General features: G+C 41.0%; 1 protein-coding gene and 1 pseudogene across 2 annotated transcripts; one reads left to right on the top strand and one right to left on the bottom strand.

Moving 5' to 3' along the window:
• Window positions 1–22,865: 22,865 nt before the first annotated feature.
• dcaf12 (DDB1 and CUL4 associated factor 12) lies at window positions 22,866–109,474 on the bottom strand. 2 transcript variants are annotated; one of them, XR_009645002.1, is made up of 10 exons: window positions 109,147–109,474; window positions 88,613–88,867; window positions 79,396–79,608; window positions 79,108–79,168; window positions 74,328–74,521; window positions 66,590–66,655; window positions 59,925–60,087; window positions 39,697–39,884; window positions 24,524–24,624; window positions 23,307–23,385 (listed from the first exon to the last, which is right to left on the bottom strand). XR_009645002.1 is itself a non-coding variant. In XM_060829609.1 (9 exons), exons 1-9 carry the CDS (start codon window positions 109,201–109,203, stop codon window positions 23,227–23,229), a joined length of 1,356 nt encoding a protein of 451 aa, XP_060685592.1. In that variant the 5' UTR covers window positions 109,204–109,474; the 3' UTR covers window positions 22,866–23,226. The 2 variants fall into 2 exon arrangements, 1 of the variants encoding a protein (XP_060685592.1); XM_060829609.1 differs by lacking the exon at window positions 24,524–24,624 and having other exon boundaries at window positions 22,866–23,385.
• Window positions 36,689–37,709, top strand: LOC132818537 (L-lactate dehydrogenase B chain-like; annotated as a pseudogene).
• Window positions 109,475–135,557: the final 26,083 nt, after the last annotated feature.

Consider the following 135,557-nt stretch of genomic DNA (forward strand, 5'->3'; position numbering starts at 1 on the left):
AATCTAACCGCTCTGATGTTGTGCTCCTCCTCAACTATCTGAAACATCTGGCTTATGTAGTCTCTCTAAAAAAGGTCTCAATTGCACAACACGAGGTAAAGTTTCTAGTTTTCATTCTGTCTGCTGACTCATGTTCTCTTGAACAGAGCTGCATTACTCCTATTGTCAACTTCCCAGTCCCGACAACTGCGAAACAGGTATGCCAGTGGCTAGACATGGTCAACTTCTGCTGAAAATAGATCCCCAATGCTGCCCTCCTCGTTAAGATGCTGACCCGTTTTACCTCCTATGAAGATACCTTTGAGCTCTCCTCGGAGGCAAAGCAAGCCTTCGATGAACTTAAACAAGCCTTGTCACAACCTCCAGCTTTGGGAAGGCCCCTCTATGACAGACCTTTCCAACTTTACTGCACTATTCTCAATGACTGTGCTTCCTCAGTTCTCACTCAAACACACTGAGATTGACACCGTTGGCTGCCTATTTCTCTACTAAACTTGACTCTGTTGCCTTAGGATATCCCTGCTGCACTCAAATCCTCACTGCTATTTATCTTAGTTTACAGTCCACAAAAAACCTCACACTTCAGCAGGTCATTGCTGTCTATAGTTCTCATGCAGTGATCACCCTGTTGGGACAATTGCAAACTCAATTCCTACAGATCTTTCTGACGCTCCTAGCCTAGACACTGACATCATTATGTTCAGTGATGGTAGTTCTTTTTTTTCAAAAATATTTTTATTGAAAATTTTAACATGTTTTAACAAGTTTACAAAAGAAAACTAAAAATAAGACCCAAGTATAAACATTGATATACAGTTGAATCTTAAATAAATGATAACCAAAATCTATCAAACAAAAAAGAAATACCAAGAGAAAAAAAGACAAAACTCAACTAACTACTCGTCTAACTTACAACTAACCAGAGTGTATCATTAAAATTCTTACATTATTCAAGAGAAAAAAAAATCCAATGGATAACACATAAATTGAGCAGTGATATACATGCTCGGAATGTGTTAACATCAGATCACAACAAAACCCCGTATTTATCCAAAACATCCCAAGCATAGAGCATATAAAATTCACAAAAATAAAAGCTCTTTAGTACATTCAGATCAATATAATAAAAAAACTACTTCTAAATGTAGGAAAAAAAGTATAAAACGTATTTAAATGGAGATCTTTCCCCTTATTCCCAAGGGGCATCACTTCCTTTCCAAAAAAACCCCATCATAACCTCTCCCAACCAGTGCCCCACCCTTGAACCAGGCACCGCACGATAGGGTAAAGAAAATTCAAGTATATACTGAACTAGAACTAACAGTGAGTACCCTATCCCCCACCATCCCCCCCACCCTCCCCCACCCACACCAACACCAACACCTGGATATATTTGGTAATGTTAGTACCATATATGGACATATATGACTATAAAATTACAGTCTCAGCAAATAACAATTGAATATATTAATACAAAATAACAGGGGAAAACAACCCCGCCCCAATCTACATTAACTAGACCCCCCAGCCTATATCCCCCGGCCTATATATATATAAAAAAAGGGGAAAGGAAATCGCTAAGTAAAGGATGAATAAATAAACCCTTCTTTCCACCCCCCCGGAGATAATATCAAACAGTAAAATAATGAAAGGAAAAAAAGGGGAGGGGGGTAAACTGGGGTGGCGGTAGGGCAAAACAACATTAATTAACCCTTACAATTTGCCTGAGAGTCCAAAAGTTCCTTGGCCTTCTTCAGTGATCTGAAGTTAAACACGGACCCTTCGTGGCTAAAGCGTAGTATAGCTGGGTAACGCAAGGAGTAGTGAATGTTTAAATCCCTTAAACACTTCTTTGCTTCATCAAAAGCCTTCCTCTTTTGGACCAAAGCTGGGGAAAAGACGTGAAATCATGGCTTGGGGATCTTTCCCAAGATTTCTGGAGGCTTCCAAGAGCATCTGCCTCACCTTATAGCTCTGCAGCCGGAACAGGACCAGGTCAGGGTGCTGGTTTGAGCCAGGTCCGCATATTGCAACCCGGTAGGCCCATTCCACCCTTACCTGGCCTGATCCAGCCTCCAGATTCAATAACTGTGGAAGCCACTGTTCAAGGAACCTTGTAAGCTGGCCTTCTTCTTCCCATTTGGGAAGGCCCAGCAAATGAATATTTTTTTGACAACCTTGATTCTTGACTCAGGCGACTGACTGTGTGGAGTTTGCACGTTCTCCCCGTGTCTGCGTGGGTTTCCTCCGGGTGCTCCAGTTTCCTCCCACAGTCCAAAGATGTGCGTGTCAGGTGAATTGGCCATGCTAAATTGCCCGTAGTGTTAGGTAAGGGGTAAATGTAGGGGTATGGGTGGTTTGCGCTTCGGCGGGTCGGTGTGGACTTGTTGGGCCGAAGGGCCTGTTTCCACACTGTAGGTAACCTAATCTAATCTAATCTAATCTAATGTGATTCTCTAAGGTGCTCGAAAGTCCGGACCCGATCCACGGCCAATTGGGGAGACTGGCCGCCTACTTGCGGAACATTTCAGAGAACACCTCTGGGATACCCAGATCAACCAACCCTTGGCTCAACACTTCAACTCCCCCTCCCACTTCACCAAGGACATGCAGGTCCTTGGACTCCTCCATCGCCAGACCATAGCAACACGACGGCTGGAGGAAGAGCACCTCATCTTCCGCCTAGTAACCCTCCAATCACAAGGGATGAACTCAGATTTCTCCAGTTTCCTCATTTCCCCTCCTCCCACCTTGTCTCAGTCCCAACCCTCAAACTCAGCACCATCTTCCTAACCTGCAATCTTCTTCCTGACCTCTCCGCACCCATCCCCACTCCGGCCTATCACCCTCACCTCAACGTCCTTCCACCTATCGCATTTCCAACGCCCCTCCTACCTACCTTTTATCTTAGCCCGCTTGGCACATTTTCCTCATTCCTGAAGAAGGGCTCATGCCCGAAACGTCGATTCTCCTGCTCCTTGGATGCTGCCTGACCTGCTGCACTTTTCCAGCAATACATTTTCAGCTCTATTCCTACTCAGTGCCTGTTTTCCAAAGGCATAGATATGTTGTCTCTCAGAATTCCCCCTAACAACTTACCCACCATTGACATCAGGTTCACTGGTCTGTAGTTCGTTGACTGTTTCTTTAGAATCCTTCTTAAACAATGCCACAGCATAAGCCACCCTTCAGTCTTCTGACAACTCACCCGTGGTTGTTGATAACACAAATATCTCCGCTCGGTGCCCCACAATTTCTTCCCTAGCTTCCCACAACATCCTGTGTATTATGTTCAGATTCTCATGCGAATAAAATCAAAGGCATCTTAATAAATAAAATCTAACATGCAGTTATACCAGGGGGTGCAATGTTCATAGCTTAATCTTTGGATGTGTGACTCAATAAGGCAGTCATAGCTCATATTCGTGCTGAATAGAATAGATAGATGACTATCTTTTTCACCAATCTTCACTGTGGGGAAAATGCATTCCACTCTGCTTAATTTTTTTAGTTTCATCAAATGCACTAGCATCATCAGATCAATCAAAAATGCAGAATATGCAATTCAATGTATACATAGCAAGATAATTTGTGGAGGAAAGATTCTGAAACAGAAAGCATCACAATTTATCCAGATTGTGTTATTGCTGCAGTCAAAAGTGATGCCATAGCCAAAGTGGGTCAAAATGAATTTACTGAACCCTGTGCATTGAAAGACAAGGTATTTTATGGGTTTGAAAACTGATTGTGTTTAAAAGGTATTTCTGTAGAATTATTTCATTTAATAAACTATGTTTGTTGCTGAAGAGAATCTGCAGTCATATGCCTTCCTTGTACCACCATCACCATCCACTGCATCGTGTCTGCAACTACTTTATGATATGCATCATCCCACTACACTTTGTTCTTTATAAGGTCTATTTAGCTTTTGAGCACTGAACAGGTACTGATATTTTCCATTCTGAATGCCATTTTGTAGAATTCTAGCTCTTATAAATTTCACATCTCAACATTTGTCTTAGGTTCTGAATATGGATTTTTACCATAATCTTAGCATCTACATTTCAAAGGCCTCTATTTTATCCACATTGATCTCTTTTTATTGTCCAGGATCTTTTAGGCTAACAGGAAAGTGAACTGAATGCAGCATCTTATGAGGTTTATTTTCCTTGTTGCAAGTTTTGAGTTTTATTTAACATATTTTTAAAAAAAATTACTTGACTATCTCTATCCTTATTCTAACTTCTGCATCACATTGGCTGTTTTCATTTGTCCCTCACGTACAATCTTACCTTATTGCAATGTGACACATCCTACTTGTACTGCCTTCTAATATATTCCTACCAAATTATCATTCCTTTTGTGTTCACACTTAAGTCATATTCTAAGCATCAACCTGCAAGATTTTGTATGACCTCTTGCAATTCCACAAGTCACACTGTCATCAGCATACAAATTCATGTTTGAGCCTCCACATTTTAATCCGGGGCATATTTAATTCCAAGAATTTGGAATGTATAGAATGAATAATGCTAGCAACAGTAAATAACCACCATGTATTCCTCTCTTCATTTGAAAGATGGCTGCCTGTCTCTCCACAAAACTTATGCTAGCTATTTGGTACAAACACAGGTTCCGGATAAATCTCTAATCTTTGCTGTCTATCACATTTCATTTCAATTTTTGGTGATAAACATGATTACCTGTTTTTCACAGTTCACGAAGCGTGTTTCAAAAATATACCATGTTGGATGTGGGCATTGCTGGCTGTCCAGCATTTATTACCAGCCCCTAGTTATCCTTGAGAAAATGATGATAACTTCTTAAACTGTCACAATTCACGTGTTGAAGGTCGACCCACAGTGACACTAAGCTGGGAAGTTCAGGATTTTGATCGTGACAGGGAAGGAAAAATGGTATGCTTCCTAGTCAGGATGCTGAGTGGCTGGAGGGCATCGTGCAGTTGTGATATGTCCATGTATCTGCTGCCTTTGTACTTCTAGCTGGAAGTGGCCATGGATTTGGAAGGAGCTGTTTAAGGTGTTTGATGTGGATAGTACACACTGCTGCTAGAGTATCAAAGACTTCTGGATGTGGTGCCAATCAAGCAGGTTGCTGTGGCATGGATAGTGTCAAGCTTCATTAATGTTGTGGGAGTTGTGGGGCAGTGGTTCTTTTTTTAGAAATTGGAGATGGCCATTGCCTAGTATTTGTGGTATGGTTGCTGCTGGACATGTATTCAAGACTGTTTTTAGGTTAAACATTCCCTCTTGCTCCTACATCAGTTCTAAATTCATGCTGGATTCACCAACCTCTGCTTTAAATGTGTCACTATTTTTTGTTATGATTTTTAAGATCATTTTAACATGACTCTTTAAAGCTAGTTCTAAAATGATGACAATCATTCTGTGAGATTTCTTAGGTAAACCATGTAAAATATCAATGAATAGCACTCTGTTAAATTCACATTTCAAAATAGTGATCAAAAATAGTTCATAATTTATATTTGATTGTGAGTTGATCCTGTTTTTTGGAAGGATTACGAGGCTTCAGAGTTTGACTTATGCACTATGATCTGCAATATGTTACATAAGAATGACTAATATTAAGGAAAACAAGAACCAGCATGGACATAATGGCCAACTAGTCTCCTTCTGTGCTTATTATCTCATGATTCTAATCCAGGATTGTCTTTCCAGACATCAGCAAAAATTGTTTTAAAGGGATGATATGGTAAATGTTACTGTATATATTGGTGTTCAAGGTTTGGTTTGGGATACAATGATTAATTAGCATAAAGCAAGTGCTGCACAAACTGCAATTTAAGATACTTGACACACATATAGGGTTCACGGAATTGTCTTTGTCTCCTTGCACTTTGAAAAGTATTCTTTGTCTACACTAACATTCCTCATTTGGAGCTCAAAAATTCACACCAACTGTTTTCAAAATTTTAATAGTTTATATAAATAGGTTAGAAAGAATCCTAACGTTGTAAAAATATTTGATTTCTATAATAAATAGCACAAATACAAATTTAAATTTGTCAGTACATTTTTAGCAGTGGATTTCACAAAATGCAGACATGAGACATACAACACTGCAAAAATCTATATTATGGTTGAGTTAGTTGCATGTTTAAAGATGCACAAAGATGATAAATGGAAGTGAATGCTTAACCATTACAAAATAATGTTGATCACTAATGCTTTTTTATATACCTTACAAAAGCTGACATCAGTACCTGTATGTGTCTGATCAAAACTGCACAAAGCAAGCATAATTGAAAAAAAATGTTTCCATTAAAAACAGCTGTATATAGTGTCAAGAAGAGTACAAAGAAATGCTTTAAAAAATTGTAACTAAAAATGTTATTGAAACCTATTTCAACAAAAGGTATTTTGCATATGTGCAAACTTACTTTAATATATTTAGTAATCACAACCCTGCCCACATAACTGGTTACATACCCAAAATAAAATATTAACCATGCCAAGTTTCTGCTAATTGTGCTTGAGCAGAATCTTCAAGTTAAGCTCATTCCATTAGCCAGTAAGACACTAGAATAGTAGACACATTTCAAGTATTTTAAATATGAAAAATATATTCATTTGCTATCAAACTTGGGTGCCAAAATAGTTCTGCAAAAACCGACCACAGCACTAAATGTAATAAATAACAAGATTATTTAGTATTGCTCTTAAAAAGTAATTCAGAGATTTTAAATCAGTTTACTCGCACACCGTACAAAAAAAGACGTACTCAAATATTTAGGCTGAATAAATTGCCATTTTTGAGCACAAAATATTGCATGTTTTTACATTAAATTTGCATTAATTTTTATTTGCTAACATGAATTTTAAATTATGAGTAGGTGAAATTTTAAGTGGGATGTCAAAGCAATTATCTTATTTGCAAGTACAACTGTCTCAAAAACTGAGAAAACGTCAGTACTATAATCAATTTAAAATGTCCCCTCACACTAAATTGTGGCTAAGACATGCCCTAGTCATACTAGAGCAGTCAGTGGTACTGCTGTACTATTACATATTTCTTTTAACCAATTGTCAGTGCAAATTTGATATTATCAGAAATAATGTTTGAATATTGTTTTGGACTGCAAATATGAATTAAAAGTTACAGCTGAAAGTAAATGCTTTTCATTAAAATTTTAAGGCAAGTTTACTGTCATAGTTTGTAGGTAGTGGGAGAAATGGGAAAATACTGCCCAGTTACCAAAATGGTTATTTTTTCAAATCTAGTGACTCTCGCCTTAATCTTAAAAAAAAAAGCCAACTTCCAACATTGCATCAGGAAATCCTATTTGCTATAAAGTTTGGTCTTCTTTTACCATTCTACTTTCTGTCTCTTGGTCAGTTAAATAGACTGAGGTAGGACACATTGAGGCAGTAATAGCTTTCTGAAACACAGCACAAAGGTCAAATATTTTTGGTCTTGCTACCATGTTTCCTTTTATCTGAAAGCAAGGAGACCCTATGGCAACAGTTTAATTGTGTCCCCCACTATTCAGCTTCATGTTGGCAACTGATCCATTATTCTGATCAAGGTGCAAACCTGACTGTGACCACAGACCTATCGAGCACAACTCTGATGGGATATAACACTGCAGGAGGTTTGGAGCTGTCAGGTTTCAAGGCTGAATGTGAGAGTTGAATTCTAATTCTATCCCTCAGGATTGGTCTAGTGCAACTTGGGTTGAGAGTTTCTGGTCAAATTGTCGAAATGACACCAAAAAACCTCACATTGAAAATGCATTCTCTTAAAAAAAAACAGACTCAGCATATGAGAAATGATTTCATCCTTCATTAAAGGCTTTCCAGCAACTTTTGCATCCAGACACTGTTCCTGTCAAGCTGTGCTGTGCATGTCATCCTCTGATGTCCTATAGCTGACTCTTTAAATTCTCCAGGGTGTCTTTAAACTGGTCAGTGGATAGATGAAGTGCAGTGATAGGATAATTCGTGTAATTGATGCTTAGTGAGGGATTCCAGGTTGACCTATCTACTGGACTTTAAGAAACTTCTGCAAAAATAGAAAAAATGTTAAGGTAATTAGGCAATCATGATTCATTGAGCATTAGCACTTTAGATAAACAATAGTTAAGAGGGCATTAGAGCACGGTATGAAAGACACAAAGAATATCAACTTTGAACTGAAAATGAGATTCACCTGCCTACTTTCCCATTTCAAATCTACTCATGAATGTTGCAGTAAAAATTTATTGGACCATTTCCAGAAAAGTATTGAAATGTTACAAATTATGAATTGATTGGAGTGTCATTCGGTATTTGAGTCAGTGAGATGGGGTTAGTGGTCAAAATGATCAGAATGGACAGCATAGTTATAAAACTTGTGAATCTTGCTCAATGTGACCATACCAGTAATGAATGCTTTCTCATCTCCAGTACCTATTTTGAGTTGCTTTCTCCTGCAAGAAACAGAGATTTAAAAGTGTCTACTGCCAAGTAGAATCCAAGTATGAAGGGAAAAAAATGAGAGATATTAAGTAGTGAGAGTTGCAAACTTACTTGGCAATGTGCATCACAAAGTACGTTTGATATTAAGTGTGTTGTGCAAGGTATGTTAGTATGCAAGTCCATACTGACACTGGCAAGGACCATATACAGCACTTGAGATGCTTCTTTTTTGAAAAGGACATGTAGCTCAACCTCATTTACCTGAGACAACGTACCAGTGTTAACTGGTAGTTACATAGCACATAACTTTCTGGCATGCTTTCAAGCTTATTGTATTGAACACATTTCCCTCATGCTCCTTTCAACACTGATACCAGGAACATTATGCTGTACTGTAGTTGTTAAAGCTTCTTTCAGGAGGTGCATGTAGAATACAGCCTTGCTAAGTAACAAGAACAGAGCTGAAAGCATTTATTTAGGAAACAAACTGCAAAGGCAAAAAATCTACTGGACCAAAATTGAAAATTTTAGAAAAGCAACAAATTATTGCTCCTGAATGAACTAATAATGTATACATTGATCTGTCCTTTCAAGTTGACCTTTTTTCTATCATAATGCCTGAATTACCATTTGGATGTCATGTTGTGGCTGAACAGGACACTGATGAGGCCACTTTTAGAATATTGCAGAAGAAATTTACAAGGATGTTGTGGGGATTGGAGGGTTTGAGTTACAGGGAGAGGCTGAAAAGACAGACATTTTCCCCCCGGAGTGTCAGAGGCTGAGAAGAGACCGTATAAAATCATGGAGAGCAAAGATATGGTAAACAGCCAAAGACTTTTTCCCAGGGTAGGGGAATCCAAAACTAGAGGGCATAGGTTTAAGCTAAGAGGGGTTAGATTTGAAAGGGACCCGAGGGACAGCTTTTTCAATAGATTATAGTGCGTGTATGGAAAGAGCAGCTGAAGAGGCAGGTTCAATTACAACACTTAAAAGCTATTTGGATGGACACATGAATAGGAAAGGTTTAGAGGGACTTCAGAGAATGGGTCACTTGGCCCGAAATGTTAACTCCGATTTCACTCCACAGATGCTGCTAGATCTGCTGAGCCTTTCCACCAATTTCTATTTTTGTCTCTGATTTACTGCATCTTGCAGTTCTTTTGGTTTTTATAAGATTTAGAGGGATATAGAGCAAATGCTACCAAACAACACTAGCTCAGTTTCAGATACTTGGTCAGTATTGAAGAGTTGGATGGAAGGGTCTGATTCCATGCTATCGGACTCTTAAAAAGCTTTCCAATGCATATCACACAACATAAATGAGATAGCAGGGAATATTGTACTCTCACAAGGTAAAACCATAATGAAAATATTTTCGCCTTTGGGATATTTTACAATAACAAGAATAAACTTTTACGGCCACAGGGAAAGGGAGAAGTGGGACCGACTGTATTGCACCATTGAGCACAGGAATAGACTCCATGTCAAAATGATTTCCTTCTTTATTATAAATGAATCTAAGAATTTATCACAACAACTTGTAATTCTAAAGCACTTCGAACATAGTAAAACATCCCAAACAAAAATCAAAATTACGAGAAAATCTCAGCAGCTCTGGCAGCATCTGCAGAGATTTTTGTTTCAGATTTCCAGCATCCACAATTTGTTTGGCTTTTCTGTAAAATGTTCCAAAGCGTTTCACAGGAGGGTTATTGAAAAGCATTGAAATCAAGCCACAGAAGGCAATATTCGTATGAATTACCAAAAGCTTGGTCAAAGTGATATTTTGAAGAGCAGACAAGAGATGTTGGGGATGGGGGTATTCCAGAGTTGAAGGCCTGGGGAAATGAAAAAAAAAAGCCATCAACAATAGAATAATTAAGATTAGGGATTTGTCAGAATTGGAGTAACACGCTAACAGTGGAGGCCTGGAAGATGTCACAATGGGGGGAGTGGAGGGTGGGGGGTGCATGGATTGACTTGAAAACAGGTAACCACATTAAGATTCTTTCCAGAAAGTCAATCTCAGGCAGTTACACAAATGATTGGTGATCATACAGAATGGAAATTGCGATGACTTCATGTTTCCGGAAGGTAGAAGCTGGGATCTCAGTTTGAGACTACTGGATTAGAACACTCAAGGTAACAAAGGTTGGAGTTTGGGTTTCAGCAGATTAGCTGAAGTAGAGATGCAGATGGGTGATATAAAAACCAAATCCTTCAGAATTGCAGCAAGTCTGGTCGCATTCATGGAGATAGAAACAGAGCTAATGTTTTCAATCCAATGTGGGTCTTCTTCAGAACTGAAGAGAGATGTGGATAGGTGATGGATGTTATAGCATAGAAAAAGGCGAGGAGGAGCAAATGGAACAGAAGGGAACATTAGAGGGTGAGGGAGATTACAGATCATAGATGTCGCTGAACAAAAGGGAAAGGTGTGGTAAGTTGTAGATCCAGAGTTGGTATTAACGGCAGAATTAGGTCAGCTCTGCTGATAGAGACGCAGATGGGGAAATGGTGTTTAAGTCAGTGAAACAAAATGGAGAAATTAATCAAAGAACTGCTGACACTGGAGAACAGAAACTAACAAAAACAGAAACAAACCCAGCAGCATTTGTGGAGCAAAACAGTTAACGTTTTGAGTCCAGTGAACTTTCTTCAGAACTGACAGCAACTAGAAAAGGTGGCATTTATGCAGATGACAGGGGATTAGGGTAAAACGAGTGAGTGGATAGGTGTACATGAGCCCAGAGAGGAAGAGAAAAAAGGTGTAGTCAAAAAACTTGTTAATAGTAAGCCAGAAAAGTTAGATAAGTCATAATGGAGGCTGTGAGCTTGCTGGAGGAACAGCATCTTATCAGCTGTCTGGGGACATTATACCCTTCGGACTCAACATAGAGCTTAACAATTTTCAAGCATGAACACCTCCTTCCATATCTTTTAATTACCTCCTAAACCCCAGGTCCTGTCATGATATTGGTTGCTTTCTGCACAATCCATTTTCAACTACTCAGGAGTGCTCATTATCACCCACCTGTCTTCTTCCCTGGCTTCCAATCAACTAATCCTTTATCTGCTTATTTTTTTATTCTCTCTCAGCTCTGTCTCCACCTATTTGCTCATTTCTTTCCCCCAGCTAACCCATCATCATTGCTGGAAAATCTCAGAAGGTCTGGCAGCATTTGTGGAGGGAAAGCGGAGTTAACATTTCAGGACCATTCCAGCAATTGCTGATTTTGCTTCTGATCTCCAGTTCTTTGGTTTTTGGAGGACAGGGTTCATGGTCTGAAGTTGTTGGTCAGTGTTGAGTCCAGATGTTGTAAAGTACAGAAATGGAAAATGAGATGCTGTTTCTCCACTTGTGTAGGACTTTCCCTGGAATAATTCAGCAAGCCTATGGCAGAAATTTGAACACAAGGGCAAGATGAAGTATTATAATGACAAGCAATGGGGTGGTCAAGATCAAACTTGCAGACTAAGTGAATTTCCAAAGGCAGTGGTCTAGAATGACAGAAATGCAATTGCTGCTTCACATGGGAGTATTATGAGACTCCAGACAGTGGAGAGGGAAGGTGGTTTAAATAAAACTGTTACTCTTTGCATGATTGCTTGAGAATGTGCCAAGGCAGGAGCATGAGGCACTTAATGTAATAGAGAAATGTCTTACAGGAGAGGGGTGGAATGATGTGTTTGGTGGTGACATCATGTTAGAAGTGGCAGATGATGTTTTGGTCATGGAGGTGAGTGAAGTGGAAAGGTAGAACGAAGGAACTTTATCAGGATACATGGAATGAGGGGAAGGGCAGAGGGTCGAAGTGCTGGAAATGGGCCCAGTTGAGGGCCCTGTCTATCACAATGAGGAAAAACGGAACGAGTAGGAAGCATATTGTAAACGATAGCATTACTGGAACAGATGTGACAAAGACAGAGAAGCTGGGAGAATGCAACAGAATCCTGAGAGGAACAGTAGCTGAAGTAGTTGAGACAGTCAGTGGGCTTGTCATGAACATTAAAATAATACTAATCAATTAATAGATGTTCATTTCATTTTCAGCAGATTTTCTGCCAATAACACCTATTAACTTTCTTCTGACCTTCCCTTCAGACAACCTTTACAGTATAAAATCCATCACTCTTCCACCTCTTTTCAGTTCCAAAGTCATACTGGACTCAACGTTAATTTTCTATCCCCACAGATGCTGCCATATGTGCGGAATTTCTCCAGCACTGTGTTTCTAATGACAATATTTTGCTTTGCTTTAGAATTGCGTGAAGTTACAGAAATTAGTAGTTTTTTTGGTGTCAAAAACAACAATGAAAACTATCTGGTTTGACCAAACAACTGGCAGGAAGAAGAATGGCTAGAGATCAGATTTCGTAGCAAAGATTGGAAAAAAGTGCTTTTGCTTATCCAACATCTAACCTGAGTAATTTTTTGCTTACTCTGTACTGCACATCGAACAGGAGTGACCAAATTAACACGCGAGGTAGAAGTATCATGGGGTAAAGCCAGATGTTGTCACTATACGTGCTGATCTTGATACTGAGGGAGTTTATCTGATTGAGAAATAGAAGGGGATCAAGAAGTGATCCTTTGGCAACTTCTGCCTCTGAGCTAAGAGGTCCTGGTTCAAATACTACCTGCTCCAGAGGTGTGTAATAACATCTCTAAATGGGTTAATTAGAAATATGAAAAGACACAAGAAAAACATTGAAGGTAGTTGGTGTGATCAATTATGTCAAAGGTTGCAACTGGTCAAGAATGAGAGTTCATTTGTCATTTTAAGACGCAACAAATGCAATTTGAGACTATAATAGAAGTGAAATATTTAACAACAATGAAGGTAGCCATTCCAGGACTGCAGGCATCCCAAGAACATAAGATAGTGGTGTTTATACACATACATACAAACAAACTTTAGACACTTGTTACTTACTCTTCAGGAGCACAGTTACATCAAAATAACATTTGTTTAACATTTGTTGTGATGGCAACCTTGCTGCAGTGGTATCATACTTGCCTCTGAACTAGAAAATTGCAGATTCAGGTCCCCTCAATTATGGGGTGCCCACTTGAAGAGTATATGATCTAGGCTAATACTGCAGTGCTACAGTTTGAACAAAGCTATCTTTTGGATTAAACATCAAACCAGAAACTTTACCTGCCCTCACGTGAATGTAAAAGATCCTTGGACAGCATGTACAACAGTTCTCACATCATCCTCATCAAGATTTATCTCTACATAACACCCTCAAGAAACATATGATGCTCACACCCATAGAATGCTCAAATTCTTGTCTTGCACTCTTCCACCAAAGGTTCAACAACAGGCCTCTATTGGGGTCAAAGTAAAGAGCAGATTAAACATAGACTTGTGCATCTCCCAGCTATATTGGGCTCTTGCTGTACCTAAAATGACTGGCAGTGAAGCATTCTGTGTCAGTTTGTTATAGGCATTATTATAAACACAATCTTAGAACTTTTTCACACAGAGGGTGGTACGTGTATGGAATGAGCTACGAGAGGAAGTGGTGGAGGCTCGTACAATTGCAACATTTAAAAGGCATCTGGATGAGTATATGAATAGGAAGGGTTTGGAGGGATATGGGCCAGGTGCTGGCAGGAGGGACTAAATTAGGTTGGGGCATCTGGTCGGCATGAATGGGTTGGACCGAAGGGTCTGTTTCCATGGTGTACATCTCTATGACTTTAAGTCATATTGAACTCAAAATATTAACTATTTCTCTCCCCACAGATGCTGCCAGACATGCAGTGCTTCTCCAGCATTCGCAGGACCTTTCTTTTTACTATAGAAACACAAATTTTACATAAATATTCAGAAATTGTAACCGATGATTCAACTACATAGCATGTGACACTTTTGTTCAAATTTCTATATTATGGTTGAATTTTGAGATGCTTATAAGCTGAATCTTTAAGGCACTTCACAGACCATCATAAAATAAAACATTCATAGTCACTTCAACACAATAGTTGAAATGAACTGCCGAAATAAAGTTATTCACACAAATTAACTGTAGAACATAATTTCACTTGTAGATAACCCTGTAGAACAATACAAAGTGCCCACCAGTGACAGGCTTAAATCCTTGGTCATGCCTTCTTTGTCAGAAATTCAAAAGCAGGACTACCAGCAATCTAAACAAGGTTTAAAAACCTAAAATGGCAAAAAGCCATCAAAAGATATTTCAGAAAAGGACAAGAGTTTTAAGGAATAAAATGCAAAGAGAATGAATAGTAATGTGTTTACCAAGTAAACACAAGACTGTTACCGCAATACAGTAGGTATGCAAATTAATAAGGAAGCTAATCTACAACAAATCAAGACATGGAGGTGCTGGTGTTAAACTGAGGTGGACAAAGTTAAAAATCACACAATACTAGGTTATAGTCCAACAGGTTTACTCGGAAGTACTGGCTTTTGAGCGCTGATCCTTCATCAGGTAACTAATTATTGAAAGAAGAGCATCGCTCTGAAAGCTAGTACTTCCAAATAAACCAGTTGGACTATAACCTGGTGTTGTGAGATGTTTAACTTTGTACATAAATCAAGACTGCAATAGGTAACTACATTTTTACCATAATTAACTAGCTAATATTTTAAGTACTGTAATTCCATTCAGCAGCTGTACTTCGTATTCCACCTATAAGTAATGAGTATAATTTTAGAAAACAAAGTAAAACTTAGAATTATATTAACATATTGAAGTTAGTGCATCAATACATTACACTGTGTTCAGTCATCTCTAGAGATGGGCAGATGGCATCTTTGCTCAAAATACCATGTTATGAAGATGGAGACTCAAGCGAGATTATTCAGACATTTAAATACCCCTATTTCAAGGTCAACCATTGGCAGAGGCACTTGTCTCAGGAAATAACAGTTCTCAATCTTTCTCAAAGCCAAGATTTGAAGAAGCAAGCATAAGGAAAATACCCATTTTCTAATTGTCAAATTAATAAGAGTTATCTTGGACCAAAAAATGGGATGCTGTGATGAGCTGCCATTGTACATATGATCAGTGTTCAGTGACAGAGGTGCTTATACACATGCAAAATACAATACAGATCTGTGTCTAAGACAGACTTCAATTATTCCCCAAATTCACTGGTATGAAATTCAGCATCTTTTATTTGAGGCAAATGTTGTTCTAGGCATGGACACATTTTTAAACAACCAATATTGGCCCAGTTCTTCAGGGTGATAATCTGGAATCCCAAATTAGTTCAGTAAAAAGAATGATCACTTAAATGTTCAAATGGTATAGCATTCATGAATTCAAGTCTGATCAAAGTTCTAAGTATTATTTTACTTGTACAAACGTCACAATTTAACCACAAGCTGTGATTTGTTCACTAACAGAACCATTTTTACTAGTACAACACATTTTGATATGGGGATTGGAGTGTGGGATGTAAAAGTAGTCAGGCACCCAGCTCCAGCAAGGTTGTTTATAAGTGAAGTAGACTTTACCAATAAATGATGATTTTACTGCCTGAAATTAAAGGCACAAGGATTCAATGTGTACTTGATCCATCAGAAGTTTGGATCAATTGTTGGGACAATTTACCCTAAGTTTTCAGTTTAAAATGAATGAAGTACTTCAATTTAACTAGTTAAAAGATAATCTCAAGCATAAAGCTAATGAACAGATTTTTACAAAAATATTCATCGTTACTTCACTCTTTTCATATTTAAAAATATAAAGTTAAGTTTGTTTAATCCAAAAAATAAAAATATGCAAATACAAACATAAACATAATGCATCAGAACATTATTAAAAATTAAAGCATCTGCTTTTTTTGTTCCAGAAATTAATTTACACTTAGAATGGTTCTATGATGTCGATTTCTTTTCAGTTCTGAACACAAGCTGAATTCTGTAAGATTTTATTCGTGCTGGTAATATAATACCAGCAGGGCCAAACTGACCAAGTAATACAATCAATCAAAAGTGGGTCAGTTGTATTAAATATGATTACAACGCAGAATGCCATTGGCCCACTGTCCATGCCAGCTGTCTGCAAGAGTAGTACAGCAAGTTTCACACCCCAGCCTTGCAAATTCTCTCTTCAGGTGCATGTCCATTTTTCTCGTGCAAGTCAGGATCGAATCTGCATCCTGCACAATCTAACCACTTGCTACTTCAAAAGCTTTTTCCTCATATGTTGTTGTTGTTTCTTTTGGCAATCACCGAAGATCCCTGTCCTCTGAATCCCTATCCTTCTACAAAAGGAAAGGTTTATCTCTATTTACTTTGTCTGGATCACTTAAAATCTTGAATACATCCAACAGCTCTATTCTCAAACTTCTCCAAGGAGAACAACCTCAGCTTCTCCAATTTGTTTGTATTACAGGAACTACTCTCGTAAGACAGTCGTATCCTTCCTAAAGTGAGATTTCCAATTTGGACAGACTATACTAGTGAATTCCACTTAACTCCAGGGATGTACATTCAGTCCTGTTTTAAGCACAGAATTTGTCACACAGATCACACACTACAATTACTACCCTCCCTTTTTGGCATTCTGCTGTACAGGTTGTTATTAAAAAAGAACAATTCCTCAACTTTAGCTGTTTTTTTCAAAAGATCTCAAAATTTCAAAATTACAACATCTATAATAATGAAATACCTTAATTACATTCTAGGTGGTGCCGTTGTGTAACATGTTTTTGAACAGACTCGTGTTAACTGCACATAGTATACTATATTCATTATACTGTCTCCACCTTTGCATTTGATGACAAATGCATACAGTAATGTGTGCTCTTATTCAAAGGTGTTTAAATAAATCTCTTAAAAGAGAAACTTGCTGTTATGAATTCCCCAGATTATTTTACCCATATTGCTCTCTAGAAACACTTGGGATCTATTAAACCTGGAGTATGGTAAAGACGCTGTTTCATTTGGAAATTGATTTACCCAAAGTGATCTCCTTTTGGTCTACAACTTTACATGTCAGGAAATCCAATTTCAAAATGTCGGAAAGATGAAAGGACAGCACCCAGGAAATGATATTGCAATAGCAGAATGATGTGTAGAATTAGCTTGTCCTGAGTGAATGAAGACAGTTGTGAAATAATCATGCACAAAAACAGCAGCATCTTGTGATAGTTCTCTCAACTCAGTTAAAAATACTTAACTTTTAAATAAACTGCACTTTTTTTTCATAAACATTCCAATGAAAGGTCACAGATCTGAAACATGAACTTTATTTCATCCTTGACAGATGCTGCCAGACTATAGTATTTGCTGAACTCCATTGCTTAAATTTCCAGCATCAGCAATATTTTACTTTGGTATTCTTTTCATTCTATATTCATTTGCTCAAACATGGAGTATGTATCTGGCTTTCAATTTATAAGTGCTGAATTATCCTTTCAACTTTAAATGAACAAAACTCATTACTCTTATCAATGGCACAGGATTTTCAGTCATATCCCCAAACCAGTAATGCATTGTATAGTGAATATATATACTTCAGTGTAAGGCAACTATAACCCAAAAGGGTTCAAAAGATGTACTGTGAAATGCCAATCAAATGACTTAAGATATTACAACAATCTTCATACACCTCGGCATCTTAATCTTCAAACACCACGCCATCTTCTCAATTTTAACATTTACTGTTTGTAAATTTTGTTTCTAATAGAGACAACGAATTTGCTCCTTGGAGCAAGTACATGACTCTCAAAAAAGGTAGCCAAATAACATTATTCCCAGTGTACTGAAATGTTGGACTAGAGATTATACTGAATAATACTTCAGAGAAAAATCAGAAATGAACATAAGTTGTCGGAAATATTCAAGCAGCATCTGTGAACAGAGAAGGAAAATTAATGTTTCAGACTAATGACTACTAATCAGAATGAAAAAAAATTAGAAAGCTCAGTATGTGCAGAACTCGAAGGGGAGGAGGAAGAAAGAATAGTGGGGAAAGTCTAATTTATTTGAGGAGAGTAATTAAATGGAAAAAAAACTGGTGGTAAAAGGACAATGAAGCAACAGAAGATGGTCCTAGAGGAGTAATAAATGGCAGAGAAACCATAATCAATATCTACTATTCAAAACGAGCAGGAGCAACTATCATAATCAGATATTGTTGATCTCAATACTGAGTCTTGAAGGTTCTAAAATGCCTAATTGAAAGATTAGCTGTTGTCCCTTCAGTTTCAGTCAAATTTGATTGTACAGCCCAGGGTACTGAAGGAGGTGGCTCGAGAAATCGTGGATGCATTGGTGATTATTTTCCAGAGTTCGATAGATTCAGGATCAGTTCCTGCAGATTGGAGGGTGGCTAATGTTGTACCACTTTTTGAGAAAGGTGGGAGAGAGAAAGCAGGAAATTATAGACCAGTCAGTTTGATTTCAGTGGTGGGAAAGATGCTAGAGTCTATTATAAAGGATGAGATTACGACACATCTGGATAATAGTAACAGGATAGGTCAGAGTCAGCATGGATTTATGAAGGGGAAATCATGCTTGACTAATCTTCTGGAATTTTTTGAGTATGTAACTCTGAAGATGGACGAGGAAGATCCAGAAGATGTAGTGTACCTGGACTTTCAGAAAGCTTTTTATAAAATCCCACATAGGAGGTTAGTGAGTAAAATTAGGGTGCACGGTATTGGGGGCAAAGTACTGACTTGGATTGAAAGCTTGTTGGCTGATAGGAAACAAAGAGTAGTGATAAACGGCTCCATTTCGGAATGGCAGGCGGTGACCAGTGGGGTACCGCAGGGATCAGTGCTGGGACCGCAGCTTTTTACAATATATGTTAATGATATAGAAGATGGTATTAGTAATAACATTAGCAAATTTGCTGATGATACAAAGCTGGGTGGCAGGGTGAAATGTGAGGAGGATGTTAGGACATTACAGGGTGACCTGGACAAGTTAGGCGAGTGGTCAGATGCATGACAGATGCAGTTTAATGTGGATAAATGTATGGTTATCCACTTTGGTGGCAGGAATAGGAAGGCAGATTACTACCTAAATGGAATCAATTTAGGTAAAGGAGCAGTACAGAGAGATCTGGGTGTTCTTGTACACCAGTCAATGAAGGCAAGCATGCAGGTACAGCAGGTAGTGAAGAAAGCTAATAGCATGCTGGCCTTCAAAACAAGAGGGATTGAATATAGAAGCAAAGAGGTTTTAGATTAGACTTACAGTGTGGAAACAGGCCCTTCGGCCCAACAAGTCCACACCGACCCGCCGAAGCGCAACCCACCCATACCCCTACATATTACCCCTTACCTAACACTACGGGCAATTTAGCTTGGCCAATTCACCTGACCCGCACATCTTTGGACTGTGGGAGGAAACCGGAGCACCCGGAGGAAACCCACGCAGACACGGGGAGAACGTGCAAACTCCACACAGTCAGTCGCCTGAGTCGGGAATTGAACCCGGGTCTACAGGCGGTGAGGCAGCAGTGCTAACCACTGTGCCACCGTGCCGCCATTCTTCTGCAGCTGTACAGGGCCCTGGTGAGACCACACCTGGAGTATTGTGTGCAGTTCTGATCTCCAAACTTGAGGAAAGACATTCTGGTTATTGAGGCAGTGCAGCGTAGGTTCACGAGGTCAATTCCTGGAATGGCGGGATTACCTTATGCTGAAAGACTGGAGCGACTGGGCTTGTACACCCTGGAGTTTAGAAGACTGAGGGGGGATATGATTGAGACATGAAATTATTAAAAGGATTGGACACTCTGGAGGCAGGAAACATGTCTCTGCTGATGGGCGAGTGCCGAACCAGAGGACACAGCTTAAAAATAGAGTAGAGCATTTAGGACAGAGATGAGGAGAAACTTCTTCACCCAGAGAGTGATGGCTGTGTGAAATGCTCTGCCCCAGAGGGCAGTGGTGGCCCAGTCTCTGGATTCATTTAAGAAAGAGTTGAAAAGAGCTCTCAAAGATAGTGGAATCAAGGGTTATGGAGATAAGGCAGGAATAGGATACTGACTAAGGATGATCAGACATGATCATATTGAATGGTGGTGCAGGCTCGAAGGGCAGAATGGCCTACTCCTGCACCTACTGTCTATTGTAACAGATAGGCAAAAAAGCAAGAGGGATTAAGAAAAAAATAAATGGCTCAAGGTCACATTGACAAACTGTATGGAGGTGTTCAGTAAAACAATCTTAAATGGTCCAGTGCATTGTGAACAGCAAATAAAGAATACTAAACTGAAAGAAATGCAAGCAACTCAGTTCACTTAGAAGTAGTATTAGAAGAAACAGTGAGAAAGTGTGTGGTGAAAGGATTAATGCACTTTCCAGGGCGACTGAAGAGCGGATCAGGGTGTGACAGAAGTATTCATTCTTTCAGGATGCTTTGAGCAAAGTGGTGGTTACAGATCTGGCACAGATTGCAGAGGATGATCCATTTGAACATAGAAGCTGGAGAAGCAAATGGTGATGACAAAGGAAACCCAATTGTGATTTTAAGAAGAAAAGACAAAATGGAAAAGGATGAAGACAGTTGAGGGCTCTACCAATCATGGTGGCAGGAATAAAAAACCCTACTAGAAACCTCAATACGGTTCTGTAATACCACGTAGATGTAACTGAGATGTTAAAACTAGGAGAATAGAACAGAGTTCTCAAACGATGCGAGTTGAGAAGAAGGGTCATTAAGGTAGCTGTGGGAGTCAGTGGCCTTATTGCAGATATTAGTAAGTCAATCAATGTAAATAGTTGACGGTTGTTGTTTGGCAAAAGGTGCAGAGGCCCAACTGCAACACTGACTAATCCATCTATCCACATTTGGCTGACAACCTCACTTGTGAACATCAAGCCATTGTTTCCTAGTCATTGACATCAACCACTTTAGAGCTATTCCCCTGACATTCACCACCTGGTAGTCTCATTCTTTTCGTTTGCTCTAGACCAATTTAATTCTTCCAAACACAAACTGTATTATTGCTATACTGAACACCTTTGTTTAGGATATACGTATAATCTGGAACTTTTAGTTTGCTTGCCACTTTAGTTCTCCATCAAATTCTGAGCTTGACCATCTTAAATGGTTCCAATGAAACTCCGCAAGCTTGAGAAACAGAAATGCCTCTCAGATAAGGTATATTAAAGCCTCACACAAAAACAGAAATTGCCGGAAAAACTCAGCATCAATGGACAATTTCTCAAGGAGGGTCATTGGATAAAAATCTGATTTCTCTCCACAAATGTTGCCAGACTTGAATTTTTCCAGCAATTTCTGTTTATGTTTCTGATTTCCAGCATCCGCAGATATCTTGACTTTTTGTTTAGTATATTACAGCCTTCTGGGCTCAACATTAAGTTCAACAACTTCTGATCATCACCACTACCCCAATGTTTTTCAGGCATGTGTTAGTAAAGGTTTTGATGTTGCAATTTCCATTTATCTTTGACCTAACTTCTGACTCTTGGCATGTGCCATTATCGTCTCCTACAACTTCCACATTCATTCCTTTTGATCATATAATTAATCTCACCTTTCAATGTATCACATACATACCTTCATTTATATTATTTGCTCCTATTCTTGCGCATGCTTGAAATCTTTAAATCTCTAATTTTACCACTACTGATGAAATTTTATCATCTGAAAAACCAATTATTTCTTTCCACATTTATTATCTGACCTCAGTATATCCTGCGTTTTCTATGTGTATTAGAAATTGTGGACTAAAAAATTGGTACTGAATAATTTTCCAACTAGTCTAACAATGACATCAACTCTCAAATATTAACCAAATATTAAATGCACTAAAACCTAGCCAATGCATGAATTTTGTACCCATATCTATAAAATTCCTCTCTTACCAAAATACTTTCAATTTTGCTATTTCAATAAAAATGAAAAAAAATCCCAATCAGGACCGCACCTGAATCTGGTACAGATTATTTTAATAAGGGAACCAAACACAAGCAAATATTTCTGTGCAAACACTAAACTATAGCGCAATCAATTTAATACAAAATATAGTGGTCCCTTCAATTTAATGCTTGTTAAAAAGAGCAAATATTAACTCGCATATAAACTGGAACTGATGCACCCAATAATTATTTTGAAAAAAACTGTACTCTCGAACTAAGTCTCTTTGTCATTCAACAACTCTCTTGTGCCAAGCAACACTAAGTAATTGGAAGCATGTGATAGCCAAAGTATAGAAATAAATTCCATCATAAACTTGCATTTAACACCTTGGTGTCATAATTTAAAAATGTACAGTTTTCATTCATACAGCTTTATTAATAATTTATGAATTTCTTTGGGCATCATTGGGCCTATGCTTCAAAACATTCAACATATTGTTACAAGTAGAATTGCAAGTCCATTAGAAACATGGACTAAAAATATTAACATATGTCAATATATGTGAAGGTAACGTATCACTCCTGCACAGAATCAGTTAAGTTTTTTTTCTATTTAATTGACACAAAGTACCTTTACACACATTACACCCCTCCAAACTTTCACAGAAAATTTGGTAGTGGTCACGCAATTATTCATGGAACCTATCTCACTATCAGTAGTGAACCAGTTTTAATCTACATACATTTTCAGAAAGAAACTTATGTCAAGATGGAAGTGGAAAAATACTGAGAAACACAATGTAAATTAAAAGAAATAAAAGACAGTCATACAATTGAAAGAAAAAATATTGTGTATTTCACACAATATTAAAACACCAGAAGGATTACTGCAATGTGAAAACTCAAGGAGAGATAAAATGCAACAGATCTGCAAATACAGTACATGACGAGGAATCATTAGCTCCATAGGCCTGCATAATTTCCATGAAGACCTGAAGGCAGCGGGCCCCCTGCAACAAAGAGCTTTGTTCCAGAGGAGTCATAACAATGTGTATAGACTGCATTCGGGAAGTGGTCGATGTCTGAAAAGTAATTCCTCCATGTTTCATCGTGATTCTGTAAGAATATAAAATAAACATGTAAGAATCAAATTAAAAGTGCAATAAAAATATTCGTTATCTAAAAGGTATGTGAATGAAAACTTGTAAAGAGCAGAATTACATTTAGAAAGAGAAGTCTAAAAGAACCAAGGGAAGTGTTCAATCAGTGTCTCAGAAATGAAGTAACTATCTCTGAATCATACAGTATACAAAAATGCCAAATTCACAGGACCTGGTCAGTCCTCAGCCTGTGAAGAGGTAACGGTTAAAACATTTTTCATTTAAAGAAAGGAAAAATATTCAGGGTTCTCCTGATTGCTTTATGCTCACTTCACAGTTCATGTATAAACTATCTTTGGTCATTTAACAAATGGTTCAAGAGTGTAAAAGAAGTTATAGCACTGTTAATAGGATTTCTGGGCACAGTTCATTGGAAGAGAAGAGAATTAGAATTAGGTATGAAGGCCTTCACGTTCAACTGCTGCGTTCAAAAACATGCCAAGGTAAATTCAGAGAGGACATGAAATCATGATAAGATAAAGGAGTTACTCTTTGAAATGGAAAGAAGGGTATGGAGAAAAATGTTAATAAAAGCATTTGATAAATTCTTACAAATAAGAGAGCCAATATACTCTGCCCAGAAATCCTATTAACAGGGCTATAACTTATTTTACACTCTTGAAACATTTGTTAAATGGTTAAATGACCAAAGATACCTTATACACGCTGACAGAGCAATGAGCTTATATTCCAAGTCTGGAACAAAATTTTGAAAACACTGAGCAGTGCAGAAATCAACTTGAAGTCTTTAGATTGGTTCTACAACCAGCAGGTAGAACATGGGTGAAATGTATGCTGCAAATGCTAAATATGTTACAGCTTAAAACAATGTAGGGACAGTGAAGAAGGTTACTTCAGAGTATAATGGGATCTTATCAGATGGGCCAATGGGTCGAGTGGCAGATTGGATTTAATTTAGATAAATGTGAGGTGCTGCATTTTGGAAAGGCAAATCAGGGCAGGACCTATACACTTAATGGTAAGGTTTTGGGGAGTGTTGCTGAACAAAGAGATCTTGGAGTGCAGGTTCATAGCTCCTTGAAAGTAGAGTCACAGGTAGACAGGATAGTGAATGAGGTGTTTGATACACTTGCCTTTATTGGTCAGTACATCGAGTATAGGTGGTCATGTTGTGCCTGTACAGGACATTGGTTAGGCCACTTTAGGAATACAGCGTGCAGTTCTGGTCTCCCACCTATAGGAAGGATATTGCAAAACTTGAAAGGGTTCAGAAAAGATTCACAATGATGTTGCCAGGGTTGGAGTTACAGGGAGAGGCTGAATATGCTGGGGTTATTTTCTCAAAAGCTTCAGGAGGGTGAGATAAGAGCTCATCGAGGTTTATAAAATCGAGAAACACATCAATATTTGAATAGACAAAGTCATTTCCCCTGGGCAGGGGAATCCAAAAGTAGAGGGCAAAGGTTTAAAGTCAGAAGGAAAAGAATTAAAAGGGACCTGAGGGGCAACTTTTTCATGCAGAGGATGATGCGTGTATGCAATGAGCCACCAGAGAAAGTAGCAGAGGCTGGTACAACTAAATATTTAAAAAAACATCTGGATGTACCCATGAAAAGGAAGGGTTTAGAGGGATATGGGCCAAACAGGACTAGAGTTATGTTGCATATCTGGTTGGCATGTACAAATTGGACTGAAGGTCACTTTCCGTGCTGCACATCTCTACGACTTAAGAGTATACTTTGGATTAGATCCTCTCAGCAAAATTAAATTTGACAATATTTTGCAATTTTGTTCCTCCAGCTGATTAGGTAACCCAGGTGGTGCCAAACCCTGTTCTGCTGGGACTCTATTTCATTGCAAATTGTGACAAAATAAGTGGGTCCAGTTTGGTAAGTCTTAGTTGACCCAAGAAATTAAAGTTTTGTCCTCTTCACAACAAGGAACCATCAATAATAGATATAAAACATAGAGTCGTAAACAAACACAGAAATTACAGGAAAAACTCAACAGGTCTGGCAGCGTCTGCAAAAAGAAGTCAGAGTTAATGTTTCGGGTTGAGTAGCCCTCCTTCAGAGTCATACAGCACTATGATTAGACTTTTGGTAGCTTTATAAGATAAGTAGCCACTCATTTGCAAATAATTAAACATTTTTCTATCCAGAATGATTATCTAGCAGAAAGTTATCTTTTATACGATTCCTACTAAACAGCTACTTATGATTTAGCAAATATTGAATGAATCTAAGACTCAAATAGATCATCGAAAGCAAAGCAATATTACTTATAAATAGAACACAGGAATTCAAAATGTTCTTCCACAGATAAAAACCTATCTCCTCCATAAATTTACTCAATTTTTCAGCATCCACTATACTCTAGGGTAGTGAATTCCACAGATGCATGACCTTTTGAGCGAAATAATTTTTCATCTGTTTTAAATTTGTTTCCCTGATCCTAAAAGGAACTTTCATTCTAGATGGCCTGACTAAACATTTTCTCTGCATCTATTTTCTCAATCCCCTTTAGCATCTTTTATTGTACTTCAGTTGAATCTTCTCTGGCACTTCTAAACTCCAGAAAATATAGGCTAAATTGCTCATTTTTTTCTTAAGACAAAATTATCTCTGGAATCATTCTAATGAATCTCTTCTGAACAGCTTGCAATGCAATCACATCCTTCCTCAAGTAAGGGGACCAAAATCTCATGCACTGCTCCAGGTGTGGTCTCACTAATGCCTTGCAAAGATATATGCAGCAACACTTTTCTACTTTTATAGTCTACTCCGTTAGCAATAAATGCAAAAATTCCATTGGCTTTTCTCATTACCCACTGTACCTGCAAACAAGTTTCCTGTGATTCATGCAAGAGGACACCCAGTTCCTTATGCACAAAAAGACACTGAAGTTTGTCTCCATTTAGATAATAAGTTGTCTTTATATTCCCCCAATCAAAATATACAACCTCCACATCAAACTTCATTTGCCAACTTTTGGCTCATTCACCTAACCTATCCATGTCCAATTATAAAGTTCATATTTCTTCATTACAACTTACTATCCCACTTATTTTAGTGCCATCTGTAAATCTAGCTACAGTTTGGTCTATTCCCACATCCAAGTTGTAAATAATTGGTGCTTGTGAACCAAACCTTGTGGTACCCCACTAGTTATGTCTTGACAACCAGTAAAAAAAACCCAGTTTTCCCAACTCTACTTTCTGCTGGTTAGCCAATCCTCTTTCCATGCTAATAAATTACACAAAGATCACTTACTTTGTGTATGAACATTTTGAATGGGACTTTATCAAATGCCTTCTGGAACTTCAGATTTACAACATTTGCAGGAACCCCATTAGCTACATTGCTCATTACATCTTCAAATAACACTACAAAATCAGTTAAAGTTGATTTATCATTCATAAAACCATGTTAACAGTTGGATTTTGACTAAATGTCCTGTTATAACTCTATTCCTTAATAATGGATTCTCACAATTTCCCATTGATACGCCTTCAACTAACTGGTCTATAGCTTCCTATTTTCTGCCTCCCTTTTTGAATAAGGATGTTGTATCAGCATTTTTAAAAATTAACTAGAACCTTTCCCACATCCAGGAATATTGAGAATAGTATTGCAAACAGATTCACTTTTTCTGCTGCTACTTCCTTTCAGCTACTATGTGAGCTGTCAAGTTCCAGGCGTTTGTCTACCTTTAAACCCATTACTTTCTCATGATGATGATGATTGTTCTAAGTTTCCCCCCTTGCATAGTCTCTGCGTTAGCATCAACCCAATAATAAAAGGGAATGTTCTCCACCATGAAAACTAAAACAAAATATTGATTTCGTGACTGTCATTTCTCCATTCCACATTAACTGCCCAATATCATCCTCCAAGGGACTAATATTCACTTTAGCTACTCTCTTCTATTTTATATTCTAGATTTTGCTCATTTTTATTATTTTGCACTAGTTTTCTTTCATAATTTACCTTTTCGGAACCCTTTCCTGATCTTTAAAAATTTCCCAATCTTCCAGCCTGCCACCATCTTTGCAATGTAACATGCCTCTGCTTTTACCCTTATATTTTTTTTCCTAGAATAAAGTTTAGTTGGGAGCCATGCAGAATTTCCTTAAACATCTGCTACTGTTCATCAACTGTCCTTTTAGTCTTCCTGCTCATATCACTCGGGCCAAATCTGTCCCCATTCATAGAACATAGAACATTACAGCGCAGTACAGGCCCTTCATTGCCGCCCTGTCATACTAATCTGAAGCCCATCCCACCTACACTATTCCACGTATGTCCATTTGCCTGTCCAATGACGACTTAAATGCATTTAAATTTGGCAAATCTACTACCGATGCAGGCAAAGCATTCCATACCCTTATTACTCTCCGAGTAAAGAAACTACCTCTGACATCTGTCTTACATCTATCTTCCCCTCACTTTAAAGTTGTGTCCCCTCGTGTTTGCCAACCCCATTTGGAAAAAGGCTTTCCTTGTCCACCCTATCTAACCCTCTGATTATCTTGTATGTCTTTATTAAAATTCCTATGAAATTACTCTTGTTTAACTCCAGAACAAGTGTGGAACTCCAGTTTCTCGCCCTCCAAGTGAATTTGAAACTATATCACTCTTCCCTAGAGGACCCTTTACTATGAAATCATTCAGTAATTTCATCTCATTACACAATATCAAATCCAAAATAGCCTGTTCCATGGTTGGTTGTACAATATATTATTCCAAGAAACAAACACTAATGCAGTCAACAATCTTTCCCTCCAGGCTACCCTTGCTACTTTAATTAATCCAGCCTATATTAAAATCATCACTGATTATTGCTGTTAGTTTCTTAGAAGCCCCCACAATGTCCTGGTTTATACTGTGTTCCATTGCAGGTGGCCATTTTGGGAACCTATAGATTGCTCCTACCAGGAACTTCTTTCCCTTGCTATATATTTCTATCCAGATTAGTTCTATGTTTTGATCTCCAGTGATGATATTATTTCTCACTACAACACTGAGCTCTTCCTTTACTAAGAGAATTTCACCACCATCGTTTCCTTTCTACCTATTGTTCCAAAACAGAGTGCCCTTGGATATTCAATCTGCAAGTACGAATTACACACTTTTGAGAAACTATTGTACAGCAAATGTCACTTCATTTTTGAACATAAACAAAATATTGCAACTTAATTTTTCAAGAAATCAATAGATCCTGCAGGGATTAATTTGGTTGCTTGCAAGAAAGAATACTGGCTTCAGACGAGAGTATACTTGCACTAATCTCTCAACTTTGGGCTGTTATGGCTATACTCTATTATTTAAGTAGGGTACCTATATTATGGGGCATAAAACATTAGGCACGAGTCAAGAGTATAGTGAACAATTTTCAGCTCAGGTACAAAAAGCCAACTTGAATGTACAGTGTAGAGTCAAATAACGAGAGTGTGAGGAAGGGGGTGGGGTGCAGCAAGAAGAGGAAGGAGAGAGAGGTGGGGAGGGAGATGGGGAGAGGGAGGGAGGGGAGAGGAGGGGACGGCAGGGGGGGCAGGGGAGGAGAGTGATCATCAATAGAGGGGCGAGGAAGGGAGTAGAGCTTTTTTTGAAAGCAAGATTTTGGGAGCGTGGAATGCTTTGCCACAAAGATTTGTTAAAACTGGAGTCAATGTGAATTTTAAGGAAAAATTGGTGAATATTTAACACAAAGGATGCATGCACACCTCGATATCCAACTGCCAGTTAACTACTACACAATATAGCTAGAAACATAATGACTATTATCTTCTGATATTAACATAAACAATCAGCAAGAATGCTGGATAAGGGCTAGCAACATTTTATTCTTTAATGAAAAAGGTGCTCAGGACAACTGTAACATCCTGATAGCAGTACAGTTGATTTGCTGATGACACAGACCCAAGACCAAACTTGAGATTTCCTATCTCTGTAAGGCTCTATGAGTTATGGTTTTGCGATAGGTATCAGCTCAAATAGTGAAGAGCCTCATTTATGATTTAATGCAAAGGCCATTCTTTCTGTGATGTAAAGACTTACAACAGTATAGAAGGAAACCCATAGAGTCCTAAAAGGATCAGGCTCATGTCCTGTTGGGGTGATTTGACTTATTTCAATGTTGTGTGTGTGTGTGTGTGTGTGTGTGTGTGTGTGTGTGTGTGTGTGTGTGTGTGTGTGTGTGTGTACGCGCGCGCCTGGCGGAAAGAGAACAAAATTATTAAGTGTAATCATCACCAGGAATCCATGCTGGAAGGTGTGCACATGAAGATGTTTGCATTGAGAATAATTAGTAATGCCTTCCATAATTAAATAAATGGCTAACACATCTTTCATTCAGAAGAGGATTATTTGGAGAAGCACCACAGGACTGCCAACTTGTGCAAATAGACCTACTCTGCGTGCACAGCACAGAAACAATAACACAAGGACTTTTCCATGAAAATAAATTCAGTAGACTTCTGCTGCTACATTACAGATCCAATTAAAAGGTTGTCCACTACTATCACTGACTCAACCCGAAATTATATATTGCATATCCTATTGCTAAGTCACGTGATTCCTCTTCACAATTTAGCCATACTTTGTTTAACACATTTATTCTTAACATATGGGTGTTACTTTCAAATTTCTACATGGTTCTGCACTAGCACAAACAGAATACTACTCAAGAAGTTAGTGTAATATTTATTTCATCAATTAACAAAGGATAGGCAACTCATAACTTAGCTACTCATACAGATATAGAGTCTTACTGTTCTTTGAATAAACATTAAATTTTATATACATACAAAAATGTGTCAAAAACAGAACATCAGAAATATGTCAACCACTTGGCCCAATGAAAAGATAATTACAACAGCTGAACTATCACAAAACTTGATGAAAATTTTACATACATCAAGTCATCTTTTCAACTGGACGCCAAGTATGATTTTTGGATCCCAGCCCTAAAACCCCAATAATTATTAAGCCAGCAACCAAGCATCCTTCTCAGTAAGATCTTTCCTACAATTAGTAGGATTATAGAGATGGTGATGCTGCACATGTTGAAATACAAAAAAGGTGGATAAATCCAGAGGACCAATTAGGTGTATCTTGGAACTTTGTAGAAAGCTAGGCAAGTGATTGCTGGTACCCTTGAGACGACAGTTGGGGGTGATGGAGGGTTACTTTTCACACTGTAGGCCTGTGACCAGCAGTGTGCCACAAGGATTGGTGCTAGGTCCACTGCGTTTTGTCATTTACATAAATAATTTGGAGGTGAACGTAGAGGTATGGTTTGTAAATTTGCAGATGACACCAAAATTGGTGGTGTAGTGGACAGTGAAGGTTACCTCAGTACAAAAGACCCTTACCATAAGGACCCATGGGCTAGGGAGTTGCAGACGGAATTTGATTTAGATAAATGTGAGGTGCTGCATTTTGGAAAGGCCAAAATCAGGGTAGGAGTTATACGCGTAATGGTAAGGTCCTGGGGAGTGTTACTGAACAAAGAGACCTTGGAGTGCAGATTCACAGTTCCTTGAAAGCAGAGTCACAGGCCGACAGGATAGTGAAGGCAGCGTTTGGTATGCTTGCTTTTATTGGTCAGCGCATTAAGTATAAGAGTTGGAAGATCATGTTGTAACTGTACGGGGCATTGTTAAGGCCACTTTTGGAATGTTACATGCAATTCTGGTCTCCCTCCTATAGGGAAAGATGTTGTGAAACTCGAAAGGGTTCAGAAAAGATTTACAAGGATGTTACCAGGGTTGGAAGGTTTGAGTTACTGCGAGAGGCTGAATAGGCTGGGGCTATTTTCTCTGGGAATATCGGAGGCTGAAAGGTGACCTTATGGAAGTTTATAAAATCATGAGGGGCATGGATAGGGTGAATAGACAAGATCTTTTTCACAGGATATGCAAGCTCAAAACTACAGAGCATAGGTTGAAGTTGAGCGAGGAAAGATTTAAAAGGCACCTTAGGAGGCAACATTTTCACAAAGAGGGTGTTGTGTATATGGAGTGAGCTGCCAAGGGAAGTGGTAGAGGCTGGTACATTTACAACATTTAAAAGGCATCTGGATGGGTATATGAATTGGAAGGGTTGAGGGGGATATGGGCCAAATGCTGGCAAACTGGACTAGACTTACTTAGGTTATCTGGTCAGCATGCAGAAGTTGGACTGAAAGGTCTATTTTCATGCTGTACATCACTATGACTCTCATTGTGTGAGGGAAATCCTGAATTAGTACAGTACATGTGGAGTCTCAAATTGTTCTGAAAGCAAATGACGTTAGTGAGTTATTGAGTCTTGCAATTTTTGTCTAATTCTTGATCTTTTGCATCCAAATTTATGTACGGATCAGTCAAAAGTGCGGTTTTTTTTGAATAAAATCCCTAACTTGAAAAAAAAACGAGAGGTCTCTATTAGGTAACTCGTACTTCCATACTAACTGATTGGAGGACATCATTACATCACCCATGCAAGATATACCCCTAGCTGTCCAACGTTTAAATCCCGAATCTATCATACTTGGTTGAAAACTCAGCATACCCACCAAAGGTGTAAACAAAGATGTTTCGCCAGTATTACCTTCCCTCTGCCGAATTGCCCTCCATGCTGTAACAGTATTGATGACTATTGGGTTATGGCAATATTCCCTAACCGTCCTCACCTTGTCCAAAAACAGCAAACTGGTAAGGGTGCACCTTGCCTGGGAGACTTCAATATTTAGCCATACTGAAAGAAGGTCCCCACAAAACCAATGACTTACATAGGTCAAAAGCGAGCTTAATTGGTAATTTTTAATGTCTGGAAGGTCTACTCCCACCAATCTGTGAGGCAACTGCAGTTTGGCTAATTTAATGAGGGGCCGTTTACGGTGCTAGATAAAGGAGCTGAACCAACTGTTCAGTCTCCTGAGTGTTTGTTTATTGAAAATCAGGGGGAGCATCCGTATAGGGTACAGCAAATGAGGGAGAATATTCATCTTAATAAGTGCTATCCGACCCAACCACGAGACTGGAAGTGCCTCCCATCTTTGGGGATCTTGTTTAAATACTTGAGTAAGATTGGCTTTGAACAGCCAATCCAGAACTGGAGTAATGAATATGTCCAAATACACAAAACCCCCCCTATGACTACCTAAATGGGAATCTATAGTCATTCTCAAGAGCCAACTCTTTCGTAAGACCACCCATAGGCATAGCCTCTGATTTAGCAAAATTAATCTTATACCTGAAAAAATGCGTGAATGTATTGTACAAGGCAGGGCACTGAGACAGCTGGATTTGTCAAGAAAATTAGATCATCATCTGCATACAGTGAGATTTTATGTAATTTTCACCCCATTTCTGGAGCGGATATATCGAGATCCCCACGAATGGCCTCTGTCAACGCTTCAATCACCAACATAAAAAATAATGGTGAAAGGGGACAGCCTTGCCGGCTGCCCTCAGAAATATTAAAATTGCTTGATTGTACCTCGTTGGTAATGACTGCAGCAAGACATAAACTGTAGACAGCCTTTATCCATCTTATGAAAACTTTGCCCAGACCAAACTGGTCTAGAGTACAGAAAAGGTATGGCCACTCAACTCGGTCAAATGCCTTCACTGCATCTAAAGAAATTACCAATGCCTGTATTGACTGCTGTTGGCATGCTTGAATTACGAAAAGCAGCCTCCTAACGTTATTGGAGGATCTGTGACCCTTTATGAAGCCCGTCTGATCCTCTTTAATAATAGAGGGTAACACAGGTTCCAGCCTTAACGCAAGAGCCTTAGAGAGGATCTTAAAGTCCACATTTAAGAGCAAGACAGGCCTGTATGAAGCACAGTCTCCCGGATCCTTCCCTTTTTTAAGGATAAGTGAAATATTGGTTTCTCTCAGATGGTGGGAGACAAACATGACTGTATGAATCATTAAACATCAGGCCTGACAGTGTACTTATAAATTCCTTATAGAATTCACTGGGAAGTCCATCAGGGCAGGGCGCCTTTCCACTCTGAAGCTGCCTCACAGCTTCCTGCACTTCTTGCTCTGATAATGGGGCATTGACAAAGGACTGTTGTTCGGGAGTCACACCCGGGAGCTTCAGATCTCTAAAGAAGGATTCCATTTTGGCCTGCCCCTCCTCACAATTCTCAGACTGATATAACTTAGAGAAGAATCTCTGGAATGCCACATTAATCTTTTTAGAATCATATGTTAGGTTCCCAGACCTTTCCCTAATCGCTGTAGGGGCACTTCTCTTTCTGGCAGGGTATGCTAAGTATTTGCCTGGCTTGTCACCACGCTCGTATAACCTTTGCTTTGCAAAAGCCAGCTCCTTCTTTGCCATCTGCGTGAGCATGGAATTTAGTGCAGACTGCAGTGCCGTAATCCTCTGTAGTTTGACCAACGAGGGTCTGTCAAAATAGGCCCTCTCGGCTGCCTTCAACCGTGCTTCATGGAGACGTTGCTGCTCACCCTTCTGCCGCTTCCTACTTATGGAATATGAAATGACTAACCCCCTGGCATAAGCTTTGGCAGTTTCCCAGAGAACAGATGAGCTATCAACCAAGCCTATGTTGATGTCTAGGAATGCCCAAATATCCGAGAGAAATACTCCACAAACTAGCTGTCCACGAGAATAAAGGGGTCCATTCGCAAGTACCTTGAATCCACTGTAACACCTTTAACCATAAGGTACACTGCAGCATGATCAGAGATGGCAATTTTACCAATCGTACAGGATGCCACCAGATCCAGTGTTACCACAGGGGTCAGAAAAATATCAATCCTCATGTGACATCTCAGTGGATTGGAGAAAAATGTGAAATCCCTACCTGTAGGTTGGAGACACCTCCAGACGCCCACCAACCCTAATTCCCCACACAGACTCAATAACTGTTTAGTTTGTGCAGAGGATATCGAGGGACCTTTAGGCAACCTGTCTACTGTGGCGTCCATGAAGCAATTAAAATCTCCCCCTATAATGATGTGCCCAGACTTGAGACTATCAGTTCATAAAAGCATCTAGCAAGAATTTAAGAGGATGAGCTGGGGGACAATAAACATTTAAAATGCCATATTCTTCCCCATTTATCAAGGCTTTTAAGAATTGCAAATCTCCCATATGTGTCTTGAACACATTCCAACAATTTAAATGAGAGATTTTTCCTTACCAATATAGCCACTCCCCTACTTCTGGTATTAAATGATGAAAAGTAAACTCGGTCAAAGCCATTCTGCTGTAATTTCAGATGCTCCTGGTCATCCAAATGTGTCTCCTGTAACAAAGCAATATCCACCTTCTCCTCTCTAAGACTCAAGACTACCTTCTTCCTCTTAATTGGTGAGTGACTTCCCTTGATATTCCAGGGACTCCATTTAATCACATCATTAGCCGTAATCTTCCGCAATTACATTTAAATTCCAGAGAGGAGGAACCCGAACCACAAATTGCTGAGCCTTCGTGTCGCATGGTCCACCAAATATAAAAACTACATAAACTAAAACCACTACATTTAAACATACATAATTATTAAAAATAAAAAACAATAAAAACCAGAAAACAAACCAACATATAAAAGCGCCAATAGCGCTGAGTAGGGGAACTCACCCCCTGCCTGGAGGGGGCAACTACCCGTCCTGAACTGCCCATAAATAGGCAACTAACCATCTCAACCACCTTCACTTCTCCCAGCTAGAGCCACATCGCAAGCACAAGCTAAAAAGAATAAACACCCCATAGAATATCAAAATGAATTTTAAAAAATTCTTAAAAAAAAGGGGAATAAATACCCCACTCATCTTTTGGTATGTCCTAACTTAGAAATTTTAAATGTACATCTTAACCACCGCCAGACATAGTTTGAACCAAATTATCATTAATAGAGGTTTTAAAAAAAAGGGGAAAAACAAAGCTCCAACTGGATTTCCTCCATTTCTTTTACAGAATGATAAACGCATACCCAAGCAAAGATACTTACACATACTACAATTGTTTAACCTAGGTTAATTTGTCCATAAAGTCTCTTGCCTTCTCCGATGTGTCAAAGAGATGCATGGATCCATCTAAGGTGATCCGAAGCACTGCCAGATATCTCAGGGAGTACTGAATCCCAAGCTCCTTCAATCTTCACTTGACACCATCATACAATTTTCGTTTCTGGAACACTGCCGCTGAAAAGTCCTGAAAAAACATGATCTTAGACCCCTCGTAAATTAGGGGCTTTGGATCCTTCCCCTGGAGTCTGGAAGCCTCCATGACTCTCTCCTTATCCCGGTAATGATGGAACCGCACCAGGAAAGGACAAGGGCTTTGACCCAGACCCGACCTCTGTGCTGCGACCTGGTGAGCCCTCTCTATCTTCAATCCTCTCATGCCAGTCTCCAAGTCAAGGAATTTCAGAAGCCAATCTTCAACAAATTCCACAGGCCGCTCACCTTCCTTACTCTCGGGCAGACCGATGATCCAAATGTTTTTTCTCCTGCCCCTGTTTTCAAGATCGTCCACTTGGTCATGCAAATTACGAACCTGTGTCTTCAGGGTTTGGATCTCTTCCTTGAATGAACTGGCGTCAGCTTCCACCACTACGACCCTGTGCTCCACCTCATCCGTTCTCTTTTACACATCTCCCAGCTGCTGCTCGTGCTTCTGCAGCATGAGAGAGACTGGAGCCAGCTTCTCTTCAATCAGTTTCCCCAACATCTCGAGAGATTTCGAGGGCTGGTTCACCAGGTCCTGGAGAATACTCGGCTCTGAGGCTGCTGCAGGTCTGGCCTCAGATGCTCCTCCTCCCTTTTTAGGCATTTCTGGACAGCTAAAAATACAGGTAAGTCAATTTTTTAATGTTTCTTGGGGCTCCACAATCTTTACAACGCCCCACAAAATCCTGATGACCTGGGTTGGGTGGGTTAAAGGACCGTCCTACTCCTGCTGCGATGTGAAGCTCTGCAGTGTGATCTTCTCAGATTGCCGCCATCTTAGATCCCGCCTAGCAGTATTTTTAACTATGATCTGACAAGTACATTATGAAGCCACAGACCAAGCTCTGTGACCTTCTAACCTGTTGCACAGGCAACAAGTCTTTGTATGTAATAAGCTTTTCCAATGTCTCTGAGTCTCAGCCTGGATTTTAAAGCTTACACCAAATACATGCCCAAGTCTCATTGCATGATATTTAATTTCATTCATCATATACAATACGCCACACCTTCCTATCGAAATATCTATAATAATTCATATTACTCAATGTTAAAATTTCATTTGCCGAGACAGAGAGCAAGCAAGCAGTGGACAGGGGGAGGTGCCACATTGCAAACTTCTGGAAGACAACATGGCGACAGCGCTGGAGAAACTTATCACGCTTGTTTCTCAAGATGGATCTGAAGCCTCAAGAAATAAGAACATCACTGTAGGTATGGGCCAGGTTGGGATGGAGTGTGCTGTTAGCATTCCTTTAAGGGAACTAACCGATGAGATGGCCTTGGTTGATGTTCTGGAAAACAAACTGAAGGGAGAAATGATGGATCATCTTCATGGCAGCCTGTTTCTCAAAAAAATCCAAAGATTATGGCTGATAAATATTATGCAATAACTGCTAATTCTCGAGTCTTGGTTGTAACTGCTGGTGGCTGCCAAAAGAGGGTGTGAGAGCCGACTGAATCTGATCCAGAGAAATGTCAACATCTTTAAATTAATTACCTCAGATTGTAAAATACAGCCCCAACTGCAAACATATTGTAGTATCCAATCCCGTTAATATTCTGACATACGTAACGTCAGAATATCAACGTTATGAGCGGATTTCCAAAGAACTATGTGACTGGCAGCGGCTGTAATATGGATTCTGCTCGATTCTGTTACCTGATGGCTGAGAAACGTGGGTTCCATCCATCCAGTTGCCATGGTTGGGTGCTTGGTGAACTCGGAGATTCTAGTGTTCCCATTTGGAGTGGTGCCAATGTGGCGGCAGTTGGACTGCAGCAGCTAAGGACAAGGAGAGCTGGAAAGACGTCCACAAAATGGTGGTGGACAGTGCTTATGAAGTGATAAAACTGAAAGGATATACTAACTGGGCCATTGGCCTCTGTGTTGCTGAACTGACTGAATCTATTGTGAAGAATCTGAAGCGGTCTGACCCAGTATCCACCATGGTAAAGGGTATGCATGGCATAGAGGATGAAGTCTTCCTGAGCCTGTCATGTGTGCTGAGTGCAGTTGGCCTAACTGATGTCGTCAATCAAACTCAAAGATGATGTGGTGACCCAGCTGAGAAACAGTGCTGAGACGTTGTGGAAAACTCAGAGGGAACTGAAAGATCTGTAATTTTGAGGCTGACTGCAGTGTTCCTTTTGCCAAAGCTGCAAAGGAACCATCTGCAGCAAGATTCGAGTATCTTGGGTAAACTCTTATCCATGATTTGTAATGGGTGTATTCTCAAATATTAACTAGTCCATATTACATGGTTATTGCTTTAAAAAAATAAAACATGTAAATACAAAAAAAATTATTTTGCCATTTAATATCAATTACATAATTAATATCTATATTTTTGCCAATTTACTGCACACCACTTTCTTCTTCTTTCTATTCTGTATCATCATCTCACCGTACCACTTTATAGCAGGATTTGGGATCCCAATTATGCATATAGGTTGGGAGACAAAAGGATGCCATTACTGACATTTGTCAGATTCTAATCAGGACATTGCTGATTTCATTCCTTTCTCGGTATGAGACTTTATAAAATCACGGAGATTATTGGGTTACTGCAAGCTTGTATTGTTCATCTAACTATCCAGTGGTGGTTGGCCTTCTTTAAACTCTGCAGTGTCTAAAGTGAAACACATATAACGTAAGGGAGGAAGTTCACACCAGGGACCTGGGTTCAATTCCCATCTCGGGCAACTGTCTGTGTGGAGTTTGCATGTTCTCCCAGTGTCTGGGTAGGTTTCCTCCAGGTGCTCTGGTCTTCTCCCACAGTCCAAAGATGTGCAGGTTAGGTGAATTGGTCATGCTAAATTACCCATAGTGTCAGGTGCATTAGTCAGGGGTGAATGTAAGGGAATGGGTCTGGGTGGGTTGCTCTTCGGAGAATCGGTGTGGACTTGTTCGGCCGAAGGGCCTGTTTCCATACTGTAGGGAATCTAATCTATCATTTTCAGCATATAAGAACTAAGAGCAGAAGTAGATGATACAAACCTACTCCACTATTCAATTAAATCTTGGCAGATTATCTACCTCAATTCCACTTTCCCAACTGTTCTCCATATCATTGATTCTCTGCAAGATCAAAAAAACTATCTAATGCACCCTTGGACGTACTCAGTGGTGTACTCATACCTTTGGGGAACAGAATTTCAGAGATTCACAACCCTTCCAGTGAAGGAAGTTTTATTTCTTCATTCATTCATTGGATTTGGGTATCATTTGTTAGGCAAACATTTACTGCCTATGCCTAATTACCCTGAGACAGTTATGAGTCAACCACGCTGCTGTGGGTTGAAGTCACATGTGCGACAATGGCAGATTTTTTCCCCCTAAAAAGGGCATTTGTGAGCTAGATGAGTTTTTTTTTAAAACAATCACAATCAACAGTGGTTATTGAGCTGGAATTTAAATTCCACAAGCTGTCATGATGAGATTTAAACCCATGTGTCAAGGGCATTAGCCATTTCCTGATGAAGGGCTTATGACCAAAACGTCAATTCTCTTGCCCCTCGGATACTGCTTGATCTGCTGTGCTTTTCCAGCACCACACTCTCAACCGCATGGTGTCAAGTGCATAAGCCTAGTCTCGAGAATACTAGTCCAGTGACATCACCACTACATAATTAGTTCCCCCTAATAGCCAGTATCAATGGATGCAGCTTACATGGATGACATATGAAGTTATTACATGTTTCATATAATTTGGGTCAGGTCTGGACCCATTGGTAGCACTCTCATCTTGCAGTTAAAATGTTGACTTCAAAACCTTAAAGATAATCCAGGTTGACACAATAGTGCAATGCAGAGAGTGCTGTTTTAGAGGTGTCAATAGGTTAAATCGAGGTTCCATCAATCCTCAAATGGATGTTAAACAAATTCCATGACACTAATCAGTGGACAGCATCAGAGGTCTCCTGTGCCTTTGCCAGTACAGTTCTATCAACATTGCTAAAATAATTATCTAGTGATGAATTAAATAGATTATCTTTTTGTGCAGAAATGACAAACTTAAAACCAAGTACTTTGTAAACCCCATGGAACAGGTATTTTAGAACTGTTCACACTTTGCACTTAATAGAAAATATAAAATCTCCCAACTTACCAACCAACCCTTCCCTGTTGTTAATTTTAAAATTTCTTCACAAGACTTGAGTTTCAGCTTCTCACTGTAGTAGTTTGCTTGACACAGCCTTTCCATAAACTTCTGAGCTCTGATGTCATAGAAAAGCAGAGAACCTTGTCCTGTTCCTACTGTTATAATGTGTTCATAAAAGCTTACAGAACGAATACCTGTTTAAAAAAACAAAACAAGATCTCTTTTTACCGCTTATTATCTTTCTTCTCTACTTCAAATAGCATTTGGATTATTTTCTTCAAATGTGAAAACATTTCTGTCATAAAATAAAAAGCTGCATAAATGAACAGAGTAAAAACTAAAATTGTTTACAGAACTATAACTATACAGTAGTCAAAGGAAAGTTGACTATAAAAGCTACTTACTGGCTTGAATCAGAGGATAAGAACAAAATAGTAGTGTCACAAACTGCTGTTAAATCTTACACTAGAAACTAGATCCAGGGAGCATAGCCTCAAAATAAGGGGAAGCAGATTTAGAACTGAGGTGAGAAGGAACTTCTTCACCGAAAGGGCTTTGAATCTGTGGAATTTCTTCCCCAATGAAGCAGCTGAGGCTACCTTGTTTTTAAGGCAAAGATATATTTTTAATCAGTAAAGGAATTAAGTGTTATGGTGAGCTGGCGGATCAGTGGAGCTGAGTCCACAAAAAGATCAGCCATGATCATATTGAATGGTGCAGCAGGGGCACCAGGTCAGGTGACTTCCTCCTGCTCTTATTTATGTTACGTATAATTTGAAAAGAAGGTTAATCTGTCTTTAAAATTGACACAAGTAATCTCTCAAAATGGTTCCCATAAGTGTGACCACCACCCATGCCATCAGCTGGTATTAGAGCCAGGCTGCACTTGTCTCAAGAAGAAATGAAAGAGAAACTCTTAGAAATTCAATTATTATTTCCAAGGGTTAATATTGACAATAATTCCCCTCGATGTATGAATAACTTTTCCTATCTCACCAAAAACCTGACAGGATGAAAGTGTCCAAGATCAAGCTTGGACAGTTAAAAATATAACAACTTTGACCAAAATACAATGGACGATTCTGTATCAAGATTTAGTCTGATCAATTAACAATTCACAGCCCCAAGCCAATTCTTGATTCTGATTAAACAGTCACTAAACTTGAAACTTTAACTCTGCTTTCTCTTCACAGTTGCTGCCAGACCTGCTGAGTTTCTCCAACAATTTCTGCTACTGTTAATTCTCTGGGGAACTTGGTTTGAATCCCACCATGGCATTTAGTAAAATTTAAACTCAAAAATCTGGAATAAAAAGCTAGCCTAAAGTTGACCACAATCACTGCTGATTGCCACAAAAACCATCTTGTTTAATTGTGTCCTTTATAGCAGGAAATCTGCCATCTTTTCCTTTTCTGCTCTACATATGACTCAAGATCCACAGCAATGAGACCGACTCCTAACCACCCTCTGGACAATTCATCTCACAAACAAATAAAAAAGCCTCTGTAATAATATTGGGTGAGAGTGCTATTGCTGCCACCTTTATAAGCATATTTTTATCAGCATATCTTTATCTGTATCCAGTTTTAAATGTTGAATATACTATTGGAATTAGTAACACTGTTGCTTTTACTTCAATAACTATGGCATTAGTTTTGCAATAAATCAACCTTTGTTTAAAACATAAAGTTTCACTTTTAATTAAAACACCCTAAAGGGGAATATAAATGATTCTCTATCAATTCGCAAATCACAAACAGGGAGGCAGACTTTGGAAAGATGCAGAAGTAACATGGTTGTCATCATGGATGACTTGAACTTCCCTAATATTGGTTGGAACCTCCTTAGTTCAAATAGTTTGCATGTAGCAGTTTTTGTGAGGTGTGTCCAAGAAGGGTTCCTGACACAAATGCAGATAGGCCAACTAGAGGAGAGGCCATATTGGATTTGGTGCTTGGCAACGAACCCATGCCAGGTGTCAGATCTCTCAGTGGGATGCATTTCTGTGATAGTGATCACAACTCCCTAACCTTTACTACAGTCATGGGGAAGGATAGGAGTAGATGGTATGGGAAAATATGTATTTCTGGATTAGTGGTGCTGGAAGAGCACAGCAGTTCAGGCAGCATCTGAGGAGCAGCTAATTGTGGGAGAGGGATTTATCATGCTGTTATGCAGGAACTGGGGCACCTAAATTGGGAACAGATATTCTCATGGAAAAGCATGACAGAAATGTGGAGGCTATTTAGGAAGCACTTGCTGCGATTGCTGGACAGGTTTGCCCCACTGAGGAAAGGAAAGGATGGTAGGTTGAAAGAACTTTGGGTGACAAGGGATGTGGAACATCTTGAAAGGAGGAAGAAGGAAGCCTACTTAAGGTTGAGGAGGTTATGATCAGACAGGCCAGAAAAAAAAATTGAAGAATGGACTTAGGAGAGCTTGAAGGGGGCATAAAAAAGCTTTAGCAAGTAGGATTAAGGAAAAACCTGAGGCGTTCTACACTTGTGAGGATCAATAGCCAGAGTGAAGATAGGACCAATCAGGAATAGTGTAGGGAACATGCACCTGGAGTTGAAGTAAGTAGGAGGTCCTTAATGAATACCTTGCTTCAGTATTCACTACTGAGAGGGACCTTGATGTGCGGAAGGACAGCGAGAAACAGATTGATATGTGAGAACAGGTTGATGTTAGGAAGGAGGATGTGCTGAAAAGTTTGAAAACCATGAGGATAGCCAAGTCCGCTGGGCCAGATGGGATATAACCTAGGTTACTATAGGAAGAGAGAAGAGAGAATGCTGCACCTTTGGCAATGAACTTTGCATCCTCACTGTCCACTGGAGTAGTGCCAGGTGATTGGAGGGTGGCAAATGTTATTCCCTTGTTCAAGAAAGGGAATAGGCATAATCCTGGGAATTACAGACCAGTCAGTCTTACAACAGTGGTGGGCAAAGTATTGGAGAGCATTCTGATTTATAATTACTTGGAAAACCATAGCTTTATTAAAGATAGTCAGCATGGCTTTGAGGGGTGCAGGTCATGCCTCAAACTTTACTGAATTCTTTGAAGGTGTGACAAAACACATTGATGAAGGTAGAGCAGGAAATGTGTACATGGATTTTAAAGGTGTTTGATAAGGTTCTTCATGGTAGGCTCATGCAGAAAGTAATGAGGCATGAGAATACAGGGAAATATGGCTGTCTGGAAACTGAATTGGCTGGCCCACAGAAGACAGAGGGTGTTAGTAGATGGAAAGCATTCTGCCTGGAGCTCTGTAACCAGCGGTGTTCCGCAGGGATCACTTCTGGGACCCCTGCTGTTTGTGATTTTTATAAATGACTTGGATAAGGAAGTGGAAGGGTGAGTTAATAAGTTTGTCGATGACACGGGGTTGGTAGAGTTGTGGATAGTGCAGGATGCAGAACTGGGCTGATAAGTGGCAGATGGAGTTCAACTTGGAAAAGTGTGAAGTTATTCACTTTGCAGGGTTAAATGCAAAATTCTTGGCAGTGTGGAGGAACAGACAGATCTGGGGTTCCAAGCCCATAGATTCCTCAATGTTGCCACCCATGTTGGTAGGGTTGTTAAGAAGGCGCATGGTGTGTTGGCTTTCATGAGCAGGGGGATTGAGTTTAAGAGCCGCAAGGTTATGCTGCAACTCTACAGAGCCCTGATTAGACAACACTTGTGTTCAGTTCTGGTCGCCTTATTATAGGAAAGATGTGGAAGCTTTAGAGAGAATGAAGAAAAGATTTACTTGAACTGGAAGGCATATCTTATGAAAAAAGGCTGAAGGAGCTACAGCATTTTTTTCCCCACTGGAGTGAAGAAGAATGAGAGGTGACTTGAAAGAGATGTACAAGTGAGGCAAATACAGAATAGATAGGCACAGACGTTTTCCTATGGTGGAAATGCCTATCACAAGAGGCATAATTTTAAGGTAATTTAGGGAGATGTCAGAGGTAAGGTTCTTTACACAAAGAGTAGTGGGTGCATGGAATGCCTTGCCAGTAATGATAGTACAGTCTGATACAGTGGGGACATTCAAGCGACTCTTGGATGGGAACATGTAAGCTAGTACAATAAAGCATAACTGGATTAGTTTGATTAGTAGGATAAAAGGCCGGTACAACAGAGGGGGTTGAAGGGCCTGTAACAGGCCCTGTTACATACTGTTATATGTCTATTACTATCTCAAAATAGCCACAATGATAAACTCGAGCAACATGCTCTGCCTAAAACAATTACAGCTAAATTATAGCCAATATAAGCTGAAAGTTTGGTAGTTTAAAATGATTTGATAAAAGATCATGTCCATATCAAAATCGGCAGATTGTGATGAAGACGGAGAAAAGATGGGGGGTGTGGGAGGCACATGATTTTTCAGGACCTACAGAGACCAGAAAGCAGGACATAAAAACGAAGTCGTCTCCATTGCGAAGAACTAGGAACAGGATTAGGTAATTCAGCCCCTTGAGCCATTTAGTGTGTCATGGCCAATCTCATCTCAGTCCCAATTCCACTTTCTGCCCTCCATACCCTTCAACCTAACCAATACCAATTAAAAATCTGACTATCTCCTCCTCAAATATACTCAATGTCCCAGTATCTACAATATTCTGAGGTAGAAAACTCCATATATTCAGGACCCTTGAGAGAAATAATTTCTCCTTATCTCTATTTTAAACCTGTTAGCCCTTTCCCAAAACTACGATCTCTTGTTTGAGATTGCCCCAGAGGAAACATCCACTCTACATCTACTTAGTTGGTTTTGAATGATTGTAGCCTTGATGCTGGTGCTATTGATTGCCAGCTGATATGGAGAATCTGTCTTAACCTATGTTGACGGTACTTCTCAAGGGCCTTGTCATCAACAAGGACTCTCATCCTAAGTCATCTGATTTGGAAGGGGGGGGGGTGCTTGCAGATTGGATCTAATGTTGAACATCTGCATCAATGTCTGCCTTAGATGAGGGGTAGCTTCCCAGATAGGTGAAATGTTTGGGAGGATTTCTCCACTGACATAAATAGAGAGATGGACTGGTAAAGGATCATTCCTGATGAAGGGCTTATGCCCGAAACGTCGAATTTCCTGTTCCTGGGATGCTGCCTAACCTGCTGTGCTTTAACCAGCAACACATTTTCAGCTGTGATCTCCAGCATCTGCACACCTCATTTTTTACCCTGGTAAAGGATTTGACCTGGGATGGGTTGATAAAGGATTTGAGTTTTCTTGTGTGAGACCAATTCTTCAGCATGCTTCAACATCCTGGAGGACTCAACATTGAGTTCTCCAATTTCAAAAGAACCTCCCTCCCATTCCCGACTCCCTTCCCAGCCTCTCCCCCTCACTGCCATTGCTACCTGCCACCAAACGGATCCATTCTTCCCACTGACCAACCAGATTGTAGCCTCTGCCTGATTTCACCTATCCCACTTCACCACCTCCCCCTTTATCTGCAACTCCCCCCACACCCATCCACAGTCCTGAAGAAGGGTTATACCCGAAACGTTGACTTCCACACCTCCTGATGCTGCCTGGCTTGCTGTGTTTTTCCAGTCTCCTGCTTGCCCACCAGGGATTTCTTCTTTTGTCATAAAGTTTCAGGAACAGTTGAGAGAGACCACGGCTAAGGTTTGCTGCTGCAAGCTGAAAGTCTCTGCTGGAATCTTATCTACTACTCAGCTTTTCAATTCTGCATGTATCTAATGACTGGATAGGAATCCAAGGTTTTCTTTAATGGGGAGTTGGACTTCCTGAAAAACATCAGCATTTGTATCATAATTTACAAGTTCTTTGAAATGCTCTTTCCATCAATGTCTAATGATTTCTCGGTCTCACAAAAGATATCATTCTTTCTCCGCACTTGAGGCGCCAAGGGTATCGGGCACGCATATTGCGTTGTTGGCACTGAAATGACTCCAAACATCGTGCTTGTCAGCAAGCGTTTGGAACTTCTTAGTTTCTCGGTTCATCATTTGCTCTTGATTCTACTTTGTAACTCTGACTTGGCTATTGATAAATTCTCCTCTTTGCCTCGCTGGTGGTGTTGTTTTGCCAGGCACAGCGAGCTTTTCTGTTCTTGTTGATGAGGTCTTAGATGATGTGGTCATTCTTGTCAAACTTGTTTTGATGTTTCTTGATCTTGTACCAATGATTTCTTCACAGCATAAAATGATATCTATCTTAAGCTCTTTTCAGACTCAATCTGCTCCATTAAAATGAACTTACAGAAGATTTTGGTGAAAACATGGTTGGGGGCTCACTAGTCTACATGGCTCTTGACGCCATTCAACATTAAGCTTTTTTTCTGAACAGTTTCTTCACCTCCAGCTGCTTCTAGTGGCATTTGATGGACATTGAGCAGATGAGCTAGTCTAGCAGTCACCTTCACTGGTTATTTCTTTGGTAATGACGACATCCTTTAGCTTTTGGGATTAAACAATGACACAGATGCAGGCATATTCAACAGTGTTTAAAGAACATTTAGACAGACATGAACAGGCAGGGAATAGAGGAAAATATGTAGGCAAACGGAGTTAGTTTCAAAGGGCATCGTGGTCAGTACAGAAATGTTGGGCCCAAGGGCCTGTTCCTATGTAATACTGTTCTATGTAGTTAGTCATGTGCCAATGTTTTCATTGTGATCTTTTCGGCACAACATTGCATTGATGACCAGCTGGTGTTTCTCACACTTGTTAAGAATCATCCCATTGATGTTGCAATTCCCAAACTCCCTCCTTTCCAGAGTTGGGCGCCCTTTCCAATTTCTTGTTAGGGATACTGGCGAGTATGGCACCCAGGGTAGAAGCCTATTTTAGCCTCAGGTATGATATCATAGGTTGGAGCAGAGGCAGTCCGGATAGTGGCAAGTTGTGAATGAGGAGTCATGAGGCAATCATTGGTGCCAATAGGGAGCTCAGAGTGATTGACAAATTTGCTCTCGATAACAAATCTAATGCCATGAGACCTACGCTGACCCTGTGGTTTTCCTCTCCAGGTGGTATAAGCATCATCTCTTCATGTCTTCTGCAGGGCAGGAATATTAATGCTGAAGTGATCGAGTTCATGGGCAACAAGAACAGTTCTTCATTTTGGTGTTGTGTATGTAGAGAGTGATGAATTCATCTAGGCAGACATCTCATACAGGACATCTTTTAAGTAGGAATGCTATTGCACATCAGCAGACACACAGTCCTTGACAAAAAGTAGATCCAGTTCCAGCGGTACGAAAACCTCAACAACTGAGGATTTTCCTCCTGCTGCAGCCTTCATCTGATGCCGCAATCTTCGACATCACACAAGTATCGTCCAATGGATTGCCACTGAGGACTTGTTTTGAGGATCTGTATGAGTGATAAACTCTGACACACTACCCTAAAATGCACCTCAAATAGCAAAGTGCAGTCATGGTATCCCACAGATTTTTCAGCAAATTTTTCCCCAGCTATTAATGACACAGTGGATTATCAAATCTTACTGAACTTCACAAGGGATCACAATTTGTTACTTTTGCCAATTTAATCTTCTAACTCCCTCCCAAGAGTCATGCTGTCACTGACTGCCTCAATGACTGCTCCTGTATTGGTTGATCATGAGCAACCACACCCCGATCCTATTTCATTGGTTACACTACTCTGAATTCTGAAACTATGTTTTAGTACTCATTCACAAGCATACTTCCAGCTCTTCACAAACATTTAATCCCTGGGTTTATTTGGGTTCAAATCATGTTCAGTTATATCAAGTAAATACTGCTTGCAAATTTTTTTTGACCTGACACACAGTTGCACTCAAATATTAATGCCCATAGGGTTCTTGTTAATCCTTTATAAATTTACCAAATGCAGATTTAGTGCTGCTCCTACGTTCTCAACACGCCAGGCCGGCTTCAGAGTCCTGCATTCCTAGCAGTACAGCTAACTGAAGCATTCTCAACATGGAGTCATTGTCAATGGCTTTTTCTCTTTCTTACTGCCTGCAACATTTCAACTTGTCAGTGATTTTATGAACTTACATTATTGATTTATCAAAAATGTTACATCAAGTTCCTCCCCCATTTCTGGGCAGAATTTAATGTTGCCACCAAGTATCTCTTGAAACTATCTGTTCCACAAATATTACCAGTCAGTCACAAATTGCTGGTTTGTTCAGTACAGGTAGAAGATCCTTCATCCGAAAAGCTCGGGACCAGCTGTTTTTCTGAATTTGGAGTTTTTTTGGTTTTCAGAATAAGTGACAGTTTAATGGTGAAATTTGAAAAAATCTTACTGGAGAAGCAGACTTCTAACTAAGAATGTGCTAGGCCACGACCCCCTACGTCACATCTGAGTGATACGCATCGAGTGGGTGTTGACTTGGGGGCGTTCACAGAGAAACCCCAGGCCTGTTTTTGCTTGGCCACGTCCCCCATCTTGCATCAGAGTAACACACATCGAGTGGGTGTCAACTGGGTTAATGTTTGCTTGCCAAACAACTTTGTTAATGAGAAAAAAAATTCAGAATAAAACCTTCAGATTTCGAAGCTTTTCGGTTTTAGGATGATTGGATAAAGGATCTTCTACCTGTGCAAAAAATTCGATACAAAGAGGATTTCAGTACAACTAATATTTATTAAAGTGCAGTTATGCTTAAGATAGCAGAAGTATCATAAACACGTGTGTACTTTACACTGAACTTCATATCTTTCCTCCTACACCCATTTGACTTAAATTATCAGAAAACCAAGTCAGGTATTAAGTAAAAATTGGAAGATTAAGCACTTGGCTCAAGGAACACATTTCTTGTGTCTTTTGGAAGGTCATTCTTTCAAATCTCCTCCAATTGTCCCATGGTTGCATGCATCCATTTCAACAAGCGAGTGTCTTCTTGGGTCAAAACTCTGCTGGATCAAACAGTCTGAACTCTGGACGTTTGCATCCACAGCACTCCCTCTTTAGCTTTTTTACTGCAGACATTAAATTCCCTGTTAATAGAGTCCTCCAGTTATCATGTTTTCTAAACCTATTCAGCCTGTACATAGAATTAACTGAAATGTGCTTTATATAAACAAAAACTAAAACTGAAGGGGCAGCACGGTGGCTCAGTGATCAGCACTGCTGTTGCACAGTGCCAGGGACCCGGTTCAATTCCAGCCTCAGGGACTGTCGGTTGTGGAGTTTGCACATTCTCCCAGCTCTACACAGATTTCCTCCAAGTGGTCTGGTTTCCTCCCGCAGTTCAAAGATGTGCAGGTTGGGTGGAGAAGCATGGTTACAGGGATAGGGTAAGAGTGAGAGTCTGGGTGGATGCCCTTTGGAAAGATGATGTGGACATGATGGCCGAATGGCGTGCTTCCACACTGTAGGAATTCTATGATTCTAAAATGCTGATCAAGATCAAAGTCACACTTATAATCTACTTACTCTATAATTACCAGAGGGGAGGCCATATTGGATTTGGTACTCAGTAACGAATCGGGACAAGTGATGGACTTGTTAGTGGGTGAGCATTTTGGTGATGGTGACCACAGTTCTGTGACTTTCATCTTGGTTATGGAGAGAGATAGGTGCGTGCAACAGGGTAGGTTTTACAATTGGGGGAAGGGCAAGTATGATGCTGCAAGACAGGATCGGAGGAGCATATGTTGGGAACATAGGCGGTCAGGGAAGGATGTCGTTGAAATGTGGAACTTTTTCAAGATACAGATACGACCTGTCTTTGTCAGGTCGTCTGTACCTGTCAGGCAGGAAAGAGATGGTCGTGTGAGGGAACCTTTGTTGGCGAGGGAGGTTGAATGTCTAGTAAAGAGGAAGGAGGCGGCTTACATAAGGTTGAGGAAACAAGGTTCAGACACAGCGTTGGAGGGATACAGGTTAGCCAGGAGGGAGCTGAAGAAGGGGATTAAAAGAACTAAGAGAGGGCATGAAAAATCTTTGGCGGGAAGGATCAAGGATAACCCCAAGGCCTTTCATGCGTATGTGAGAAACATGAGAATCCGATCAAGGACAGTAGTGAGACACGGTGTATTAAGTCGGAAGAGATAGGAGAGAGGACTTGAATGAGTACTTTTCTTCAGTATTTACAGACTGTATTGTTGAAGAGGAGAGTATGAAACGGACCAAGCTAGAGGAGATACTTTTTAGGAAGGAAGATGTGTTGGGCATTTTGAAAAACTTGAGGATAGACAAGTCCTCCAGGCCTGACGGGATATATCCTAGAATTATGTGGGAAGCAAGAGAGGAAATTGCAGAGCCATTGGCAATGATCTTTTCGTCTTCACTGTCAACGGGGGTGGTACCAGGGGACTGGAGAGTGGCGAATGTTGTGCCTCTGTTCAAAAAAGGGAATAGGGATAACCCCGGGAATTACAGGCCAGTTAGTCTTACTTCAGTGGTAGGCAAAGTAATGGAAAGGGTACTGAGGGATAGGATTATCAGTATCTGGAAAGACACTGCTTGATTATGGACAGCCAGCATGGATTTGTATGGGGTAGGTCTTGCCTTACAAGTCTTATTGAATTCTTTGAGGAGGTGACCAAGCGTGTGGATGAGGGTAGAGCAGTGGATGTAGTGTACATGGATTTTAGTAAGGCATTTGATAAGGTTCCCCATGGTAGGCTTATGCAGAAAGTCAGGAGGCATGGGGTAGTGGGAAATTTGGCCAGTTGGATAGAGAACTGGCTGACTGGTCGAAGTCAGAGAGTGGTGTTAGATGGTAAATATTCCGCCTGGAGCCCAGTTCCAAGTGGAGTTCTGCAGCGATCAGTTCTGGGTCCTCTGCTGTTTGTAATTTTTATTAATGACTTGGAAGAGAGGGTCGAAGGGTGAGTCAGTATATTTGCAGACGATACGAAGATTGGTGGAGTTGTGGATAGTGAGGAGGGCTGTTGTCAGCTGCAAAGGGACTTAGATATGATGCAGAGCTGGGATGAGGAGTGGCAGATGGAGTTCAACCCTGTCAAGTGTAAGGTTGTCCATTTTGGAAGGACAAATAAGAATGCGGAATACAGGGTTAACGGTAGGGTTCTTAGTAAAGTGGAGGAGCAGAGGGATCTTGGGGTCTATGTTCATAGCTCTTTGAAAGTTGCCACTCAGGTGAATAGAGCTTGTAAGAAGGCCTATGGTGTATTAGCGTTCATTAGCAGAGGGAATGAATTCACGAGTCATGAGGTGATGTTGCAGTTTTACAGGACCTTGGTAAGGCCACATATGGAGTACTGTGTGCAGTTCTGGTCACCTCACTTTAGGAAAGATGTGGAAGGTTTGGAGAGGGTGCAGAGGAGATTTACCAGGATGTTGCCTGTAATGGAGAATAGGTCGTACGAGGATAGGTGCAAGGCCTTTTCTCATTGGAATGGCGAAGGATGAGGGGTGACTTGATAGAGGTTTGTAAGATGATCAGGGGAATAGATTAGTAGACAGTCAGAGACTTTTTTCCCCGGTACAACAGTGTGTTACAAGGGGACATAAATTTAAAGGTGAAGGGTGGAAGGTATAGGGGGGATGTCAGGGGTAGGTTCTTTACCCAGAGAGTGGTGGGGGCATGGAATGCGCTGCCTGTGGGAGTGGCACAGTCAGAATCATTGGTGACCTTTAAGTGGCAATTGGATAGGTACATGGATAGGTGCTTAAGCTAGGACAAATGTTCAGCACAACATCGTAGGCCGAAGGGCCTGTTCTATGCTGTCTTGTTCTATAATCTTTCCTAAGATGTAGATAGACCATAACTGGATAGACTATAATTAGTGCCCTTCAGGTGGTGGTGGGGGTGTCGAGCTGCCTTCTCAACCACTGCAGTCCATGGGGGCAGATAAATTTGGAGCTTTTACTTGTTACTAAAACATCCATCTTCCAGTCCAGTTGATCACATAAGGTACTCCAGAAATCATCCCATGGAGAAACATGGCTCTTACAGGATTAAGGGGAGTAGAGTGGTGCTGAAACTGCTGTGCTTTTCCAGCACCACTCTACTCCAGAATCTAGTTTCCAGCATCTGCAGTCATTGTTTTTACCCACTTACAGGATCAAGGATATCACAAAACAACTACAGGACATCCTTCTAGAGCAGATGGATCCACTAGAAACCATTGTCCATATTGGGAGGGAAAAGGGAATGCAGACTTAAGGCAATTTGGAAGAAAATTAGAAAGCAGGACATCAAGGTCAGTAACCTTAGAACAGGCCCAATGCCACCTGATAATGAACCTAACAGCAGGAGGGTTGATCAATTGATAATAGACAACAGGTGCAGGAGTAGGCCACTCTGCCCTTCGAGCTTGCGCCACCATTCATTATGATCATGGCTGATCATCCTCAATCAGTATCCTGTTCCTGCCTTATCTCCAGAAGCCTTGATTCCACCATCTTTGACAGCTCTATCCAACTCTTTCTTAAACGAATCCAGAGACTGGGCCTCTACTGCCTTCTGGGGCAGAGCATTCCATACACCCACCACTCTCTGGGTGAAGATGTTTCTCCTCATCTCTGTCCTAAATGGCCTACCCCTTATTTTAAGCTGTGTCCTCTGGTTCGGGACTCACCTATCAGCGAAAACATGTTTCCTGCCTCCAGAGTGTCCAATCCTTTAATAAATCTTATATGTCTCAATCAGATCCCCCCTCAGTCTTCTAAACTCAAGGGTGTACAAGCCCAGTCGCTCCAATCTTTCAACATAAGATAGTCCCGTCATTCTAGGAATTGACCTCGTGAACCTACGCTGCACTGCCTCAATAGTCAGAATGTCTTTCCTCAAATTTGGAGACCAGAACTGCACACAATATTTCAGGTGCGGTCTCACCAGGGCCCTGTACAGCTGCAGAAGAACCTCCTTGCTTCTATACTCAATTCCTCTTGTTATGAAGGCCAGCATGCTATTAGCTTTTTTCACTACCTGCTGTACCTGCATGCTTGCCTTCATTGACTGGTGTACAAGAACACCTAGATCTCTCTGTACTGCCTCTTTACCTAACTTGATTCCATTTAGGTAGTAATCTGCCTTCCTGTTCTTGCCACCAAAGTGGATAACCATATATTTATCCACATTAAACTGTATCTGCCATGCATCTGTCCACTCACCTAACCTGTCCAGGTCACCCTGTAATCTCCTAACATCCTCCTCACATTTCACCCTGCCACCCAGCTTTGTATCATTAGCAAATTTGCTACATGTTACTATTAATACCATCTTCTATATCATTTATATATTGTAAAAAGCTGCGGTCCCAGCACTGATCCCTGCGGTACCCCACTGATCACCACCTGCCATTCCAAAAGGGAGCCGTTTATCACTATGTTGGAAACGTGACTTAGGAGGGAAGGCATCAGAATTCAGAGTATTTGGGTCTAGTTTTACAGAAGATGAGACCTTTTTAAGCTTAAAGGATTACACCTCAATGGGACTGCGACCTTGCACAGAGACTTGGTGGTTCTGTTGAGATGGATTCAAACTTGTCTGTCACAGGGAACCAGAGGGGGTAAACCAAATTGGCAGGAAATCAAGTTAGTAACAAGAATTTGAAAAGATGCTAAGGAGAAAAGAAGACAGGACAGCTGAAACTGAGCATTGAGTGTGCTTCAAAAGAGGAACAATATCAAGTCACAAAGTTAAGGGCATCCAACCTGAATACATTTGCAACAAGTTAGATGATCTAAGGGCACTAATAAAGAGAAATGGCCATTAATTGTCATTGAAGAAACATGGCTGCATGGTGGGAACTATATTCAAGTATATTCCACTTTCAGGAAGGTCAGACAAGTGAATGTGGAATTGCACTGATAATAGCAAACGAGATCAATATATTAATAAGGGACTGCCTCAAACTAGAAGAACAATGTTGAACTGAGAATCAACAGGATGCAGCAGATAGCGTTCAAAGCTAATCATCGGCCACTAAAAACTGGCGGTAATGTGAGACAGTGTAAATCAATGGAGGGAAGTTGTAGCATGAGCAATAATCAATCTACATAAAACCTAGGTAAACGAACTGAGCAATACAACTTTGGAGAATAACTTTGGGATGATACTAGAGCAGCAACTCAAAGGAGATGACTACAGGCTATTTTGCATCTAATATTTTATAATGACAAATGGCTAACTAATAACCTTGTAAAAGAACCTTTCTGGATAAGTGACGACAACATTATTGAATTTTATATCACATTGATCAATCTTAAGCAAGTGTATTAAATTGAAAAAAAGTTATGAAACCATGAGGCACGAGTTGGTTGAGCTTAATTGGGAAAATACATTACAAATCATGACTGCACATAGGATTAACCCATCCATTGCCTATTACATGACTTACTGCAACCATACATTCCTTCAAGGTGCAAAAACTCAAAAACCATCAACTGGCACTAACAAAGAAGTTCAGGAGTGTATAAAGAGTTGGCGGCACTGTGGCTCAGTGGTGAGCAATGCTGCCTCACAGCAGCAGGGTCCCAGGTTCAATTCCAGCCTTGGGCAACTGTCCATTTGGAGTTTGCACATTCTCCCAGTGTCTGGGTGGGTTTCCTCCCACATTCCAAAGATGTGCAGATCAGGTGAATTGGCTATACTAAATTATCCATAGTGTTAGGTGACATTAGTCAGAGAGAAATGGGTCTGGGTGGGTTACTCTTCAGAGGGTCGGTGTGGACTTGTTGGGCCAAAGGGCCTGTTTCCAAACCATAGGGAATCTAATCTAATCTAATCAAAATAGGTCTATAAATTTAGCATAAATACCAGTAATTTTGAGGATTGAGGTTCATAGAATACAAAAGACCAAGAAACTGATATGGCAAAGGAGAGCAGAATAGGAATACAACTTAGCAAAAAAATATAAACATGGACTGTAAAAGTTTCTGTTCACATGCAAAAAGGAAATGTTTGGTTAAAACAAATGTGGGACCAATACAGACACAGTCAGGAGAATTTACAATTTTGAATCAGGAATTGACCAAAATGCTAAATTATTACTTTGTGTTTTGGTTTTCACTGAGAAAGATAGCAGAAGCCTCTGAGACTGAGAGATCCAAGTAGCCAGGGAGTAGGAGGAGTTGAAGGAACATAAGAACTAGGAGCAGGAGTAGGCTGCCTGGCCCTTTGAGCCTGCTCTGCCATTCAATAAGATCATGGCTGATCTTTTTGTGGCTTCTGCTCCACTTATCTACCCTCTCACCATAATCCTTAATTCCCTTACTGTTCAAATGTTATTATTATAGCTTTAAAAGCATTTACTGAGAAAGCCTCAACTACTTCAGTGGGCAGAGAATTCCACAGATTCACAACTCTCAGGGTGAACAAGTTCTTTCTCAACTCAGTCCTAAATCAGCTTCCCCTAATATTGAGGCTATTTGGAAACTTGTCCTAGTTTCACCTGCCAGTGGAAACATCCTCTCTACTTCTATCTTATCTATTCCGTTCATAATTTTATTTGTTTCAATAAGATACCTCTTCCCTCATTCTTCTAAATTCCAATGAATATAATCCCAGACTTTTCAGTGTCTCCTCATAAGCCAACCCTCTCAACTCCACTATCAACCTAGTGAACCTCCTCTGCACCCCCACCAGTGTCAGCACATCCTTTCTCAAGTTAGGAGACTAAAACTGCACAAAGTACTCCACGTGTGACCTCACCAGCACCATATACAGCTGTAACATTACCCCTCTGCTTTTAAACTAAATCCCTTTAGCAATGATGGACAAAATTGCATATGCCTTCTTAATTATCTGTTGCACCGACAGACCAATCTTATGTGGTTCATGCACAAGGACACTCAGGTCACTCTGCATCGCAGCATGCTGTGATTTTTTAAAAAAAATCATTCAAGTAAAGGTCATTTTACTGTTAATCCTACCAAAATGGATGACTTCATATTTATTAACATTGTAACCATTGGCCAAACCTCTGCCAAATCACTTAAGCTATCTATGACCCTTTGTAAAGTTTCATAGTCCCCTGCATACTTTGCTCTACCACTCATCTTAGTGTCATGTGCAAACTTTGACACACTACACGTGGTCCCCAACTCCTTGATGAGTCATGACCATATTAAGTGCAGAAGCAGGCTCAACAAGTTGAATAGTCATCCACTGTTCCAACATTCTGTTCTTCCTAAACCCCAATAAGGAATAATCTGCTAGTAGGTAATGGACCAAAGTTGACTTAGAGGAAAAAGCATGGGGACAATCTACCAAATGGTGATCACAACGTGACCTTTATTCCTAAAGTTTACAATAATTGAGATAACCATTAAACACTTATCAAAGTAAAATACCATAAAAGCATATTTTAATTATGAAGGGACAAGGAAAGCATTATTGGAAGTAAATTGGAAAAAGTAACCTTGACCAACAAAAGAGATACAATTTTAAAAAGATGACCAAGATTTTTAAATCTGGACAGATATGGATGTCTAAAAATTAAGAATCAATCAGACAATAGTGCACAATTATGCACAAATAAAAGGTGAAGGGTAAAGCTGCAGTGAAAGATTAAACATATGAATAACAATCAAAAAAATTGATAAATGATCAAAGTTAGCCCCACAGAACATTAATTATGACTTCAAAAACCTTCACTTTTTTTGTTGTCATTTTTATTGTCTTTGGGGCATTCTAACAGTAATATGTGACCTACTATAGTGTGATAATGAAGTGTTAATTTGCTCTGCTGGCCTGCAGGAAAGTGGTCAGGTAGGGTGGATGTCTCTGTTCTACAGAGAATGTAAGTGAATTCACATGGTCATTCCTTGCCATTCAGAGTCATTTGCAGCATCATCACCCATTCAGAAGTCAGTTGCAATTGAAATTCTGACTGTACCCTCTAGTTACAAAAAAAATACAATTCACACCAGATCTGGCCATTAAAGATGATTTGCATTATTTTGTTACTAGATGTGAAGTGGTCACTGCAATGTGTCTTGAGTGGCATATGACTGTGAGGGAGTGGCTGGGGGTTGTCTTGTGAGCATTACTAACTGTGATGTAAAGATTTTGAATAAAGGAAGGTCTGTTTCCTTTGTTCGGGGAGAACTTTTGCCACGACCCTGTTAGCCCTCCAAGGTACATTTTAAAAGTTCCTCCAGAAAGTTTGTACTGTACTTAATAAAATTTGGTTGTTGTTCACAGAAGTTGGCATTTCTTAGTTGCATCAACTGTGTGAGGATCTCAAGAAATAAAGAACGTAACAGTGCTAAAAATCTTGGTTATGTGCAGATATTTAGTGCAGGTAATAGAGTCAAATGTTTACATTACAGGACACAGTCATTTGGCCATTGTGCTCATTTAGAGTGATAAAATTGATGGATTTAAACTTTAGGGTCCATGCTCAAGAAAATGCAATACAATAAAAACACCAGGTAGCAACTAGACAAAAATTCTAGAGGCAAGGTAAAAGTGAATGCCTGAAACAAAGTCCATGCAATGAAAAAATAAGAAATTTATAAATGGATATGGATTGTTCGGGCCAAAATTTGGCAGATAGAGTGTAACATAGCTAAGTGTGAGGCTATCCAATTTGTTTGGCAGAGCAAAAGGCAAATGAGCTAAATGGAAAGAAAGTTCCAAAGCTTTGGCGCTGGGTATTTTGGTTCCCTTGATTAATCATATATGGGAAGTAGTTCAGAGAAGGTTCACTGCAGTACTTCCAAAGGCATGGCTAATGGGGAGACATTGAGAGGTGGAGGCTGATACTTGGTACGGTTTGGAAGAATGAGAGGACATAAAATGAAGGTAAAAAGACTTTGAAAGGGATTGACGAAATAGACGCAGAGTGGGAGTTTCCTTTTGTGGGGCAATCTTAAACATGACATTATTGTTTTGGGCTAAGGGGTGGCAGATTTAAGATGGAGTCTAGGAAAAATTGCTTTGCTCAAGGGGCCACAAATTTGCTAAATTTACTATCCCAGAGTATGGTGGACTCTGGGGTATGAACAAATTTACGCAGGTAGCTTTTTAATTATTAATTGGTTTAAAAGATTGTAGGGAGCAAGCAGGAAAGTGGATTTGAGTCTGAAATGAGATCAGCAACGATCTCATTGAATGGTGGAGCAAGTTCGAGGGGCTGAATTGCTTAGTCTGATTCCTAGTTCTTAGGTCTTCAATACTGCATTTGACCAAATGTAGCATCAAGGAGCCCTCGCAAAATTGAATCAAAAGGAACTAGGAGAAAATGCTCCATTTATTGAAAGTCACACATGGCACAAAGGAAGATGGTTGAGATTGTTGGTGGCCAGTGATTTCAGATCCATGACATCTCCGCAGAAATTCCTCAGAGTAGTGCTATAAGCCCAAACATCTTCAGCTGCTTCATCAATGATTCCCCTTCCATCATAAGGTCAGAAGTAGGATGCTAGCTGATGATTGTATAATGCTCAGCAGTATTTGCAACTCTTCAATGTCCATGTCCAAATGCAACCAGACTTGGATAATATGCAGGCTTGGCTGACAAATGGCAAGTAACTTTCACAAATGATATGCAATGAACATTGCCAACAAGAAAACCTAACCATTGTCCTTCTCTGACACCACCTATCATTCCCTCGATCACGATTCTACCTCTCATCACTAAAACATCATCTCCCGGACCATCAACAATCTCATCCCCTCAGGAGATCTCCTAACCTCAGTTCTCCAACCCTGCACTACTTATTTTTAATCTCTGAAGAGGGTCCTGATCCAAAACCTCAACTCCCCTGCTTCTCTGATGCTGCCTGACGTGCAATGCCTTTCCAGCTCCACTTTTTATTGACTCCCTTGACATTCAATGAAACTCTCAGATAACATCAGAGAATACCACTGTCCAAAACAGAACTGAACTTGCCATATAAATACAATGGCTACAAGAGCAGGTCAGAGGTTAGGAATCCTGCAGCACATAACTTACCTCCTGACTCCCCAAAGCATGTCCAACATCAACAAGGCATAAGTCAGAAGCATGATAGAATACTCTCTACTTGCATGTACGAGTGCAGTTCCAAGAACATTGAACGATCAATGTTCTTGAACAAAGCAGTGTCCTTGCTTGGTACATGTTCATTCTCTCCACCATTGATGTGCAGTAACGGCAGTGTGCATCATCTACAAGATACACTGCAGGAACTCACCAAGATCTTCAGAGAACACCTTTCAAACCCATGACCTCTCCCATCTAGAAGGACAAAAGCAACCGATACATGGTAACACCACCACCACCTGTAATCCCGTCTTTAAGCCATTCATTTCCTGATTTGGAGTTATATCACCATTCCTCGTGTCACTGGGTAAACATTCTGGAATACCCTCCCTAATGGCATTATGGGTCTACCTACAGCTTGTGAATTACTCAGTTCAAAAAGGCAGTTGACCACTACTTTCTCAAGGGCAACTAGGGATGGGCAATAAGCGCTCATACAGAAAGCAATATGCCCTACCCTAGTTGGAATGGGAAAAAAAAATTTAGTCTCACATTCATCGATGTAAAAGGGACCCTCTCAGCTGATGAGGTAGATACAATTGTAGATTAATGGTAACAAAAGCATTCACCTACATTGGATGTACAGAAAAATTAGTACCTTCATGGTACAGTTCAAATCTCACAATGGCAGATGGCGAATTGTGAATTCAATGCGACTGTGGGACTTAAAAGGTGCTCCCTAATGACAACCATGTAACTACTGCTGATTCTCTATAAAGACCTCTCTGGGTCACGAATGTCCTTTAAAGAGGAAAATATATCATTCTTACCTGATCTGGCCTATACAGAAATATGGTTGACCCTTAAGTGTCATCTGAAATGGTCTAACAACCTATTCAGGTCAAGGACAACTAGAGATGGACAAATTCCAGCCTTGACAGTGACACCCACAAAAAAAAGCTGTCTAGCAGCTACAATAGTACCTATCTGGCTGTTTTCTTTAACTTTTTTTTCCAGAGAAGTATGTTAAATTATTGTACAAACATAAATAATCAAGTTGGGTATATGCCTTGCAAATACCTTAAGAATATAAAGTACAGTAGTACTCTGGTCAGTGTATAAAACAGTACAGCACATCTCCAACAAAATACAAAAGATTTAAAACATTTAATGATAAAAACTTCATTCTCATTGAGACAATGAATTGCTAAATGCCAATATTCTGGTTTGAACATCTTACCTGTTTAAATATATATTGTTTCCTGAAATAAATTGCATGACAGAAAAATAAATAAATGCCAGTGGATCCAGAAAACAAACAAAGTATTTAGCCAAGTAAGTCACAAGGAGACAACAGACTTTCAGTTTCTTCCAACTTACCACTGCCCCGCTCCCTGGAACTGACTGATTTTATGTAGCTTTGCGGTTGCCTTGGATCAAGGAAAGAAACATGTGCTTGCGATCCCACAGCATATACAGACCATTCTTGTCCATATGCCAAGCAAACATTTTCTCGACAATGTGGCAACTTGGTAGACAGCAACTTGAATAGAAAACACATTTAATTTTATTTAAAGTTGAATTTTACAGATTGCTACATTTTCTTTTACGCTGTATCCATCCGTGTTTACAAGGGCTAAATGAGGATATGTCCCTGAAGTAGATTGCTTTTACTTGTTTGTTACTAGGGGTGAATAAACTGCCAGAGGAAGTGGCAAATACAGGTCCAGTTGCAACATTTTAAAGAGATTTCAACAGGTACACGAATAGTAAAGGTTTAGAGGGATATGAGCCAAATTCAGGCAAGTAGGACTAATTTAGTTTGGAAAATTTGGTTGGCACGAATGAGTTGGACCAAACGGTCTGTTTCCCTGCTATATTAGAGGTCAAGGGGAAAAAGAAATGGTCTCATCACTTGCCCTCTCCAATATCACTCTTCAATCTCCATCCACCCATCTGCCCTTTCCTTGTCTGAAATTCATTTATTTACTTGTACCATTTCTGTGTCTATTTATTTGCAACTTTTTCATTAAGTTTCTCTCTCAAATACACTTCAGTCCTTTCCTGAGGAAAGGCTGTTTACCCAAGCAAAGGTTTTAATAGTCATTTGGGAGAATAGAGCTTGAGTACTGTCAAAAATAAAGATCAGGAGAATTCATAAGAGTACAAATTCAAGTGAAAAACCATCATTGATATTACATGAGGAGAGTCCTGATTGGTTAGCAAGTGAATGGATTGTTGGAGACAGTGCCTTGGAGAACATATTTGTTAAAGGTGAAAGACAGTTGACTGTCAACCTTTGTTTAAACTTTAAACAAAGCAGGTTGACACTGATTATCCTGAGAAAGAGATTGGAAGTATGCAGCAAGTCAGCATAATAGCAGAGTAGACCTACATGCAAGGACAGCAATAGTGGGAGATAGCCCCAACAACCTATTTCGAGCTGTTGCACTTGGCTGTGACAGGATGGAAAACTGGGTAGGTTATTGGTGAGCATTTGTTTCTTGCCTCTTTTGATTGGCCAAATGTTTTAAATGAAGAAATATATTACAGCTGAAAATTACAGCTAGAAAATTCACCTCTAAAAAGTTATCATAGTTACTGAATTAATTGGATTAGATATGGCTGTGCAGGCTATATGTTACAGGGAAGTGGTGGACTCTGGTACAATCCATGGTGAATACATTAGCAGCAAGCGTTGGTTGCTCATCTTGGAGTTGATATGCTGGAGACCAAGTTTGGAAGACTGTAACAATCAGCAATGACTGAGTAGCATTGTAGCTGGACTACATCAGAGACCCAGGTAATGTCCTGATGATCCAGATTGAAATCCCAACATGAATATACTAGATTGAATATAATAAACATCTAAAATTAAAAGACTAATGATGTCCATGTAAACAAATGTCAATTTTTATAAGAATCCATCTGGTTTACACATGTCCTTGAGGCAAGTAAACTGTCATCCTTACCCGATCTGGTATACGTGACTCCAGATCCACAGCAATGGAGCGGACTCTTAACTGTTCTCTGTCATGGCCTTGCAAAGCATTCAGTTTCACCAACCGTTAGAAAGGAAAGAAAAGAATCGGAAGTGGATGGACCACCTGACATTGACTAAGATGCCAAAAATGACAATGGCAAACAGAGCCTTGCTGACCCTGCCAAGTCCTCCTTAGTAACAGCTGGGGACTCATACTAAAATTGGGAGAATTGTCTCTCAGCCGGACAGTCATACTCATGGAATCATTACTTAGACACAATGCCCCATTGGCAGGAGAGACTAAGAATAAATGGTGACACAGTGATTTGCAGTCACAAGGGAGCGGTCATGGAAGTCCTCAATATTGACCTGGGACCCTATGAAGTTTCATGACATCAGGTCAAAGAAAGGGTAAGAAAACCTCATGCTGATTTCCACAGACCGTTGACCCTTAGCTGATGAATAATTCTTCCTCCACAGTACTTCCTTCAAGTGCTGTTCACTAAGAGTGGCAGGAGTGCAGAATGTACTCTGGGTGAGGACTTCAATGTTAAATATCAAGTGTGGCCCACCAGCACCATGACTGATTGATTGAGCAGGTCAAGACCGAAAGGAGATAGTTACTATATTGGGTCTGCAGTAGGTGATGAGGGAACCACCAAAAGGAAAAACATTCTTTCCTCCTCACCAATTTGCCTGCCACAAATGCATCTGTCCCTGACAGTCCTGGTAAATGTGACCAATGGATGATGCTTGTAGAGATGAAGTCCCACCTTCACATTTAGAATAATTTCCATTATGGTTTGTAGCACTATTACTGGATTAAACAGGATAAACTTCAAGTAGATCTAGCATCTCAAGATTGTGCATCTGAGGCATTGTGGTCATCAGCAGCACTTGAATTGTACTCCAATACAATCTGCACCTGATGGCCCAGCATATCCCTCACTGTACTGTTATCATCAAGCCAGAGGGATTAACTGGTTCAACGAAGAGTCTAAGAGGGCAAGCCAGGAGCAGCACTAGCCACACCTAAAAATGAGGAATCAACCTAGTGAAGGTACATTACAGTGCTAATTGCATACCAACTAGCAGAAACAAGTGATAGACAGAGCTAAGCCATTCCACAACCAACAGATCAGATCTAAGCTCTGCAATGATGCCACATCTAGTCATGAATGGTGAAGGATAACTGAACAACTTGCAGGAGGAGCAGCTGCACAAACATCTACACACTCCACAACAAGGGTTTCCGGCACCTCAATGCAAAAGATCAGGCAAAAGAAGTTGCAACAATCTTCAGTCAGAAGTACCAAGTGGATGGTCCATCCAAAGGTCCCGAGCATCACAGATGCCAGTCTTTGACCGATTTAATTCTAAATAATATCAAGAAATGGTTGAAGGCATAGGCACTGCAGAAGATATGGGCCCTGAACATAATTCAGCAATAGCATTGAACTCTTTTGCTTCAGAAGGTGCCATGTCCCTAGCCAAGCTGACCCAGTACAGCTAAAACACTGATATCTACATAACAATGTGGAAAATTGCTCAGGTAAGGCTACTACCTAAAAAACAAGACAAAACCAACCTCAAACAATTACCATCCCAACAGGCTGCTTTTGATCATCAGTAAAGTGATAGAAGGTGTCAGTGATGGTGCTACCTTGTTTCATTAGAACTTGCTCACTGACTCTCAGTTAGGTTCCGTCACGGCCCCTCAGCCACTCGCCTCATCAAAGTCTGGGTTCAAACATGGACAAATAATTGAATTCCAGAGGTGAGGTGAGAATGACTGTCCTCAATATCAAGGTTGCAGTTGTCAGTGTGTGAAATTAAGGAACCCTCGGAAAACTAGAGCCATTGTGAATTGGGGGAAAATTCTCTGCTGGTTGGAATCATATCTAGCACAAAGAACGATGTTGCAAGTCAGTTACTTCAGCTCTTGGATACTGTTACTCTGCAGCAGGTCCTCAGTGCAGTGTTCTCAGCCTAACCATATAGGCACAGAATCGTACAACATGGAAAAAGACTCTTGGGTCCAACTTGTTTATCCTCAATTATGCTGGCTCCATTTGCCAACATTTGGCCCAAATACCTCTAAACCTTTCCTATTCATGAAGCCATCCAGATGCCTTTTAAATGTTGTAGTTGTATCAGCTTCCACTACTTCCTCTGGCAGTTCATTCCATACAAGCACCACCCTCTGTATGAAAACATTGCCTCAAGTCCCTTTTGAATTTTTCCCCCCTCACCCTAAACCTATACACTCTAATTTTGGACTCCTCTACCCTGGGAAAAAGACCTTCGCTATTCACCCTATCGGTGATCCTCAAAATTTTATATACCTCTAAAACGTCACCCCTTAACTTCTGACACTCCAGGGAAAATAGATCCAGCCTATTCAGTTTCTCTCTATAGTTCAAACCCTCCAACCTTGGTAACATCTTTGTAAATATTTTCTGCACTCTTTCAAATTTCACAACATCTTTGCTATAGCGAAGAGACCAGAACTGAATGTATTATTCCGAAAGTGGTCTAACCAGTGCCCTGCTTAGCTGTGACATGGCATTCCTGTTGCTATACCTAATACACTGACCAATAAAGGCAAGAGTAACAAACCTCTTTTTCAGCTGTTTCATCCATACCTTACTGTCATTGTAAGTTCAAAAGTAGGGAGGTTCTATGATGGCAAATAATGTTCAGCACCATTCACAGCTCCTCAGACACTGACGTAACCCACATTCAAATGCAGCAAGACCTGATGATATCGAGGTTTGAACTGCCATGTGCCAAGTAACATTTGCACTACATAAGTGTCAGACAATGACCATCTCCAACAGGAAAGAATCTAACCATCATCCCTTGATATTCAATGGCATTACCATCACTGAATCCCTTACTGTCAAAATCCTTAAGTGGCCATCAACCAGAAACTGAACTTGAAAAACCATATAAAGACTGCAACTGTAGGAACAGGTCAGATGTAAGGAATACTGCAGTGTGTAAATCTGACTCCCCAAAGCCTGTTCAGCATCCACAAGGCACAAATCAGCAATGGTGATGAAAACCTCCCTCAAATGCTTAGACTGCGTAGTTCAACAATACTCAAGAAACATGACACTGAACTGGACAAATCAGTCCACTTGATTGGCCATACATCCATAAAGTTCCTCTATTACTGATGTTTAGTAGCAGCAGCAATGTGTACCATCTTTCAGATGCACTGCAGAGGATCCCCAAAGCTCCTCAGCAACGTCCAATTCATAATCACAACCATCTAGGAGGGCAAGGGCAACAGGCACATGGGATCAACACTACCTGCAAATTTCCCTCCAAGCCGACTTGCAAATTTATTGCCATTCTTTCAGTGTTGCTTGCTCAAAATCCTACTAATTCCTCCCTAATGGCACTGTGGATCTATCTATAGCAAGTGAATCTATTTATAGCAAGTGGACTATAGCGGTAGAAGGAGACAGCTCATTTTTCTCAAGTGTAAAAAGGATGGACCATAAATGTTGGCCTAAAAAAAGCAATGCCCATGAATCTGAAAAGGTCAGGTGGCAGACAGTTACCAGGACACACAATTTGGTCTGTGGTGAGCAGCAAGAGCTGTGACTCTTGCACAAGATAGTTACTGGAACACAAAATTTAGCTTCGGAGTAGTCTCAGCAAGTGCCTGTGTTCAATAGCTACAAGTTTTTAGCTCCCCTTGTGGACAAGGGCACAGACTGTAGGAAGGAGGAGCGAATGTGGTCTAGAATGCCATGCAAGAAAGGGTTCAGGAGAGAAATGAAGGAGAAATAGGAGAGAGTTAGGGATTAGGTACTGTTCTCTGCAGCAAAGATAGAGTCCCAAAAGGTTCTTGCTGGGTAACTATCTTGCTTATTGTGAACAGCTAACACAGGCTGCTTGATATGATCAGTCAGTCTTAGGGATGTGCGACCTACATCAGCACTGGCACTATAATTATTCATTTGTGTTTTAGGCAGAACCTCTTTTTGGCTCAACAGCATCATTCTGTTTGTGGCAAACAAAATGCGTGTTGTTGCTGCCTAGCAGCATGATCTTCTGAGATAACGTAGCCTTCCAGGGTAATGAGGCAGATTGGCATTTTACATGTCCAAGAGTCAATGCTTTAGTGTCTTTGATGAACTTGCATGATATGCAGCAAGAAAGGATCAAGCTAAGATAACTATAATCCTGTAGGCAATCTTAAAACTTTAATATTTGTGAATTATTTATATTTCAAAATCAACAAAGCCAACAGATGTGCAGTGTGCCCTTCCTCCTCTCATAGAAATGTAACTGTGCAAAATTAAATACATTTTTCAACATACATACATTTCACCTGAACACAATTTTTGAAATTAGCCCAAGGCTTTATTCAAAATAATTTGAAAAGCAACTGAACAGATTTTGTCAGGCTGAGAATGATTGTCATTTGGCTAAACGTCAAAGATAAAGTTTTTGAACTGCACATATATTCAGACTATAGAATCAGTCTTCAGCAAACAAAACTACAAACATCTACAGAGGCTGAACGCAAGCAGCAAATATTTAACAAGGTATTCAAAATCACAAAGCAAAATATAGTGCAATGAATGAATTTAATTTTGTGGTTTAACTACTCTGAAAATATTTGTTTGGACAGAAACTTCATGGAGTCATAGGAACCTTATAGTGCAGATAGTGGCCATTTAGCCCAAAGTACGAAGCAGCCAGCCCTTGATGAGAAAATGATCTTGGTTACGTAGGGTGATTTCCTTCCCCAAAACTTTTCAAGGCAATGGAGTAAATCTGTGATGTAACACCCATAATAAATGGGAAACTTCTTAAAAGCAACCAGTAAAATTTTTACCAACATGTGGACAAAAAGAATCCTTTTCATTCTTACGAAGGAAATGGATGTCATTTATTCAATTTATTATCTAGCAACATATAATACAAAATAATTGTTTCAAGATTAGTCAAACAAATTAACTTGTGACTGGTAAGTTACCTCTTAGAAAATATAATTTTGTATGTTATTTTACAGCAAATTTAATAAACAAAGGAAACATACCTTTGTTAAATTGCCTTCCGCTTTCCATAAATGAAAGTAACCATCGAGAGATACTGCTCCAAGTTCCTGTTAAACAGTTAACAGAAATGTTGAGTACAAATCAAAGTTCATGTTTAATTATTTAATGTCAGGTGTGCAAATCAGAGTTCATATCAATCACAATAATCCCAATTTCTTTGTATTGTATGAGTTGTTGAAATTCTTTGCAGTTTAACCAAGCTTCGGTCAAAACATTACAGAGAAACCTTGATTATCCAAATACCAATTATCCAAAGAAAATCTCGAGGTCCCAATAGAAACATCACATCGAAGACGTGTGCCAACACTGATCGCATTTTTTGTTTACAGTGATTACAAGTGCTGCCGAGAACCATGCAGGCACTCTCTCTAAATAACTGACTTCCCACCCTCTCTCTTGCTTCCCACTTTCCCTGGAGTTCTACACAGGCATGCACCCTAAACCCCCTTCCCCAGATAATCTCTCCAACATTGACCTGTACAGGGCAAAGGTGGAACCTGCCAAAAAGTTGCAGGAAAAGATTGTGTGCGTGTGCTATTTGGAGTCTCATCACCCAAAAGGCAATAGTATTATTGTTGGTGTCCAGTCCGGCTGTCTGGGCCAGCGGGTGGACGCGCGCGGGGGGGGGGGGGGGGGGATGGGGGTGGGGGGGGGGGAAGAGAGAGACAGGATTTGCAGGCGGATGGACAGGAGGCAGTGCTGGATAGGGTTGGGTGGGGGGGTGGCAGGGAATGGTGTTGGATGGGGTTGGGGGGGCAGGCGGGCAGTGTTAGACGGGGTTGGGGGGCAAGCAGGCAGTGTTGGACGGGGTTGGGGGGGGGCAGGTGGTGTTGGACGGGATTGAGGGCAGGGTTGGATGTGCTGGTGGGGGGCAACGTTGGAAGGGGGCTCGCGTGTGCTCTGTGATGCTACCTTATCTCCTGAATAGGGAGCAGACTTTACAGAAAACACCGAGTGTCAGAGGAAAGGCATTGAATCAATTAACCAAATAATCAATTATCCGAACGAAATAGTACCTGCCCATCTCACTTGGATAATTGAGGTTCCCCTGTATTGATAAAGTACATTTAGTCTTTACAAAAATGTAAGATTTAATTTGCAATTGGTAAAAACATTTTCTTTCAATGAAAGGGTTTTAAAGCTCATATTGTATTCGGAACATCAAACCTGAACTAAGCTCTTGTAGAACTCTCTGGAGCCCATATTTTGTTTCAAAGGGACACTCACATGGAACTCTCAAGTTTTTTAGTTTCCAAAGGGCCATGTGATATTTGCAACTTCAACACATTATCTCAAATTGCCTTAGAAAGACAATGCAAACTATTTCTGATTAAGAAGTGTCAACACTAATTTGTATATATCCAGAATTGGCTTGAATCATCTTCTCAGAGGGTATGGCTGGTCTTTCTTTCCTTCACAGCCTCGTCCGGTGGTTGGGTGGCATTCCTCTGTCCAGTTTCCACCAAGGAGAGGACGTTTTAATGATCTTTTTGTGTACGCACATCAGGTTGTGTGGGGTTTGTAGAGCTTTGGGAATTTTGGACCAATGCTTGTGTTTTATTTTTCTGTGCTGTGGTGGTTATTTGGGAGTCTGCGGATGTGATTTAGTCTTGTCCGACTCTGGTGTGGATCTCTTGGGGCCACCTCCTCCACCTTTTTCACTCATTGTTTTTCATTTCATGAATCATCACTGGGTGAACTGAAGGGGGGCTCAAATATGTGTGCTTCTACCTTGTGATTAAAATGAGAAGAATTCTGACCAGAGGCTCTTCAAAAAAACACAAGAAACACTGAAATTAAGGTTGTACTAATACTTGGGTCGAGGGGGGATGTTTCAATGTAAATTGTGCCATGCTGAGAGTGTTTGATATTTAAATATTTTGGTTTGCTAAAATACTGGCTCAGAAAATCCTTTTAGGTCACTGTTTGGCCTTATTTGAAACAGGATCTCAATTCAATGTGTTTTGTGGGCTATGTAATAGGGCAGATTTTGTTTTTACATTGAAATTATACAACTTTCTAAAATTATCAAACTTGTAACCTCAAAACTAGTTGATTGAGTGCCTTGAACGCCTTACTTTGTGAATTTCTACAACGCCTATTTTAATAAAACAATTGGATCAGTGGCCATGATGAGAGTATTGTATTATAATATCTTTGCTGCTGCTGTGTTTTTAACGCAGTGTTCTCAAAGAGTACATTTTAATTTGGATGTTTTGTTAAGATTTTTAAAGAATATTAGAACTGGAGGCTGGGTTGGGAGGGGTGATGACGACTGGTCAGAGTACAGGGTGGAGCAGATAGGTGAGAAGGAAAATGGACAGGTAGGATAGTTCAAGAGGGCAATGCTGAGTTGGAAGATTGGATCGGAGATAAGGTCCGGGGCAGGGGGGTGAGGAGATGATGAAGAAACTGATAAAATTGACATTGATTCCACGCGGTTGGAGGGTCCCAAGGCGGAAGATGAGGTATTCTTCCTTCAGTCGTCAGGTGGCTAGGATTTGATGGTGCAGGAGGCCCAGGACTTACATGTCCTTGGCGGAGTGGAACGGAGAGTTGAAGTGATTGGCCACAGGACATTGGGGATGTATAGAATTAGAATTACAATTACAATTCCTACAGTATGGAAACAGGCCCTTCGGTCCAACAAGTGCACACCAACACACCAAAGAGTATCCCACCCAGACCCTTACCCTACCTTACATAGAACAATACAGCGCAGAACAGGCTCTTCAGCCCTTGATGTTGCGCCGACCCGTGAACTATTCTCAGCTCGTCCCTTACGCTATCCCAAAATCATCCATGTGCTTATCTAAGGATTATTTAAATCTCCCTAAGGTGGCTGAGTTGACTACATTAGCAGGTAGGGCATTCCACGTCCTTACCACACTCTGCATGAAGAACCTGCCTCTGACATCTGTCTTAAATGTATCACCTCTCACTTTATAGTTATGCCCCCTTGTACAAGCTGACATCATCATCATCCTAGGCAAACGACTTTCACTGTCTACCCTACCTAATCCTCTGATCATCTTGTAGTGTCTATCAAATCCCCTTTTAGCCTCCTCCTTTCCAATGAGAACAGACCCAAGTCTCTCAGCCTTTCCTCATGAGACCTTCCCTTCAGACACAGACAAGGCAACATCCTGGTAAATCTCCTCTGCACTTTTAGCAATGCTTCCACATCCTTCCAGAAATATGGGGGCCAGAACTGCACACAATATTCCAAGTGTGGCCGCACCAGCGTTTTGTATAGTTGCAGCATGATATTGCGGCTCCGGAACTCAATCCCTCTACGAATGAAATCTAACATATTGCATGCCTTCTTAACAGCACTAGCCACCTGGGTGGCAACTTTCAGGGATCTATGTACATGGACTCCAAAATCCCTCTGCACATCCACATTGCCAAGAATCCTTCCATTGAGGCAGTACTCTGCCTTCCTGATATCCTTTCCAAAATGCATCACCACCCATTTTAGCTGCATTGAACCCCATTTGCCACCTCTCAGCCCAATTCTGCAGTTTATCCAAGTCCCCCTCCAACCTGTAACATTCTTCCAAAAGACATTTTTCCTGACTAATGCACCTAAGCTACGCATCCCTGAACACTATGGGCAATTTAGCTTGGCCAATTCACCTAACCTGCACAGCTTTGGACTGTGGGAAGAAACCAGAGCACCTGAAGGAAACCCACGCAGACATGGAGAACGTGCAAACTCCACACAGACAGTTGCACGAGGCCAGAATCAAACCCGGATCCCTGGCACTGTGAAGGAGCAGTGCTAACTACTGAGCCGCCATGCGGCCCCATTTAGTGCATGTCCCAGAGATGTCCTCTGAAATGTTCCACGATGTGGCGTCCTGTCTCCCCAATGTAGTGGTGACCTCATTAAGAGCAATGGATGCACTAGATGAGGTGCTTGGACATACAGGAAAATCTTTGCTGAATATGGAAGAATCCTTTGAGGCCTTGGATAGAGGAGGGGGAGTGGTGTGGGTGCAGGTTTTACAACACTTGCAAGTGTCAGGAGTTGAGGGTGGGTTGGTGAGGGGAGTGGACCTAACGAAGGAGTCGTGGAGGGAATGGTCAGCGGAATGCTGAAAGGGGGGAAGAGGGAAATATCTCTCTGGTGGTGGGGTCTGACTGTAGGTGGCAGAAATGCTGGAGGATGATGTGTTGTATCCAACTTTGGTGGGGTGGAATGGAAGGGGATGGGAGGGTTCTGTCTTTGTTATGGTTGGAGGGATAGCATTCAAGGGCAGAGGTGTGGGAAGTGAAGGCAATGCACTGGAAGGCATTGTTGACCATGTGGGAGGGGAAATTGGCGTTCTTGAAGTAGGAGACCATCTGGGATGTTCTGGAGTGGAATTGGTCCTTCTGGGAACAGATGCGGTGGAGGTGGAGGAATTGGGAGTAAGAGATAGCATTTTTATGGGGACTGGGGATGGGTAGTGGTGGTAGAGGGGGGACATGTACTCCAGGTAGCTGTGGGGGTTGGTGAGTTTGATGATGACGTCTGTGTTGAGTCAGTTGCCGGAAATGGGAGACGGAGGGGTCGAGGGAGGGAGGTGTCGAAGATGGTCGAAGTGAACAGGTGGAAGATGCTCGTGAAGTTGTTGAACTGTTCAATGACGCCAATACAGTCATCAATGTAGTGGAGGAAAATGTGGGAAATGGTGCTGGTGTAACTGCAGAAGATGGACTGTTCCAACTCAGATTGGAGGCTATTGATGGGAAATCCCCTGAGGTGATGAGGTTGTGGATGGTCTGAGAGAAGACAAGTTTGGTGATGGGAGGTGAGATCGTGATCAAGGGGGCAGTAGGAGGTGGTGTCTGTGAGGTGTCGCTTAGCTTCAGTGGTGTACAGGTCGGTGCAGCAAACTCTCTTGCCCACTGGTTTGATGGTGAGGTTGGGGTTGAAGCAGAAGGAGTGTAGGGCTGCTCATTACGAGGGTGAGAGGCTATAATGGGTGAGAGGGATGGATAGGTTAAGGCAGTCAATGTCACGTTAACAGTTGGAGATGAAGAGATCAAGGGCGGGTAACAGACCAGCATGGGGTGTCCAAGTGGATGGAGTATGTTGGAGGAGTGAGAAGGGGATGCTTGGAGGGTGATTGGGAGTCCCTATGGAAAAATAAGCACAGATACAGACATGGCAGAAGAAAAATTCGATGTCTCGCCGCATGTTGAATTCATTGGTCTGGGAGAGTAGTGGGAGTAGTAATGAGGCCTACACTGATGACTGATCATTCATCCTCAGTGAGGGGAGGTTGAAGGTTGTGGGGATTTTGGGGGTGGGGGGGTGGTGGTTTACAAAAAAACACAGCAGGGCTGCGTGCTAGGACCTGGTCCTGGTGTGGGGTTGGAGTTAGGAGTGGGGGCAGACACTATCTCTACAGTGGGTGTGGTCATGGTGTCATGGTCACATCAGCAAAGGAAGTGACAAACACAGCAGAGCTCGGGGGGGGGGGTAGAAGCAGCGCATTCAGTGGCAAGGATGGTGGTGAGGGTGAAGTGATGTTCCGTGTGACATTTGCAATGTCTTTGGCAGTGGCTGCGTTTTTGTTGATGGTGTCCCAGTGCAGGACATCAGTGGGGGCTGAAGTGGCTGAGGCAGTGGCAACCACAGGTGCGGAAGTGATGTGACAGATAGCTTTCGCAGTGGTTTCGGTGGCGGTGGTTCTGACAGTGATTACAGAGGCAGTTGTCTTGGTGGCAATAATAGCGGCTGTGATCGTGGGAGCGATCACAGAAACAGTATAGTTGGCGGTGGCTCTGGGGCGGCAGAGGCGCAAGCAATGTCATCGTTTGTCATGGTGATGGTGGCTGTCATGACACCTCTTTCCCCCCCACCCCAACATTCCTGATGAAGAGCTTATGGTCGAAACATTGACTTTCCTGCTCCTCAGATGCTGCCTGATCTGTTGTGCTTTTCCAACACGCTTTTTGACTCTGATCTCCAGCAACTGCAGTCCTCACTTTCTCCGAGAAGAAGTATTGGAGGCTGGTCCAATTACAACATTTAAAAGGTATCTGAATGGGTATACGAATAAGGGTTAGAGGGATATGGGCCAAATGCTGGAGCTGGATTAATTTAGTAAACCTGGTCAGCCTAGACGAGTTGAACCGAAGGTCTGTTTCCATGCTTTAACTACAACAAGTCTGAGCTTGAGCTATTTCCACGTATGTAATTGGCTGAGTTGCACCAGCAAGTCACCAGTGAGGGCAACAGCTGACTTGAAGGTCTTCTGTCTCTAGGTGGAACCCTCATTGGGAAGATTTCCGATACTGACTAGATTCGGCAGTTTTTGTGCCATTTTGGACATCTGATCATATTTATATGCTTTCTGCACTGTGCTGAGATGCTTTCATGAACTGATGTTCTGAAATTCAGCAGGATTGTGTTGAGGAGTATGGTAAATCCCGGCCTCAGCGTAGACATGACGAGGGATCCTCCCAGCCTGGCATAGTAGCTCCCTGGCACGGCATGGTTTGGCTTCCTCTCAGTCTGGCATGGCAGTCTTCCAGCAGCACGTGGTAGACTCTCAGCCTGGTATGGCCTTGGTGTAATCTGGGTTGAAAGACTGTTGTTTTGAACTTGCACTTCTACAATGCTGGACTTTTATTTCTCCATTTTCTAAGATTTTGTAATTGAAAAAGCTGTGCCTGGGTACTTTGTACTTAAGATGGTGCTGTAAACTGCAACTTATAAACATTTCACTGTATTCATTTGAGTGCATGTGGCAATAAAGCTAATTCTAATTCTACAAAACAGAAATGACCGCAAAGGGACATCCTTTGGAATGTGAACTACTCTCAGATGAATGGAACATGCATAGGAATAAAATCAATTCCAAGCCAAACAATGATAATGGTCACAGCTGTTCAAACAGTAGATAGGTCTCTGGAAGGGAAGATGTTGAAGGTGCTCATTTCAATTTCAAAGCAGAGGGCCTTTCAATCAATTGAAGATGATAGGTTTTCTCAAAACCACACCAGACAAAAGCAGTGTGCAGGAAGAAACTCAAGTTTTGCCTCCCCAATTTATATGGGGATTCTGACCTCATCAGGATCAGGTGTGAATTTTACACTGTAGATATTCTCAACCCACAAAAAAGCTGGAGGAACATGATGGTGCGAGGTTGAGAATTTTAAGATAATCATTTTCCTCACAAAAAACCTAAGAGTGGCTGTATGCATACTGAAATATACCTTCCTATCCAGACGAAACTTTGCCACTTGATGCTTATTGGACAAATCATTTCAAAGTACTGGACAGGTAGAATAGGGAAATACAGTGAAGTCACCTCAGCCATAAGCAATTTGTGTGGGGCTGTGATAGGGTAGATGTTAAATATTCCTTGATATGGGATGCTATGGGAGGATAATAAGGGAGTAACGGAGGACGGTAGCAATATTGGTTAAGCAGTACATTGTAGAAAAGAGAATGTCCTGAAGGATTGAAGGACTGAATCAATTTCACTAGAGCTAAGAAACAAATTGCATGGTGACTAAACTGGTAAAAAGGATTTAGGAAATAATCTGCAAGGAAATTACAGAAAGGTGAAAACACAAGTCTTAACAGCATTTGCTTTTTTGTGTCAAGAACATATTCTTGGATAGATTAAATTGCACAAAACATACCAGAGAAAAACAAATTTGCCAAGTTTCCCAAAACACATTCTTGTGGATATAAATTGACATCTTGAAACTTACTTTGCTACTGTTGTTAAAAGCCAAAGCTCTCACTTTGCAATTGTATGGACTTGTATATTCCTTGGGAATATCCTTCAATGCCTTGTGCGTTATGTGGGTGTAACTGGGGACTTGGGTGGGATCCAAACTTATATCAGTCTGGTTTAGCACTTCTTCTGTCACTTCCCATAATCCCATTGAACCATCTCTTGAACCTGCCGGATTAAAAATACAGACACGTGATTTTTACATTTAGAAACTGTTGGCCATTTTTCCACACAGCGTCTGGTAAACAAATTATATTGCATGCTTGAAATCAAAAACTTTTCATGCAAATTTAAAAGAACAGAGCAGGAGTCTTTGGAATCTTTAGAGTTATTATACAGCCCTACAGACATTTAATGCTCCATTTAAATTCCAGAGTCCAGGACCAGCTGAGTGGATGGGATATGGAGGGAGATGAGGCATCAGGATTTTGAAGCAAATGTTGTGAGTCTTAATGGAGAGGCCAGAGCAGGAGGAAGCATCTGCAGGCAACCACCTGGATATCCAGCACAGTGCTGGATATGGAAAGGATGGGTCCTGAGCAATATGGGATCTGCTAAAAAAAGAAATAAAAATGTAGACAGGGAAATGGAACAGGAAATCAGTTTCTTTTAAAAAGAAATTTTGTTTAGGCTCGTGATAATGAAAGAGAATAGTTAAGATAGATGTTTATACAAGTTTTCTCAGGCAAAAGAGCAGAAGGGTGGTATGGTAGTGCCTGAGGTGGGGGGGGGGGGGGGGGGGGGGGGGGGGGGGGGGGAGAGAGAGAGAGAGAGAGAGAGAGAGAGAGAGAGAGAGAGAGAGAGAGAGAGAGAGAAGGTGTGGAGTATAAGAATTTATGAATAGTTTGATCACTTTTGACGTCATTGAGAAGCATATGAAATTTTTAAATTGACTGCAATTGTTTCAACACCTCCTCTAGGAGGCTTCACAGTAAGGCAATTAACTTAAATATGCAACATGGAAGAAAAATAAGCACCACAAAAAGTTAAAAAAAGACTGTAAGGGGGATGCTCACCAATGATTGCACTATATTTAGCACCATTTGCAACTGTTCAGATACTAAAGCAGTCCATGTTCAAATACAACAAGATCTGGACAAGATCCAGACTTTGACTGGCAAGTGGGAACTAGTGTTCACACCACTCAAATGCCAGGAAATGACCATCTCCAATAAAAGACAATCATGATATTCAATGGTGCTACCATCACTCAATTCCCCCAGTTTCAACATTCTAGGAATTGTCATTAACCAGAAACTCAACTGAATCTGTCACATACAGTGGGTACAAGAGCAGGTTGGAAGCTAGGAACACTGTGGCAAGTATTGACTCCTCAAAGCATGTCCACCATTCTAACAAGGTGGAAGTCAGGATGTGATGGAATACTCCCCACCTGTCTAGCTGGATGCAGTTACAACACTCAAGAAGCTTGACACCATCCAAGAAAAAGCATCCTGTACCACATCCATAAGCATCAATTCAATCCACTAGCAATGCTCAGTAACATCAGTGTGAACTATCTACAAGACGAACAGAAGTTCTCCAAAGATTCTTAGACAGCAACTTCCAAACCCCCAACCACTTCCATCTAGAAGAACAAGGGCAGTAGGTACAAGGGAATACCATCAGCTGCAAGACCCCCTCCAAGTCACTTACCATTCTGGCATGGAAAAGATATCATTCCTTCAATGTCACTGGGTCAAAATCCCAGAATTCCCTCCATAATGACATTGTGGGTCAAACTACAACATGTGTTTTCAAGAAGACAGCTCACCACCAACACCTTAAGGGAACTGCTGGCCAGCCATCACGTCCCATGAACGAATGCAAAAAAAACCGTGCAAGTTAGGTATAGTCACAGAACTGTCGGGGAGGGAGTTCAGGATTTTCACCGAGCAACTGTGTAGGAATTGAGATACAGGTCCATGAGGGGCACCAATATAAGGAGTCTTGATTTCAACATTTTATAAATAGCTTTAAATATCAGCAAAACTTCCAATATTTCAAGTCAGATTCCTTTGATTTTAGTATAACACAATGCTGAAAATATGTAAGGGAGTTCTAAACTCCAGCAGAATACACGATTCAAAAGTGGTCAATATCAAAACAGTTAAAGTATCTCCTCTAAGACAAATTCAGCAGTTAAGTGTGAAATCACAGGCTTGCCATAGCATCATTGAGTAGAATAAATGGGTAAGAAGCATCATGTGTACTTCGCCCTGTGACCTCATACATCACTCCTCATCTTATCTCACGTTAGCCGCCTTTCACTGGTTCCCCTTCTCAACTTTCTTGATCTCTTCCCCCAGCCCCATAAACTTTCCCAGTTCCCTTTATCCTGTTTCCCTGGCTCTTGCTATCTGCCTATTTTTGTTGCCAACATTAACATGGAGTGCTTCTGCATCACCCCTGCTTCAGCCTTGTCCCCCCCGTCCTTCCCCGCTTGCTCTGGTCTGCACCGAACGTTGGCAGATACTGCAATGAAAAGCAGATACATTAAGGTCACTAAAATTTGGAAAATGCCCTTTTAAAGCATTGTTTAAATATTCCTTACATGCACACTTCCACATTAGAGATATGGTATATCATAATTTAAATGAGAAGTGCTATGATTACTAAGCCATTGAGACCAGAGTCTTTAACCAAGGAGCAGTTTGAGAACCACTGACTGACAAACACAGAAAATAGGAATAGGCCACTGAGCTCGCACCCCACCATTCAATATGAGCATGGCCGATCATTCATCTCTGTTCTTGGTTCCCGCTTTATCTCCATACCCTTTCATCTTTTAGCCTTAAGAATTATATCTAACTCCTTCTTGAAAGCATTCAATGTTTTGGCTTCAACCTTTTCTGTGAGAGAGGATCCTCAGGCTCACCATTCTCTGGGTGACGAATTTTATTCTCATCTCTGTCCGAAATGGCCTACACTGTATCAACTAAATCAACATAATAAAATAACCAACTTAAAGGTAACTTAAGAAATCTCAGACAATCAAATACTGAAACACTGATTTAAAAACTTTTATTGCATGAAGCGTTGGCACGGTGGCTCAGTGGTTAGCACTGCTGCCTCGCAGTGCCAGGGACCAGGGATCGATGCCAACCTTGGGCGACTGTCTGCGTGCGTGGAGTTTGCACATTCTCCGTGTCTGCGTGGGTTTCCTCCAGGTGCTCCAGTTTTCTCCCACAATTCAAACAAGTGCAGTTTAGGTGAGGTGGCCATGCTAAATTGCCCATAGTGTTCAGGGACGCATAGGTTAAGTGCATTAGTTAGAGGAAATGTAAAATAAAAGGGTGTGGGAATGGGCCTGGGTGAGATACTCTTCGGAGAGTCTCGTTGGGCCAAATGGCCTATTTCTATACTGTAGGAATTCTAAAAGCAACCAAAACAAGACATGTCAAGGAAGCAAGCTAAGCCTCATAACCCAACTTGGCTATTACTAGATTAATGGTGAAACTTGGCCACAATCCTACCAAGTGAGGCCTGTCTCTGAAAGTATCCAGGATTCAATCCTTAATCACAGTTGTTCTCCAGAGTTCTGCTAAAAATGGAGTTCTGGTGTTCGATTCTTCTGTTATTCAAGTTATTAATGATGATTCTTTAAGTTATTTAATCAAAATTACTGCAAGTCTGCAGCTTGCCGCCTTATCAGAAGTAGCTTTTTTGTTCCTTATTACATTTGGCCTTAACTGTTTGTTCAACTGTTTGATTAACTTCTTAAATTCTTCTTCTGGAGAATCGGTTGTCCTTTGTGGCAATACAGCATACAGTTTATCTGCAGGTGTCAAAGCAGTTTTTTTTCATATCTCCACTCCTCCTTGTGTAACATGATTAATTGCTTTCAAATCCCCAAAAAGTTTGTCCTGAAGAATTTATTCCAGGCAGTTAATGTTGCTTCTTTCTGCATGCAAGTTTATAGTTTGGTGATTCTTTCAATCCATGAACAGTTATTAAAGTTTTGAAGGCCATATTCTGAATATCACGTGTTTCACCACGTGCTGTATATGCATACTTACTTTCAGCAACCAAGGTTACTCAGGCCTCACTGCAGTTCTCCCTTTTCCATTCTATTGCCATTCAGATAATAACTTTCCTGTTTTAGCTACCAAGTGGATAACCTCACATTTATCCACATTATGCTTCATCTGTCATGTACTTGCCTATTCACTCAATTTGCCCAAATCACTATAAGACTGAGCAAAAGTAGACTATTCAGCCAATCAAGTATGCTCTGCCATCTGTCACCAGATCAGTCTGATCTGATCATCCTCAACTCCACTTTTCTGCCTTTTCCCCAAAAGATGCAAAATAAAGGCAAGAGTAAAACATTGCATCAGCATGCTTGATGAACGTTAAGTGTACTGGGTTAATTTTAATTTTGTAAAGTTTGGCCTAACAGCACAAGATCCTCAAATAAAAGCAAGATAATGCAAATCTGCAATCTGAAAATTAAAGAAAATGCCCTAGCAACTCAGCAGGCTTGATAACATTTGTGGAGAGAGAAACAGAGTTAACCTTCAAGCTTGATCTGACTCTTAAGAATGTCAGTTTCAGTTGCTCTGAAGAAATCATACAGGATTTAAAATGATAACTCTCTCTCTCCACTGATGCTGCCAGCCCTGCTGAGTTTCTCAGCTTTGTGTGTTCATTTCAGATTTGCAGGATCAGCAGTATTTTTTTAATTCATTCCAAATAATCATTTTAATGAAATTAATCTAATTAGCAGTGCAGCAAACGTGTTCGAAACTCACCAGAAACAGCCATTGTATCACTAACCCAAGCAATTGAAAAAATCCAGTCTTTGTGCCCATCCTAGAAAAGAGTATTTGCAAATTAGTTCCAGTAAAGAAAACAAAACTACTTCAAGGTGTTAGACAGCAAAAAAAATCAAACTACAAGAAAATCAAATCCAAATGTTTTAAACAGATCCATTGTTCGCTTAAATTTGAGGTGAGAAGCTTATAATCTAGGCCTTTAAACTTAATTCTCAACTAATAACTTTAATAAACGAACCCCTACAGTTTAGATGTTAAACTTACATCTCCCACACAAACAGGATCCAGAGTTGGCAGTCGATAAATGGCAATGCTGTTTGGGTTGTCTCCTCCAGTAGCTAACAAGGTACGAGAAGGGTTCAGTTCAATGGCATGGATACCACAACCTTGCTGATCCATGACGACACTGGGCTGTTCCCGATCCTTCAACATGGGAATTTTTGTTATCTGACCAGTCATAATATCCATCACCAAGAGCTACAAAAACAACAGCAGAAATTACAATGTCACCCTACATTTTAACTCGAATAAGTTTTTTTTAAAAAGTTTCTGAAACAGTTGTATGCAAAATGAGCTGATCATCTAATCCCTCAATTCGTATGAATTGCTCCTCAATTCACATTAATTAGAAAAGTTGAATAAAAATGGATGGAACAGCAAATTTAAGCTGACAACTTTTAATGCACAGGCAAATGTTGAAAAACTTACATTGACAGTATGAGATATACTGTGCTGAATGAAATAATCTAAAAAAAAATTAGACAAAAAAAAAAATCAGTTCAATAGCTACCTGACCTGTTGACAAGATGGTTAAGAGCACGATGCCAACAATATATGTAGTCTCTGTGCTGGCTGTGGCACTACTTTCATCTTGGGGCCTGCCTTTTCTAATTATTTCAATGTAATCTCATAACATCATTGAGAGACAACTTGAGATAGACATTTGTGTGGTGGCATGGCTACCAACCTCAGAAAACCAAGGATGAACAGAGACAGGTGACATAGAAAGGGTACTTGTGTCTAAGCACTGCAGTAGATGATCTCAGTTTTGATGCTGCAAATGCGACAAATTGCTTAATGTTAATTTGGCAAAATGCCATTATTACATGTAATAAGGCACAAAAGTATGAATTTGGCCCTGTAGCCTCATGATGCAAGTTCTACACAGCCTCCTCCCACCTCTCTTTGTCAAATGCTATTACAAAATTCTTCCATTCCTTTCATCCTAATGCCCCTTAAATGCACTTAATCACTTCAAACAGTGAGCTCTGCATTTTAACTACTCGTGAGACAAAGAGGGTTCTTTTGAATTTTTTATTGGATTTATTAACAACTATGATATTTATGGCATCGATTCTGATCACAAGTGGCAACATCTTCTGTACCTCAACACTGTCAAACCCCTTTTTTTTTGGTAGATATTTTTATTGAAATTTAACATTTTTGCAAATTTACAAAAATAAACAAAACTCTCAAATACAAACATTGATGAAAACCCCTTCTTTAAAGATCTTCATCAGGTCACTCTTCAGTCATTTCTCTTTGAGAGAAGAACAATTCCACCAAGGGTCGAGGAGATCGACCATAATTAACCCCTTAGATTTAAAAATAAATCTAAAAATTAGAAAAATACCATTGCGCGAAGGTGAGAATTGTGCTAATCTATTTGTAATTTCAACTCTGACTCAATGTCTGCTTGCCACTCCTGTGCAATAACAACAGCAGCTTCTGCCAAGACTAGGCCCAGTGAATGAGATGGTAGAAGTGAAGATCGCTGATCAGAAAGCTTATTAAGCAGTAATCTCCACTTCTCTCCCAGCTCAATTAGTGTGCCTGGTCTTGGCAAAAACTGCTGTCAAGTGTATCCCACAGCTTATTTTGTCTTGATGCATTTGCTGCATGGTTAATTGAACTTGATGCTCTTCTGTTCGCCTCCCATACTTCTAAATCCTCATACCATGATCAGCCATCAGTAGTAACTACAACCCACCACTATGAAAATTATGTAGTGGCAACATCATCCGTAAATATATGTCAATGGTGCTTCAGATTTTCAATTCTATACTTGCATTATTAAAAAAAAAAATCACTTAATTGGACACATATTTTGGGTTGAGCAGAGGAGATTAAATCAATTCTGTTCTTTAATTTTCATTGTACATTTTTGCTTTTAGCTTTAAAATACTGGTACATGAGGTAAAAATTGAGTTACAACTTGGAGTGGCTGATGTGCAAGAGGAAATGGAAGCAACAACCAGAGAACTTTTATGTAGGGAGAAAAATGGTGCTCTGCTCCAAATGTGATTTGGAGGATTGTGCAAGTTTGTTTAAGAGTGTGTGTGTGTGTGTGTTGTGTGCAAAGGGAGAGAGGGGTCTTAAAGTATGTGGAAATGGGTGAAAATCCCGGCTTTAGATTACATTGCTCAAATCATCAAATATAAAACAAAATACTATATTTGGGTTTTTGATCTATGCATGCAATGAAGAGTATTGAATTTTGACAGAAGGTGCAGAGAGGAAATGACCAGGATGTACAGAATGGTGATATTGCTCGACTTGTAATCCAGAGCCCCAGCTCCAGAGGCACGAATTCAAATTTTACCATAGTACTAACAGGTATCGAAATTCAGTATTATAATTACTGGTCGCATTCATAATTATAACAAAACCACCAGGTTAGTGTAAAAACACACTTGGTTTACAAACGTTCTTGACGACTTGCTCGGTCTGGCCTACAGGTGACTCAAGATCCACAGCAATATAGTTGACTCTTAACAGGTCTCAAACGACCAAGCAAAGAACTCAATTCTATCAAAACTCTTAGATTTAAAGAAAGTACTATGGATACACCTATCCATGCTGTCTGACTCTGACTATATGACCTGGACACCAACAGTTCAAGACAACAATTAAGGATGGACAATAAATGTTGGCCTTGTTTACAACATTGACATCTCAAAACAGACAAGCAGCTGGAAGTGATTGAAGAATTAATAAAAGACTAGATGAATGATTTGAAATAAGGAGATTTTCAATAGTCATGCTATAACACAAGTTTGCTAAAAATGTACATGTAACCGATGTCATTCATACAAAAATTTAACCTTTTGGAAAAACAGCAAAGACAGGTATTGAGTGTGGCACAAGTTTTGTCTTTAAATGGAACTCCCTAAGTACTCAAAGAATAGGTCAAATTAATTATTGTGCATATGAAAACATTAGCAACACAGTGTCCTGAGGCTTTTTCAGGTGGTCAGAATTTTGAATTTTCCTTCCCGATAGAGTGGTGGAGGTTGGTTAATGGAAAGTAATATTCAAAGTTGGGTTAGACAGGGTTTTGATTTATAAGGGAGTCAAGGGTTATAGAATGGTGGGCTGGTGGTCAGAAAGGTGGAATTGAGAGTACAACAGTCTTGCATTCAAGACAATTTTTTTAGAATGAAATGTATCTACAATAAACAAGAAAGGTCCTACTGCTAGACTCGTTGACTGATGTTGAGTAAGTGTTACTGAAACATTTTAGGGATAGTGATCATTGTATCATAAACTTTAGTATGATTTTGTAAAATGATGAATAATCTAGAACAATAGTCCACTGGCAGACAGTCAACCTTTTGGGGGATTAAAAAAAATGTACAGCTGGGCTGGATAGACCAGAGATTGATCAGGCAGAGTCAAGGTATATTACCTCAAAATCAAAAGGTAGACCCATTCCAGAGCTCCCTGGATGACATGTAAAATAAATTAAGATGAACAATGAAGTAAAATTGTGCTCGATAGGTAAGAAAAAAATTACAATTAAGGAACAAGCTGAACATACAAAAGAAAAATCCCAAACGTCTTCAACAGGGAACAGAAGGGGAGCCTATCAAGGAAGATGGTGCAGCAGCAATGTCAGGAGTTTCTGGGGGAAATTTGGGAGACACAAGGAAGAAACATACTAAAAGGGTGGATGAGGCAACCATGGCTGACAAGGGACATCAAGGACAGATTAAAAGCAAAAGCATAGAAAGTGGTGCAGATTAGTGGGAAGTCAGATGGTTGGGAAGCCTTTAAAAACCAACTGAGGATAACTTACAAAAATGGGAGAGGTAATTGAAATACAACAGTAAGTTAACTAGTAACATAACAGATGAGTGCAAGAGCTTTTTTAGATATACAAAAGGTAAGATTGTCAAGCATGCACATTGTACTGTTGGAAAGTGAGCCTGGAGTAGTAGTAATAGGGAACAAAAAAAATGGTGGTAGAACTGAATAGATAGTTTGCAGCAGTCTTCACGATCGAAGGCATCAGCAGCATACCAGAACTTGAACAATCAGGGTCAGAGGTGAGTGTAGTGACCATCTTTAAAGAGATGTTGGGGTAGCTGAAGGGTCGTAAGCTGGATAAGTCACCTGGACTAGATGGAGAAGACTAAGTTTCTATAGGAGATGGCGGAGGTGATTGTGCAGGCATTGGTGATGATCTGACATAAATCATTGGAGTCAGGATGGATCCCACAGGACTAGTAAATAGTTAACGTACCACCCCTGTTAAACAAGGGGACAAGGCAGAAAATGAGAAATTATAGCTCAGTTAGCTAGAACTCAGTCGTTGGTAGGACTTCAGACTTAAGATTAAAGAATACTTGCAGGTGCATGGTAAAACATGGTTATCTCGGTACGGCTGCATGAAAGGGAAATCATACTTGACAACTCTGTTTAAAACATTTGAGGTGGTGATAAGCAAATTAGACAAAGGAGAGCCAGTGGGCATGAATGATTTGGAATTCCAGAAGGGGTTTGACAAGGTGGCACACAAAGTAAATAACAGCCCATTGCATTAGGAGCAAGGTACTGGCACGGATGGAGGATTGACTAACTGGCAGAAGTCAGAGTGGGTAAATAAAGGAGTATTTTTCAGGATGGTAGCTGGTGACTACTGGACTGCCGCAGGGGTCAGTGGTTGGGATCATTCACAACTACTCATGTTATTCATTAACAGTTTGGACAAAGAAACTGCTATGTTTGCTTATGATACAAAGACAGGTGGAGGGACAGGAATATTGAAGAGTTGGGGAGGCTAAAGAAGGACTTGAACATGCTAGGAATGTAGACCCAAGAACTTGCAAATGGAATACAACATGGAAAAATATGAGGTCATGGAATTTGGAAAATAGAGGCAGAGATTATTTTCTAAATGGGGAACAGCTTCAGAAATCTGGAAGTACAAAGGGATTTAGGAGCCTTAGTTCAGCATTCTCATGAACTTAACAAGCAAGTTCGCAGTTAGGAAGGTAAACACAATGCTAGTATGCATTTCGAAGGGTCGAGAATACAAACAAACAGTCTGGTTAGACTGCATTTACAATATTATGAGCAGTTTCCAAAGAAATGCTAACTGGGGATTTACATATAAGGTACGGCAGAGATGTTAAATAAATATTTCACATCTGTCCTTATGTCACAAAGTAAGCATGCAGGTGCAGCAGATAAAGAAGGCAAATGATATTTGGCCTTAATATCAACAGAATTTGTACAAAAGCAAGGATGTCTTGCTTCAACTATGCAGTGTATTGATGAGAGCACACCTACAGCATTTTGTATGGTTTTGGTCGCCTTTTCTGACAATGGATGTTCTGGCTATGAAAGAAATGCTACAAAAGTTTATCAGACGGATTACTGGTATGACAGGTCTGAAACAAAGAGAGATTAGATGGGTTAAAGCTGTTTTCATTGGGACTTAGAAGAATGTTTTTTTCAAGTGAGGGGGTTGATCTCATAGAAGCCTATGAAATCTAAACACACTTAGATACAGTAAATGCAGGAAGGATGCTCCCATTAGCTGCAGAGTCCAGAACCAAGGGTCACAGTAGGAACATTCAGCAAAACATTCAGAACTGGGATGAGGAGAAAGGACTTCACCCAGAGTAAGCCTGGGGAATTCTCTGCCACAGAAAGCAGTTAGAATTATAGAGATGTACAGCACGGAAACAGATCCTTTGGTCCAATTCATCCATGACGACCAGATATCCCAACCTAATCTAGTCCCATTTGCCTGCATTTGGCCCATATCCCTCAAAACCTTTCCTATTCAGATCCTATCCAGATGCCTTTTAAATCTTGCAATTGTATCAGATCCACAACTTTCTCTGGTAGCTCATTCCATACATGCACCACCCTCTGCGAGGCCAAAATACTGACACTTTTCAGGAAGGAAATTGATATAATTCTTAGGGCTAAAGAGACCAAAGGTATGAGGCATAAGTTGGAACAGGGCACTGATTAGATTAGATTAGATTAACTTACAGTGAGGAAACAGGCCCTTCGGCCCAATAAGTCCACAACGACCCTCCGAAGGGTAACCAACCCAGACCCATTTTCCTCTGACTAATGCACTTAACATCATGGGCAATTTAGCATGGCCCACCTACCTGACCCGCACATGTTTTGAACTGTGGGAGGAAACTGGAGCACCCGAAGGAAACCCACAATGACATGGGGAGAATGTGCCAACTCCACACAGACAATTGCCCGAGGCTGGAATAGAACCTGGGACCCTGGTGCTGTGAGGCAGTAGTGCTAACCACTGAACCTCCGTGCCGCTCACAGTGATCAGGATTAGGATGATCAGTCTTGATCATATTGAATGGCGGAGCTAGTTCCAAGGGCCTAATAGCCTAATTCTGTTCCTATTGTCTATGTCTGCCTATGAGACAAATGTTGCCCATGTCATGGTGACAATGAAAAAAACACGCCGTTAGGAGGAAGTAAAATTGATAGCAATTTTATTCAATTAAGCTGTCTATGCCTAAAGTTGACAAGGTACCAGGACTAATGAGATTCATCCAACAATATAAATGGAAGTGAAAATTGAAACTGCAGAGAAACTGACAGCAATCTTTCATCTTTCTTAGACCCAGGGGTGGCACCAGAAGACTAGAGAATTTCAACTATCAGAAAAGATTGTAAAATTAAGCCCAAAAATTATAGATCAGTCAGCTTAACCTTGGCAATTGGGAAATTTCTAGAAATATAATTATTGCTAAAAGGAGATAAGAAGTTGAAGCTTTACACCTTGCACTTATCAGAAGTAGGATGCAAAAAATAGCTCTGAAAAAGAGAACACTGCTTTATTCAGCTTTACTAATTGTTTGGGCCATCATTGGCCAGGGTATTGGAATGGAAATGTCACAGAAATTGGCTGTCTGCATGATGTTTTTTATGAAATAATTTCTGGAAAGAATTAATTGGAATAGGAATAATAGCAACAGAAAAGAATATGGTTAATTAGGAAAAGCCTGCATGGATTTGTTAAGAGAAAATTGTAACTAACTAACCTGGGTTTTTTTTTTGAAAATGGAACAGAGAGTTGAAGTGGCATACATTGAATTCCAAAAGGCAGAAATTCACCCAAGATCCTCAGACAGCACCTTCCAAACCCATGACCACTTCTTTCTAGAAGGATAAGGGCAGCAGATACATGGGAAGACGACCACCTTCAGTTCCCCTCCAAACAACTCATCTTCCTGACTTAGAAATGTATCGCTGTTCCTTCATTGTCCCTGAGCCAAATCTGGATGGCAAATAGTTAGAGGAATTCTTGCAAATACATCCGCTGCCCTGGTCTTTCCTGATGCCAGTGGTTGTGGGTTTGCAAGACGCTATCCAAGGAGTCTTGATCAATTTCCGCAGTGTATCTTATAAATAACACAAAGTGTTCCTACTGTGTATTGCAGGAAATGAATGTTTATGGATGTGGGGCCAATAAAGCAGGCTTCTCTTTCCTGGATGGTGTCAGGTTTCTGAAGTCTTGTTAGAATAGCACTCATCCAGGCATGTTAGGAGCATTTTTTTTCACAGTCCTGACTCCTAAGTTGCAAATGGTGCGCTGTCTTTGGGAATTCAGGTGCTAAGTTACTTATTGGAGTCACAGAATTTGCACACTGTTAATCCAGTTTAGTTTAAGATCAATAATAATAACTTGCAGAGTGGGGGATTTGCTGATTGTAATATCATTAAATATTCAATGTTCTAGAAGGCATTTGGTAAAGTGCCACTCAAAAGCCTATTTCCCAATACAGGAGCTCACAGTATTGGGGGCAACATATTAGCATGGACTGAAGATTAGCTAACGTATAGGAGGTGGAGAGTTGAGATTAATAGGTCTGTTTCAGATTGGATTTAACTCATGAAGTGCCACAAGGATCAGTTATAGAGCCTTAATTATTTACTATCTATATCACAAGGAGAGGGTAGCGTGTAATGTATCTAAATTAGCTGATGATATAAAAAAAAGTATGAGGGTGTGTTGTGATGAAAGCATGAAGAATCTGAGGGAATATAGACAGGTTGATTGAGTAGGCAAAAACTTAACAAACAGTTTAACATCAGAAAATGCGAGATTGTGTACTTTGATAGGCAGACCCAAAAGATAAAATATTATTAATAAGGTGAGAGACTCCAAAAATATTGCAGTGCAGAGGGTGTTCTTTTGTATAAAACACAAAAGTTAATAGGCAGGTGCAGCAAGTAGTTAAGCCAAATAGAATTTTGGCCTTATTGTTATGGGGTCCAAGTTTAAAAATAGGGAAGTCTTGAAGCAACCATATAGGATGGTGGTGAAGTATTATGTACAGTTTTGATCTTTGTATTTAGGAAATGATATATCAGCATTAGCGACTGATTACTAGGATGAAGGGTTTGCAATATCAAGAATGGCTGAATGGGTTAGTCATTTGTTCATTTGAGTTTATAAGAATGAGGGTTGATAATATTAAAACACACAACATTCTGAAGGAGTTTATAATAGCCACAGGAGTTTATTGAAACTAACACATTTTGAACAAGAATGCATGAATGGATGCATGCATGCAGTGTGTTGGGATGGACAGTTGAAATAAACATTTGCATCACTGTTCCAGGAATGATTTTCCTCAAGAGGAGAATGTTCAGTTTTTGAACAGCCATTATAACTGTGGTATAATGTAAATCATACTCCATTTCTCAATTGGGATATTTACAATTAATAATTGCTGAATCTCCACATGCTCCATTTTTCACTTAATCATATACTGTTTAGTAAACAGAGAAACAAAATTATGCTTATACTAGAATTAAGTATATTGATTGATCAAGATGACCATGAGAACATGCAATGGATTCAATACACTCAAACAGAGTGTTGAGTTTCTCGGAAATGCTCTAAATTTACCTGGTGTTCCATTTAAATGAAAGCACTCTGGATTAGTGACAGAAGCTGTTGATGACTTGGAAATAAGTTTAAAGAAAAAATTTTTCAAGTGAAACCACAGATCACATAACCTGGTTGAACCCAACTATTTCTATTTCGAAAAGCTTTCTTAAGTATTGGGCACTGAGGATGAAAAAATTAATAGCGATTCTTAAATACCACCTTTTACCCGTCACTCTAAGAATCAACAAAATTGAGTGATATTTCTAAAGTTTACAGACATGAAAATAAAGCTTTGAAAAAACCTACCGTGTTGCATTTTGTCCCACATACCACTTGCCGATGATTTAGCCACTGGGATGCAAACACTTTGTTCAGGGTTCCCAAATGGAACTCTTCCTCCTTCAAAAGGGCAGGTAGTCTGTGAGCCGCATAACCACGTAGTGCTTGTTGGTAGCTCTTCTCATTCCGAAGCTTAATCTGTTGACCCGCAAGGTAACAGACAAAGGACTTCTTCACAAGTGGTAGCTTTTTCTTTTTGCGTAGTGAGAGATCCTGGCTGCACTGTTGAAGGTAAATGTGAATAAATTAGAAATTTCATTTAATTGATCAATGATTTTTCAGAAACAAATAATTAGTCTTAAGAGTAACCTTTGCTCAGATAGCCAATTGCTTAAAGTACTCAAACCAAAAAAATTAAAGATTGTGACTATCTGACTTAAGTTTTAAAATTACAATTAGTTTGCTACAGCTATTCTTTTCCATGGCAATATTATTAGTCAATATCAGAGGTCTGCAAGGTCACAAACAAATCATTGAGTTTCAACAAAGAGTGCAATATTCTGACGTTTTAAACTCACTTTCTCCCCTTTCTATTCTTCCTAACCAAGTTCACAAAGAAAAATAAGTAATGGACAGCCAACTATCCTTGGAAAAAGCAGTACAAAATTTACAGTTACAGACTATCTTAATGCATCTGCCAAAAGAAATGAGATTTCCAAAAATCTCTCCCTCCCAAAGATTAATAGTCCAGGATATTGATCCAACAATATGTATACATATTAAACAACATAGTGCAGCTCAATCATTTGAAGGATTAGACACAGATTATGTTCTCTCTGGACCACTATGTCAATAAATATTCTCTCAATAGTCAAACATTCATTCTGTTTCATAAAAGGGAATAAATAAACATAGCAGCATAAACATTTAAAACTACTGCATGGTTGAGATTTATTTTGCTTGAAAGCTGGCACTTTTATATGGGTGTCTTGTCATCTTGAGATGAAAGTTTCAGTTTGTTTGAACTGCACGATTATAGGGTGGATTTCATAGGTGATCTAGGTGGGGTTGATGATATAGATTTCTACCAACTTTTCACTTCCATTTCTTGACATTCATTTGACTTCAGGATGAAATTCAAGGCAACCAGTTATGTTGAGTGATGTCATCAAGTAATCCATCATATTGAGGTATTCTTATCGACACAAAACCGGAAAGTAAAAGCCACTGAATTTATCTTTTGTTTTCATTTCGACAGTTAATTCAAGTGATTCAACTAAAACATCAAATTAAAACAGAACTTAAAATAACTTTCAAAAAATGGAGAAATTGTCATAGTGGAAAATTTTGGCGTTTACCAAACATAAAAGTATACTTTCAGGAACAGTAGCGATGTTCATTACTAATTATTAACTTAGTCCACCATGAAAACCACATTTCAAAAAATATTCCTAGGATGTGGCTCTCATTGGTTATACCAACATTCACAACCTTCCTATGCCATTCAACAGGGCATAACATTAACAACTGTTTCAGTGTGATGTGAGAGTCTGATATCAATTCAATGATTTGTATTTCATTACATTCTGGAGGGACCACACCAGCATTTCCTCTGGTTAAGTATAGAATTGTTAACAGCAACTTTTGTTTTTCTGCATGTGACCTCCAGATGTTGCTGTCAGATTCAGAGTAGAAAATATTCAGTTCCACCATCATCATAGCTACTGCAACATTTGGTTTGATAAATTTTGGCATTTATATCAAAGCAGAATTTTTAATCAATCATTCACATAAAATAGAAAGGCCAACATTTATTAATCCCTACCCAAATAATCCTGGGAAGGCGGTGATGAGTCACCTTCTTCAACCACTATCGTCCAAACAATGATGGGATTTTTACAGTACTGCTAAGTGATCAAGTAATGAAAAAGGAAAAGCAACAGATGCCCAAGGCAGAATAGAGACACATTTGAGAGGAAATTTTGAGGCGACAGGGTCGTGTGTCATTTTCAGTGTAAGATCTTTAAAATTACAAGCAGTCAAAGTAAGTGTGGGTAATGACACTTGATTTAAAGCAATTCATTTCAGTTTGGAATCAAATTGAACAAATGCAAGAGACCCTCAGAAACTGAGTGGCTAGATGAATAATCTTAAACTTGAGGTTTTACAGAGATCTTTTCTACAAATTAATACTCGCATTAAGCAAACTGGACATAATTATTGGGAAAGCATTTACAAATTAGCACTATATATGATTAGATTACTTACAATGTGGAAACAGGCCCTTCAGCCCAACAAGTCCACACCGACCCGCCGAAGCGCAACCCACCCATGCCCCTACATATATCCCTTACCTAACACTAGGGGCAATTTAGCATGGCCAATTCACCTGACCCACACATCTTTGGACTGTGGGAGGAAACCGGAGCACCCGGAGGAAACTCACGCAGACACGGGGAGAACGTGCAAACTCCACACAGTCAGTCACCTGAGGCGGGAATTGAACCCAGGTCCCTGGAGCTGTGAGGCATCTGTGCTAACCACTGTGCCACCGTGCCGCCCTATATTGAAGTAGGCAGAAGAAATAGTAGAATAAGAAACCATGATGTATTAGATCCTGTTTCCAGGTGCAGCCCATCTATCGTTAATCATTAAAAAATTCACAATCCTTGAATAGCTGTTGATCACGCTTCACAGTATTATTAGGAACAAGCACACAAATGTCGTAAGTACTTGTACACACAACCCTTCAACCATCACCTGCTTCATAGGTAGCAGAGTCTTCAGACTGCTCGTTAAGCTTTTCAGCCATCACAGAAACAAACAAAAAAGAAAGAGATGAAGTAAATAATTCTCAACCTAGAGGGGCTGCCTAAAAAAGTAGAAGCTTAGTGTTGGGAGATGGTCTGGGCACAACAACAATGCAGAAAAAGAAGTGGGTGATCATCCTCAAAAGGAGGAGTAAAATGGGTCTTAACAGAGCAGGAGACCCTCAGGTTGGTTGAAGCAATTGTTATAACAGGAGACAGACAGCCAAATCAGCTTTCCCATCTCTGTACTTGCAAAGTAAAATTAAACCAAAGAACCCCAATAATTGGGTCACCAGACCCAAAACGTAACTGATCTCTCCTCACAGATGCTGCCAGACCGACTGAACTTTCCCAGCAACTTCTGCTTTTCTAATCCCAATAATTACTCCAATGGTTCTTAACCAGATTTTTCAATAACCAATCTGAGACTTTGCAAATAATTATAGACAACAATTTTGTATCTTAAACAAAAGAATTAATTATTTCTCAATTTTAGCAGAGAGAAAATGAAACAGTGTAATCTGATTATCTTTGCTTGAAACCCATTTGTTTTCAGCCTCCATCCACACCAAAGATAGACACAAAAACAAAAAACACCTAAGAACCGTGGATGCTAGAAACCAGAAACAAAATTAGAAATTACTGGAAAAGCTCAGCAGGTCTAGCAGTATCTGTGGAGAGAAAACAATGTTAACATTTCAGGTTCAGTGACCCTTCTTCAGAACTCATGAGCTCTTTGAGTCCTGGTGGATATGAAGTAGACAAATTCCACTGTTCAGTCTACCTCTACCTCCCATCAGGGAACAAAGAGCTTAAATAATGCAAGATTCAATGCAGTACAACCTTTCTCTCTGTCACCGCTTTCTCTATTGGTGCCATGATTTACATAATTTGATATTTCCCCATGTCCTTGTATATTGTCGCCATTTATTTATCCAGCCACAAATGCAATATTGCCAGTGAATTAAAACCTGTCCTGCCACAAGTTTAAAAGGTGTGAGACAGCTGAGCATTTGACAAGGAAGAATGATCAAGATGCAATGCAACTGTAAGGGCAGATGTATATCTAGAGTTTGAGATTTTAGGAAAGAGTTGCAATGAAGTATTCTGATGCAGTTAGAAAAGCGACACAGGAACTAGTAAATGAAAGGTTTCATGGTATTAGTATTAAAATAAAAAGGTTGCAAGGCTGTACTTCAAGAGGTGTGAAAGGGTCTTACTGGACAGCCCTGTGTCATCAAATTTCTTTCAGCACTTCCAGCAAGATTGGTGGCAGCGAGTCAGCTTACGACCACTCCACTGCTTGTTGAATCAATTACTGGACACAGGAGAGAAGTCATTCCTTTTTTTGTTGCTCAGTGTGACTGAAAAGAATGGAAAGATCATCCACAAAATCACAACACTGAATGCTCCTCCAGAAATTGACTTTTGACAAACCAATGAAAAGTGCATCTCCTTTTAACAAAGACTGTAGAGTGTCTTTTTGTAGTATTATTCCGGTTGGATTTCTGGTCTTTTCAATCAGTAAGTCGTGGTACACACCTCACTAATTTGAAATTAAATTCAGTCTCCTTGCAACTCCACTGGCTACAAAATTAGATGCCCTGATCAAACACTGCAAAAGAGCCCTTTTTTATTCAATGTATACCATTCACAGAGACAGCAACACAAGAACAAGAGTAAAGTCATCTGGCCTATCAAGCCAGCTCCACAATATAATTTGATCATATCTTACCATCTATCTCAATGCCACTTTCCCATATTATCACTATATTCCTTGATGTCATTCGCATCCAGAAATCTATCAATTTCTATACTGAATATGCTCAATCTTGAACATCATCAGTCTTCTGGATAGCAGAATCCCAAGGATTTACCACCCCTGGGTAAAGCAATTCCTCCTCATCTTTGTCTTAAATGGCCTACTCACATTGATGATATTAAGTTCAATTCTCAATTAGTGAAGAGTTGGCAAGAGTGAAAAGCCATTAGATGGCATTCCCACCAACTGCCAATTCCCTCAAACAAGCCTTCAGAATTCATCCTTCTAAAAGCAAGCCATGCGGGGAGCACAAGGAGACTCATGTGAGACAGGGGCAAGTGCACAGGCATATTGCCTGATTTGAGACCAAACATATGTTGAGGGGGTTAGCTGCTGAGGATTAACTTCTGCTGTTGCTGACAATCGCCCTCGCTTGTGGCCCCCAACCCCTCAACTCAGGGGTTATGGCCTGGGATCCAGTGACAGTCCATGGCCTTTGATGTGAATATAACTGGCAGTAGTCACTCAGCTGACTTTCCAAAAGCTTTCAGTAAGCAGGAATTTCCCCTTGCAGAGTTTTTGGTTCCAGGTAAAGTCTATTGCTGTACAGTTAAATGCTCGAGTTGTTTTCTGCATTTTACTCCATAAATTCAGCAGGCTTTCCACTGGAAGCAGTAAGGCCCACAGCTTTCTAGCCAGCACTACCTCCATTAAATCCAGCACTGTGGTTCAGTCACCAACAGATGTAAACTCAATGAGATATATTCAAATAAAAACCAACACATTTATAAAGTAAACAATGGGAAGTGAGATTAATAAATTGGAGCAGGCTTACTTCATGAGTTTATCTCAGAATATATGCACAGATTATTTTGGAGATATAACAATCAACACAGATCTAAAGCCAAATGCACCCCTCAAATTAATCAATAGACAACTCAAAACAACATTCCAAAACTATTAATGCTCAAGTAATTAGCAAGTGTAGCCAACTCAATTTGTTATAAAAATCAACCTATTGCAGGACATTTGCAGATCATTTTAATCCCTTATTCAAATAAGGGTTTCAAAAGGTCAAATAAATTTGCATTCCTTGTCAGAATAAATTATATGTGACTGCACTTGTAGGATGACAAATTGAGAGATTATTTTCAATATTTCAGAAAGCAAACCTAGATTTCAAATGCATAAGGAAATTAAATCAAATAACTTTACTAGATTTTACTGAAAATAGCCAAGTACAAGGCAGTTTAGAAGCTATTCAAAACAGCTTACTCTTATCAGTAATTCTTCCACATTATTCTTTTCCACTTGCCCAGAAACTTCTGCAATCTGCCATGGTCCTGGTCTCAACCCAAAACTGGCATTTTGTCTGCTGCTGGCATACTGTAATAAGCAGCTCAATTTTGCAAGCAGCCGAGACCAGCATAGTCCCATTCCTCCTAATCCAGAGCCATTTAGGATTTAAAATAAACCCATGAGTTACTCTAAAAACCACAGTTCTTATCAAACATATCTGCCTACTAGCATCCTTCTGTACTGTGAATTGCACACCTGCCAAAGTAAAGGTATCCCATGGATACCTGCTGGTTTACTATTGTTGTCTCCCTGATGTGTTGTATGAAATATGAATAAACTACCACTTTATACAGACACAGAGAGAGAAACAGATGGGGTGGGGAGGAGAAAAGGGAGATTTAAGAAGGTGACAGTTGTGGGAAGTAAACTATTACGTGAGAAATGGAGGTGGACTTGTCTCATCACATCACAAGGATGAATGACATCACAAAAGGTGACCAAGACTAACTCTGGTTTTAAAATTACTCGACCCATTTCTATGCAAGTACCAGGGTTAAAATGGTTAGAGACATGGTTAACAACCTACTGTGTAAACTCGATGCTAGACTAGCTGTTGGCAGATTCAACATTATTGTAGAAAAATAGCATTTTTAAATCATTGGTCAGCTGCGGAAAAAAATCAAAAATATTGAATCACATTGGGCATAGACTACATTATTTCTCGCTGAATCACTTCGATCTCTCACTACCATTACAATTTCTATTAGACTTCCCTTTTCCTTCTTCCCAAAAAAAAGTCACTTTCTGATCATTGCTACTTAATACTTGCATTCACTCATTCATTCCAACTACAAATCAAAACCAAACTTGACAACGTTGCTCTTTGAGGGCAATGCTGTACCACTTTTCCCAACAAGCTATTTTATGCTACCTGACCCTATAACTAGGAACTAGGCTACTACAAGTGAATATCACTCACTTCCACTGTGCATTTTTTGACACATGATCCTTCAGTTTTAAGTCTTTGTCGCAGCAATCTTATACCTCTGCTCCACATTTACATTTCTTAATAAAAGCTGCAAGACAAACACAGCTGCAAAACTGTGCTGCTTTCTATCACAGTAAACAATTCTAGAAACATTCCAATGCTGACAATTTTGCAATTCTTCGCCACAAAGAGTTCAAGTTATTGGAATATTCCTATATATAAATATGTGTTCCTTATGTGCTTACACAAAATGAGCAGTGCCAGTTCAATCTGTGAGTCAATGTTACGTATAAATATTCAATTATGATGTTTGTGTTAAAATAAGAGCATTAATTTAAGTAACAAAATTATTGATTGCATTAGTATAATTTTTCATCAACATGAACATTGAGAGACTACTTGACAAATAATAAAGCCTAAGAAAATAATCCCAATTATCATTTTGATCATAACAGGAGTGGAGTTCCACTTTAAAGGCTAATCAAATGGTGATTAAAACTTAGCTTTCTCCAATAAGTTTCTTCAGCTATTAGACTTTACCAGTCGTTAATTTAGATACTCACTCAAAATGATCAATAGAGAAGTGGTGCCCACAGTGCAAGAAAACTTTACGAACAGCTCAATAATAGTTAAAACCTGAAGCGAGCCCACTCCGCACAAAATTGTTTTGAGTTACAACAGTCAATACAGAGGGGTCTCGAATATCCGAATACCAGTTATCCGAAAATCGGACTATCGAAAGGAATCGAGGTCCCGATGGAAACATTACATCAAAGATGTGTATCCAACAGCGATCACATCTTTTGTTTACAATGATTAAACAGGCACTGTCTCCAAACGCCTGCCGGCCCCCTCTCCCCACACTTTCCCTAGGGTTCTACACAGGGTGTGTACCCTAACCCCCCTCCCCACTTCCCCAGATAATCTCTCCAACATTGCCCTGTACAGGGCAAAAGGTGGAACCTGTCAAAAAGTAGCAGTAAAAAGTTGTGTGCGCGCGCTATTTGGAGACTCACCCCACAAAGCCAACTGCATCAGTCTTTTTGTCCGGAGGGGGTGGTATTGGACAGGGTTAGGGGCAGGGGAGCAGTGTCGCACGGTGTTAGGGGTGGCGGTGTTGAGGGCGGGATGGCATTGCACGTGGTTGGGGGCGGGTTCTCATGCGCTGCGATGCTGCCTTACCTCCTGAACTGGGAGCAGACTTTAAAAACTCTTGAGCCCCAGAAGAAAGGCATTTAACTGATTAACCAAATAATTGATTATTCAAACAATTTAGTGCCTGCCCATCACATTCGGATAATCAAGGTTCCCCTGTATACCAATTTTCTACATTTACAATATTGTGTGTTTTATATTACTACACAAATGTGCATTTAGTGTATGATTTTCTTTTATAAGCACTTGTTTGCACAAAGGTTTTTATTCAATTTCTGAATATTAAAAAACATGTTTAGACTGCATTTTTCAAGGTCAAATGACATCCCAAAATACTTTACTGTCAACATCCATTGTATAATGCCAGATGGCTTAATCTTTACTGTTAATGCTCGCTAATTGTAACAGTCACCCAATCAATGCAGATGTTGTCTTATCTGGATGCTGCTCCCTGTAAGTGACTATATAATTCCTTAAGAATCTGCTGTGCGAGAGAAGACCAAGAACTCATGTCTGTGTGTAGATGGGCGACCGTTCTCTCTCCCTCCAGGCTCAGAATAAAGATGAAGGACATAAAGCCATACGGTGTCTCTGAGTATTTGCTCCAACTGATACGGGGATAGGGAAGGGCGATGACAATATGGCAAGTCGGGCAGGAGTCCAAACGAATAGTTATGATTGACTGGTGTCAGCAATCGCCTGGAACACCAATGTCTCGAGATAGATGGGCCCATAAGGTAAAATTTTAAACCTTGGCCCCCCTTGATATTCCTGTGTCAGAAATGGTCCCCTCATTCAATTGCCTTCTATTCTACAGACACCTCAAATGGTAATTGGTTCAGTTGAGAGACACAGTTTTGAAAATGCGCATACAAACAGGAGTTCGAGTCCTCTGGGTTTTAATTGGGGTTCGAGTCCCAAATTGAGAACGTGTATCGGGTATGAGGAGGTTGGGAAAAGAGTTATGCTTTGGGTTTTGTGAAATGAGGCTCAGCTGAACATAACAGATCAGGTAAGAACTTGCAGTTAACAATGGGGTGTTGGAAGCAAAGGTTATGGGTTAACAAGGTGGAAAAGCATTCATTATGTAGAGCCATTTAACTATATTGGAAGCATTCAGTATGCAAGGTCAGTTTAACAAGGTGAAAAATATTAATTACGTGAAGCCAGTTAAGAACATTTATTGTGTAACAGCAGATGACTTAATCTCTATTACTGACACTCACTGATTGATTGGGTGACTGTTACAATGTGTAGGTTGTCTTATCTGGATGCTCCTCCCTGTAAAATGACTATATAACTCATTAAGAAACTGCTGCTCGAGAGAGAAGACCGAGAACTCCTGTCTCTGTGCACACGGCTGATCATTCTCTCTCCATCCAGGGCCCGGAATAAAGATGAAGGTGGTAAAACTACCTTGTCTCTCTGAACATTTAGCTTCAACGGAGGGGAAAACAGAATGACAATACGGTGTTTGATTGGGGTGGAGTCCCTTGGGTTTAATTGGTGCTAGAGTGCCCGAACATATAGAATAAGAAAAGAGGTTAGAGTCCCCTCGAGTAGTAAAGCGAGAAAGGGGTTAAAGTCCCCTTGTGGTGAAATTTGAGGCTCAGAGTCTTTGTTCAGGGGGAAGACAGAGGCTTGGACTACAATACCGTGTACTCCACTGCGAGGTTATTTTTGTGCGTGTGATTTTATCAGAGTACGGCTGGTCTTTGTTTCCTTCGCGACCTCGTCCAGTAGTTGGGTGGCATTCCATCGTCTGGTTTCCACAGAGGTGAGGATGTTTCAGTGATTGTTTTACCTTGAATTGAGATCCTAATTCAGACAAGTGTTTTGTGGGCTATGTAATAGGGTAGACTTTGTTTTTTCCATTGAAATTGTACATTATGTCCTTTTTAAAATTAGGAAACCTGTAACCTTAAAACAAATTGATTGTGTGCCAAGTCCCCGATTTGTTTCAAATTCAACAATACCCGTTTGAAAAAACAATTGGGTCAGTGGTCACGCTTTAGCCAGATGAGAGCATTGTATTATAATATCTTTGCTGCTGCTGTGTTTTAAATGCAGCGTGTTCACAAAAACAAGAGTGCATTTTAAGTTTGATGTTTTGTTAAGATTTTAGAGACTATTAGAACTTGAGGCTGAGTTGTTTCAGTTCTGTTAAATATTGAGACTTCACTGGCCCCATTCAAATTGCAAATTCAAAGAATGTTGATTTCTATCAAAGTTGCCACTGTAATTCTGACTGTTTTATTTAGGAAGTTTCATTTGGAGAACATATTTTAATATATTCTACATGTTTTCCACGAATATTCACAATTTATATCTGAACTGAAACTGCTCTTCAATTGCTAAAGCACAGGAAACATTTTGTTGCTTTCTTGCTGTTTTAGATTTTTGAAATACTTTTCCTGACAGCTTTTACATTAGCCAAGTATTAATTTGTTAAAGGAAAATAACTTTTGAATAACCTGAATGGGGTCCCCTGAGGGTTTGATTTTAGGACCATGATTGTTGCTCACAATTGAGTGAATTGTTTAGACAGTACAATTTAGAAAAGTTTATGGATTGTATAAAACTAGATAATGTCATAGTGAACAGAGTAACTGACTTCAAGAATTCAAAGAGAGGTGAAATAGGCAGACACAATTCAGTGTAGTTAAACGTGTGACTGTCTTCATACTGAATCACCTTGGCAAGGAAGGAATGAGAGGGGAACTACAAAAGTACTTTCAGCAGCTAACATTGTCTAGAGTTTCTCCATTCAAAGGAGAAGCATGCCTTCAGGCCAATGCCCACCCCTCCATAACCTCATCCAACAGATTCAATCAGCTCCCCTGTCATGAGCATGAAAAGTGAAGCAGCTAACAACCGTGAACTTACTAAAGGAGATTTTGGAGAACTGCCTCCTTTCCGCTCAACTTGGAAGAAATAGAGTAATGACCAAGGACTGTGGATTTAAGAACTTTACTGGTGAACTTCTTCCCATGTGGGAGGATCCTAGAAATATTTACTGTAACGGACTAGTAATCTTTTTTGTTATAATGATTATATGCTGTGTGTCAATAACTTGCTTAAATACTGGCTGTCAGAGACTTATAAAAGGTGGTAGTGCCATCTAGATGGTTATCTTGAAATGATAAAAGGAAGGAATGTGTATAAGATATGAGCAGGTAGGGAAAGAGTTAAATTTTGGGTTGTGTAGCAAAGGCATAATTTTGACCAGATAAGAACTTGCAGTAAACAATGAGATCCTGGAGTCAAGGGTAGTGGGTCAGCAAAGTGAAAAGCATCCATCATGGAATGCCAGTTGACAAGGTGAGAAACATCCATTGTATAATGCCAGAATCCCAATGCACAACCTACAGTCTTTGCCACGGGTAGGGCAGACAATAGTTTGGAGATAGAGAGGATGGTATGCCATGATTGCTACGCACTCCTTTCTGTCAATGCTTGACTTTAGCTTGCCGATGGCAATGAGAATCTAAGCTTTCCCTTGAACTCGAGCAGTCTTGGGCCATGATGCTGATGGGGATATTACACACTTCCAAGCAAGGTTTACGGGTATCTTCTGCCTTCCTAGGGCTCACATGTCATGTCAAAGCTCCAAGCACAGCATTTGTTCCAGAAGTCTTGGTTCAGGCATGCAGCCTATGTGACTGATTTAGCAGAGCTGATCAAGCATGGTTAATGTTCTGAATCTTGTAATAATGACCTGAATAAGAACACTGACTTTTGACGCACCTTTAAAGGATCTTGTTGATATAGCACTGGTGGTAACATGCCATGATTGAGTGCCTACTCTCAACATAGTTGACGACTCGGAGCCATATTAAAGTCATAGAGGTGTACAGCATGGAAGCATCAGCTATTGACAATGGCTTCAAGTTCAACCTCAGACAGTACGTAAGTGAAAGCCCTGTTTTTATGAACAGTATTTCAATAACAGTGGATGTTGGGATTTGCCCTGTAGGTGGAGGTCATCAACAGATTCCCATTTGTTCCACAGATCAGCTCCACTTCTTTTGAGGGCTAGAAAGAGCATTATCGCAACAAAGAATGGGAAGAGCAATGGGTGCAATGGCACAGCTTTTCTTGATCCCAGACTGAATGTGGAAAACAGCTTGCAGGTCATCATGAACCAAGTGGGGGATGGAAGATAAATCTACATTCATGATGCAAGATAAATTTAAGGATACAGGGAACAACTTCCCTATTGTCTCAGAATATTACCACAAGATATTTATTATTTATCGAAGACAGGCTGGGGTACATCTTGTACCACCTTACGCTTTTCACACTAGTGAAACTGGTCAATTGAGATTTGTACTTTTTATTTAAAAAAAAAATCAGTTCTAGGATATGGCATCACTAACATATCCAACATCCACATGCATTCTTCCCCACTGTTATCAGGCTTATGAGTGGACTTCTCACATTAAAGTTAATCTTTCAGAGCACCTTTTCTGTAGCCGTAACACTATATTCCACATTCTATTATCCTGATATATTTAAATAAGATGTGATATGTCTGGTTAGCACGCAAAACAATATTTTCCCCTGTGTTGGTACATGTGACAATAATAAACAAATTAAATCATTCCTAATTGCTCTCAATGTAGTAACAGTGAGCTATCTTTGTGTATCACTGTAGTCTATGTAGATTAGCTACAACTGTTAGAAAGGAAGTTCTGGGCTTTGACTTATCAATGAGGAAATGGTGATTCAGTTCCAAGGCAGGATGTGATAAGACTTGGGAGTGTTATTACCAGAGATTTGGTGAGATTCATCCTTTTTTAGATGGCAGAAGTCACAGGTTTGAAAGATGCTGCCAAAGGAGGTTGGCCAATTTGTTGCTATGCATCTTGTAGATGATGTGCACTGACCGACTTTGAAAAGGGAGGGAATATTTAAGGTGGAAATAGGGTGCTGCATTGGCCCAAATAGGTTCAAGTTTCTCAAGTCAGAGAAATTGAGAAAATGCCAATACATTCTGGATGTGTACCTTATAGATGTGGATAGACTTCAGAAATCAAAAAAGGTAGTTATTTGGTATAGGATACCTAAGCTTTGATCTATTTGTACAGCCACTGTATTGGTGGGACTGGTCTATTAAAGTTCTCATCAATTGCTCCAAAATTTTGATGGTGGGTAAATTCTACAATGGCAACATCAGTGTCCAAGAGACAGTGTTCAGCCTTTCTCTCCTGGCTGCATCATTGCTTATTCCTTAAATACACTAATGTCTTTCAGAGAAGGAAATCTGTCACCCTCACCTGGTCTGACCTACATGTGACAACAGAGCCACAGCAATCCAGTTGATCCTCACATGCCCTCTGAAATACCTAGCAAGCCATCCAGTTGTATCAATCACTGCCATATTTCGACAAAAAATGAAACCTGGTGGACTGCCTGGCATCAGCCTTGGCTCCAGAAACGACAACAGCAAAAACAACCCTGTAAAGTTCTCCTTACTAACATCTGGGGGCTAGTGCCAAAATTGGGAGAGCTGTCTCTCAGACTAGTCAAGCAACTTGATATAGTCCTACTCATGGAATTACATCTTATAGAAAACATCCCAGGCACCATTACCATCATCTCCGGATAAGTCTTCTCCCAGCAGAGGTAGCAGCAGTGGTATACAGTCAGGAAGGAGTTGCCCAAGGAGTCCTCAGCATTGACTCCAGACCCCATGAGGTCTCATAGCTTTAAGCTAAACATGGGCAAGAAAACCTCCTGATTACCAGGTACCATCCCCCATCAGCTGATGAATCAGTGCTTCTCCATACAGAACAATTGGAGGAAGCACCCTGGGTGAGGGATTTCAACATCCACCTTGAAGAGTTACTCAGCAGCTACTAATAGACCTGACCGGGTCTTAGAGACCATTGACCAGAAACTCAACTTGACCACCATATAAATACAGCAGCTAGAATAGTTGGTCAGAGGCTAGGAATACCACAACAAGTAACTCACACCCTGACTCTCCAAAACCTGTCTATTATCTACAAGTCTGGGGTGTGAAATACTCCCTACCAGACTGGACATGTGCAACTCCAACAACACAAGAAATCATCATCCAGAATGAAGCAGCCCACTTGATTGCTTGTGGATGTGGTGTCAATCTCTGGAACTATGCAGAGGCCTAAAGAAAACTCCTAAGAGGGTGACTTCTCCTTTACAGTTTCTAACTTCAGCCCATAGTGCATCAATAGACAAGTCCTCATACGTCCTTGCCACCGTAATACCGTCCTTGACTGACAATGCCATCCCCACCCCCACTCTTTAACCACCTTCCCTGTTCTTCCTCAAACATCCACACCCCAGAAGCTGCAACAACCATTCCTGTCCCTTCTCTATCGAAGTCCCAGGTACCAAATCATAGGCAAGCTCACCCAATTTATTCCAGATGTGCCTGGCGTTGAAGTAGACACGCTTCAGACCAACTTTGTGCTTGCTGGTGCACTCTCGCAATCTTGAAACCTTATTTCTGACCTCACTACTCTCAATCTCCTGGACAGTGAAGCTACAATTTAGGTTCCCATTCCCATGCTGAATTAGTTTAAACCCTCCTGAAGAGCGAAAGCAAATCCCCCCACCCCAGGATAATGGTACCCCTCTGGTTCAGGTGTAGACCATCCAGTTTGTAGCGGTCCCACCTACCCCAAGAATGAACACCAATTATCCAGGTATCCGAATCCCACCCTCCTACACCATCCATGCAGCCAAGTGTTCAACTTGTCTCTCTCTCCCTACTCCTCACCTCACTAGTACATGGCACAGGGAAGAAACCAGAGATAACAAACTATCTCAATTTCCACCCTAGCTCCCTGAATTTCTGCCTTAAGTGCCCATCCCTTTTGCTACCTTTAAAGCAGTCTGAGCTGAGATGTCAACTTCTGTTATGAAAACTTAAAAATTATCTTGAGAATATAATTTAAAAGATGTTCTTGGATTTATATATTAAAGAATGGAAACCAGCAAATCCATTCGACAAGATGAAATAGTTAACAATCTAGGTTTGTTCAATATATCATTGTATCAGTGTAAGCTTTTGCTATAAATTGTGTCTTATGGTCCTGCTTCACAACCACTGGTGAAGCAGCAGCACTTCGAAAGCTAGTGCTTCCAAATAAACCTGTTGAACTATAACCTGATGTTGTGCGATTTTTAATTTCAGTTTTGGTTACCTTGTTATAGGAAGGATATTATTAAACTGTAGAGAGCACAGAAGAAATTTACAAGGATGTTACACAGAACATAGAACAGTACAGCATAATACAGGCCCTTCAGCCCTGAATGTCACGCCAAGCATTTATTTTAATCCAAGATCAACCAAACTTACACATCCCTCAATTTACTGCAGTCCATGTGCTTGTCCAGCAGTCGCTTAAATGTCCCTAATGTCTCCGACTCTACCACTGCTGACAGAGCGTCCCACACAACCACCACTCCCTGCATAAAGAACCTACCTCTAAACCTTCCCCCAATCACCTTAAAATGATGACCCCTTATGAGAGCCATTCCTGCCCTGGGGAAAAGTCTCTGGCTATCTACTCTATCTATGCCTCTTATTACCTTTTACAACTCTATAAAGTCATCTGTCTAGTGTGAAAGTTCCGAACTCACTTAACCTTTCTTCATAAGACAAGCCATCGAATCCAGGCAGCATTCTGGTAAATCTCCTCTGCACGCTCTCTAAAACATCTATATCTCTCCTATAATGAGGCGACCAGAACTGCACACAATATTCCAAGTGTGGTCTAACCAGGGCTTACCTCGAGCTGCAGCAAAACATCACAGCACTTAAAACTCAATCCTCCTGTTTAATGAAAGCCAAAACATCATACACCTTAATGACGATATCAACTTGGGTAGCAACTTTGCAGGATCTACGTATGTGGACCCCAATATCCTGCTGCTCCTCCGCACTGCCAAGAATTGTCTTTAACCTAGTATTCAGCATTAAAGTTCAACCTTCCAATATGAACCACTTCTCATTTATCCAGGTTGAACTCCAACTGCCACTACTCAGTCCAGCTCTGCATCCTGCCAATGCCTTGTTTTAGCCTGCAATAGCAGTGAACAATATCTACAACACCGCCAACCTGTGTGTCATCGGCAAACTCACTAACCCCCCACTTCTTCATCCAAGTCATTTATAAAAACTATAAAGAGCAGAGGCCCAAGAATAGATCCCCATGGGACACCACTGGTCACTGACCTCCAGGTGGAATACTTTCAATCCACTACCACTTGCAGTCTTCTTTCAGCCAGCTAATTCTGTATCCAGATGGCCAAAATTCCCTGTATCCCATACCTCCTAACTTTCTGAATGAGCCTATCGTGCAGAGGAAAAAGTGAGGACTGCCGATGCTGGAGATCAGAGCTGAAAATGTGTTCTGGAAAAGCACAGCAGGTCAGGCAGCATCCAAAGAGCAGGAGAATCGATGTTTCGGGCATGAGCCCTTCTTCAGGAATGGCTCATGCCCGAAACATCGATTGTCCTGCTCTTTGGATGCTGCCTGACCTATCGTGCAGAACCTACACCACATCCACTGCTAAACCCTCGTGTCTTGTCACATCCTTAAAGAACTCAATAAAGGCTTGCGAGGCATGACCTGCCCCTCACAAGGAATGCTAACTATTGTTAATCAAACTATGTTTTTCCAAATAGTCATAAATCCTGTCTCTCACAATCTTACCACAGACGCAAGACTGACTGATTTGTAATTCCGAGGGATTTCCCTATTCCCTTTCTTGAGCAGAGAAAGGACATTCACTTCCCTCCAATCAGCCAGTACTCCTCCCATGGACAGCGAGGATACAAAGGTGCAGCAATCTTAATCTTCACTTCCCATAGTAACCTTGGATATATCTGGTCCAGCGCAGGGTCTTAACTATCCTGATGTTTCCCAGAATTTCCAGCACATCCATTTCCTTAATATCAATCTGTTCAAGCCTATTAACCTGGTTCATGGTGTTTTAGGCCTCCCGTTCCTCCTCAAACTCCAGGCAGAAGCTCCCTCCACTATCCCCGATTGGCCCTACCTTCCTCTGATCATTCTCTTTTTCCTCACGTATGTGTGGAACGCCTTTGGGTTTCCCCTATTACTTCCCACCAAGGCTTTTCCATGTCCCCTCCTAGTTCTCCTCACTCCACTTTTGAGTTCTTTCCGAGCTATCCTGTAATCCTCTAAAGCTGTGCCAGATCTTTGCTTCCTCGACCTGAAGTTTTTTCTTCTTCCTTCTGACAAGAAGTTCCTCTGTTTTTGTCATCCAACACTCCTTCACCTTACCATTCTTTGCCTGTCTCCAACACTCGCAACAAGTGCTCCTTAAACAGCCTCCACATTTCTGTTCTGCAGGTCAGGCAGCATCGGAAGAGCAGGAAAATCGACATTTCGGGCTGGAGCCCTTCATCAGGAATCAGGCTGGAGGCCTTGGGGGTGGGGAGAAGGTAGCTGAGAGTGCAATAGATGAGTGGAGGTAAAGGTGATAGGCCGGAGAGGAGGGTGGAGCGGATGGGTGCGACAGGTCATGAGGGCAGTGAGAAGCTGGAAGGTAGCCCCCCCTGGTGTTCACCTTCCACCCTACCAACCTTTGCATAAACCACATCATCCTAAGACATTTCCACCACCTCCAAATGGACCCCACCACCAGGGATATATTTCCCTCCCCACCCCTTTCCACCTTCCGCAAAGACTATTCCCTCCGTGACTACCTGGTCAGGTCAACGCCCCCCCCAAACAACCCACCCTCCCATCCTGGCACCTTCCCCTGCCACCACAGGAATTGCAAAACCTGCGCCCATACCTCCTCCCTCATCTCCATCCAAAGGAGCCTTCCACATCCAAAGTTTTGCACCTGCACATCCACCAACATCAGTTATTGTATCCGTTGCTCCCGATGTGGTCTCCTCTACATTGGGGAGATTGGACACCTCCTCGCAGAGCGCTTTAGAGAACATCTCTGGGATATCCGCACAAATCAACCACACCACCCTATGGCCGAACATTTCAATTACCCCTCCCACTCAGCCGAGGACATGAAGGTCCTGGGCCTCCTTCCCCACCGCCCCCTCACCACCCGACACCTGGAGGAAGAACGCCTCATCTTCCGCCTCGGAACACTTCAACCCCAGGGCATCAATGTGGACTTCAACAGTTTCCTCATTTCCCCTTCCCTCACCTCACCGTAGTTCCAAACTTCCAGCTCAGCATTGTCCCCATGACGTGTCCTACCTACCTACCTTCCTTTCCACCTATCCATTCCATCCTCCTCTCTGACCTATCACCTTCATCCCACCCCCATTCACCCACTGTACTCTGTTACTTTCTCTTCACCCCCACCCTCCTCTCATTTCTCTCATCACCCTGCAGGCACTCTGCCTCTATTCCTGATGAAGGGCTTTTGTCCAAAACGTCGATTTGCCTGCTCCTCGGATGCTGCCTGAACTGCTGTGCTTTTCCAGCATCACTCTAATCTAGAATCTGGTTTCCAGCATCTGTCGTCCTTGTTTTTACCAGGTTGGAATTGGGGTAAGGTGGCGGCGGCGGCGGCGGCGGGGGGCGCGGAGAGTGGCGACGGACAAGCGCCAGGACCTGCAAGTCCGCGGCAGTGGGAAGGGGAGTTGAAATGTTTGGCTACGGGCTGCTGGGGTTGATTGGTGCTGTTGGCCCAGAGATGTTCTCTAAAACGTTCTGCAAGGCAGCGTCCAGTCTCCCCAATGTAGAGGTGACTGCATCGGGAGCAATGGATACAATAAATGATGTGTGGAAATGCAGGTGAAACTTTGATGCATGTGGAAGGCTCCTTTGGGGTCTTAGATGGACGTAAAGGGAGGGGGGAGGTGAGAGTGCAGGTTTTGCAATTTCTGTGGTGGCAGGGGAAAGTACCAGGAGAGGAGGGTGGCTTGTTAGGGGGCGTGTACCTGACCAGGTAGTCGCGGAGGGAATGGTCTTTGCAGAAAGCAGATAGGGATAGGAAAGGACTTTGCAGAAAGCTGTTAAGGGTGGGGAGGGACTTTGCATTGTCTTTTTCCAGGGTTGTGGAATTGAGGACTAGTGAGCATCAGTTTAAAGTTAGAAGAGGAAAAAATAAAAGGGAAAACCTGAGGGGTTATTACATGGAGGGCAGCATGGGTACGGAATGAGCTGCCAGCGGAAGTGGTTTGGGGCAGGTACGTTAATAACATTTAAAAGGCATTTGAACAAATACATGGAGAGGAAAGGACTAGAGGGATATGGGCCAAGTGCAGGGAAATGGGGTTAGCGTGTATGGACACTTTGGTCAGCATGGACTAGTTTGGGTCAAAGGGACTTTTGCTGTGCTGTAGGATACTATGACTCTAAATATACATTAAACTAATTTTAAATCTAATACAGTTAGTACATAATGGAAATATATGTCACATTCTCAGGACTATGACATCATAATGGCAAAATGACTTCACTAAGCAATCTCAACTGACTTTTGAACTATAAAAATGCATAACATTTTGTTCAAAGCCAAGAAAAATATTTCAGATCATGTACATTTGAACCAGTAAGTTGACAGACTGCATACTACTCAGTCTTTTCCAAAACCAAGACCAAGGTTACATGAAAGTGTACCTCCAGCTACACTATTAGAAACAAGAATATTCCATCAATATACAAAAACAATTTGATACCAAATGGACAAAGAGAGGACATTACAACACTTTGAAACTCACCAGTTTAGTTACAGTTTTGGAAATATTGCATGGTAACAAATTTTTCATTTTAAATGCATAGTTAATAGTTTACATAACTTAGTCTCTTACAAATTAATCACATCATTACCTGAAACCTGTTCACATGGATGCAAGTGAAACTGCCAAACTTAATTGAGAGAAGCTCAATATTAAAATTTGAAGATTCATATTCCAATTAGATAATAAATACACAATTAATTTAAAATAAAACCCACAGTCCAGATATCTTCAAGCAGATTACAAACTAAAGTGAGAAATTAAGTTCAATCCTTTCTAAAATACAAAGCAATATAGTTAAAGGATTTAGGAGCTGCAGTAAGACTATTCAGCCCTTTGAGCCAGCTGCAATATTCTAAGATCAGAGCTGACTGCCCTCCCAATTCTACTTCCTGGGCTATCCACCATAGCGTGGACAAGTTTATTAAACAAAAATATAGCTTGTGCAATTTCAATTACAACCTGTTGGACTATAACCTGGTGGTGTGAGATTTTTAACTTTGTACACCCCGGTCCAACATCGGCATCTCCAAATCATTATTGAATTTTAATGTAAATTATATTTTATAAATTCCAGCCTGGAGTGTTTCCGGGGACGAGAAACCCACACACTAAAGATCCTCCAGAGAAGAAAAGGTGTTAAGTAATCCATTCCGATTGCAATCACCAACGCGGGAAGTACAAACAAATACAGAGCAGTAAAGGTTGGCGGGACTGAATTGAGGGGCGTTGCAGCAAATCACAAGTGTCCAGCCTGGACCAGACCTACAGCTCGTTTGCAATAAAGTTTTTTTTAAAAAAGCGGCCTACCTGCTCCGGTTCTAGTTCCGCAGCCTTTCTCTTTCTGCTAACTATTTTTCTGGCCATGATGTGGGAGGGAAAGTCTTTGAATCCACATGGACATAGAGTTAATACTAATCAGAGATTTAATGGACAGGTCCCGGAGAGTGGGCAATGAAGATAAAGGATTATTTAACTTTTTTTTAAAGGTACCTCTTTGGTATTTGGTATCGTGGTTATTTGGAATTTATGATTACCGAAAGCCGTTTGCACGTCGGCGTTATGTTATAAAACAAATTCCTGCCAACGCTGCGCTCGCGCGCACTCAGAGCGAGCGAGCGAACGTTATTGACACACTTCCGTCCCGCCCCAGCAACGCCCGCCCAATCTACTTCCGTTCCAGTAATGCCCGATGGCACAGTTCAATTCGGTTCCGCTTCGGAATCGTCGTCCGATGACTTCCGTTCCGTTCTTACAGAGCTCGCCCGATACACTTCCGGTCTGTTCCACCAGTGCCTAACGGACATAGTTCCGTTCCAATCCGGAAATGGCTTTCCAACAGACTTTGTTTCTTTCCGTAACTTTCTCCACAAGTTTGATCGACCAACAAAAATGATAGTTTATTTCTCTTGCTAGGCCCACCCACTTGCTATCTTTTCTCAGATCTGATGAAGGATCTGAAAACGTTAACGTCTCCCCATCACATGCCTGTCTGCTGAGTATATCTAACACCAAACGGAAGTTGCCCTTCTCAACTAGAATGTTATTATCACTGCCCATTAGACTATGCTGCAGAGGTATCTTGTTGGCAGGGCAGAATCATGTCTGCAGAAGAAGGCAGTTGGGTTCATTAGAGCGGACTTTTATTAATTAATCCATTATCAATGAAGTTAGTCACATCCTGGTTGCTCCCCGGCTGCAGGGACAACGGTGTCACCTGATTGGTTACGGCGCACGCACAGCAAGGCACGAGAAGTTGTGTACCGTATTGATAACAGTACGGGAACATTCACATCAAAGCATAGGACTGAGGAGCAGGAATGGGCTATTCAAGACTGCTCTGATATTCTAGACAAAAAAAAACAGACCATTTATTTTAAAATCAGCAGGGAAAATATTCAATTTATTTTATTAAAGAAATTGCAGTGAGGTAAGTTCAAGCTAATCAGCCAGAGTAAACATGGTTTTGTGAAAGGGTTCATGTTTAACCAAGCTATTGGAATTCTTTGTGGTTCTAACGAGCTGTGGATAAAAGAGATGTACTTAAATTTTCAGAAGACATTTGATAAAGTGCCATATCATAGGTTATTGTGAAAAATAAAAGCTCTAAATTTCAGACAAGAGGAATATAACATTGGTATTCTTAGCAGGACCTTTACACTTAATGGTGTGGGATATAGGTAAAGTAGTATTACTTCTGCAATCATAATTACTAATGCAAGGTAAATGCACTCACACCAGTGTATAATTGTTTCAACCAAGAGCTGAGTCAACAAGAATGAAAACTATGTGGAGGAAATATATAATTGTTTTTGTATTAGCTAAAATGTGCATGCAAAAATGAAACATGCCTGCAAACAATGGTAGATGTTACAGACAAATAGATAAGGTGCTGTGAGGATGTAGGTTAAACCAGATATGCTTGTACAAGCCGTACTTATAAGCATCTGTTTCCCACTTTTGCAAAAACACGAAAAGAAACCCCAATTAAAAGGTCATAAGAATAAAATAGTTGGGGAAAGGGAGGAAATGTCACAGGTGGGGGAAGTAGATAATAGTGAAGAAGGATATGCCTAACAATGGGTCACAGCAGGATGTGGTGAAATGGCCGAGTAAAACTTGTACTTTGTTATGCACAAGCCCGGATAAGGCAAGAGATAAACAATAGTAATGGGCACCAGGTTGGGAGTAGTGAATCCTACATAAGATATGTACGTGCAAAACTCTGTGTGTCTTACTTCAGGCACCACGCTTGCAAGCGTATAATAAACATACTGATTGCTTCAGATCTTGTTTCGGACTGAAATTATTGAAGTGAGTGAGCTTTGTTTCTCACAATGGTAAGGTTGTAGGGAGTGTTGCTGGAAAAAAGAGATCTTGGAGTGCAGGTTCATATCTCCTTGAAAGTGGAGTCGCAGGTAGATAGGATAGTGAAGAAGGTGTTTGGTATGCTTTCCTTTATTGGTCAGAATATTGAGTACAGGAGTTGGGAGGTCATGTTGCAGCTGATCACGACATTGGTTAGGCCACTGTTGGAATGTTGGTTGCAATATTGTTGCAATTCTGGTTTCCTTCCTATCGGAAAGTTGAAAGGTTTCAGAAAAGATTTACAAGGATGTTGCCAGGGTTGGAGAATTTGAGCTACAGGGAGAGGCTGAATAGGCTGGGGCTGTTTTCCCTGGAGCGTCGGAGGCTGAGGGGTGACCTTATAGAGGTTTACAAAATTATGATGGGCATGGATAGGGTAAAATCTTTTCCCTGGGGTCGCGGAGTCCAGAACTAGAGGGCATAAGTTTAAGGTGAGAGGGGAAAGATATAAAAGAGACCTATGGGGCAACCCTTCACACAGAGGGTGGTACGTGTATGGAATGAGCTGCCAGAGGAGGTGGTGGAGGCTGGTACATTTGCAGCATTTAAGAGGCATTTGGATGTGTATACGAAGAGGAAGGGTTTGGAGGGATATGGGCCGGGTGCTGGCAGATGGGACTAGATTGGGTCGGATATCTGGTTGGCATGGACAGATTGGACCGAAGGGTCTGTTTCTGTGCTGCATATCTCTGACTCTATGACAAGCCAAACAAAGACGCACAAGAATTCTCAGAAGGATGGCATTCCAACTGGAACTCTTATCAACAAACACGTCGAGTTAGACCCCATCTACCACCCCCTGAGAAAAGGAACAGGAAAGTGAATTCACCACAGGAAATGACATCACCAACCCAAAGAAACCCGAACATATAAATAGAAAGCAGGAAGTTTCAGCAGTGCTTTGCCCGAGTCCCACTAACGATGTTACCTAGTAGGGTGATGAAACGTCTAGAAAAGTACCTTTAAGCTCAGCGAGCAAACCTACATCCATTGTTTAAAACTCCTTACATAATTTGACTGATAATTAAGAGTAGATTAATGAGATAGTAATTAGGCAGACTGGAATTGCCCATATTTTTCTGAGGAGAACAGATCTTCGCAATTTTCCATCTTGTCAATTTCATATGCTGTCATATACAAGCATATAAAAATCTGAACTAGGAGCAGGAGTAGGCCACTCAGCCTCTGAACTAGGAGCAGGAGTAGGCCACTCAGCCAATTAAAACTCGCTCTGCCTTTGAGTAAGACGACAGCAAACCAAACTTGCTTAACAAGAACGTATCTGCCTCAGCCTTAAAATATTAAAAGATACCACATATATGTTGTCAGACTCTGAAATTCTTCTCATGATGCCAGGATCCTATTTCATTTCCCAAAGCTAGGCTTTTTTTAAAATTCATTCATGGCATGTGAGTTTCACTGGATAGGTCTGCATTTATCGCTTATCCCTAATTCCCCCTTAGGTCTCTTTTACAGAGGAACCTTGATTATCCAAACAAGATGGGTGGGCACTATTTCGTTCAGATAATCGATTATTCGGTTAATCGATTAAATGCCTTTCCTCTGGAGATCGAAGTTATTTAAGAGCGCTCCCCGTTCAGGAGATGAGGCAGCAGCACACCACGAGTGAACCCCCGCACTCCGCCGCCACATCCCCGTCCAATACTGCCTCCCAGCCTGCCCCCCATCCCCATCCAACACTTCCCGCAGCTCCACCCCTATCCCTATCCAACACCTCCTGATACTGCCCTCCCGCCCCATCCCCATCAAACACATCCTGCCCCCCGACTCCCCTGCCCCCATCTCTGTCCAACACCACCCAACGCCGTCCAACACCGCTCCCACCCGCCCAACACCTCCCGCCCCGTCAAACACCGCGGCTCCGCCTGCCCCCCACCCAACACTGCCCTCCACCCATGCCCCACCCTCATCCATCACTGCCCCCAAATCCCATGCGTTTCCCCCACTTCCCACTCCCCCCACCCCCCACTCCCTCTCTGGGCAGCCGGGCTGGACACCAACAACAAGACTGCTTGTGCTGCTGCCTTTTGGAAGGTGAGTCTCCAAACAGCATGCACACACAGACACAAAACACACACGTTGTTTATCTGCAACTTTATGACAGGTTCCACCTTTGCCTGTACAGGGCAATGTTGGAGAGATGATCTGGGGAGGGGGGAGTTTAGGGTACATGCCTGTGTAGAAGTCCAGGGAAAGTGTGGGGAGATAGGGCGGGAGGTCAGTCGTTTGGAGACGGTGCCTGTTTAATCACTGTAAACGAAGACGCAATCAGTGTTGGAAACATGCCTTTGATTAATGTTTCTATCTTTCCCCTCTCACACCAAACCTGTAATTTTGCACTCCCCCACCCCAGAGAAAAGACTTTACTTATCCTATTCTTGCCCCTCATGATTTTATAAAACTTTCTCAGATCACCCCTCAGCCTCCGGTCTCCAGGGAAAACAGCCCTAGCCTATTCAACCTCTCCCCATAGCTCAAATCCTCCAACCCTGGCAACATCCTTGTAAAACTTTTCTGAACTCTTTCAAGTTTCACAACATCCTTCTGATAGGAAGGAAAACAGAATTGCACCAACATTCTGACAGTGGCCTAACCAATGTCCTGTACAGCTGCAACATGACCACCCAACTCCTGTACTCAATACTGTGGCCAATAAAGGAAAGCATACCAAACGCCCTCTGCAATATCCTATCTACCTGTGACTCCACTTTCAAGGAGCTATGAACCTGCACTCCAAGGTCTCTTTGTTCAGCAACACTCCCTAGGACCTTACCATTAAGCGTATCAGTCCTGCTATGATTTGCTTTCCCAAAATGCAGCACCTCGCATTTATATAAATTAAACTCCATCTGCCATTTCACAGCCATTGGCCCATCTGATCAAGATTCCGTTGTAATCTGAAGTAACCTTCTTTGCTGTCTACTGCACCTCCAATTTTTGTGTCATCTGCAAATTAGTAACTATACCTCTTATGCTCACATCCGAATCATTTATATAAATGACATAAAGTGGAGGACCCAGCACTGATCCTTGTGGCATTCCATTGGTCACAGGCTTCCAGTCTGAAAAACAACCCTCCACCACCACCCTCTGTCTTTTACCTTTGAGCCAGTTCTGTATCTAAATGGCTCGTTCTTCCTGTATTCCATGAGATCTAACCTTGCTAACCAGTCTTCCACTGGGAACCTTGTTAATCCCTTACTGAAGTCTATATATACATCACGTACCACTCTACCCTCATCAATCCTCTTTGTTACTTCTTCAAAAATCTCAATCAAGTTTGTGAGACATGACATGATTTCCCAAGCACAAAGCCATGTTGACTATCCCTAATCAGTCCTTGCCTTTCCAAATACATGTACATCCTGTCCCTCAGGACTTCCTCCAACAACTTGCCCACCGCCGATGTCAGACTCACCGGTCTATCATTCCCTGGCTTGTCCTTACCACCTTTCTTAAACAATGGCACCACATTAGCCAACCTCCAGTCTTCCGACACCTCACCTGTGACTATCGATGATATAAATGTCTCAGTAAGAGGCGCAGCAATCACTTCCCTAGCTTCCCACAGAGTTCTAGGGTACATCTGATCAGGTCATGGGGATTTATTGACTTTTATGCGTTTCAAAACATCCAGCACTTCCTCCTCTGTAATATGGACATTTTTCAAGATGTCACCATCTATTTCCCTACATTCTATATCTTCCATGTCCTTTTCCACAGTAAACACTGATGCACTAGTGTTTCTCCCATCTCCTGTGGTTCCACACAAAGGCCGCCTTGCTGATCTTTGAGGGGCCCTATTCTCTCCCTCGTCACCCTTTTGTCCTTAATGTATTTGTAAAAACCCTTTGGATTCCCCTTAACTCTATTTGCCAAAACTATCTCATTGTCCCCTTTTTGCCCTCCTGATTTCCCTCTTAAATATACTCCTACTTCCTTTATACTCTTCTAAAGATTCACTCAATCTATCCTGTCTATACCGTACATATGCTTCCTTCTTTTTCTTAACCAATCCCTCAATTTCTTTCATCATCCAGCATTCCATATACCTACCAGCCTTTCCTTTCACCCTAACAGGAATATAGTTCTCTGAACTCTCATTATCCCATTTCTGAAGGCTTCCTATTTTCCAGCCGCCCCTTTACCTGTGAACATATGCCCACAATCTTGCCTAACACCATCAAAATTGGCCTTTCTTGAATTTAGAACTTCAACTTTTAGATCTTGTCTATCCTTTTCCATCACTATTTTAAAACTAATAGAATTGTGCTCACTGGCCCCAAAGTGCTCCCCAGCTGACACCTTAGTCACCTGCCCTGCCTTATTTTTCAAGAGTAGGTCAAGTTTTGCACCTGCTGTTTTGTTCTGATAAGGCCACTTTCCAAAGTGATCCTCTTAATATGTGCTCCTTCTTCTCCAACCATGGCTTCCCACCTACAGTTGTTGACAGGGCTCTAGACAGCGTACGGTCCATCTCCTGCAGCACGACCCTCACCCCCTCCCTCCCCTCCCAGAACAAGGATAGGGTCCCTCTTGTTCTAACCTTTCACCCCAGCAGCCTTCACATGCAAAGAATAATCCTCCGCCATTTTCGCCAACTCCAACACGACGCCAGCACTAAACACATATTCCCTTCCCTTCCCCGTCTGCATTCCGCAGAGATCATTTCCTCCGGGACAACCTAGTCCACTCCTCCATCACCCCTAACACCTCTCCCATCACACACGGCACCTTCCCATGCAATCGCAGAAGGTGCAACACCTGCCCCTTTACCTCTTCCATGCTCACCTTCCAAGGCCCCAGACACTCATTTCAGATTAAGCAGTGTTTCACTTGTACCTCTTTCAATTTGGTCTATTGCATTCATTGCTCCCAATATGGTCTCCTCTATATCGGAGAGACAAAACGCCAACTGGGTGATCATTTTGCTAAACACCTTTGGTCTGTATGAAATCAGATCCCGGACCTTCCCGTGGCTTGCCACTTCAACACACAATCCTGCTCCCATGCCCACATGTCTGTCCTTGGCCTGTTGCAATGTTCCAATGAAGTTCAACGCAAAATGGAGGAACAGCATCTCATCTTCCGACTAGGCACGTTACAGCCTGTTAGTCTCAACATTGAATTCAACAACTTCGATGATTATCCCATCTCAACCCCTCTGTTTTCATTCTGCTCCTTAATTTTATTTCATTTATTTTATTTATTTTTAAATTTTTTTTCACTGTTCTGTACCTCTCATTTCTTGATTGTCTCTCTTTCCCTCGCTCCCCACTCTCTCATCACCTTTTTCCTCTCCTTTTCCGCCTTTGCTATCCTTATCCCCTGTTTTCCATTTTGCGTCTGCTTCACCCATCCCCCACATATTTTGTCTCACAGCATTGGCTTCAGCCTTGGTCATTCACAACTCCTAATCTCCCTATAATCTCTCTATGCACTGTCATTATCACCTCTTTATTGCTACCTTTCCTTCTGGAGCCATGACTCACCTTCTCTCAGCCTAGTATTTATTTCCCTATTTCTCCCTTTTTTAGCTTTGACAAAAGGTCAGTTAGACTCGAAACGTCAGCTCTTTTCTCTCCTTAGAGATGCTGCCAGACCTGCTGAGATTTTCCAGCATTTTCTCTTTTGGTTTCAAGTTTTGCACCTTCTCTCGTAGGTACATCCACATACTGAATCAGAAAGTTTTCTTGAACACACTTTTTTTTCTCAATGTTTCTATTGAAAAGAAAAAGATTTTTGAGATTATTTTACAAAATTACAAAATTAATACAAAATATTGTATCCACTTTACAATATAATAACAGCAGCAATATAAAGTTAAGAAAACTAACTACTAATCTACTCGACAAACTACAGAAACACAAGATAAGATATAAGAAAGAAAACTATAGAGTCGGACATTACTGACAACAAAAAAAAAGAAAAACACGGTAAATAAATAAATACACATTCAAAATAAAATTATATCAAGTCACAACAAAGGGATTCTTCCTCCCAGGGGCCCCCGAACCAAGAAACATCATCCTCACGGCTAAGCAGAATGGCCGATAGATCTGCATCGGTGTAGTTCAAAAAGGGCTGCCATGTTGTGGGATATTGGTAAATTAATGTTACTTCTGCAATTCTGCAATTATAATTGATTATAAAAAAAATTAATGAACTCACATCAGTGTGCAATTGTTTCAGCCAGGAGCTGAGTCAACGAGAATGGGAACTATGTGGAGGAAATGCATAATTCTTTTTGTATTAGCTAAAAATGTATGCAAGAAAGAAACGGGACTGCCAAACAATGGTAAAAGATACAGGCACTAGATAAGATGCTGTGAAGACAGGCAGTTAAACTAAATATGCCTGTATAAACAATAGGTATAAACATCTGTCTCCCACTTTTACAGAAACACAGGAACAAACCCCAATTAAAAGGGCTTAGTGATAAGGTGCTGTGAAGGGCAGCACAGATGGAGGGAGTTAGTAATGGTAAGGCAAGGATGTGCCCACAGCAGGATGAGGTCAAATGGCCTTGTGAGAACAGGAATAAGCATTTTTGTCACAGACAAGGCCGGATAAGACAAGAGATAAACAGGAGTAATGGGTACCGATCTTAGGGAAGTGGAGGATGTAAATGGGGGGGAAACAATGAAATAAGAAAAAAAATGTAGGAACCAAATTATATAAATATCGAGTATTTGTTGAATTCAGTGTGTTTTGTCCCTGCCCTGTAGACATCACACCCACTTGAAAGTGTGAAATAAATGACACTACTGATTCAGATCTTGTCTCGGACTGAAATTAATGCAGTGAGTGAGCTTTGTTTCTCACAATGTTCTGTAAAATAATTGGGTTTTTTGGTGCACCATATTCATAAGCAAGTCCGGGGAATATATTCCATAACTTTATTAGATTAGATTTCCTACAGTATGGAAACAGGCCCTTCGGCCTAAGTCCACACTGACCCACCCAGTGGGAGGAAACCGGAACACCGGAAGGAAACCCACGCAGACACAGGAGAATGTGCAAACTCCACACAGACAGTCACCCGAGACGGGAACTGAACCTGTATTGAGTACAGTAGTTGGGTGGTCATGTTGCGTGTGTACATGACATTGGTTAGGCCGCTGTTGGACTATTGCATGCAATTCTGGTCTCCCTCCTATCAGAGATGTTGTGAAAGGATTCAGAAAAAAACTTACAAGGATGTTGCCAAGGTTGGAGGATTTGAGCTATAGAAAGAGTTTGAATAGGCTAAAGCTGTTTTCCCTAGAGTGTTGGAGGCTGAAGGGTGACCTTAGAGAGGTTTATAAAATCATAAGCGGCATGGTTAGGATAAGTTAACCAAGTTTTTCCCTGGGGTCAGGGAGTCCAGAACTAGAGGGCATAGGTTTAGGGTGAGGGGGAAAGATATAAAAGAGACCTAAGAGGAAACCTTTTACTCAGAGGGTGGTACCTGTAAGTAATGAGCTGCCGTAGGAAGTGATGGAGGCTAGTACAATTGCTGGAAGACATGGACCAGGTGCTGGCAGGTGGGACTAGATTGGGTTGGGATAGCTGGTCAGCATGGACGGGTTGGACCGAAGGATCTGTTTCTGTGCTTTACATCTCTATGGCTATAAGCTGATTCGAAAGCCCCGCAAGACTTTCTGATACCCAACTTACTAAAATATTTTTCCTCGCACAAAAGGAAAGGATAGTAAATAGTTTCCTCCCGTATACATCTAGAGAGGGAAAATTCGGAAATGCCCAAAAGGAGAGACACTGCGTCCAACCCAATCTCTGTTCCCAAAATCTTTGCCAAGGCATTTGCTACACCGTCCCAGGGGGCATACATCTATGAATCTTATGGCATGTCCACAGACAATGAGACCAATTTCTATTTTGCACTTAGGGCACATTGGGGATGTTCCTGCCTTGAACTTAGCAAATCGTTCAGGTGCCATATGGGCCCAATGAGGTATCTTCAATTGAATAGCCTGAGTTCTATTACAGATAGAGATCTTCCAAGCATTTTCCCAGATATCCCCCCACATCTCTAAGGAGATTTCCATCCCTAATTCTTGATTCCAGGTTTTATATAACCATTCCATATCCTTCGATATCTTATTACCTATTGAGTGGTAGAGAATACTGACCGAGGGGTTACCCCTCGGCCAAAGCACTCTCCTTTAAAGACGTACTTGATTTGTATGGATTAGTCATCAATGTGGTCTTTTTTTGTATGAAAGCTCGTACTTGAAAATATTGAATAAGGTCCTTGTTAGGCAACCCGCACTTCTGACACAACTGTTCGAAGGACATCATGACCTCCCCATCGAACAGATCTCCCAAACTGGAGATGTCTTTGGACTCCCAAATTCTAAATCCAACGTCAGTCAAGCCTGGCTGAAATCCCAACGATCCCACTATAGGAGTACAAGGGGAGGTTTTTTTGTGAATTACCCTCATCCTGTTGCATCATCCTCCAAGCTTTGATTGTATTTAATACAATTGGGTTTTTACAATGATCTGTAATAACTCTCGTCTTATCCATAAATAATAGATTGATGAGGGGACATTTTGCTTGAGAAGCCTCAATATCTAACCAAATTGATTGTGGGTCACAAGAAACCCAATCAGCCACATATAATAACAGAGAACTCAGCTGGTGTTTCCTGAAATCTAGAAAATCTAGACCTCCCCCTATTTGTGGGAGCTACAACTTATTGAATTTAATAAGGGGCTGTCTATGATTCTAAATAAAGGAGCCAAGCCAACCATAAAGCTTACGCAGTGCCTGTCTCAGCAACATCAAAGGAAGCATTCTCGTGGGGTATAATAGGTGAGGTAGAATAATCACCTTGACCAAAGCTATTCTTCCTAGCCAAGATATCAGGAGATCTTCCCAGTGTTGGAGGTCCTGCCTTATTTTTCTCTAATAAATGCGTATAATTAACGTTGTATAGCTGACCAAATACCGGGGTAATAAAAATACCTAAATAGAGAAAACCTCCCAATGACCACTGAAAGGGGAAACGGGGTCCATCCGGAAAATTGGATCTGCTATTAAGACCTCCTAGCGGCATGGGCTCTGATTTCATGAAGTTAATTTTGTAACCTGAGAACATATCAAATGAGTTAACCACTTGAATTATGCAAGGCACAGACGTCATCCGCATAAAGAGTGATTTTATGCTTACCCTTACCTACCCCCGTGGCCATTATATGAGGGTCATTTCGGATAGCTTCCACCAAAGGTTCAATCACTCGTGCAAATAGTAGTGGTGAGAGAGGGCATCCTTGTCGACAACCTCTGCCAACATTAAAGCTATCTGATCTTATGCCGTTGTTAATCACTGCTGCTTTCCAGTCATTAGTGAATTGCTGCGACCCACTTGGTAAAGACCTCTCCAAAGCCAAATCGTTCCATAGAATAAAAAAGATAAGGCCATTCTACCCCATTGAATGCCTTTTCTGCACATAGGGAGACGACTAATCCCAGTAATGCTCCTTGCTGGCAGACTTGTACCATGTTTAACACTCTTCTGATATTATTAGTAGATCTGCAATCCTCAATAAGCTCCATCTGATCCTCTTTTATAATAAATGGTAAAATCCACTCCAGTTTTAATGCCAACATTTTTGAGAGAATTTTAAAGTCCACATTGAATAAGGATATAGGTTTGTACAAAGTACAGTCATCTGGGGCTTTTCCATTCTTAAGAATGAGAGAGATATTTGCTTCTCTCATAGAGGGCAGGAGGCTACCCTGACTATATGAATAGCCATACATATGAATAAGTGGTCTGGCCAATTTGTCTATACATTCTTTATAGAACTCAGCCTGAATTTTGTCTGACCCGGGCGCTTTACTGCTCTGGAGCTGCCTCACTGCCTCCTGGACTTCCTGGGTTGTCAGGATGGCATTCAAAAGCAACACCTGCTCTGAGATTAAGCCCGAGAGGGCCAGATTTTTTAAAAAATGACTCCATCTTCTTGTTCTATCCTCACAGCCCTCCGACTTATACAACTCGAAGTAGAACTTTCTAAAGGCTGCATTGATCTTTTTAGGATCACAAGTCAAGGTACCAGCACCTTCTCTAATAGATGTAATGGATTGGAGAGCCTTTTTCTTTCTGGCAAGGTATGCTACATACCTGCCTGGCTTATCGCCGGCTCAAATAATCTCTGCTTCACAAACAGTATCTCCCTCTTTGCTGTTTGAGTAAGTGTGGTATTCATAGTAGCCCTGAGGGCTGTAATCCACTATAATTTAGTAATGGACGGCCTATCAACATACGCTGTCTCAGCTGCCTTCAGGCGAGCCTCAAGCAGATGTTGTTGTTCTCCCTCTTCTCTTTTTCAGGTCGCAGAATATGAGATAATCAAGCCACGTGCATATGCCTTAGCAGTCTCCCACATCACCGATGGGTTGCTGGCCATACCTGAATTCATACCCCAGAGAATGTTAAATTCCTGCGAGAAACATTGTATGAACTTACTATCCTTCAATAGGAAAGGGTCCATACGCCAATGTCAGGAACCTATCTTGTCATCACTAGTCTTGATCTCCATATACACTGCTGCGTGGTCGGAAATAATTATGTTCCCAATTTTACAAGACAGTATCAAATTCAAAAGGGTCGAGGGGACAAAAAACATATCGATTCTGGTATGACACTTGTGTGGGTTAGAATAAAAAGTAAAATCCCTACCCTCAGGGTGAAGACACCTCCACACATCTACCAGTCCCAACTCCTTATTCAGATGAGCCAACTGCACAGATCTCAGAGATATACCTGCAGAGCTCCTAGGTATCCTGTCCACCTCGGGATCGATAACACAATAAAAATCTCCCCCTATAATTATGTGATGCACCCCAAGAGCCGTCACCTTGGAGAATGTGTCTGTTACAAATTTAAAAGGATGTTCTGGGGGGAAATATACATTCTAAATCCCGTACTCCTCTCCATATATTTGGGCTTTAAGTATTATAAACCTTCCGGACTCATCTTTTATCTGGCTTAACATTTGGAAGGGAAAATTCTTCTGGGTAAGAATGGCCATTCCCCTACTTTTCAAATTGAAACATGAAAAGAACACCTGACCAAATCCTTCCTGCTGCAGCATCGAATGCTCCTTATCAATTACATGTATCTCCTGTAAAAGGGCTATATCAACCATCTCTTTTTAAAGACTTGATAATATCTTTTTCCTTTTAACTGGCAAGTGGCTCCCCTTGACATTCCAGGTGCACCATTTAAGTGAATGACTAGCCATGATCATTCAAGAAAGTCCGAGACCCCCCCAGGAGAAAGAACCCCACTCAAAAAACATTTAGTAGAGACCATAAACAATTCACATAAATTTAAAAATACAACCTTTAAACAACTAAATCAAAACAACTAAGAACTAATTCTTAAAAATAAAGACATAATTCAAAGGAGACTTTCCCCCTTGTCCATAGGGAGCACTCCAACCTTCCAGTAATTCCACCATAACACCTCCCAGCTAGAGCCATGCCCTCGGCCAGATATTACAAAGTAAGATAACCAAATGCCATTGTCTTATAGAACAAGAGTTAGAAGTGAGCAACCAACCCAACCCCTCCATTTTATTGCCTCGGCACTCTTAACAAGACAGCAACATAAAATGAAATACATAAAATCACAATCCTAGAAAATATTAAGGAAAAAAAAGTCAGAAACATCCCCCAACAACCAGAAAAACCAAGCGAATTAAGAGTTAAAAGAAAGAACAAACTCCCCGCCCAAGGAAGGATGGAAAAGAGGAAGGGGGGAGGAGGAGAAAAAAAAGGGGGTAAAATAAAGTCATTGTCCATATAGTTCAAGTCCATCAGTCTATTTGAGAGCATCCAAAAATTATTTTATTTTTTCCGGCGATCTGAAGTTATCCACATACTCTCCATGACTGAAGTGCAGTGTTGCCGAGTACCTCATGGAATACTATGTATTTAAATCCCTCAGACACTTCTTTACCTTATCAAATTCCTTCTTCTTGCATACCACAACCATAGGAAAGTCCTGGAACAGCATTATATTGGATCCCTTTTATACCATGGCTTGGGGATCCTTCCCCAAAACTCTGGAGCCTCCAGCAACATTTGTTTTTCCCTGTAGTGCTGGAGTTGCACTTGGAAGTGAGGGGAGGAAGGTACCCCACTTTGCCTGGGTCCTGGGCAGAGCTCAGCAGACTCAGACCTACTGGGTCTTTGCTATCTTGAATACTCCTCTTGTACATACTTAACAAATTCCTCTCCAGCTAAACCCTTATGCTGTGGTAGTGTAGTCTATGTTTGGAAGGTTAAAATCCCCTACCATAACCACCCTATTATTCTTACAAATAACTGAGATCTCCTGACAAATTTGTTTCTCAATTACCCTCTGACTATTAGTTGGTCTATAATACAATCCCAAGAATGTGATCATCCCTTTCTTATTTCTCAGTTCCACCCAAATAACTTCCTGGATGTATTTCCGGGAATATTCTCCCTCAGTACAGCTATAATGCTATCCCTTATCAAAAGCCACTCCCCTTCCTCTCTGGCCTCCCTTTCTCTCATTCTTGTAGCATTTGTATCCTGGAACATTAAGCTGACAGTCCTGTCCATCCCTGAGCCGCATTTCTGTAATGGCTATGATATCCCAGTGCCATGTTCCTAACCATGCCCTGAATTCATTTGTCTTCCCTGTTCAGCCCCTTGCATTGAAATAAATTCAGTTTAATTTATCTGTCCTACCTTGTTCTCTGCTTTATCCCTGCCTGCCTTGACTGTTTGATTTGCTCCTGTTCTCAATTGTACCAGTCTCAGATTGATTTCTTTCTTCATTATCTCCCTGGTTCCTAACCCTCCCCATTTTACTAGTTTAAATCCTCCCAAGCAGTTCTAGCAAATCTCTCTGCCAGTATATTAATCCCCTTCCAATTCAGGTGTAATCCATCCTTCTTGTACAGGTCACTCAAAAGAGATTCCAATGGTGCAAATATGTGAATCCTTTTCCCATACATCAGCTCCCCAGCCATGCATTCATCTTCTGTATCCTCCTATTCCTGTCCTCACGAGCTCGCAGCACCGGGAATACTCCAGATATTACTTCTCGAGGACCTCCTTTTTAAATTCCTGCCTAACTCTCTGTAATCTCCCTTCAGAACCTTAGCCTTTCCCCTTCCTATGTCATTGGTTCCAATTTGTACAATGACTTCCTGCTGGCCCCTCTCCCCCTTGAGAACATTCTGCACCCTCTCTGAGACATCCTTCATCCTGGCACCAGGGGAGCAACACACCATTCTGATTTTTTTGTTGCTGGCCACAGAAACGTCCATCTGTACCTTGAACTACATAGTCCCCGAACACAATCAATCTCTTGGAACCCAATGTACCTCTCATTGCATTAGAGCCAGTCTCAATACCAGAAACTTGGCTGTTCATGCTACGTTCCCCTGAGAATCCATCATCTGCTCCATTTTCCAAAACAGCATACCTGTTTGAAATGGGGATAGCCACAGAAGACTCCTGCTCAAAATGCCTACCTCTCTTACCTTTCCTGGAGTTAACCCATCTATGTGTCTGTATCTGTGACTTTTCCCCCTTCCTATAGCTACCATCCATCACATCCACTTGGTCTTGTAAATCCCTCATTGCCTCTCACTGTCTCTCCAACTGATCCATTTGATCTGATAGGATTCACAACCAATGGCATTTATTGCAGATATAATCCTCAGTAACCTGCAAACTCTCCCTAAACTCCCACATCCTCAAGAGGAGTATATCACTCTACTGAAGGCCATTTTGCTTCTTTCAATTTACAAACCCAGAAAATAGCGCTGTGTTATTCCTCTACAAAACATTGCTCCAGGTTAAAATTAATACTAATGGTTTATACTTTGTTTAATCAAGAGACATAGCTGAATAAAACATATAATCAAGAAAGAACCCACCCTACTCACTAATACAGACTTACTGTAAGGCTACACTTCAATATTCACTTATTTACTTAACTGTTTCTGTGCTATGACTTCTCCCAAACAGGTTCCTCCAAGATTAGTTGTGAATTTCACCGTTTGTTAATTTTCCCAGATGCACTCCGATGTCCAGCGGTACATGAATTCAAACAGCAAAGGCAGTAACTGTGCAGATTCACTGCTGTGTTAGTTAGCAATGTGGGTTTCTTCCTCTCTCTCTCTCTCTCTCTCTTTCTCTCTCCTGCACTGACCTCACGATGTGCTTCCTTTATCTGTTCCTCTCCCTTTTAAAAGTGCTGTTGTTTTGACCTTTTTATTTTCCAAAGTTCCAAAACAATGCAACAGCATATAAAACAGTAATTGCTGCTCCTGGAATTTGAGGAAATCACCTCCAGTACCTAAAATACCTCAAAAAAGAAGCAGCTGTTCCAGCCAGGAATTTTTACCATCCTCCATCAATTTTTCCTTTGAATCCTCCCACCTCCTCCAGGAGTAGCCACAGGCATCTGCATGGGCCCTAGCTATGTCTGCTTCTTTATTGCATACATGGAACAGCTGAAAATTTCAGCTGTGATCTCCAGCATCTGCAGACCTCATTTTTTACCTGCATACATGGAACAGTCCATCTTCCGCAGCTACACCGGCACCGTTCCCCACCTTTTACTCTGCTGCATCGATGACTGTATCGGTGCCACCTTGTGCTCCCACAAGTAGGTTGAGTAGTTCATCAACTTCACGAGCATCTTCTATCTCTACCTCAAGTTCACCTGGACAATCCTGGACACCTCCCTCCCCTTTTTGGACTTCTCCATCTCGATTTCTATTGACCGACTCAACACGGTTATCTATGATAAACCCGATTCACACAGCTACCTGGACGACATCTCCTCCCATCCTGCCTCCTGTAAAAACGCTATCTTTTATTTCTAAATCCTCTGCCTCTGCCCCTGCCCCATCTGCTCCCAGGAGGACCAATTCCACCATTGAACATCCCAGATGGCCTCCTCCTTCAAAGACCACAATTTCCCCTCTCACACGGTCAACAATGCCCTCCAGCATATCTCCTCTACTTTCTGCACATCCGCCCTTGAATCCCACCCCTCCAATCGCAACAAGGACAGAACCCTCCGGTCCTCACCTTCTACCCCACCAACCTCCGATACATCGCATCATCCTCCTCCATTTACACCACCTACAAACAGACCCCACCACCAGAAATATATTTCCCTCCCTACCCCTATCTGCGTGCTAGAGAGACCATTCCCTCCATGACTCCCTCGTTATGTCCATGCCCCCCACCACCTTCCTTTTCCACCACAACAAGTGAAAAACCTGTGCCCACACTTCCCCCTCACCTTCGACCACGACCCAAAGGATCCTTCCACATCCGACAGAAATTTACCTGTACTTCCACTCATGTCATCTATTGTGTCCGTTACTCTCGATGTGGTTTCCTCTACATTGTTGGAGACAGGTCGCCAACTTGCTGAACGTTTCAGAGAACATCTCTGGGACATGTACTGAGCAACCCCACTGCCCTGTGGCCGAACCTTTCAACTCCCCCTCCCACTCTGCGGAGGACATGGGCCTGCTCCACCGCCAAACTCTAGCCACCCAATGCCTGGAGGAAGAATGCCTCATTTTCCGCCTTGAGACTGTCCAACCACACGGGATTAAGGTGGATTTCACCAGTTTCCTCATTTCCCTTCACACCACCTTATCCCAGATCCAACCTTCCAACTCGGCACTACCCTCTTGAACTGTCCTACCTGTCAATCTTGTTTCCCACCTATCCGCTCCACCATCCTCCCTGACCTATCACCTTTACCCTACCTTCATCTGCCTATCACATTCCCAGCTACCCTCCCTCCAGCCCCACCCCGCTTCCCATTTATCTCTCAGACCCCCTTGGACCATCCCCTCATCCCTGATGAAGTGCTTGTGCTTGAAACGTCCTATTAGTTCTTGTTCATTGCATTTAGCTGAGAATATCATCATGTCCTTTATCTTTAGTTAGGTTGTTCATGATACGAGTAAAAAATGAGGTCTGCAGATGCTGGAGATCACAGCTGAAAATGTGTTGCTGGTCAAAGCACAGCAGGCCAGGCAGCATCTCAGGAATAGAGAATTCGACGTTTCGAGCATAAGCCCTTAATCGGGGCTTATGCTCGAAACGTCGAATTCTCTATTCCTGAGATGCTGCCTGGCCTGCTGTGCTTTGACCAGCAACACATTTTCAGCTGTTCATGATACGGCCAAGGTCGCATTCAGAACAAAATAAATGAATGAATGGTTCAAATAGGTGTGGGTACAATCTAATAGGTATTGAGAAAGCATGGTTGCATGGAAAGCAACATTGGGAACTAAGCATTTTGAAAGGAAGGAAGGGAAGGTTGGTAAGGATGATGTTTGGAATGCAAGTAGCCCTGATTGGTAGCTTCACCAGGTTAACACCTCACTTTCAGGTATGCCTTGTACTGCTGCTGGCATGCTCTCTTGCACTCCTCACTGAACCCAGGGTTGATCCCTTGGTTTGATAGTAATGGTGGAGTGGGAGCTATGTCAGGATATATTGGTGATTTCTAACTTTGTTAGCACAAGTTAGAATAAATATGATGGAAAGAAATTATCCTGGATTGGATGATGTAGAATCCATATGGTAATAAATAACAAGCAAAAGAAGACACTGAGGGTAGTAGTTTGCAAACCAACCCCACCCTCAAAAAGTTGTCATTCTGTAGGGCAGAGAATACATCATGAGATAAAAAGAGTATGTAAATAAAGATAGTACACTAATCATGGATGACTTTAGTCTTCATATAATTTGGGAGAATCAAACCATTCAGGGTGAATGAGAGGAAGAATTCAGTGTATTTGGGACAGTCTGCTGGAAAAATACATTGTGGATCCAATCAGGCTATTTTCTATCTGGTAATGTGAAAAGAGACAGGTTTAATAATAAAAGGATAGTATTGAATTTGAAGAAAAAACATTAGGGCAAAGATTAGAGCATAGGATAGTTTCAAAAGTCAACAAAAAGTGATCCAAAGAAAAGGAAGAAATTATCAATGAGGTCAGCTATGTCAGTAATAGAAACAGACAGTAAGAGCTTCATAAAATATATAAGAATGAAAAGAGAGTCCAAAATAACATAGGCCCACAGAGAACAAGGCTAGGGAAATAATAATGGGAACCAAGAAATAGCAGGGGCATTGAACAAATACTTCACAACTGTGTTCACTGTAAAGGGAATTAATATCAATCTAAAAATACTAAATAATCAAGGGGCCTAATGAGGAGAAAATAAACACAATAATTCTCGAACAGGAAAAAGTACTAGGAAAGCTAATGGTCTCAAGGCTAAAAAGTTCCCTTCTCCTGAGGGGATGCATCCTAAGATTTTAATAGAAGTAGCTACAGGGATAATGGGTGCACTAGCAGAAATCTGTGACCCCTTAGAGTTGGGAAATGTCCCAGAGGATTGGTAAACTGCCAATTTATTTATGAAGGGAGGGAGATAAACAACAGGCAACAATATGCCAATTAGCTTAAAATCTGGTATTGGGAAAATATTTATTATAAGATCATAGACCACAAAATATCAGGGTGGAATTAGGCTATTCAGCCATCAAGTCTGTTTCATCATTTGACCATGGCTGATATGTTTCTCAACCTCATTTCCTGCCTTCTCCCCATAACTCTTGATCCCCTTACTAATCAAAAACCCATCTGTTTCTGCAATAAATGCACTCAATGACTTGACCTCCAGAGTTCCCAGACTCACCGCTCCCTGGTTGAAGTCATTTCTCCTCATCTCAGTTCTGAAGAGTCATTCCTTCACTCTGAGGCTGTGGCCTTGGATCCCAGTCTCTTCACATCCACTCTATCCAGACCTCTCAGTATTCTTTAAATTGCAATGAGATCTCCCCTCATCCTTCTAAACGCCATCTAGGAAGACCCAAAGTCCTCAACCAGTCTTCATTTGACAAGCCCTTCATCTATAGTATCATTCTTGTAAACCACTTCTGGACCCCCCTTCAATGCCAGGACATCCTTCCTTGAATATGGGGCCCAAAATAGCTCACAATATTCCAAATACAGTCTGACCAGTGTCTTATACACCCTTACTCTAGTATTCTAGCCCTCTTGAAATGAATGCCAACCTGCGACTTCTTAACTGCCAATTGAACCTGCATGTTAACCTTAAGAGCATCCTGAACTAGGACTGCCAAGTCCCTTTGTGCTTCAGATTTCCTAAGTCTTTCCCTGCTTAGAAAATTTCAATCTATGCTACCCTGTTTCACTTATCTAAGTACAATATCCTCAGTCCTCCATTGACAGTCCCCCTTCTCATAGTTGTCCTCTTAACTGCTGTGCCTGAAGTTAGATTCTTGGTCCTTGGTCCTTTCCATACTCTCTGTTCTATTACTTGTCCTGGAACCTTTAATAACCTCTGCTGAACCCTCCCCACCTTTAATGTTTTCCATAATTTTCCATTCAACTGAACTCCATCCCCCCACCCTATTTTGTTTAAAGCCCTATCCACAGTCCTAGTTAGGTGATTCACCAGAACTCTGGTTCCAGCATGAATCAAGTGGAACCTGTCCCATTCGAACAGCTCCATCCTTCCCCAGTGCTGGGCACAAGCCTCATTCCTGATGAAGAGCTCTTGTCCAAAACGTTGATTCTCCTGCTCCTTGGATGCTACTTGATCTGCTGTGCTTTTTCAGCATCACACTTTCGACTCCCATGAATTCAAACTTGTGTCTTCCACATCAAGCTTTGAGCCATGTGTTTACCTCTTTGATTTTGTTGACCTTGCACCAATTTTTTTTTAAATTCATGCATGGGATGAGAGCATCTCTAGCTAGGCCAGTATTTATTGCCCATCCCTAATTGCCCAGAGGGCAGTTAAAAGTCAACCACATGTACGTCAGACCAGGTAAGGAAGGCAGTTTCCTTCCTTAAAAGACATTAATGAATCAGATGGATTTTTCCTACAATTGATAATGGATTCACGGTCATCGTTAAATCCTTGATTCCAGATTTTTATTGAATTCAAATTCTACCATCTGCTGTAGCAGAATTCAAACTCAGGTTCCCAGAGCATTACCTGGGGTCTCTGAATTAAAAGTCCAGTGATAATACCACTAGTCCATCACTTCCCTTCATGTTTTGCTCATGGTTCAGGGAATAATCCAAAGCTTATTACCTTTTTGATTCTGCTTTAACTTAGTCCCTTGCTGCTCATAATCCCTGAGCAGAACTTCTCTCCTCTTTAAACCTATGTCATTGGTACATACATGGACCTTGACAATTGGATCTTTCCCTTCCCCTTACAAGTTCCTCTACGGCCCAAATGAGATATCCTGACGTGGGCACTAGACAGGTAACACAACCTTTAGGACTCTTGATCAGGCTACAGAAAAAGTGTCTATTCACCGGATATCCCATCCGGGGATTACAACTACATTTCCCTTTTCTACCCCCTCCTTAATGGCACCCTGTACCATGGTGTTATGGTCAGTTTGCTTATCCTCTGTATAGCCCCTGCTTTCAGACACCCAGGGAGCAAAAATCTCCAACCCGTTAGGCAAGCAGAAGGGTTGAGGCTCCTTCAGCCTGGATCGCTCTACTTGTCTTGCTCATGGTCACACCCCTCTTACTCTGACTACTGGCTGAGTTCCAGGTAGTTAGTCAGAGGGATGTCACTGCCTCCTGAAACACAGCATCTTGGAAGTCAGGTTGGGACAAAATGGGCATTTTCAGGGTGGCAATCTGCAATTAGTGGAGTGCCACAATAATCAATTCTGGAGCCACAATTATTAACAATTAGCATTAATGACTTTGATGATGGAAGTGAATAAAATATTGTCAAATTTGCAACTGACACAAGAATACAGGCAGTTCCTGGGTTGTGAACAGGTTTTGTTCCTGAGTTCATTTGCAAGTCGACACACAATTCACGATAATTTAAAGTGGGTACAAGAAATGGCCATATGTGACAAGTGTAAAATTAAACCCCTGTTTGGGATTCCATTTATAAGTACTAGTGATTGTAATCGGGATGTTTATAAATTGGGTACCACCTGCAAGTGGGAATGCAAGCGGTGAGGATGGCTCAAAGAATCTACAGAGAATTATAGACTGGTTAAGCGAGTCGGCAAAAACTTGGCAAATAGAATATAATGTGAGAAAATGTGAGGTTATGCATTTGGACAGGAAGAACTGAAGAGCTGAATTGAAGATCTATCCAAAGCACAACAAATCCAATCTGGCCAATTATCAGTTTATCAATCTCCTCACGATCATCAAAAAGTGAGGAAAGGTGTCAGCAACAGTGCTACCAAGCAACATTTGCTCAGCAATAACCTTTTCATGCTGGAATCTGAAACCAAAAGAGAAAATGCTGGAAAATCTCAGCAGGCCTGGCAGCATCTGTAAGGAGAGAAAAAGCTGATGTTTCGAGTCTAACTGACCCTTTGTCAAAGCTAAAAAAAAGGGAGAAATAGGGAAGTATTTATACTAGGTTAATGTTGTATTCCACAAGGGCCAATCTGTCCTGACCTCTTTATAGCCTTAATTCAAACATGAACAAAACAGCTGAATTCCAGAGGTGAGGTGAGAGTGACATCAGGCCTTTGACATCAGGCTTCATTGGACAGATTGTGAGCACTCAAAAAGCTGGAATCAGTTGTAATCAGTATAAAAGTCTCCGCTGCTTGCAGTCGTACCTGGTACACAACAAGATGGTTGGAGGTTAGTCATCCCAGCTCTAGGACATCTCTTTAAGGAAGCAACAGGGAAGTGTCCTTGGCCCAACCATCTTCAGCTTTATTGGACCTTCCCTCCATAATAAGGATCAGAAATGGATATGGTTGCTGATGATTGTGCAATGTTCAGCACCATTTGCAACTCAGATATTGAAGTGGTTCATATTTAAATGCAATAAGATCTAGACAGTATCCAGGCTTAGGCTGAAAAGTGGCAAGTAAGATTGGCATCACACAAATGCCAGGCAATGACCAACTCCAAGAAAGACAATCTAATCATTTCCCTTTACATTCAGTGCCATTATGATCACAGAATCCCCCACTATCACCATCCTTGGGCTTACCATTAACCAGAAACTCAACTGGACTAGCTAGTTGCTACAAGAGCAAGGCAAAAGCTAGGAACACTGCATCAAATAACTCACTTTCCAACTCATTGAAGCCTGTCCACCATCTACAAGAAAGAAATCAGGAGTGCAATGGAATACTCCCCACTTGCCTGGATGAAGGCAGCTCCATCAACAGTCAAGAAGCTTGACACCATCTAGCACAAAGCAGCCCACTTGATTAATCTCACATTCACAGTCATTTCAACACCTGTGCTCAATATGTGTACTATCTGCATGATGCACCATAGAATATTGCCAATGATCCTTAGGCAGCACCTTTCAAACATATGACAACTTCCATCCTGAAAGGCAAGGGAAGACGATACAATGTGAATACTACTACTTGCAAATTCCCCTTCCAAGCCACTCAACACCCTGACTTGGAAATATATCACTGTTCCTTCACTGTCAAAGAGTCAAAATCCTAGAATTCCCTCCCTAACCGCGCTGTGGCTCTACCTACTGCAAATGGATGTAGCGGTTCAAGAAGGCAACTCACCATCACCCTCTCAAGGGCAAATAGGAAGGGTTATTAAAGCTGGCCAGCCAACAACACACATGTCCTGCGAGTGAAAATAATTCTCCAAGGGAGCTGAGAATGCTGATAATGATTAATGCTTCAAGCAAAAGCAACTTGTTAAGTCGGTAGAGACGAAATGGAGGTAAAGTGTTGAGTGCACATGGTTAAAACAGTAAAGTAACTTTGAAGGTGTTGAGAAATCAATATTTGCCAAGCATCTCACCATTTAAAAAACTCTGTTCTACTTTTCCCATAAAAATAACTAATTTCAGTTTCACACCTTATTTTCCATCTGCCAGATTCTTGCCAACTCACTTTGCAGACTCTTTGTACCTTCCTATAAGCCACTCACCATCCTGACTCAGAAATATAATTGCTGTTTCCTCAGTGTTGCTGGGCCAAAATCCTGGAATTCCTCCAGAACAGCCTATGGGTCCAGAAGGCAGCTCACTACCACCTTCTCAAGGTCAATTAGATAATAAATACGGGACCAGATAGCAAAGCTCCCATCCCATGAGTGAACAAAAAATAATTATTTAACTGTGAAAACTAAAGCAGTGAGGGATTTGGGAGTCCTTGCGCATGAAAGGCTAGTACAACTGCAACATTTAAAAGACATCTGGATGGGTATATGAAAAGGAAGGGTTTGGAGGGATATGGGCCGGGTGCTGGCAGGGAGGACTAGATTGTATTGGGATATCTGGTCGGCATGGACAAGTTGGATCGCAGGGTCTATTTCCGTGCTGTACATCTCTATTACTCTATGACTCTATGAATCACTAAAGGCTAGCATCCAAATTCAGCAGGTAACCAGGAAGGAAATGGAATTTGGCCTTTCTTACAAGGGATGGTTCTTTTCAAACACTGCAAGGGACTAGGAGAGAGTGTGGACTGCAGATGCTGGAGATCAGAGCTTAAACATGTGTTGCTGGAAAAGTGCAGCAGGTCAGGCAGCATCAAAGGAGCAGAAGAATCGCGTTTCGGGCATAAGCCCTTCTTCAGAACTACAAGGGACTAGTCAGCTATTTTGGCTAGAACAGTTTTGGTCTCCTTATTTAAGGAAGTAATATCCTGGCATTAGAGGCAATTTAGAAATGATTCACTAAGTTATGAGGAGATGTTAGTACTTGGGATGCTTGATAGGGAAGATGTGAAAAGTTGTTTCCTCTTGTGGAAGAGTCTAGGACCAGGTGGCATAATTTCTGGAAGGGGTTAGGTTAGGTGCATTAGTCAAGGGTAAATATACGATAGGGGGAATGGGTCTGGGTGGATTGCTCTTTGGAGGAATGGTGTGGACTTGTTAGGCTGAATGGCCTGTTTCCACACTGTAGGGATTCTACGATAAGACAGATGAGGAGGAACATTTTCTCTCAAAGGCAATCTGTGGGATTCTCCACAGAAAGCTGTCAAGGTCATGTGATTAAGTATATTCAAAGCTAACATAGACAGATCAGTAAGAGAAACAAAATTTATGGAGATAATGCAAATAAGTGGAGTTGAGGATTATACCATTAGTCATGGTCGCACTGCGTGGCAGAGCAGAACTGTTGGGTCAAATGGCCTAGTTCATTACATGGTCTTATTCATCCTCTAATGAATGTGGATACGAAGCTGTCACTTCAGGGTGCTAGTCTCTTTATACTTTCCTGGAGTGCTCACACCTTTATCACAGAAGGGAATTTTTTCATCTAATTTTGGTTGCTACTGCTCCACTGCCCAACTTTAGTCATTTCAATAAAGGGACACATTTACCTCTGTAAGCTGATATTTCTTCTCAAAAGAGCTTTTACACCTGAACTTGGACTTTGGTTTCCTCTAAATCAACATATTCTTTGTTCTCTGCCAATGAAAGTATATGACTCTCTTTAATTACTTGTCCTGACTTCTTTTTTTCTGCCTCTCCAACATTTTTTAAATGTCCACTATCTTTTGCTGTTTTAGACATTTAGTTTTGATTGTTCATTCTCGGGGTATGGGCATCAGAGGTGAGGCCAGCACTTGATGTTTATCGCTAGTTGTCCAGAGGACAGTTAAGAGACTGAACTCCTATGTAAACCAGACCCAGTAAGGATGGCAGGTTTGTTCCTTAAGGAGCAAGAGGAAACCCCCCCAAAAAAGGTTTCCCTCCAGTATTCAATATGTTTATTGTTGACGTTCTTAATTCCAGGTTTTTATTGAATTCAAATTCCACCATCTATCCTGATGTGGTACAAATCCAAGTCCCCAGAACATTAAATAAAAACTGAAAGAAGTGTAGATGCTGTAAATCAAAAACCAAAGAAGAAATTGCTGGGAAATCTCTGTAGGACTGGCAGCATCTGTGCAGAGAAATCAGACAATAAATTCAATGCAATTCAATTCAAATTGGAGTTTCAAGTCAAGTAACCCTTCCTCAGAACTTAAGTCTTTGATTTCTGAGGAAGTGTCACTCGACCTGAAATGTTAATTCTGATTTCTCTGCACAAACGCTGCCAGACCGGCTGAGCTTTTCCAGCAACTTCTGTTTTTGTTTTCCAGAACGTTATCTGGATCTCTGAATTAGCAGTTCGGCAATAATACCACTAGGCCATCGCCTGCCACCTTTTCTATCTTCTCCCATTTGAACTACTTAAATACTATATTTCTTAACTTTTTGCACTTTTGATGAAGTGATCTACGAACTTCTAAACACCGACATATTCTGCCAGATTT

The sequence above is a fragment of the Hemiscyllium ocellatum genome, chromosome 1 (assembly GCF_020745735.1).
Source record: "Hemiscyllium ocellatum isolate sHemOce1 chromosome 1, sHemOce1.pat.X.cur, whole genome shotgun sequence".
In the NCBI taxonomy this organism is placed as follows: Eukaryota; Metazoa; Chordata; class Chondrichthyes; order Orectolobiformes; family Hemiscylliidae; genus Hemiscyllium; species Hemiscyllium ocellatum.

Excerpts from the sequence above, each read along its gene's own strand:
- dcaf12 (XM_060829609.1), bottom strand. The coding sequence starts at position 109,203 with ATGGCCAGAAAAATAGTTAGCAGAAAGAGAAAGGCTGCGGAACTAGAA. Across the intron at positions 79,609-88,612 it reads GTGGGACAAAATGCAACACG|CTCTTGGTGATGGATATTAT; the intron begins GTAGGTTTTTTC and ends TTGTTTTTGTAG. Across the intron at positions 60,088-66,589 it reads CGGAAGGCAATTTAACAAAG|TTGCTGTCTACCAAGTTGCC; the intron begins GTATGTTTCCTT and ends TTTCTATTCAAG.